At 36.4% G+C, this 136,521-nt stretch overlaps 20 protein-coding genes and 4 long non-coding RNA genes across 37 annotated transcripts; 9 read left to right on the top strand and 15 right to left on the bottom strand.

Annotated features, from left to right (window-relative positions):
• Positions 1–143: 143 nt before the first annotated feature.
• On the bottom strand, positions 144–3,224 carry LOC143453367 (ras-related protein Rab-10-like). The gene is made up of 6 exons (XM_076954683.1): positions 2,370–3,224; positions 2,185–2,245; positions 1,637–1,775; positions 1,414–1,503; positions 1,024–1,125; positions 144–706 (listed from the first exon to the last, which is right to left on the bottom strand). The coding sequence occupies exons 1-6, from the start codon at positions 2,503–2,505 to the stop codon at positions 593–595; spliced, it is 642 nt and encodes a 213-aa protein (XP_076810798.1). The 5' UTR covers positions 2,506–3,224; the 3' UTR covers positions 144–592.
• Positions 3,225–3,308: 84 nt separating this feature from the next.
• LOC143453368 (ras-related protein Rab-13-like) lies at positions 3,309–5,883 on the bottom strand. Its single transcript, XM_076954684.1, has 6 exons — positions 5,495–5,883; positions 5,289–5,349; positions 4,827–4,965; positions 4,555–4,644; positions 3,999–4,100; positions 3,309–3,672 (listed from the first exon to the last, which is right to left on the bottom strand). Exons 1-6 carry the CDS (start codon positions 5,628–5,630, stop codon positions 3,577–3,579), a joined length of 624 nt encoding a protein of 207 aa, XP_076810799.1. The 5' UTR covers positions 5,631–5,883; the 3' UTR covers positions 3,309–3,576.
• A 672-nt stretch (positions 5,884–6,555) lies between these two features.
• LOC143451556 (F-box/LRR-repeat protein 8-like) lies at positions 6,556–9,183 on the bottom strand. Its single transcript, XM_076952201.1, has one exon. The coding sequence runs from the start codon at positions 8,697–8,699 to the stop codon at positions 7,542–7,544; it is 1,158 nt and encodes a 385-aa protein (XP_076808316.1). The 5' UTR covers positions 8,700–9,183; the 3' UTR covers positions 6,556–7,541.
• An 8-nt stretch (positions 9,184–9,191) lies between these two features.
• LOC143451558 (uncharacterized) lies at positions 9,192–12,856 on the top strand. The gene is made up of 3 exons (XR_013114870.1): positions 9,192–9,624; positions 9,736–10,032; positions 10,144–12,856. It is a non-coding gene; the product is annotated as an uncharacterized LOC143451558 (long non-coding RNA).
• Positions 12,857–13,644: 788 nt separating this feature from the next.
• LOC143451557 (uncharacterized) lies at positions 13,645–16,439 on the bottom strand. Of its 4 annotated transcripts, none has more exons than XR_013114868.1 (7): positions 15,690–16,439; positions 15,081–15,228; positions 14,898–14,967; positions 14,709–14,813; positions 14,417–14,575; positions 14,196–14,287; positions 13,645–14,107 (listed from the first exon to the last, which is right to left on the bottom strand). It is a non-coding gene; the product is annotated as an uncharacterized LOC143451557 (long non-coding RNA). The 4 variants fall into 4 exon arrangements; XR_013114867.1 differs by having other exon boundaries at positions 15,342–16,435; XR_013114869.1 differs by having other exon boundaries at positions 14,192–14,287; positions 15,081–16,438.
• Positions 16,440–17,521: 1,082 nt separating this feature from the next.
• On the bottom strand, positions 17,522–19,429 carry LOC143451999 (uncharacterized protein YwbO-like). Its single transcript, XM_076952799.1, has 5 exons — positions 19,242–19,429; positions 18,946–19,031; positions 18,532–18,673; positions 18,152–18,335; positions 17,522–17,867 (listed from the first exon to the last, which is right to left on the bottom strand). Exons 1-5 carry the CDS (start codon positions 19,347–19,349, stop codon positions 17,749–17,751), a joined length of 639 nt encoding a protein of 212 aa, XP_076808914.1. The 5' UTR covers positions 19,350–19,429; the 3' UTR covers positions 17,522–17,748.
• A 2,099-nt stretch (positions 19,430–21,528) lies between these two features.
• LOC143453104 (uncharacterized) lies at positions 21,529–23,864 on the bottom strand. Its single transcript, XM_076954252.1, has one exon. It carries the CDS (start codon positions 23,835–23,837, stop codon positions 22,602–22,604), a length of 1,236 nt encoding a protein of 411 aa, XP_076810367.1. The 5' UTR covers positions 23,838–23,864; the 3' UTR covers positions 21,529–22,601.
• Positions 23,865–25,766: 1,902 nt separating this feature from the next.
• On the bottom strand, positions 25,767–40,269 carry LOC143451887 (serine/threonine-protein kinase/endoribonuclease IRE1-like). Of its 3 annotated transcripts, none has more exons than XM_076952654.1 (25): positions 39,943–40,269; positions 39,451–39,599; positions 39,073–39,142; positions 38,564–38,636; positions 38,191–38,319; positions 37,762–37,866; positions 37,496–37,555; positions 37,135–37,339; positions 36,901–36,979; positions 36,605–36,713; positions 35,883–35,989; positions 34,966–35,054; positions 34,583–34,718; positions 34,122–34,249; positions 33,862–33,991; positions 33,326–33,385; positions 32,867–32,969; positions 32,327–32,532; positions 31,772–31,913; positions 29,721–29,848; positions 29,227–29,423; positions 28,741–28,917; positions 28,403–28,519; positions 27,263–28,200; positions 25,767–26,992 (listed from the first exon to the last, which is right to left on the bottom strand). In XM_076952654.1, exons 1-24 carry the CDS (start codon positions 40,060–40,062, stop codon positions 27,285–27,287), a joined length of 3,735 nt encoding a protein of 1,244 aa, XP_076808769.1. In that variant the 5' UTR covers positions 40,063–40,269; the 3' UTR covers positions 25,767–26,992; positions 27,263–27,284. The 3 variants fall into 3 exon arrangements, with proteins under 3 accessions (XP_076808769.1, XP_076808770.1, XP_076808771.1); XM_076952655.1 differs by having other exon boundaries at positions 34,583–34,715; XM_076952656.1 differs by having other exon boundaries at positions 32,336–32,532; positions 39,943–40,268.
• A 3,001-nt stretch (positions 40,270–43,270) lies between these two features.
• LOC143452236 (spermatogenesis-associated protein 16-like) lies at positions 43,271–48,952 on the bottom strand. The gene is made up of 8 exons (XM_076953124.1): positions 48,680–48,952; positions 48,182–48,309; positions 47,934–48,070; positions 46,998–47,214; positions 45,737–45,851; positions 45,258–45,496; positions 44,538–44,796; positions 43,271–43,843 (listed from the first exon to the last, which is right to left on the bottom strand). Exons 1-8 carry the CDS (start codon positions 48,786–48,788, stop codon positions 43,530–43,532), a joined length of 1,518 nt encoding a protein of 505 aa, XP_076809239.1. The 5' UTR covers positions 48,789–48,952; the 3' UTR covers positions 43,271–43,529.
• A 1,503-nt stretch (positions 48,953–50,455) lies between these two features.
• LOC143452721 (intraflagellar transport protein 56-like) lies at positions 50,456–56,804 on the bottom strand. The gene is made up of 17 exons (XM_076953776.1): positions 56,659–56,804; positions 56,290–56,418; positions 56,123–56,215; positions 55,746–55,860; positions 55,538–55,587; positions 55,088–55,233; positions 54,790–54,859; positions 54,158–54,331; positions 53,745–53,847; positions 53,469–53,578; positions 52,887–52,941; positions 52,394–52,482; positions 52,129–52,212; positions 51,969–52,038; positions 51,417–51,523; positions 51,062–51,195; positions 50,456–50,705 (listed from the first exon to the last, which is right to left on the bottom strand). Exons 1-17 carry the CDS (start codon positions 56,659–56,661, stop codon positions 50,588–50,590), a joined length of 1,650 nt encoding a protein of 549 aa, XP_076809891.1. The 5' UTR covers positions 56,662–56,804; the 3' UTR covers positions 50,456–50,587.
• A 2,254-nt stretch (positions 56,805–59,058) lies between these two features.
• On the bottom strand, positions 59,059–63,463 carry LOC143453188 (solute carrier family 35 member G1-like). Of its 2 annotated transcripts, XM_076954374.1 has the most exons (3): positions 60,821–63,463; positions 60,360–60,750; positions 59,059–59,984 (listed from the first exon to the last, which is right to left on the bottom strand). In XM_076954374.1, exons 2-3 carry the CDS (start codon positions 60,736–60,738, stop codon positions 59,380–59,382), a joined length of 984 nt encoding a protein of 327 aa, XP_076810489.1. In that variant the 5' UTR covers positions 60,739–60,750; positions 60,821–63,463; the 3' UTR covers positions 59,059–59,379. The 2 variants fall into 2 exon arrangements, with proteins under 2 accessions (XP_076810489.1, XP_076810487.1); XM_076954372.1 differs by having other exon boundaries at positions 60,360–63,463.
• Positions 63,464–64,105: 642 nt separating this feature from the next.
• Positions 64,106–65,623, bottom strand: LOC143452971 (inositol-pentakisphosphate 2-kinase-like). Its single transcript, XM_076954126.1, has one exon. The coding sequence runs from the start codon at positions 65,621–65,623 to the stop codon at positions 64,106–64,108; it is 1,518 nt and encodes a 505-aa protein (XP_076810241.1).
• Positions 65,624–68,977: 3,354 nt separating this feature from the next.
• Positions 68,978–69,933, top strand: LOC143453284 (uncharacterized). The gene is made up of 3 exons (XR_013115154.1): positions 68,978–69,193; positions 69,774–69,837; positions 69,903–69,933. It is a non-coding gene; the product is annotated as an uncharacterized LOC143453284 (long non-coding RNA).
• A 3,666-nt stretch (positions 69,934–73,599) lies between these two features.
• LOC143451586 (ATP synthase F(1) complex subunit epsilon, mitochondrial-like) lies at positions 73,600–74,625 on the top strand. The gene is made up of 3 exons (XM_076952283.1): positions 73,600–74,177; positions 74,317–74,465; positions 74,548–74,625. The coding sequence occupies exons 1-3, from the start codon at positions 74,149–74,151 to the stop codon at positions 74,550–74,552; spliced, it is 183 nt and encodes a 60-aa protein (XP_076808398.1). The 5' UTR covers positions 73,600–74,148; the 3' UTR covers positions 74,553–74,625.
• Positions 74,626–75,448: 823 nt separating this feature from the next.
• Positions 75,449–81,391, bottom strand: LOC143451583 (U4/U6.U5 tri-snRNP-associated protein 1-like). Its single transcript, XM_076952278.1, has 13 exons — positions 81,116–81,391; positions 80,381–80,801; positions 79,953–80,150; positions 79,499–79,677; positions 79,088–79,253; positions 78,555–78,656; positions 78,124–78,209; positions 77,689–77,842; positions 77,255–77,417; positions 76,799–76,957; positions 76,475–76,563; positions 76,253–76,403; positions 75,449–75,867 (listed from the first exon to the last, which is right to left on the bottom strand). Exons 1-13 carry the CDS (start codon positions 81,274–81,276, stop codon positions 75,533–75,535), a joined length of 2,364 nt encoding a protein of 787 aa, XP_076808393.1. The 5' UTR covers positions 81,277–81,391; the 3' UTR covers positions 75,449–75,532.
• Positions 81,392–82,862: 1,471 nt separating this feature from the next.
• Positions 82,863–89,549, bottom strand: LOC143451585 (membrane-bound acylglycerophosphatidylinositol O-acyltransferase MBOAT7-like). Of its 3 annotated transcripts, none has more exons than XM_076952279.1 (10): positions 88,764–89,549; positions 88,301–88,418; positions 88,018–88,192; positions 86,859–87,051; positions 86,179–86,349; positions 85,852–86,034; positions 85,349–85,510; positions 83,634–85,203; positions 83,353–83,478; positions 82,863–83,272 (listed from the first exon to the last, which is right to left on the bottom strand). In XM_076952279.1, the coding sequence occupies exons 1-8, from the start codon at positions 88,973–88,975 to the stop codon at positions 85,023–85,025; spliced, it is 1,395 nt and encodes a 464-aa protein (XP_076808394.1). In that variant the 5' UTR covers positions 88,976–89,549; the 3' UTR covers positions 82,863–83,272; positions 83,353–83,478; positions 83,634–85,022. The 3 variants fall into 3 exon arrangements, with proteins under 3 accessions (XP_076808394.1, XP_076808395.1, XP_076808396.1); XM_076952280.1 differs by having other exon boundaries at positions 83,353–83,429; XM_076952281.1 differs by having other exon boundaries at positions 83,353–83,409.
• A 2,019-nt stretch (positions 89,550–91,568) lies between these two features.
• On the bottom strand, positions 91,569–94,022 carry LOC143452610 (transmembrane 6 superfamily member 1-like). The gene is made up of 4 exons (XM_076953645.1): positions 93,286–94,022; positions 92,911–93,127; positions 92,637–92,720; positions 91,569–92,346 (listed from the first exon to the last, which is right to left on the bottom strand). Exons 1-4 carry the CDS (start codon positions 94,020–94,022, stop codon positions 92,170–92,172), a joined length of 1,215 nt encoding a protein of 404 aa, XP_076809760.1. The 3' UTR covers positions 91,569–92,169.
• Positions 94,023–94,410: 388 nt separating this feature from the next.
• On the bottom strand, positions 94,411–97,217 carry LOC143452612 (transmembrane 6 superfamily member 1-like). Of its 2 annotated transcripts, XR_013115070.1 has the most exons (5): positions 96,482–97,217; positions 95,759–95,972; positions 95,344–95,427; positions 95,008–95,127; positions 94,464–94,602 (listed from the first exon to the last, which is right to left on the bottom strand). XR_013115070.1 is itself a non-coding variant. In XM_076953646.1 (4 exons), the coding sequence occupies exons 1-4, from the start codon at positions 97,117–97,119 to the stop codon at positions 94,414–94,416; spliced, it is 1,125 nt and encodes a 374-aa protein (XP_076809761.1). In that variant the 5' UTR covers positions 97,120–97,217; the 3' UTR covers positions 94,411–94,413. The 2 variants fall into 2 exon arrangements, 1 of the variants encoding a protein (XP_076809761.1); XM_076953646.1 differs by lacking the exon at positions 95,008–95,127 and having other exon boundaries at positions 94,411–94,602.
• Positions 97,218–100,222: 3,005 nt separating this feature from the next.
• Positions 100,223–107,322, top strand: LOC143452861 (peroxisomal sarcosine oxidase-like). 5 transcript variants are annotated; one of them, XM_076953997.1, is made up of 9 exons: positions 100,223–100,580; positions 103,521–103,663; positions 103,800–103,948; positions 104,177–104,381; positions 104,531–104,716; positions 105,005–105,145; positions 105,270–105,446; positions 106,186–106,261; positions 106,385–107,103. In XM_076953997.1, exons 2-9 carry the CDS (start codon positions 103,550–103,552, stop codon positions 106,528–106,530), a joined length of 1,194 nt encoding a protein of 397 aa, XP_076810112.1. In that variant the 5' UTR covers positions 100,223–100,580; positions 103,521–103,549; the 3' UTR covers positions 106,531–107,103. The 5 variants fall into 5 exon arrangements, with proteins under 5 accessions (XP_076810112.1, XP_076810113.1, XP_076810115.1 ...); XM_076953998.1 differs by lacking the exon at positions 100,223–100,580 and adding an exon at positions 100,924–102,995; XM_076953999.1 differs by lacking the exon at positions 100,223–100,580 and adding an exon at positions 107,195–107,322 and having other exon boundaries at positions 103,013–103,663; positions 106,385–106,533.
• A 756-nt stretch (positions 107,323–108,078) lies between these two features.
• LOC143452862 (peroxisomal sarcosine oxidase-like) lies at positions 108,079–111,982 on the top strand. Its single transcript, XM_076954001.1, has 8 exons — positions 108,079–108,200; positions 108,896–109,044; positions 110,054–110,258; positions 110,392–110,577; positions 110,664–110,804; positions 110,878–111,051; positions 111,346–111,421; positions 111,799–111,982. Exons 1-8 carry the CDS (start codon positions 108,105–108,107, stop codon positions 111,933–111,935), a joined length of 1,164 nt encoding a protein of 387 aa, XP_076810116.1. The 5' UTR covers positions 108,079–108,104; the 3' UTR covers positions 111,936–111,982.
• A 2,223-nt stretch (positions 111,983–114,205) lies between these two features.
• Positions 114,206–117,926, top strand: LOC143452176 (uncharacterized). The gene is made up of 6 exons (XM_076953045.1): positions 114,206–114,323; positions 116,402–116,461; positions 116,617–116,740; positions 116,861–116,997; positions 117,206–117,338; positions 117,484–117,926. Exons 1-6 carry the CDS (start codon positions 114,221–114,223, stop codon positions 117,608–117,610), a joined length of 684 nt encoding a protein of 227 aa, XP_076809160.1. The 5' UTR covers positions 114,206–114,220; the 3' UTR covers positions 117,611–117,926.
• A 1,786-nt stretch (positions 117,927–119,712) lies between these two features.
• LOC143453194 (uncharacterized) lies at positions 119,713–121,538 on the top strand. Its single transcript, XR_013115138.1, has 4 exons — positions 119,713–119,772; positions 120,710–120,838; positions 120,943–121,079; positions 121,295–121,538. It is a non-coding gene; the product is annotated as an uncharacterized LOC143453194 (long non-coding RNA).
• A 4,464-nt stretch (positions 121,539–126,002) lies between these two features.
• LOC143453374 (uncharacterized) lies at positions 126,003–131,175 on the top strand. The gene is made up of 7 exons (XM_076954697.1): positions 126,003–126,575; positions 126,693–126,808; positions 128,063–129,373; positions 129,707–129,828; positions 129,966–130,130; positions 130,385–130,523; positions 130,680–131,175. Exons 2-7 carry the CDS (start codon positions 126,745–126,747, stop codon positions 130,886–130,888), a joined length of 2,010 nt encoding a protein of 669 aa, XP_076810812.1. The 5' UTR covers positions 126,003–126,575; positions 126,693–126,744; the 3' UTR covers positions 130,889–131,175.
• A 3,419-nt stretch (positions 131,176–134,594) lies between these two features.
• LOC143452753 (NACHT, LRR and PYD domains-containing protein 3-like) lies at positions 134,595–136,248 on the top strand. The gene is made up of 3 exons (XM_076953832.1): positions 134,595–134,692; positions 134,923–134,982; positions 135,117–136,248. Exon 3 carries the CDS (start codon positions 135,179–135,181, stop codon positions 136,106–136,108), a length of 930 nt encoding a protein of 309 aa, XP_076809947.1. The 5' UTR covers positions 134,595–134,692; positions 134,923–134,982; positions 135,117–135,178; the 3' UTR covers positions 136,109–136,248.
• Positions 136,249–136,521: the final 273 nt, after the last annotated feature.

Here is a 136,521-nt window from a genome sequence, read left to right as displayed (position 1 = left end):
TGTTCTCCAAAGCTGATATGAGTAATTTGTAAGTTAATAGTATTTTGCAAGTGCCCAGTGTTTTGCTGAAATAAAAAGTTATGGACGTGGTGAAATCCAATTTTCTGCTTTTCATCGATTACCAAGATTGGTAATCGATAGCTCACATATCAGTGGGTCGATAAAGATAATGACATAGATGTATATTAGAATGTACAAGGTGTGGGTTTAGGTTATAGGCCTACAAGAAATAAATACAAGAAAGAATTAAATTAAACTTCATCACAACATTTCTTCAACACAATACGACAGTTTCAAGAACTGCGTTCATCACAAAATGGTTCACAGAAACTGGAGCCAGAAATGAACAATTAAACTGAACTAAAATTAAACATTTTAAAGGCGCTTTTTGTAAACACAATTCCACTATGCACTATAAACAAATCGGTATGTAGTATTGCCATCAAATCTATAGGCTAACACCGGCGAATTAGAATGACAGAATTGATCGTGAAATATGTTACGGAGAGAGGAAATATTACTTGTTTCAACCAAACAGTACAACACAATTTTGGCTCAAATTGTTCAGCTGTCGTTTATTAAAAGTAGTTTCTCAACCGGAAGAGCAACACTTCTTTCCTGTGTTTGCATCCAGAGAAGTAGACAATTCTCCGTCTAGAGCAACTACTTTGTTTGGTCGTGGAGGTTCAGTGACTTCAGGTATTTGCTGTGAAAAACACTATTGCTTAGTCTTAGAAGTCGGTTTTGACCTGGCATCTAACTTCAAAACAAGAAAAATTGTGTCCTCAGAGCATCATAAATCACAACACATTATCACAGGTAATAGGCCTATACTTGCTCCACGGTCTGCAGAACATGTATCGAATTTCATCACTAACGATGTTACTATAAGTTCTCAAAGAATTAAAATGCTGATAAATGTAAAATAATAAATATACGTTACATCTACGCCTATATGTCCTGAATATTGCGCCCATTCTTTTCATTTTGCTTTCATTTTGCTGTTACCTTTGCCCTTCTCACCTGTTCAACTACTTTGGAGAGCAACTTCATGAACACGTGATCAATATTAATGTTATCCTTTGCACTTGTTTCGTAAAACATCATTCCCTTTTCTTCAGCCAACTGCAGTCATAGAAGTATTAGTTTCAGTAATGGTTAAACGTTAATTATGGTCACGCACTAGGAAGATGTTAATTTGTCAACTGTAAATAGACTACACACAATCCTCATTTAAAACGTAACTTTACAAAATGGATATATAACTTATAAGTTAGTAACATATAATGAATGCTTGAGTTATTCTTGGTTTAAAGCAGCGTTTTTTTTTATAGTGTGCGTTTCACCCAGTAGGGCTTTGTGCTTGCGCATGTTCAAAACACTATTTAATCTTCATCAGCCTGGTGGTTATACCTTTTTGCCTTCTTCCGGTTCGACTTGTCTCTTCTCTTCCAGGTCGCATTTATTTCCCACCAACATTTTTTCCGCGTCTTTGTCTCCCCACTACACATAGAAATATTATCTTTACCATTGATACTTACCAGTGTACATTTTTCAGAATTATATTAACCATATTTGACCGAGTTTCTACTTTTTTACTTTGTTAGTTCAATAAACCCCAAATTAAAATACATACCGCGTCGAAAACTCTACACCAGCTGTTAACTTTGCTGAAGCTCTTTTTATCTGTGATGTCATAAACAAATATGACGCCTTTTGCGCCACGATAATATTCCGTGGTGATGGATCGAAATCTTTCTTGACCGGCTGTGTCCCTGAAAGACAGACAAACCGAAGTCTACTTTTCGAAAAGAGGTCTTGCTGTAAATGAGAGGGTTACTGTATGACATGATAACAGATTTCTCATACTTATGCCACGTGCACTTAAAAAGTAAAGCTGCCGCAAGATGACATTATCTGATACCGGTAGGTGGTGCACTAAACAACTTCATAACTATAACAGACAAACAAGGTTTGCAGAAACAGGCATCTACTTTACAGCATATCAATGTGTGTGGTTTAGGAATTTGTATCATAATATAAGATTTGTTGTTATGCTTTGCACGTACATGGTATAGTAAATCAGCTCACGGCAAAGCTATCTAAGCATACAGGTCAAATAAACTATGAGCAACAAAAGTAAACCTGACAGTATAAGTTATATTGTGTTTTTACATCACCTACCATATTTGAACCTTGACGTATTTACCGTTGACATTCATCATCTTAATCCTGAAGTCAATTCCTGCAAATGCATTGGGAAATTTAAGCTTTCAGGTTGGTCTATCATTGTACTTGATGACCGACCATAAACTCATCTACTGTACAAGGTACAGCAGAAAAAATGGTGTAGTGGTTGGTTCACTTACCGATGGTGTTGAAGCTCTCATAAGAGAACTGGTTGTCCGTAAATCGCGTGGAGACGCTCGTTTTCCCAACGTTTGTATCTCCGATTGTGATCAGCTTGCATGTCAGCTCTCGCCTTTTTCCAGGAATGAGGTCCATTTTCCACTCGATCCAGCGCGGTCGGTTCTAGCCTTGCTTGCTTTAGGCCGAACTTTTATTGAAATTAAGCCTGCCTTGTAATATGACACTGTCAGAAACTTTCTAAATAACCCGTACACCTGTACAAGTACATAACCTAAAATGTAAGTTTCTACAGCCCTTAAATTATTCGTTTTTGTCAGGAAAAAACTAATTTTTCGTTTAGAAATATTTTACAAATAGAAACGTTGCCAAACTACACTTCAGCATGTATAGCTGGTTCTTAACCGATTTGTGTACACACTGGCCCCAGCAGTATTTATTGTTTGACACACAGTTTTTCTCTGGTCTTTGTTTGCATAGTTTCACGCGCCAGCAATTAAACGAGCTGATATTTACTACTGGCTACAATAATGTCCCAATCTTCTCATAGCTAGCCCAGAAGGATATGATTTTCGTTTATGTCCAGTCGTTATTAAATTTTATTAAAACTTGGCCATTGATCTTCCATAAGACGATAATCTTGATGTAGACCTAATCTGTCCTGTGATATGAATATTTATGAAAATCTTTAAGTAGACTTAGGCTATGGCAGATATGCTGTGCCAGTGAAGACGCTTCTGTGTATTATCTTACCCTAGGCAAACTATCATCACGTCGTGTATGGTATAGAGTATAGACAACTCTTATTGGCAATAAATTTGTCTTAGTCTCACAGTAAATGGGCTTATGTAAATAGGCTTTCTGTACGTAGTACAGCAAAATATCAGCAGAAGTGCTGAAAATTTCTATTCAAGAAATCCCAGCATTCACACCAGACTCAGTGTTGTTCCGCTTTGGAATCATTTTTAGTATACAATAACATAAGATCAGTGAAAAGGCAGGAGTGAAAAATTACAAACAACAACGTAATAAAACATCGGAATAACTGGTACACAACTAAAAAATGAAGGCTTTACAAACAATACCTAAATAAGCAATGTACCTAAATACCATATACCACAAACAATACCTAAGTCCTAAATACCATAAAAAGGAAAATGTCAAAGTATTAAAATGAAAAGGGAAAAGTCCGTCTTTCGATAACAAGCTCTAACCAGAAGAGCAGCAGGACTTGGTCTTGGATTTTTCTACTAACGTTGTAACAGTACTACTAGCACTTTCTTGGGGTGGAGTAAATGGTGTTTCCTGTGTTTTTTTGGAAAAAAAGTTGTGTAACAGATTTAAACAGCAAACTTTATGTAATGTATATGCTACAGTGGCTACACTATACATCGTAGATATTAAAACTTACTATCTACAAGCACAATAAATGAGATATCTGCATGGACAAAGTTAACTTAAAACGAAGTCGAAAATCCAACCAACAACAAAATCAGAGCATTCTATAACAGATTATGTTCTTGTCCACATTTAAGCAATAAAAAATAGTATAGGCATGGTGTTTCGTTATGACTTAGACGTTTCACTTCCATCTCTATCTTGTAGGGTAGCTTATGTTTTAGTTTACTAACCTGGTCAATAATGTTGCCGAGAAGTTCTACGAAAACTTCGGTTACATTGACATCATCTTTAGCGCTTGTCTCATGGAACATCATGCCCAAATCTTTTGCCAGCTGTTGTACAATTCATTTCAGTTAACGAGTTTTAGGCTACATCACTCTCACAAAATTGTGTTGAGACTAGACTAAAACGCATATGCATGTAAACTGAGTGCTAATGCAGGCTAAATGCTCAAGTTGAAATACCAAAGTTCACTTGAAGACATGGTAAACTGACCAGACTAAATGCATAAAGCAAAAAACGGAGTGTTTAATAAAAGTTTATTAGGCTATATTGGCCTACTCAGGGACCTGGTTTCAGAGGGTTGGGGGGCATGTCCTCCGAAACTTTTAAACTATTTTCATAGTTGGAATATCATAACTGGAAATGTATTCTGTAACTGCCAATGCATATTACACCAAAATCGTTCCTACGAAAGTTTTCTAGCAAACTAGGTCCCTAGGTCTACTGTTTCTACTGGGAAATAAAAAAATCTTGGAATCTTCTAATTCGTTATAAAATTCTTACCGTTTTGCCTTCTGCTTTAGACACTTGCCTTTCGTGAAGCAAATCGCATTTGTTTCCCACGAGCATTTTTACGGCATTTTTATCACCCCACTAAGAAAAGAGTAACAAAATTCAAGTCACCGATATAGCCTACAGTAGCTAAGCGTAGTCTATGAAGTAAATTTTCTGATACTGTTTCGTAGTTAAAGTATAACACACCATCATAGTCAGTCATCATCAGTCATAATCACACCAAAGGTAACTATTTCGAAATCTTAAATACGCTAACGCACCTGGTTGAAAATTTTAGACCAGCTTTTGATATTCTTAAAACTCTTGCTATCTGTGATGTCATAAATAAAAATTACGCCTTTCGCGCCACGATAATATTCGGTTGTGATGGATCGAAATCTTTCTTGGCCAGCAGTATCCCTGGATGATAAAGATAAATTGTATCTCGCTCTAAAAACTTCCAGAAGAGACTATGATAACTGTCAGAGGCAAAGTTGTTATTATTTGTACAAACGAATAAAGTTAAGTAAGCAAGTTAGGTATGCTATGCATTTTATATCCAGCTGCAACGATTTAGGTTAAGCTAATTGCACTAGCACGCCTAGTGCACGTGAATTTCAACACAAAAGATTGCAAAACGAAAGGATAGGCATTGTAGACGACGAAGGGTTACCAAATTACGAAAGTTACCAAATTGATTTATAAGAAAGGTCAAAATAACTCTCCCATATCTTGCAACTCACCAGATTTGGACTTTTACGTGTTTTCCTTTAACGTTCATGAATCGAATTTGAAAATCTACTCCTGTAAGGAAAAATACTTTGATATCAGTTATTCGTACAATAACTGTCAGGTATAAGTTCTTTAGAATGTAGGCCTATGTACTGCTACATAGTACAATAGGCCTGTATGACTATGAGAACGGTAAGATTAGCTGGGACTCGCTTACCGATTGTTGCTATATTATCGAACGTATATTTATTCTCCACAAATCTTGTTGTTACACAAGTCTTCCCAACATTGGTGTCTCCAATAGTAATAAGTTTACATTGAAATTCTTGCTTTTTCGACACGATTAGATCCATTATGTTTTGTTAAATTTTCCCAAGCAATGACTATGCCGCTAGATATACTCCGCTTAATCTACCGAACCATCTGAAACAGTACTTAAAAATAATACAAATTTCCGTATTAAAATCTCGATTATCATTTTAGTTTTTGCAGCTATAGCGTTCTCTCAGTCACTTCTTAATAGTTTTGGAAAATAGAGGAGGCGCAAGCCCATATGCTCGACATTTTTAAGTTCTAACGTCAACTCGACGTGCACTAATGTACACTGGCTTGTTGTACTCTTATTACCTTGTTCTATCTGAACACATTTGTGTGCTGTCTCCGTAAATCGAGCGTAAGATAAAGTAGGACTATATTTGCTTGACAAACACATGAAATTTAGTGTCTCACCGACAACCTTTACTTCGTTTTGCTGCCCAGTACGTGTCCATATACAACCAAATACAATTTAGGCCTATAAGTTAAAGTTTAGTGTGTTTGGACAAAAGAAAAAAAAAGTTCTTTCCTTTATGCTGAAACGTAATCAACAAAAACCGATTAGGGTCAAGTTTTTCAAATAATAACTTGTGTTAAGTCTAGTCGGTTAACTGACTCATGACAGGCCAAATTAGAAAAGGATGGCTCCTGCTTAGTCCTCAACGCTGTCACACCATCGACGTTGATGACGACGCGACGTCTAACGTGTCATCAACGCTCACACTGCACTAGATCCACCCGACGACGCCGTCAAGTCTTTCATGTAATCTTGTAGAATAGGATTCCAGTCAAGTTTTTGCAAAAAGTGAATCAAATCGAGTCACTGATTCGAGTCATTACGACTCTGTTAATTACTGAATATATAACCGGCACCTTTGTTCAAATATTAAAACTGTTAACATGCCTTCTACTGAAAGGCATTGACAGCTCACTATTAAAAAATGCGACTTTCAGGTCATGGAATCGCTGTTAATACTTTTTATTTGGCTCATAAACAAATAATAAAAATCAACAGTTGACCAATACTTCTTGGTCCATCAAAACAGATAACATAAATTCAGCAAGAAATAAGATTTGCAACAGATGACAATTGAACAGCAATCTAAAATTTTCTTTCTTTTAAGTTACTATGGTACAAGTACTGTCCCAATTTATCTCTATATAGTATTATGTTTGAGATAAAGAGTAAAATTATTGCAAACAGAAAAACTCTTTTAAACAGCAGTACAACCAAAAGTTTGTTCCATGGTCCAATCCACCTTCAATTTGTTACAATACAGACCAGAGTCTATGTCTGATACAGATATTGTACTAATGAGTAATTTTTATGGCATTGGATTTCAAACGGTATATTTGGATAACAATTGCGGTACAAAAAAAATTTGAATAATAAGTTATTAACAGTCAGCATAGCAAGCACACACACCTTAAAGTTAATTTCATCATCAGAAGTCATATAGACATTATAAACACAAAGAGAGGTAATTAAAAATTAGCCAATCAATACCGTGTGCAACAGAAAACCTATGAACACTCTTTTAAATAATTATTTATTAAACACAAAACATAACTACAAGACTGAAACTGAAATCATTAAAACATCAACAACAATACTGCATTTGTAATCGACTGAAATTGAGACATAAAAACATACCATACAATGGCATTACACAACACTAAAAATATCTATAAACTTAAAATATATACATTTTCTACAAAGTAACTTAAAAGAGCCGAATTAGTGTACTACCTTAGGTATTAAAATTACAATATAATCAGAATAAACAGTGTAACTGCAATTGTAAATTTAAGTTCAATATCAAGTAGAGCACTACCGACCAATACTCTTGTCTTAACGACATTACATTGATGCTAATTGTTGAAGAAAATAACCTCAAGCTTCAAATGATTATTTATCAAATTATCATTTCGTGCTGCTTCTGAAACTTCTAAGGATTTCTGCCATCTTGATTTTGGCCAAAAGCATAAAGTGTAAAGTTGTCAAGGTTCCTCAGGGTTTTGATGGAGTTGATTACTTCAATGTCCAAAGCACAATAGCAATGAAGCTCTCTAAGCTTTTCGCATTGTGAAACGAGACCAAGAAGTGCAGGTTCTAAACCAGGTGGAGCTTTCCTTGTCCAGTCCAGGCTCGTATGAAAACTTAGATTTATCAAGGTTGATGAAAATGTTGCACCAATGTGGGCTATTTCATCAGTTAGCCATCCATAAATCTTCAAATCCAACTTAACTAGGGGAATTCCCGAACACAGGAGGGGAATAATCTTGTGATGCAACATGGAGCTGTGAAATTTCATCGTTACCTCACATAAAGGATGTGCTTTTGACAAAGTCTTCCAAGTCTCACTCGGAATAAGTTCATTGTATTTGTCACTTCTATTGCACATCAAAGATAACTCCCTAAATGGAACGCTTTTTTTCTCCGCAAGTGTTTCCAGAACATCACTGTTGATGCAGTGATAAAATGTATGCAACTCCTCCAAACATGGACATTTCTTTACAAGCTCATGTATACTGTTTGGTGTGACATTATCAACCAGACAGGAATTTTGTACTCGTAAAACTCGCAGAACATTATGGTGCTTGGCAAAAATTAAAAACAGTTCATTATCAAAAGCAATGTTGCAGTGGTTAAGATCAACTGAGGTTAAGTGTAATAAAAGTTCTGATTCCGCTTGATGTCGAAACATGTTTTTCAATTTATCCAGAATCTCATTTCCATTAAAACACAACGGGTTGCTCCCAGTAAAGTGAAAAGCAAATTTTTGCAATTTCTTTTTCTGCAATGATGTCAGCTCATCTATCACGTAACAAGCTCTTTCACGGCTTACCTTTTGGGATTGGTTTATGTAAATTTTTACATCCTTCAAAACATCACAGTACCGTTCCACACATGTCATTGCTTTTCCTTCATTGTCAACATCACTGTCAAATTTGAAAATGAATCTGCTCCAGAGCTTTGGGTGATGAAAGCAATCCGACCACGCTTTGCACACAAGGCTGGCATTCAGACGATCGTTGACATGCAAGTAGGAAAATATCTCAACCAATATATGCTGAGGAATATTAGTCCAGTTAAGGTATTCCATTATATACAAAATAGTTCGAATTCGGGATAAATGCAGTAAAATATGCCAGGGTGCTGTAAGGTGATAAAACCAAGAGAACTCAGTGTAACAATCGACAAACCATTAACATCCCATGGAGACACTCAAGAATACCTTCTTCTATAACAGGTCTATAAAACTAGAGTTAAGCGTTCTTTGATTGCAGTGCAGTATTTTCGGACTTTAGCTACTTAACGATCTCGTTACACCGACAATTAAGGCCAGAAGCTAACCGACTAGCAGTACAGCACCTGTCATGCAGGCTGTATAGGTTCAGAGATTTAGGTTTGAGTGCGAGATTAAACTTGTGTCCGTCGACGTATCACTTTGTGTACTACAGGATTCATAACAAATCTTCAATTACATACTAGCGGTGTTTTGTCACCAGTAGGCTGCGCTTAAAACCCAATTTTGGTAATGTACACAGTTGTCTCAGCCGCAAATGTCTTTCCTAATTTGGTCTAAATAACACCACTGTCATTCTGGCAGAATCCTAGCAGAATCATACTATCCAAACGAACAACAGTGTTTCCGACTCCAAAATTTTCAAAAACAGAATGAAACAGCATTTTAAAACAAAGCAGACAAAGTTTAACGCTTCCAATCCTCCAAGTCAAAAAAAACAAAAATTTTAGACACATATTTTAAAATTAGAAATGATGGTAACACAAAACAACAAGAAGGAAAAAAACAAGAGAGTATACACACAAAACGAGTTTCAAGAGATATGAATGTTGTAGTCCTCTGTCACAATTAAAAAACAATTTCACTACATGACGTAATAATGAACAAAAGGAAAAAGGCCTTATTGCAGATTCTTAAAGAAGATTTCCTCCTCTTCACGATGGTCACCTTGAAATCGATCCCCCCTGGCCGGAAAATTCCGAAATTTACAAAAACGCGACAGGTACTAAGAAATGCGATAAGACCCGAAAACGTAAAAAATGCCGTATTTATTAAATGTTTCACGTCAATTCTGCTGAGTGTTTCCGGAGGAGGTGTGAATTTTTTATTGCAGATTCTTAAAGAAGATTTCCTCCTCTTCACGATGGTCACCTTGAAATCGATCCCCCCTGGCCGGAAAGTTCCATAATTTACAAAAACGCGACAGGTACTAAGAAATGCGATAAGACCCGAAAACGTAAAAAATGCCGTATTTATTAAATGTTTCACGTCAATTCTGCTGAGTGTTTCCGGAGGAGGTGTGAATTTTTTATTGCAGATTCTTAAAGAAGATTTCCTCCTCTTCACGATGGTTACCTTGAAATCGATCCCCCCTGGCCGGAAAGTTCCGAAATTTACAAAAACGCGACAGGTACTAAGAAATGCGATAAGACCCGAAAACGTAAAAAATGCCGTATTTATTAAATGTTTCACGTCAATTCTGCTGAGTGTTTCCGGAGGAGGTGTGAATTTTTTATTGCAGATTCTTAAAGAAGATTTCCTCCTCTTCACGATGGTCACCTTGAAATCGATCCCCCCTGGCCGGAAAGTTCCGAAATTTACAAAAACGAACGATCACTTAAATAGACACTCAAACCACAAGTAGTGACACACTTAAAATGTAAAATCTTAGTATAAACAAAAGAATATAACTATATAAAAATTTATAATCTCAGTATAAAAACACGTTTAAAAACACGAACACAAAAACACAAACATTTGCTATTAATAACTACATATACGTGCGTGAGTGAAGTGAAAAGATCCGTCTATTATCGTATTTTACCTTTCAACATCTGGGTAAAAACAAGGTCTACGTTTAATGTGTTGTGGAAGGTTTGGAGAATGTAAAACATCATCGGTTACTAAACTGTTATTCTGAACTGCGTTCTGAATATTTTTCGGCACTATGTACACCCCTGGTCGCTGCTGATATTTATAGTAGCCGTTATTTCCGGTTCCGGACTGCAGCATGCACGAAAGTGATGGCGGTTGTTTGTCGGACTGTTGAGCAAGAATTTTGCCCTTCATTCTCGCTCACACCTTCTTTTCGATTTTCTATCAAATAGTTTGCAGGAGGAATAACTTTTTTAACAACATAGGGGCCTGTCGTAACGCTTCTTCATTTGAAACCTACGTTGTTCCAACCTTGATTGAACTGTTTGGTGAACCAATTTCATTCGATCTTGAAGATGAAGGATGTCTTCACACTTTGGAGTAAAAATTGGTGCCTTACTAACAAGATCTGCAGGCAACCTAAGATTATTTCCAGTGAGCAAGTAATGAGGAGAAACTCCAGTTTCCTCATGAACACTTGAATTGTAAGTAGCGCTAACCAAGAAGAGCGCGTCATCCCAAGAAGTTGGGTCAACCTCAACATAATTTTTTTAAATCGCAATTGTGGTCTGATTGTTTCTTTCCACAGCACCGTTTCCCTTTGCGTGATACGGGCTGGTTCTTGTCTTTTTGCAGCCCATTAACCGTGAGAGCTCTTGAAAAAGAATACTTTCAAAATTCCGGCCCTGGTCGGAGTGAATTGTTTCTGGGACGCAATGTATCGTCACCCAACGGTGGTAAAGCAAATAAGCAGTATCTTTGGCATTTTGGAATTTCATTGGCCAACACTGCATGTATTTTGTGTAGGTGTCACATACGACAAGAATATCACGGTTGTCGTTTCCTGTTTCGGGTAGACCGCTTAATACTGTGGCGACCGTGAACACTGTATATAATTGGCAATTAAAAGCGGGTTATGTGTGTTCTCCAGCTGGAATAGAATTTTAATGTTTAAACAGATGTATTACATGGTTAAGCAGTTATTCAAACAAAGGAGTCTAAAATGTTTCAAGTAGCATTGTATTTTACCGTGTAATAGTTTGTACGTAGCAAATGCATTGTTTCTAGCAATTTGTAGTCAAAAAGTAGTTCCAATTGACATGTGACGTAGTTAAGTGTGTCAAGTGGTTTTCTGTACACGATGTAAATCGATTTGAATTCTTTGTGAGAAAAAGGCTTAAATTGGAATACTTGACAGTAGACACGTTTGACTGTACGGCAATTGGCAAGCGCTGATTGGTCAATACTTTGAGTATAAAAAGAAATGTTGGGTTTAAAATCGCTCTCTTGGAAAGTATCTGAGAAACCCCTTTTAGACATTCACTTCTTCTGAGTTATTTCCTGTGAATTGAAGTAATTACTAAGATATTGGGAATTGGAAGCATGGTGTAAATATTGCTAATTCGATACAACTTATTCGGACAATATAACAATTAAACTTTATGAAGTTGGTGTTGATTTAAGAAGCAATATAGAGACAGTAAACGCAACGGAGTCAAAGACAATTATCTCGGAGTCAAACAGTAAGACTTGGCTTAGGCCATCCCGAAAGCCACCATCATACACCATATTCCCATAATACGACGATTTCAACTTTCTGCATAGGTGGATTTTCCTCTGATGGAACTAATGGGGCAAGAACAATCCGCCTTGGTACTTTTCTTAAATCGCGCAAGCAACACTCTTTGCAGTATGTTTCGACATCTTTGTGGCAAAATGGCCAGAAAAAACGCTCCTTTAACCTGGCAAATGTCCTTTTAACGCCCATATGTCCACCTCCGTGAATTAAATCGTGAACAGACTTCAACACATCATTCTTCATTGTTGAGGGCACCAGCAACTGAGCATAAACTTCTTCCAGAGAATTCTCGATTTTTTTTTGAATGATGGTCGGCGTTCCTGGCTCATCCACTGAAACAGTCTTTTCAACACTGGATCTTTTTGCTGCGCCTTAATAGTGTTTTCGGTTGACCATCCAGATGCTTCTTTTGCTTTTGGGGTTCAGGCAAGCGTCTTGGGTGCTGGCGTATAGGGAGCGAGTCTCCAGTTTCGATTGAGTGTTCGACCAGTTCTGTTTGTCCAATATCGTACGGGTGCAGCGAAAATACATCACGATAGGAAGAGATTACGGAAACAGCTTTTGGCGTTCAACCTCTGACAGTTCCAATTTGTCCAAACATAACTCATCGTGCAGTGCCGACAACTCATCGTTGGAAAACTTGTTCTCTATGCAAGTCCTGATCCATAGTTTGAACCTGGTAGATTTCCCATGGTGGATTGCTGTGAGTTCCATGTATGTCAGAAGCACGTCGAAAGTTTCTTGCACGTTGCCTGTGACAACGTCGAGCAATGTGACCATATTCCCCACAGTTAAAACACTGAAGTCTTTTTCTCTCTTCCCGAGGTTTTCTTGCTGTCTTCATTTCTTTTCGCAGTTGGAAAATTTCGTCCTGAAGTTTTTCGACAGTTCTTTTTAATTGGGATACGTCCTGGTGATCTCCTGTAACCGCTGCTACTTCTGACGTCATTATACGTGGTTCATGATGCGTCCGTTCTGCGTTTTCAATAATGTTCTTTGCTGTGGCGTAAAAATCCGGTTGTGCATTTTTAAAGTTATCGCGTAAGATTTGAGAGGCTTGTTGACGATCTCTCAGTCCTCGAACAAGTAGGTTGTACAGCACACTGCTGCGCATTTCATGCTGTTCGTCGTTTGTATAAGCCATTTTTCCCAATTGAGCTATAGATTCAAAAAAGTTTCTTACAGATTCGTCAAAACCTTGAGTTCGCTGAACGGGTTGTTGCATGGCATGCTTTTGTGAAGATAGTCCTGAAACTGTGTCTTTTGCTTTTTGAATGAGTTCGTCATAACTAAGCTCGTAGAGCTTTTTACGACCATCGGTCATTGAGAATCTCATGCCTTCCGGCAAGCTTTGTAGAGATGCATGTTTCTTCACCGCATCCGATGCTTTAACGCTGTCGCAGAAGGATTCGAATTCTTTGAGAAAAGACGAAAAACTATTGCCACGCTGGTAACGAGGCGGAGAGTAAAAAAAATTCAACTTCAGTAAAACTTGATAAAATCTTCTGTGCCTCTAAGAGGTCGTGCCGTGCTCGCCAGTGTTACGTTTTGTTGTTCTCACTCTTAGAATTACAGGCACATGTTTTATTTTAAAAGCAGTTAGGTCAAGTTTTCGTTCACATAGCTCATTTCAGGAGCTCCAATACAAAACTGTCAGTGCAACTACTTGTCAGACACACATCGATAAAAAGATACATGTGCTTAATTAACCACGGAAACGCGCAATCGGCCGCAAGGGAGAAACGCAACAGATACAGGGCAAAAAAAAGTGTAACAGAAACAACAGAAATCGTTTGCTGCCTTTGTATAATGAGGTAAGACACGGCTCGATGTTAATTCTCTATATCGCCGAACACTTCACATGCTTAACTTCCAAAGAATGTTCCTCATGTCCTGGGAATCCTATAATGAGCGTAAATGTTCAAGGAAGGTTCATTTCCACGTCACAACTGCTTGTGATCGGATTAAGAAGACGTGATTCAAAGTCACTGTCAGAAAAGATTGTGGTTGCCAATCGTGAGTTAATTATACCCTGTGGAGAAGGAAAAATAAGATATAAACTTCAGGCAGGGATTTGTTACCTTGAGTTTGGTGAGGAAAAACGGCACTATGTTACCTACATCGTGCGTGAGGAAAGAGTAGTCCAGTGTGATGGTGGGGAAGTGGGGATAGTAGAATATGATGGTGTTCCTTCCAAGATCGATCGCTGTAACTATATATTTTTTACGAAAAAAATCAGCCAATATTCCAAAACATCATAAAGACGTCAATAAGAAAACTGCTTTCACGAAAGAAAACAAGTCTCAGCATAATACATAAATCATTAAATGGCGAAAACTACCGAAATTTATCCTTGACATGGAGATAATCACAACAAATGAGCTGGAGGAATTTCAGCCACAGTACAACTTGGAAGGTGAGGCTGATAAACACTGGAAGGATTTGTCGACGGCCGTTCTGGACAATATTGCTCAATCACTTATTGACCTTATACAGTTTTCTGTAGAAAATGCAAAGTCAAAGATGTTTGCTTATCGCCACTATCTCTTTTTACAGTGTTCAATGACAAAATTGAAGATTTACGAGTACGACTTTACGAAGTTAAGTACACGGAGAAATATCTCAGTAGCAACCTTGCATCAAATCTCCTGGAGTTTGTTCGCAGCAGACTGTGTGTACAACAAGTGAGGAAGCGATGGGTAGACAACTCTTTTATTTCCCATATCACTGTGGGCAACCTTTAAATAAAGTATTTTGAAAAGTATCAGTGTAGCTGTAACGTTTACCTTATATGAGTGTTAGAAATAGAAGCCATAATTTACCTCACTCTGCACCTCTATCACTTGGACTACAATAATGCTTCCAAGAAGTTGAATTTCCCAATCAAAACGTCTGTTGATGAAATTAAGAGCTGTTCACAATCACATACAGTTCACAAAATGTACGATAGTATAGGTGCATACGAGCACTGGGACGTCTTTGTATATAAAGAAATTTATATGTACTTCTTCATGTAGCACAGCGATGCCGTCAGTTCACTAGATTTTTCCATGGCATGTGTAGCCTCTGCCAGTCCCATGTTTGTGCATTCTTAGATGTTATTCTAATGATGATGTATCTGGTTGGCTCCACATTCTTTTATGTTCACTTTGTCTGTTTGTATTTAAAGTGCACAGTATCATAATTGTTGTGCCTGTTTAGTATTTATGCTTCACTATAAATACTACTTCTTAGTGTAACCATTGGTTTCGTTCAACGAGCATTACCTATTATCGAGGTATAATATGCCTATTGGGGAATGTCCTGATGAAAAAACCAAACGACCATGAAAGGGCTGCCTCAGGGGCATGGTTGGAAAATCCATCAACAGCAAATTATGATTTAAACAAATAGATATATTGGTATGTTCAATTTCAGTGATAATAATTAATGTGAGAAAACTTAAATATGGTAAAAGCACAAATGAAATCACAAAACATATGAGACTTGCACAACAATAGAACATGCCTTCAATACCGACATATTGGAGCTTAACCACATTAAAATGATAAATCCTCTTCTTGTATGTTTTAAAGGGCTGAGTTGACTTTTAAAACAGTAATTGCAATACTTACCGTATTGATTAACTTTCAAACAATTTTAACTTATCTAGAGAAAAGGATGTTTACACCAAGAAGTACTTAAACAAAACTTCCCATTTCTCTGTCATAAACTCAGTATTTTGTCAACCCTAAAACATATATGCAATTTGACAAATGCTTACTAGTTACACTAAATAGGCCTATATAACATGTTAAGAATTCAGAGCCAAAAAACACTTGATAAGTAGGCTATTTCAACATCTTGGGCAGGTAAATGCATTTACTGAGTACATATAATACAATTACATGCATATTTATTTTGGAAATCAGTCAAATTACTACATCTATGCACTTTTACTTAGGTTTGTAGACTGTTATCCATACAGTTGCTGACTTGATTATTGAGACAGTGCAAGTGCAACCTATTGCGATTTTGTTTTTTCAATTACATGCAACCTGTTATTAAGCTATAGCTAATGGGCTATGGTCTACAAAGAAGCTTCACTTCCAGACTTCTGCAGTGCATCAACCTAATAGGCCTAAAATGTCAGAAGAACATTTTAGCCCATCAGCATTCAGCAATTTTACCTTTTACCTAGGCCATGCAATTCATAATGCTAAATCAAAGAATTTTCTCATTAATATTAATAATAACGTTTGACTGCTGACATCGAAATACCGTAACCAAAAATACTTAAATGCGATGTTAGAAACAGACAAGTCACGACTAGGCATACCACATTAAAACCATTAGGCAGTTTACCATTAGCGCTTAAGAATAATTATTTAGTCCACTGTACATAGTTTATAAAAAAATAAACGGAAACCCTGCTGTCATTTTGGAAGCTATGATTCTGCTAGGATTCTGCCAGAATGACGGTGGTTAAATAACGGCACATTCGTTGCTGGTAATAACGTCATGTTGGCACTTTGAGTTATATGATTCAATTTCTCCCTACGCAAACGATGCATGATCCGTTTTGTTATCAGAGTAAACTTTATGGTGGGTTAACTTGTTGGATTTTAAAACAATTGAATGAATTAAGGGACTTTTATCTGTATAAATAAAAATTATTTTAAATATTCCTGCAAAACTATTAGAAACGGTATTTGATTACATAATTTATTATTGTACTTTTTGAAGTCTCCTTTTAAAAGCACTGCTTGTGTTAAGCTGGGGTTCCACATTGGAGCGTCTGACTACCTGTATCAAGTGATCCATTTCAAAATGTACACGTAGTCTAAAATGATATAGTTACATAACCTCTCTGGGGCTGCAATTAACTAGACTTGGATGCAGCACATTTTCCCCATTAGAGTTCAATATGTCAGTTTTTCCTTGGGTAAGGCCCTAATTAGTTGTCTCCGACTGGAGGATTCAAAGTTTTCAAACAAGCAAAAAATTCATTGCCGTTGATGTTGTAACAATTCACCCTTGACGAATGGGCTGAACAATTACAACTGGAGTGTGCGTGTTGTAGCAATTAACACTTGTCGAAAAAATGAAAGTAATTGAAGCACTGATGACTGATCCCGTAATCCGCCATACTGAGATATGGATATATCCAAGCGTTTAAAGACACAGTTAGTAAGTTAAATTTTTCAGGGGATGTAATGGATTATTAAATTGTATGTGGAGAGAGTAAGTTGTGTTGCAGAGCAAGTGCCTTTGAGCGGATGAAAAGATAACAAAACTTTTAGGGGTACGTACACACAAACCTATGAAAAATTCAAAAGGTACTGATCAACAAAAAGTTTGGGAACCACTTTTCTAACCCTACACAACAACTTTCAAATAATACACTCCCTTAGTTTTGGCATACACTTGGCTGCCTTAGAATTCAAAACAACCTGCAAAAAACGTATACGTGTGACGATTGGTTTATTCTTTTAGGCTTTAAACAGACCATTATGGCAAAGTTGAATTCAGAACACAAAAGTTTGATATTTCCTTCTATGAACATCATATGTCTTTACTATAACAAAATAAAGCCTTTGGAAAGAATAAAAATCTCATGTAACGCTGTTATATTTTCATGTTATCTGTTATATTTTCATGATTAAAGGCCGTGTCAACAAGGTTGCTAGAAAATTAGGCTTTGGTGGAAAGTGGGAACTTTTCATGCACTTTGTCAAATATGTGAAGGAAATTCCTAGGATCCTGTGCTCCAGAAAATGTTTTCTGATCATTAACGATAAAGAACGGAACACCTAAAGTGAAAAACAAATATTCATATTAAATGATGCCAATTGATGAAATTCAATATAAAAGTTCAGTGAAACTAAAATCTTAGTTTTTCAACTTCATTACTAGATAGATTTGTTTTGAGAGAACAGTGATAATTATGTTCCTGTAAGCAATCTCGCTGTGTAGTATATAATCACTGTCATGATAAGGCAATTCATACATATTTCTTTAACCTTAGCACAAAATTCCACTAGAAAACTCATTTTAGCTTAAACCGATTCTCTAAAGTTTGTTGCCTGTTGGTTACCTGAAACTCCTTGTAAACTCCATCGACCCGCTTTCTCCCTGACTTGGCTCTGATTGGATTCATCCTGCACATAAGCTTTGACATCATCCTTGTTCAATCCAACTGTGGAAGCCAGTGTGGAAACCACTTCTGCATCAGGGTATTCCCCGTCTGTGAAGTAACTCTTGAACAATCCTTCCTGCAGCTGAACATAAGATGGATGCTTAAAAAGCTCATATGTTACTTTAATTAGAATTGTGTAAACATTGAAATAAATTGCAAAAAATTGTGTCAGAAATAGTTCTAATATAATAATTAAATAGCTACCGCTAATTATAAAAAATGCCTTCATCACTATTAACTAAGTTTTCAATTGTGTTGCACAACACCACAAAACTTACTAAATTCTGTTTATGTCCGGTTGGATCCTGTAGTAGAGCATACTCAAGTGCACAATGGCCAATAATAGTGTTTGGAAATCTCTTTGCTTTGTATGCAAATTCCACACCAACACTACGTCCAACGTTAATTAATCGTTGAGCTCTAGTAAAACGAAATAAAAGTTAATATCTTAAAATTTAAGGGAAAAATACCTTCATTTTACAAATTTAAAAGCTTTTGGGACATGTCACATATCAATTTTTAAAAGCTTGTTTGCAAAACCAATGTGCACATTTTTATAAAATTCACTGCTTTATCTAGAAATAAGATTACAAGACAATTCCGTTGGAAAATAAACATTCACATAATAATCGCATTCATAACGACAGTATGTTGGTGCAGAAAATATATAAAAAGTAGAAGAAAAATCTTACGAAGGTGAATTAGGTCCATAGTTGTCACCCTTTGGGGCACCCTCTGGAGGCATGTTGGGTCGTAAAAGAAATGGTTCCCATGTAACCTAAAGTCAGAGAAAAAGACGATGATGTATTGACAATTACGTATTTCATTAAAAAAGAAAAATACAAAACAATGATGACTAATATTACAATATACAGTACTACTAATAGTACTATAATCAAAAATTTATTTGGAAGTTTTGAATTATTTGACACCAATAGTTAAAAAGTCAATATTTATGAATTCCTGTTACTGGTAGACTTAGGTTAACCTTAAATGTATATTTATCTTTGTAAGATTCCATGGCGGTCTCCAAATTCTTTTTACCGACCCAACACCAAGGTCACATGATATCTGATACAACTTTGATATGCAGCATCTTTAAAGACAGTGTGTTTCTATTTTTCTACACTGTTATATCTCAAGTATTTTTTATGGAAATTGTTAAGAGAAACCTATGCAGCTAAGCAAATTTAGAAAACAACAATTTCAATCTTTTATCCAGAAAATTAGACTTTAACTTACAAATGATAAGAGACAATTTAACTAGATTCAGAAAACTCTGAAAGTGAGCATTACAAAATATCTTATAATCAATCATTGTATTAACGAACGTAATGCATATAAACAAAAATGCTTAAAGATTTAGAAGTTGGTATTGTTATAAAAGTAAAAAAGAAACAAAGAATGCACTTCTATTGTATGTAAAATAGCAAAAAGCTCTATTTTAGAGTATGCATTATGCAAATTCTAACCACATCCTTAAAAAGATAATTTCATGTACAAAACTTTTAAAATGTTTTGTCATTTTGTTTTACTTGATCGGTTGTAAGTTTAAATAAAATATTTCTTAGCTGCTCACTAATCATACGTCAATTTCTGGTGCAAAATTGCACAACCGTATGAAAGTGATATCACAATGATAAATAACATGGAACTAGTACTGTACACAACTACATCTAGTTTAGCACTTCTGTAAGTACGCATAAATGTTTAATTTTCATGTTGTGTAATGTTTGGCAACATAACTGACATAGGTTCACCAATGTTACCTCGCATAGTAGGTTATGGTATATATCAAATTACTCCCAAAACTTCCTGACTTTTGCAGGTTTACTATTTCCCATAGATTAGTGTAAGTGTAGTCCGTGATACGTCACAGACCACAGGCACATGGTAGGACCTATAGTGGAAACCATGGCAACTGCACCCTTGAGATTTCTAAAGATTGTCAGACTGTGCTTGCTGCATACGACTGCACAAACGTTTCACAGTTACCACTCGAAAACAGAACCCACAGGTTTAGCATTTGCCTACCAAACTGCAAAATGCACTATTTTACACCCAGTCTGCCAATGCACTCCGATTTTGGCCGTCCTGTACCCCCAGAGATCTCATCGAAAAAAATGGCTATGCTTTTCATTCTGGAAATCTGGGGTAGCACTATACCGGCATATTGTCAAAACTAAGCTGGTTCAGGCTGCATAACAATATTTTTCAGCTTATAATACAATCAAAATAACAAGCTAGACTAAAGTTTCGATCCGTAAGGACAAGTAGTCGATCGAAACTTTTAAGCCTGCACATTCGCAGAACATTGCAGTAAGCTTGCAAAGTTGAGAGGCAATGGGAGTCTGCAATTGGCATTTGCAGAAAAAGTACTTTGAAGATTTCAGCGTCACAATGACTATGCAGAAATGACTCCACAAACATCACAATAACCAATTCACCGTCATCACTTTTCTGTGCACTGAACCGATGACATTTGAATTGTACGAACAGAACTTTTACGCACATAATTATTTTCGAAATTTTAATACAAGGAACGTAAACTTTAAAAATTGAGTGTTCATATAGTAACTAAATCACTTCGTTTACTTTCTATATAAGGTTGTTGAAAAATAAAGATATACTGTGTGGGAGTAAAAAAAAACTCTGCAAATGAAAGTATGCTTGCTAGCGGTGCTTTGTGCACATTTTTGCAGCTGCTAATAACTGGCTATTTGAAGCAACGATCATAAAAATCTATGCTACAGGTAATACACTGACTTTGATTCGGGGGATCTTCTAATGCAGTCCAACCCAGAACCTCAATATCGTCTTAGCCTTATCGTTATTTTTACGCAGTTTATAAAAGGCCACTCATGTCATGTCATGATTCTTGCCTAAAAATATACGTTTTGTGTCTTTCGCCACGCACAGCAACTGTAGGACATATGTTTTACATTTTCCAAATTGGGAAAGGGTTCAGACTTTACAACAAATTTACCTCTAATTACGCCTACGTCAATTTCTACCTTTTCCTATGCAAAACCGCAGTTATGAGTGGTGCTGATATTACTGGATATCAGCCTAATATAAGATCGGATCTGTTCAGGCCAGTTTTTGTTTTTCTAATAATAAATTTGGTAAGCACAGTCTCCTATTTGCTAAAAAATCTTTTAAAGTTAGAGTAAAACGTTCCAATGAACCTCTGCAAAACTGACTCTATTTCAAAGCCAAAGTTAACTTAAATGTAGGTGTCTAACTTTGTAAACTCCAATCTTGAACAAAAAATGTACTCAAAGTAATAGTTTTTCTATTCACATATCACAAGCAAAATGCAGTACCAGTGAAATAACACACATAATAACACATATCCAAATGCAGGAAAACATATTCCTTAGTGTCATTGCTGAACTGTAAAATTCTGATTGCCAGTAAATAGCAATAAACTTGTGCGCTTCCAATGAACCTGCCAATCAGTTGTGTGTAGGTAGAGAAAAACAACTTGTAATGTTGGTTATTATTATTGTATAAAATAAAATGTTACACAATTGAAGAATTCAATCTAACGGCAACAATGCTTCATAGTTACTTGAGACACATGCAAAATATAAAACAAAAATGCAAATACATTGAAACCAGCATTCAAAAATATAAACTTTTCACACATCTAACCATTATATACTACAAATCCATAACAAATACAGATAACGACAGAATTGTGTGTTGACCAACTCTTATGTCGTAAGTACAAAACAGATAGCATTTATATGGTAAACTGTATTTTTTTAACACACAACCTTTAGCTTTGTCAAGATTGAATAAGTGATTGATACTTGAAGTCTGTCTAAAAACCAAAAATAGTATATATGCAGAAATTCGGTCTAAAGTAAGGCATGAAAGAGATTTACTTTATGACATTTATTTCTGCCTGACGAATTAGCTAAAGCTTGCAAAGGTGTGTTAAAAATACTCAGTTAGCCTGAAAGGTGTAAACTGTATGCTGCTTGTACATTGATGCATTTCAGTGATTTGAAGTTTAAAAGCACTTGTGACAAAGCTTTTGATAGCAAAGATCGAAATGCCGAAAAGAACTTTTATTAAAAAATTTATCATATCATAACCAACTATTGCTATAACTAAATGACTAAGATGATCTGCCATATCATTACACCTCGTGAAATAAACACCTGGAAAATGTAAAGTTGTGCAAGATAACTCATTAAACCCATAAATTTATACATATCTACCAATTGAGAACGCATCATTACTGAAAATGTGAAACAAGGCAACTCTGTCAATGAAATAAAAATATCTTGAGACAATGGTATAAGATCATTTAAAAACAATGCCTAAGCGAATTCCTTTAAAGACTTTTAATTCCATGCGCTTTCAGTCGGTGCTTTCTTAATGCTTCTTTGTCAATGTAACTTCTGTCACAATGCCCACATTCTTCAGCCCGATCAGGGATATGTACCTGCATGTGCAACTTCAAATTGCTTTTGCGATTAAAAGTTTTTTCGCAGACTTCACAGCGAAATGGCCTTTCACCAGAATGAAGAACCATATGGCCAGTTAGGTTGCCTTTGCGGACAAATGCCTTCCCGCAGAGTTTGCAAGCAAAAGGACGCTCGCCAGTGTGATTTGCCCGCATATGAAATCTCAGTGCAGCTCTTTCAAAAAATGCTTTATCACATTGGTTGCATTGATGAGGTCGAATGTTTTTATGAATTAGTAAGTGAGTTTTGTAACCGCCTTTTGTGCTTAACTCTTTAGAACAGATTTTGCATTTAAATGGACCAACATGTCTTGCATAATGAGATTTAAAATTGTTTGGATTGTCAAACACCTTATCACAGATATCACACTGAACATTGTGTTTTTCAGATCTCAGTTTAGAAAAAGAGCGAAGTTGACGGCAGTTATTTTCTGATGTTCTAACAGAGTAACTATCTTGAGGAATCTCCTCCAATATGTATTCCTCCTCCTCTTTAACTTCTGCAGCTACATCATCATCTTCAACATTACTCTCATCCATTTGCTCATCAGATAAATGCTCCTGGTCAGATTCATAAATTTCGCAAGAATCAAAGAAATTTGACACTTCGTCAGATGCTGGATCCATATTTTCATTTTGAATAATCTGTATTTCAACACAATCGATCTGAAGATTATTTTTACCATTGTTGCTGTCAGCTGATATTATTGGATTCTCTGGTATATTTTGCAAAGCCTGCAACGGTCGTTTCACTTCAAGCAGGGAGGAAGCCAAATCATCATTGTTACTGGTGGTTTTGTTATGTCCAGGGAGCTGTAATTCACTATTTTCTACAATGCTAGTGACGTTATCTTCTTCAGTTTGCACTAAATCATAATCTGAACAATATTCAGCAGACGAAGCATCAAAATGAGAAAACAACTGCTCGATACTTGAGCTTAATCGTTTAATTTCTCGGTTCATGTCCTTTCGAATTGCTTTTAATTCTTGCAAGACCATAATCGCAATGAATTTGGCTGAGGGGTTATCAAAATCACCCACACTTCCTAGGGCAGCTTCCATTTTGTTAGAGCAAACAGCTAACCTTGAGTAAACAGAAATCATTAAAATTATGTGTATAACCTATATATCATCTGTATTACATAGACCTATACATCAGTAATGAAAAAGTTTCCAAAATCAAATACAACTGAGCATTTGACCAGCTTTCAAACAAACTGTATAAGCCAAACCTTCATGTCGTAGTGCATAAGTATAAGAGACATGAAAAATGTGACACATTTTATTTACATCATGTTACTATAAACCAGGGATTCTCAATCTGTGGTAGGTGCGAAGCGTAAATGCAGGCATGCACGTAATGTGGTGGAAAATAATGCAGGCAATGGTAATGTATATTATTCTTCTGAATAAACTAAAATTCAATTAAATTAGTTGTTTTACAATAAGTGGCACGTGCTGACAATACAGCGTGCCCAAGTGGTCAACATCTTAAAAATCTTGGGAACCCCTGATAGCCTATAGGCCATAACTGAACTACTCACTAACTTAATACAATCAATTATCACAGATACTGCACATATCAACTACCTTTATCTGCATAAAATACCATAAAACAACTGCTGTACTGTACCTGGCTTTATTCTGCATAAAATATGTCAAACTGTCATAAAACGGTTAACATGAAAAATCATTTTTAGTTTGGTAATTAGACTAGGCGCCTAGGGCTAAACTTATGAAAAAAAAACTCGAGAATGTTTTATGCATTTTCTGATAAAAGTACCAAATTTTCACGAGTTCTGTTAATCTATGACCTGAATTGTTTTTAGATGTGGCGGTAGGCTGTTTCACTTTTCGAAGAATTTTAGTCTCTCTCAAACAGTCAAACTTTTTATACACGCTACTTCTAGAGTTGATCGCGGATCAGCTTGAACTAACTGCAGACCTGCAATTATATAATCAGCGATAATTTGCATGATGCGCAGCAAATTTTAACAATATAGCGCAAAAGATCTAGTATCATTCAGTTTTGTAACTTAGCCTCAGAGGCCTGAGTTAAAAAAATATCACCGCGCGAAGCCGCGAACGCCTTTCTGTGAAAATTGTGCAAAAAATATTTTGCATAGACATCTTTTAAATCACTCAAATAAAAATTAAAATGTCTGACAATAAGAGCTTGAACAAAGGCTAGCTTGGTAACCGGGGCTCGAGTGATGAGGATACTTCGCCGGGTATAAGTCCCGAAAAGACATTCCTCAGTCCGAAGATAAACATTAACATACCATACAAATATGATTGTATTTTAAAACAAATCTTACCAACTACCTGTAAGCACGAAATAGCAGGACATTGGCTAGCCAATTGACCCCGGCCTACAACTTTCAATGGGGCCTATTAGTTGCAAAGCACATTCATCGTCACACATCGATAAAGGAAGCATGAAGTAAAAACACAGAAGGTAAAAAATATTGTGCTACAAAAAATTACGTATACGGACAACTTAACGCCTACTATTTCGACAAAAAGGTTTTGCTTAATTTGTACGTTACTACTTGCCACTATCTTTAGTAATTCCGATAAATCTGACTTATCCAGCTTCACAGGCGGTGCGATACAGATATGCGACTCTAATCAAACCATCGCTTATTTGGCGATGCAACAGTGTGTGTTATGTAGAAATTTGGGTTCTTTCATAGAATCCGCGAGTACGAAAAGCGCAAGCATGACACTGATTCCTGGTAGGTAACTGAAGGTTACAAAACAAATTTGGCACTGTACGCTACAGTTCAATAAAAACTTCTAAATGGTAATGGTTGCGTAAAAAGTACGGAGTAGGCTACGCCAATCGTAAATATTGAAGTTAGGAAAGGAACTACATGCTATTGCATGTAAGTTTCCAAGCTTTTTTTTTGCTAGCGTATAGTTATTGTGGAACTTTTTTGAGAAGGCTTTTACTCTTGACCGTCATCTAAATTAAGACCGACTTGCAAACCCGCACAAATTACCGGATTTCACCTGCAATAAGAAACAAAGCTCTATACATAAAATATTATTACAAGTTTAGGCAAAATACGATGGACATAGAAAAAGCCGATAAACAATAATGTCAAACTGGCCAAAGCAATAATTATACACAACGAATGGTTCACATAGACAATGACGAAATATATGTAAGATTAAGGCGAAAAACTCTCTCTTAAAACAAAGCGTCGTTTAGTAATAAGACAAGTAATGTAATCATTTCAAAGAAAACACTTGATTTCGTATTGCACAATTTGAACCAAGAAATGCGAGTCTTTGCGTATGCTGTAAAGTAATTTGCCGTGCTTTGGGTCATTCATTTTTTCAGAGCATACTTAAAAGGGTTTTTTGTTAAACATTTCGGCTTGATTTACTGTCGGTATATAATCTTGAAGTAAGGTATCTTCTTCTACCAACACCACCTACAGCAGGAACTAGTCACCAAAGAGTATAAATGGCTACAGAATCACAATTACACAAAATTCAGCAAAAAAGAAATAAAAATGAACTACTACGAAAGACATCTCACGTCATCTACTACTAGTAACCACTACTTGCATCATCTTGACTTGAAAAAGTTTTCGATTTAAAAACAAAGAACCTGTTTTCTGTTTTCAGCTTTCATTGGGGCAAGAATGTGTCTACTGACCAATGATGACAGAATTAAAATGAAAACTGTTATCTTCAAACACAGAAGCCGACTGGTGCAGACAGCGAACAATATAAAAAAAACAACTATAGAAAAATGTCACTGTACTAGAAGCAAAAAGATCGAGGCAAATGCAATTATGCTTTCTAAAAAAATATAAACACACTTTTAAAATAGTCTTTTAAAGTACAGCACATTCATTGTCGCTAAACATCATTTTCTACTCGTATTTGGAAATCCCAAGTGTTTTGGCAGTATGTATAACGTACAAAAAGCGATAAGCCACTTGGCAAAAAAAACAGTACAAAAATGACAAGCTGGGTTAAATGGTCAAACTTGTAACGATTCTATTGCGTAACATTTGCTCACAATTCAAAAAAGTATAGAAGCAAAGTCCATGACTTCCAAGTTTTCAACGATTTATTACTGGCATGATGTTAAAGAAGTTGAGTGTAATTTGAACGGTTTGAGGGGACCTCAGACAGGAATACCATTCCTCCAATGCAAAACCAGATCATGAGAAATACACACGACCTCATTACAAACGTCACTGTGCCAAAAGTCACCTCGCTTGCTCACAAGATGGATGCTATGAGGGAAAAATATAGAAAGCATAAGTAATAGCCAAAGTATGGTGTACAACTGCAGTAGAACTTGCCCATGCGGATTTCGCCTACAACCAAGGGTGCATCTTGAAACATTAATATTAGGAAAGTAGCTTTTTGCCTAAGTTTCATTGCCTATGATGGCAGTGTATACCGTCTGTGCCTTTTCTCAATTTCTCGTAAAGTGCCGATATAGACAAATTCTACTGTATTAAGAAGTTGTGTAATTATTTCGCTCGCAGCAAGCTACTTACTGCAAAGACTTTGTGATCGAAGTTAAGAGTCGTGTTGATCGTCGTCAGGTAATTCAACTTCCTCATCCAGTGTTGCATTTTGTTTGTTTTTGTTTTTCTTTAAACGTCTTCTTCGCTTTGGTTTTATTTTTGTCTTTTCGTTACCTTTTGGGGTAACACTGCCGGGATCAGGAACAGTGAGAAGGTCTTCCGGAGGTGAAGCCGACGTCTGGTTTGGTTCTTCCTGTTGCTTTTCTGGCTCTGGATGAGAACTGGAATCACAGCATGAAACATCAACATCATCTTGCCTCTCGGATGAAGAAGCTTCATCGGAGACAGGAGAAGGATCAGGAACTTCTTGCAAAATTAACTTTTCAAACGGATTGGAACTTTCTGGGATTGGTGCATTGATGCCGACCTGTGGTTGGGTTTCCTCGTGCTTTGACGTAAGAGCTTTTGATTTTCTAGTCACCGCTTCAGCATAACTTCCCGCAAACGAAGATTTAGTGTTGCTTTGTCGAACTGAGTGTACATTATTTGATTTTACAGAACTCCTTTCAGAGGTCTCTGTCTCGTTGGTTCCGGTGCTCGATTCCGAAACACGTGGGCTACCTCTCTTAATTGTGAGTCTTTTATTGAAGATCAGCTGCTTGCTCGACTCGGTCGTGTGAGATTCTGTTATTTCGACAAAATCCAGGTCGCAATTTTCACGAGAATTGCCATGACGATCCACTCTGCCGTCCGCATCTTCGAAAGATCGATTTAAATTAGATGTGTATCCATTGTTGTACAACCGATTTGAAATTGTGTTCTTTGAGAGGCTTTTAAATGCATTGGTTGGTTGAGGTTGCGTGGAACCAAACTTGGTGGATGTTGACCTCCAGTCTGGGTCTTGGTCGGCAAGGGAATAGTTCTTGGGCACCCTTGCCCTCACCCCCCAATCCCCAGTCAGTGGTGAACTGAACGAACAAAAACAAGACGAACTAATCAATAACTTAATGACAATTGTGGACAAAATTTCAAATGTAACAGATCAATGAAATAAATACCAATCAAAAACAGCCAATAAGAGGGCAGTCTAGAACTTAATACAGGCAATTATGAAGTGTAACTGAACTATTAACAAAGTTCTTGTCAAGTAACTTCAGTTTCTATTCTTACCTGTGCTTGTTCATTTTCCAACCTGGCTTATAACCATACATAGTTGGTTTGTTGAAAGCTGGATTATCTGAAATATCCTCAGATTGATACGCATCATCAAATAGATGGTCACCGGCACTATAACAACAGAAGTTTCTTACAACATAAAACTAATCAGAAAGTTACAGCAAAGACAACTCAACACAACAGGCAATGATTTCCAGACTCTCACGATCCTACAACAACAGCCCAACACCCAATTAGAAATACAGTTACAAGGTAAGAAAGATGACGAAGGAAACGCAACAGACGTTTCTGCAGGTTCTACCTAAATCAAAACTACATCCTTCCTATAATACCTCTCTCCATAGTAAGCACGGAACATGGGTTCATGTCGGCAACAGGCTATGGCGAGATAAGAGTGTATGAGCAGGCGAGGAAACCTTGACGTGAAATAATGCAGGTACTCGTCTGGCACACTGCCGAGGGACTGCTTCACGCGTGTGGGTAACTCTCGGTAATGATGCTTTTTATTTCTGAGGTTTGTAACGAAAATTATTATCAGTGTGGTTATTGTGCACACAAATATTATTATGACATATACAAAGCTGACAAATTCTCCTAGAATTGCAAATGCAGATATCACACAATAAATTCTACTTTAGACAACGTATTGTACAAACCAAGTACTGGAGGCTTAAAACAAAAGCATAACAAATCATTTTAACAAAAAGTGTTTCTGTAGTGAACATTTTTGAATAAAACTTGACACAAGGGAGGAAAGAAGTTCATAGAATAGCAAATAATATTCAATATCACGTTTGAAACCAAATACTAAGCATTACCTTATTGCACGCAGAAGATCTCTCACTGAACCGGCTTTATAAGCTCGAAACTTATGTAGATCGTCCTGCAAAGGAGGACAAAGATGCTGGATCCAGTCACGCTGGATCCCGTTCCGGACACCGAAGAAGGAATCTTTGTCGATCTGTTGCATTGTGATGCTTTCAAGAGGTTCCTTCTCGATTCGATCGCTCACATCCTGTTCGACAAATAAGTTTGTTATGACAAGGTTACCATGACGACAAAAAAGATGCTGGCGTTTGTGATGTAAGACTTAATTCGTGCTGGTCTATGTTGTTTAACAGGATTGAGTTGTGGCACACAAATTTACAGTTTCATTTAAACATATAACACATTTGGAAGTTCAAAATCACTTGGATTTAAATTTTCAATTATAATCCAAGCCAAGTAAGAATATTGGTAAAGCCCTTTACTATACCAAAATTCAAACAAAAATTCCTCCGTGATGAATATACTCCAGAAACTGCATAAGTACCTCAAAAAATTGCAGCTTTTTAACAGAATCCCAGAATAAAGGATGCTTTAAAATAGTGTCAGATTTGGGTCGCAAACTTGGATCGATGACAAGCATCCGTCGAATGAGATCAATTGCTTCCTCTGCATCTGGGTATGACATAATAATTATTTTATTTTGAGGTAATAATTACTATTGTTGTAAACTATTTTTCTGACTAAGCCAAACCCAGTCAAAGTGCTACTTGACTCCATCAATTGTTAAGATTAGGGATGTGCCGCGAGGAAGATTATTCGGGTTCGTGCGAACCCGAATATCATGAAGGTCGACACGAATGAATCCCGAATCTATTCGTATTAGAACCAAACAGTAAAATTTCATCCAAAATTTGTCAAGTCTTGCTTGTAACATGATGTAATTGATAAACAAATCGGTTTCTTTCGAAAAATAGTGTTTAAAAAACGATCAAAAAAGCAAAATCGTTAGGAAAACGACCTTCATTGTAAGTACTGCTGACTCTAGTTTAGCTTTGTCGGGAAACTAGATCATCATTTTTAACAAAAGTCAGTGAATTTATAAGTAATATTGTATTCGAGTTGGCCATTGTTTGTATTCGTGTTTGCCTGAATCTTTCATAAACGCGATATTCGGCGAATCTATTCGGGTTTGGGTTCGTATCGGCCCATCCCTAGTTAAGATATAACTTGTGTCAATTTAATGACTTTTAATTTAAAAAAATTTACTCATGTCATACTGCGCGTTGCATCGTGTTGCTGTCGAGTCCTGATGGACATTTGACCATAGATGGGCAGTACTGTGGTATTTTTTTCAGTACCGATACCGGTACCGTTGGTGCTTTTAGAAAAAGGTACTTATTCCGTGTCCCGGATTATATTTTTCATGAAATAAAAATCAGTCCAGGTACTTGGGGAGTATGTTTTTAAAACTTTATTTTAATTAAAACTTAATGCCAATTTTAGCACTTTTTGTTCTTTTGTTAATCTACAAATGTTTACTAAAGTCGCAAAGAGTGAGTTAACATATTTTTGGACCTAAAGTAGCCTTTAGCGTGTGTGTAGTGGCTGTTATTGTGTATTCGTGCATAATAAGCCTTTGTTGATGACTATAACATTGGCAAACATTTAAATGGTTTCTCTAAAGTACTCCTGTATTGTATAACTTAACATGGCTGTTATAAACCTTAACAGTATACCTGAAAGCTAAAACTATAAGCTGTAGTTGGTATATATTGCAAATTTTTACCATTATATTTTCTTTATGTTTAATTACAGTTATGTGCTCCCACCTGCTCTTGATCGCAGGTTGATATATTTATAATAGATGCTTTATTACATTGTGTTTAATATTTGCCATAATTTTGTCTATTGTGCTGCAGAAAAATTGGCGGATGTTACTGGTCTTGCAAAATTTTTTGTCCAACAAGTGATTTTGTCATCATTTGACACAGAACGTGCTGTGCATTTGGAATGCTTGCTTGCAGTATTCAAAACCCTTAAATCCTCGTATATTCAAAGTGATGCAATGTTTTGCAATTACATCAGCTATATTAAACTTTGCAATGTAATTTACATTTTTTGTTTTTTAATATGCCTAAGGAACAAAATAGTTTATTTGTTTGAAAATTTGTGTATGGTTGCATATCGGCAAAATTGCACTTTCAACAGGATCGGTTGCAAAAAAAGTACCTGTACCAAGTACCGAACTACATTTTTGAAATAATTCCGAATAACGGAACCGTCGGTACATTTTTTGCCAAGTACAGGTACCGTTATCAATGGTACTTCGTAAGTACCGACTGCCCACCTCAGTATTTGATTAATTCAAGTCAGTTTGGAAATTTAAACTGAGTCAAATCAAGTCACTGAAAGTTATGACTTCAGTCAAGTCAATGACCTGAGTCATTGGAACACTGATAACAATTAGCTTTAGCATTTTAAACTAGGTTGTGAGTTATTACTGCTGAGTCCTAATCTTAGCACAGGAGATAAGACTTACACAAAATAACACCTTTCACAGAAACTTTTGATCATGTGGCAGCAAGGGAAACTTACTTTCAAAAACTTGCAATTCTTCAAGACTGTAATCCCCATTGATAATCCTGGCTTGGCGTGAGATTGAATCTCCAAATGGATGTTTCCCACAGATAACGTAATAAAATACGCATCCCATGGAAAATATATCAACAGCCTGGGTCTGTGCACAAGTAAGAGAGATTATGAAATAGAAATAACAACAGAATACGGAATAGCTCATCAAATAATTTGAGAAGTTAGAAGCAAGGTGTTGAGAGTTATGACTCATTCATAGTTCAACAAATACAAGACCAAAACAAAATGTTTTCTACTGACTTGTATTTGTTCTACTTATAATATAAGAAGTTTTTGTTGGATTTCTGCAATAATTACTTAGTGACAATTTCAAAACTAACGTAATGAGAAACATTACGTTTGTATCAATTTTTAAGCCATGTGTACCAAGAAAACAACACAAAGGCCTCACTCATTGTTTAATAAGAAAATCCTAATCACATTTTCACAGCAAATTACAATTCCTTTATCTGTTGTCTGTACATTTTCGAAAAATGTTGTCATTGTATGAGATCTGACCTTACTCACCATCCGATATCGTTTGTCAAGGATCATTTCCGGCGCAATCCAACCATCAGTGCCGGCCTTTCCTGATCTGTGAGAAAACGACAACCTCCCGGGGATGAGTTTCTTGCACAGACCAAAGTCCGAGATCACGACTCTCTGCTTCCCGAGCTTCCCTGGCACTGAGATGAGGATGTTGCTGGGTTTGACATCCCGATGGACTGGGATGAAATGTACAAAGATTAAAAATACCGGCCATGTGGGCTGTGATGGAACATGGGCCTTACTGCCATTTTATCAATGCCTAATAACATAACAACTTCTATACAAACACATGTATTTGCGCAATGCTTGTTTTTACTTGATATAAAAAAGACAGCACAGAAATAGCATAACCACAAACCCCTGCAACATAACCGATTTCTCTAATCCACACGTACAATATATTGATAAACTACTAATACATCACAGCATACTGTTTTATTTATATATGTTTACTGCAGCATTTCAGTGGTTTCTACCTGTCATGAAAACAATGAACGTGGTTTAAATTACCTATTTTAATGGAGTGCAAGTGATCCAGTCCCATCATTGCTTGATGCAAAACTGTAGTGACGCCCAGGCCTGTGCTGCATTTATATTGAGGATTTTCCACATACTGCGAATAAAACATTTGCTGCAAATTATCGAACGCAATCATAAGACGCAGGATTATCCTACTACATAAAATATAGCAAAGTAAAACATGTCGTGTTGTTTTATCACATTAAATCAGGATTAATCCACAAAAGAAACAGTTATCACCTCAGCGTACTGCTACTAGCACCACTCAACCACGCAAATAACTGTTGTTCAAGAGACGAAAACAAAAGAACAAAATGTCACTAATTTTTTAAGTAGTGGAAAAAGATTTGCAAGCCAGAGCACAAATCACTGTGTATTATTTTAGTGTATTTAGTGTATTTATTATTTATTTATTTATTTGTATATTAGTGTATTTAGTGTATTTTATACCTCTTGAAGAGTGTTACTGCAAAGTTCCAGGGCTATGTATTGAAACTGGGTGTCACGTTCCTGCAATTTAAATATAAAAATGAATATTTAAGCTCGATTGTAACTAGTCAAGTTACAGGGAACGCAAATATGAATTAAAGTTGTAGGGTACCAATTAATTACTATGAGTTATCAAAGTTGGCGTTTCTAGGCATTTTGTTATCATCTATCAATTGTCTAGGTTTTGGGATAACTAAAGTAATAGATTTTCACTGTTTTATAAGTAATTATTATTCATTTACAATACATTAATCAATTTTTACATTCATGATGACTTACACACATAGCACACACTTACATATCAATAGCACACATAACTGTTAATATTAATAATCCTAGCTGCAATTTAGCACAACAACAAATCTTTGAGAATATACGGATTGAGTTATTATCATCAACTGTTACTGACCAATATTACCATTACCAGCAATATATCACTGTTTAAACTAAACCACCTACCATGCATCATCACCTACATTTATCACTACATCACCTACCATGCAAAAATATCGAACAACATGAGAATGTTCATCGGATTCCCTCAGAAGAGCAACTTCCCGATCAGCAAAAGTAAAACATTCAGGGACGACTCTTTTCACCGCTACGTTCCGCCCATCAAATCGACCCCTTGTTTGTACATAGATTATTGAAAGTAAAATTAAGATGCAAATTCAAAATGTTCTCAACACATTTCACCGGTGACTCTATTTTATACGTTAAAAATACAGAACTATAAATATTTTTGAAAAAATCCAACCTGTACACGATTGTTCCTTCACTACCACGGCCCAATATATCAATCGGGTCAACCGTAATCCTTCCAACATGTATTAATCCATCGTAGTGCTTCGAAGTGTTTGAAGAGGATAACCCAATGGAAGATTTCTATAAATTTTACAAACGGATCAAGATATTAATCGAGATCTTATTAAGATATTAACATCAGGCATTCATTCCCACAAAAACCGGTGTTTATAATGAACACAATAAACTCTATACATCCAACCTATCACGATCAGGTAGGACTAAAGGAGTTCAAATGTTACTGTACATAATAAAATTTTAATTGTTGTGAAATATACCTATAAATACCACATACTAGAAATACACTTACAGAAATCCACATATATATATGTGTGTGTATATATAGGGCAGTTTAAAATAGCAGAAAAACACTGCAAACACATGAATTAAATACCAAAATAAAGGAGTATATACCTTTAACAAGCAGAGTATAAACGCGCCCGTTATCAGTGACGTCAAGATTGCCACCATTGTGATTTCATTCCAGCGAATTTGTCCCATGTCTTCATCAACATTATTGTTCTCATTGCTGGCTGCTTGTCCATGGCTACTTAAGACGAACAAAAATATAAGTGTGAAACACCATATACAGATGTTGTTTTAATTGCAGATGTTGTATTTGTATTTTGTAGCTAAGCAATCACATGATTCCATACAATGTGTCAGCAACCAACCCTATTACAACAACCAAAATGTCAAAAAAACAGAAAAACGTTGACTTAAGCATGAGTCAAAACCAATATCACTGCCACAGTATCATATAATCACTAGTTAGCCCACATGAAACATTCACATACTTCATTTTAGAAGATGGAGTATCTTTTTTGTCATCAACAGGTGGTTTGCTTGTCGGAAGAGCGTTTGGCTTGAATCCCGGGGTTGACATCTAAACATTCATACAATCATATGATATCCAGCTAATTTTTTGTGTGTGATTTCCTGTGCTTTTACGGACAAAAATCAAAGTAATTAACAGTTTTAATTCATCATCTTGGCACGCTATGCTGTTTGCCTGGCTAAATGAAAACTTGTTCGAAAAATGGATCAAAACGCAGGAAACAGACAATCAATTCAAACAGGGCTATCAGTGCACAGAGTAGTCATCGTATAAATACATAGCTGAAGCCATGTAAATACAATCGACGAACAGTTAGACTAAATGAACATTTGTCCTAATGTGTACATTAGTTATTTTCTTGTTATTTCTAGTTATAGTTATTCTCACAACATTTCCTGATTCATGGGACCATCTAAATTCTTTATGGTACAACTTAAAGCTTGCTTTATGTAAAAAGAAATGCTTGCCCGATGCAGACAAACAGCCAGACACAAAATAAGATTTAAATATGCTTATTATTATAGCTTTGGTTCACTTTGGCAACATAAAAACTTCTCACATAACTTTGAGGTATTCGAGGCACAAAGAAATGGGAAAAACAAAAGTTGCAATTAAACCAATGATAAGGTTTAAAACTACACCAGCATTGAAAGACAAGATTTTCAGGGCACTACTGTACTAACTTCTCAGTTCCCATGCACTGTGATGTAACTGTAACTATTGTGATGTAACTGAAATCTTTATATAATATATCATACTAGTTTTAATAGTCAATTAATTATTTCCCTAATTGTTGGCGTCCAAGAAAAGTTGTATGCAATATCTATTACAGTACAATCGCAAACATAGTTTGGTTCATATCTGTAAAGTGAAAACCTGTTCTGGTTTGGGCTGGTCTCTTCCGATCTGACCGATATGATGTGAGGAAGGGTGGTAGGTTTGCGGGATGCTGATCTTTGAATAAGGAGGCACCTTGTGGTAACCTGTTTCGAAAAACATGTGGAACATGCATTTGTGTAATAACTACCATGGCATCTTTTTGAAACATGGCAATATAACATGGGTATAATATTATACGATGCACAAAATGGGGAATACATACAGTAAATACATGAACCATAGAATAACCTCTCTAACCAGATATAGCAACGAACAAATCATATTTCTTTAAAACTTCCAATACTTTAAAATAATTTCAAAAGTTTGGATTAGATTAGGAAAATGTTTAAAATTTTCCGAATTTTGGCTCTTTATTCTTCAAGCAAATCACAAGCCGCTCAGAGCATAATGCGAAGATTAACACGAGGATTTGAGCTTGTTAAAAATTAAAACAAAAATTCTAAGGATAGCAACAACGGTGTTGCAAGGATCTTGACATGAGATTCGAATGTAAATTCTGACCTCAAGATTAAGATAAAGGTCATGGGAAGACACCAAAGCTCGGCATATATCTGGATATTTGAAATGCAATTTAATGATCAAAATTCAAAAAAGTTCTGATACACCAGGACAATTGTCAAATAAGTTAGTTTGTATGAAGCAATTAAGATGTTGATGCAATTAAGGTTTGGTCTCTTCAAACTACTGCCTACGCTCACCAAGTAGCCTCCACACTGGCACTGTGATGCTCGTAACATCCAGGTCTGTGGAAGTGGATTTATGATTTGATCCTGGGGGTCCAGGGAGCATATGGACATTTCGGTGTTTCTACAAGAATCAGGTCAAATCGATACAAAAGTATTCAAATATGAGAACAAGCTAAGTTAGTTTAGAATTAAAGCTTAGACAGAAACGGCCTTTATGAGTACAACTTTCATTGACACAAGTAATTATAAGCGTAGGTACGTAAGATGTACTAAAGAAAAGATTGAAAAAGAACACACACATTGCTTACATTAAGTTGAACACCATCGTGTGTCATTGCAGGCAGAGCGTAGAGACTGTGCTGATACTGGCCGACATACAGTGTTGGACTGATAAAAAAAATTTGTCGGTGACTTTTACAATACTTGCAGTTTCATGTACACATAGTCTAATAAACAAATACATGTGGAAAGAAAACCAGCCGGTCATATCAATGTATCTACCAGTAGTTACAACCATATTTATCCAAACAATTATCACATACACAAGTGTGGCTTCCTTTGGCTGAAATCGAGGATTTCCTTCAAAGATTGTGTCCCAGTACGAAATCTTTCCCTCTGCTTGTTGAAGAAGATAGGTCATCGTTTCCTTGGCAACGCTCGTCATTTCTATCTTTTGCAAACCTTCTGGAACCCAAGCATACATTGCAACCACGGGATAACCATAATTTTGGGCCCACAAAATGCGACCTGAAATTTCATTTTTAGCAAATTAAATGATCATGAATAGTTATTATAATTATAGCTGTAAGCATTATTTCATTCTGAGAATCACAAATCAACACATAACTATAGAAAAGACTAAAGTCTAAAGTCAAGTTCCATACAGATGGTGTGACAAGATACCTGTTTCTCGCTCGACGGTGATAACAAAGCCATCAGTACTAGAAGCAAGGTGCAGCAGCTCTATGGTGTAAAAATCGAGTTTGAAGTGGTGCTCCAGAAATATTATGGAAGCATTGATTTATATAAAGCACAATGCATTTTATTTGTAATTGCTTTAAATCATAAAGAAAACCACGAGAAATTAATAATGACAGGATGTTGTATAATAGATAGGGACTATGACCACTATTATTCTACAACGCTTCCTGAAACTCTAAAAATATCACCATAATTGTTGGAGACTTTTTCATTTGCATGTGATGAATAGTCAGTAAATGTGACATTCCATCGCATCACATTTGTCTTGGAATCAAACATCGTAATTTTGTATTCTGGAAAACATTATATTCATGAAATATTATGGGTACAAAAATTATTGGCAATATGATAGCTGTGTCATGTTCATTTATAAAGACTTGAAATTATTTAGTATTCACATTAAATGTAAGCATTTAAATTCGATTCTTCACTCCAAAATAAACACAGTTTTCTTACTATGTATTGCAATGAAAAGGTCACTGCATGAGATATTACATGAAATGTCAACAGTGCTGGGCTAATGTTCATTGTAAAGTTCAACAACCAGTCAACTACTGGACTGGGCTCAAATAACCCACATCTTGAAAACAAAAGTCCACAATGAAATCGAAACAGACCTGTTCTTCCAATAAACATGTCATCCCCACTTCCACCAGGGCACTTGTCAATGGCACTGTCCGTGGTAATAATCTGCTGCTTCACTCCATTTAACGGGTTGATGGCATACCACACATCTTGCTTCCGCCCTTAATAAGCATTGATAAGGTGTATTAAGGTGATAGGGTATGTTAAGTTACAAATTTTCACAATCAAGTACGGATACCAATATTCTACTAAAATAGGAAAATAATACGGAACAGTTGGCTCATTTATCCTTTCCAAATGTAATAACACCTTCTGGCTATGAAATTAAAAAAATATTACAGAGTTGTCAGTTACCAAGCAGCTGACAAGTAATCAAAATAGGAAATTAGGCAAAAATAAACATACCTGTGTAAAGAATTCCATCCGAGGATTTGCATGGAGAGGCCTGCACCAGTTCAGGGATTGTAAATGGTAGCTTCTAAAGATAATAATAAAACATACAGTATAACATTCCAATAATGTGTTTATAATATGCTGATTGTTGACCAGAAAACCATATAAATGTATAAACATTTGAAAGCTTAAAGCAACATGTGGTATCTCATGTGAGCTGCGGCCACGTGAAAACACCTTGTCCTAGCTTCAGGCAATATTATGATTAAGATGATAATAAGTAGTCTACACTCCTAAAAGCACGTGGGGAAAAACTTTTAAAAAGAAATAGGCAAATGCGAATATAAATTGTAGAACAGACCTTCATAATTAGGCAAACTGATTGTTCAAGCAAACCTCGTAAATAATAATTTAACAAATGCACAAGATGATACGTTACAGTCTTGGGCAGTACAACTAAATACTGCAAAATGTACATCACAATACATGTACATAAATAATATACAATATCACAAACTTACAGTCAAACCTTGCGATGAAGGATCATAAGCGTACAAGGATCCGTCATGGGGGTCAGGCAAAAAGGTAGGCCTAGAAGATAATAACATAACTAATAATAATAGTAACTAATAACATAAGTAGCTTTGTTTTAGAGGGAAAATTACACGGACTACATTTAACTAGTTATCCTTTTATAGAGAAAAGAAAGCGTGTTTCAGTAGAACAAAAGAACAAGAACTGTCGCAAAGATAAAGAGCAGAATATGTAGACTACGATAACATTAATTATATATATGATTTAACGGTATATATACAACTCCTCTTTCCATTCCATTCACATAAACTTTACAAATATGCAAACTATTATTTTTCAGAATTAAGAGCATAAAAATGTTTTACCCTTTAATGGTTGTAGCAGATTCCATCGGGACGTGTAGCACTGGGCCTTCATCCAACTTCCATTGCACAATTCCAGTTCTTTTGCTGACGGCGTGCAACGTACCGTCCAAAGTTGAAATGAGCAGTAGCGGATCTTTTGGCTGCAATTCCTGCAAAATAAATATATTGCATTTATTTCAAATTTTCTGGTGTAACTTAACTGGAAAAGGTTTGCAAAATTCGTTAATCTGTGAACCATCATTGTAAATCATATCACTTGTAGAGTGGTAAGCAAAACAGTACAAATAAGTTAGGCAAAATGGCTAAGCAGCTTCTATAAATTCCTTCAAACGTTTTCATGCAGTTTTAAACATGCCAGAAGCTAAAGATAGCTCTAAACTATAAAAACATTTCAATAATAATTAGTATTGAACAGTCTATCATACAATAATAATCATTATCCTACTAAATATTGATGACCTTCTATCTTTAAAATATTTTCCGTACTTTTACCTTGGAAGGTGGTGCAGTGGGTGTGGGACTTGGATTCGACTCATTTTGTTCTGAATGTGCTACAGATATCAAAATAGTCCCCAAAGTAAACCAAAGTTGTAATCTTTTGAAGACCAACATACTTTCACCGACGCTTCTTCTTTGGAACGCGTGAAGCAAAAGTCAATTCCATGGAAGATTTTAAGTTAAAATGCATATTAATGCTGCATGTAAGGGCAAATCATTTTGCCAATATTTGTCTTTAGGGTAAATCACATCAATCTTACAAATAACACCTGTATAGAATTTTCTGTATTACCATACTCCATTAAGGAAATGAGTTAACCTGAAAAAATAAAAATTATGCAACAGGCCTAATCAATTAGTCAACACTCAAGTTTTCAATCAATTTAGAAATTATTGGACTGACAAATTTTGTACTAATGCACCAACAGTATGATTCGCAACCACGGCCAACTTATTGTTCACCATTAGGTTTGTCACTTTCTGCAGTTCATTGATTGGTCATGTGCTTATGATTTGTCTTATTATTGTACAAAAAGATTAGCAAAATACTATTCACACTTAACAGTTAGCGAAAATGAAAATAGTGAAAAATGAACAATATGGTTGATCCTACAAGTTTTCGTTTCTGGTTGAACTGGTCAAAAAGCTTGCACCGTCTGACTAAGCTGTGAAAATATAACCTGGTAGATAACAGGCTTAACCTGTAATTTCAACTTTTGACAAACTGCCCCGCTTCCCATAGCTAACCTACACCTCAGACAACCAACTTCAAAGTGCATCTCCCTGTTCTATAACAACTTAAAATTTATACTGTTTTTTTCACAAATCAAACTATTTGATAGAATTCTATTCTGCTTCTGGTACTGTTTATTGTTACAATGTGCACAAATGTTAAAAGTGAGCATGGTGCAAAATGCATCTGGGAGTTGGACTATATCTGTCTTTTCTGTAGTTAGATTTGTCTGGTACTCGGTGTAGTCAATTGACAACTGGTTCACAAAATGATACAAAAAAATTGCTTTCATGCACTGATGTATTTTGCTCTCTTTGGTGCAACACACACAAACATAAATGGTTGAAAAGCAATTATTTTGTTGAGATATATATCAATTTCCCTAAAGCCGTGTTAACATACAGGCTTTGACATCCATATGTTTGCCACTAAGTCAAAGTTTAACAGTTTTAGGGAGATAGGTTGCAACTAGAACTTGCAACATTTTTTGTTCAATGAAAAATTTGACACCGTAATTATAGGCTAGCCTAATCTAGCATTTAAAATAGATTTTTGACGCATTTATAGCTATAGGGCAAAAGCTATATCTGCTATGTTTAAAAATGTTTACATTTGACTTAAAGTTTTAGAATACTCCAAACTAGGCACTATTTTGTATTGCATATACCGTTAATTTTTCATCATTGTCTGACGGAGAATGAAAAAAAACACCAACAATTATGGTGTCATAAAATAATACTCCATCAGCAAAAAATGAGCGGGAAAAAGCAGCAAAGCCCAAGGTGCAAAAATAGAGAAACCAACTGATAAAACGAACAATGGTTAGCACGGTCAGTAAACCCAACATACTTATAAATAAGCAAAAAAGTATAAAATTTATTACAAAAAAAAACAAAGCCGACGAACACAAAAACAATCTTCATAATAAAATTTGGATACTGAGGCAGTGTGGCAATTTCGAAGAAATCGATTTAGTAGAAAGTGTATAAGTACACTTAGTGACATGGTAATTGGCCTGCCTGTAATATACGGCAACTTATTATGAAAAATTGTGAGTCGCAAACATACAAATTATGGCGTGATGGCAGGCACTGAAGCCTCAATTCTACGTTTATTTATTATAAGTTGGCCTTCAAATAATCAACTTTTCTTTATTTATTATTATCAACCAACGTGATGAGTAAAATTTTTGGCGTGCATGTTTATGAATCATGCATACAGATGCCAGACTTTCCGCTATGGGTTTCAATTGATATTAACAACAAACAATGAATTAAGTGAGATTAAGTGCAATATCGTCAAAAGATCCCCATTCCCTTGACTGGAAAGTGTTGCATTTTTCTACTAGAAAATGTGTGTGCAAATAAACAACTATAGAATTCTATGGCTGAGATGAGGGCACGGCAGCACGATAGCAAGGTCCTCTGTTGTGCGCTATACCCAAGGTTAGCATTAGACTAGATGGAAGATTAAGGTTACTAGGCCTATGTTGTAACATTCAAGTTAAGTTACCAAGAAACTAGGCTAATACTGTATATGAAAAACAGATTTGAACGTTAAACTTTTTCCGGTGAAATGTTTACAGCCTATGATAAAATCATACACCTCAGTGAGTGTGACTCAGGTACAGACCAGTATTGAATGTAAGTTTTTTGTGCACTGGACAGCGGAATTTTCTAAGACTGGTGTCCACCAGTAGGCAACAAAAAGTCTGCACAAGCATGCGCGAGTGTGCACCAAATATCGCTGTTTAGGAGTTACTTAGCTTACAAAGTGGTTTGTTTTTGACCCAATTTGTGCACCAGATAGCTATGTTGAGCACAGCACATGACCGGTGCACAACGCTTCCTCTCCATACGAGGTTCCAGGCTTACAGTCCTGAGCTTCTATAGCCTACTATATTAGTTAAAAAGATGATAGGCTTTATATTTAAATATTCAAATACGCCGTACAGCCGAAGCGCACTTTATACGGCCGATGGGCCTGTAAGCATCCTAGTAAGTCTTATAATGGTAGGTTCGCAGAACCAAGGTAAGGAGCCATAAAGCGTACACATTGCAAGACTGCAAAAACAATATCAACACGGCGTAACTTATGACGTAATGTCACGTAAAAACGAGAATATGATTCAAACATACCGTAATTACAAATAAGATGTCTATGTGCGTGTTAGCACATTGTCATCGTCATAAAATGGAATAGTGGCTTTATTTTATTTGCTCTGTCAACTTTTTTTACATTCTTTTCTGTTAATTGGGGTTGAATATTAATATATTTATAATTTCTTTGCTCTTTCCCATTAGATTCATCAGACGATTAGTTTTGTTTGGGAATCAACCGCATCGAACAACAGGAATAGCCAAAGCCAAAACATATATAGAATATAGATTGAACCTCGAATTTAGCCTGCTAAATGACAACTCCTTTATCGAACACGAACCTTCCGATATGGAGTCAGGCCGACCTTCCGAGAGTCGCTAACGTCAGAAGACGCCCATTACACCGAGAAACCTCAAATTTCAAAAGTTGTCTGGATATGTCATGCTGTGGCCAGCTATAATTTCTTTCAAAAAGCCAAATCATCAAGACAAATAAGTCACAAAAAATATTTCAGCGTAACCCGTAAATAAAAAATTCAGCTACCTAATTTCGCCAAAGTTAAGCAAGCATAACTTTTATTAGGGAAATTAATCAAAAATAATATATCAGTATGCGATATAAGAACACTATGAGCAGTAGGCCTAGACCTAAAGGTGCGAAAAGCGTAAAACATTAACACAGCGCAAAAGATTTCAGTTCACACCGTTGTGAATTCTTTGGTTGACATTAAAATTCCGCCAATTAAGTTTTAACTGGTTCGATGGGATTCAATTTTCACTGGCTGGTGTCCGGCGACTGTCTTTGGAGTACAGAAGACATCCACTCCAGATTGCTTTTTAGGTGACACCGTCACAATTCCAGGCTCCTTTGACATTTGTGGAAAGAGTTGAGCGGGAGAGAATTGTCGCACTTTGCGCAGGTTGGCAAGCATGTCTTTGAAGAAGTATTTCGATTTTGGAGTTCGATTCCTTTTAGCCAGCCCTTCCTTCGCCTCTAGTTTTTTCTGACATTGTTTCGCCCGAAACTTTAACTCATGGAGTTTAAGATTTTGTTTTATTTGCTCTGTTAAAATAAAAATGGTGTTTTAAGCGTAGAACTTGAATATTTTTCTGAATCTATACAACCTTGGACAGAGAAAATCTCTGACAACAGAAAATAGATCCTAAGTAGGCCTCCTACTGTGTAGGTCTATAGGCCTATCCATATTGCTTTGACTTTTTATTATTTCCGATTCCCTTAGGCATAGAACTAAATTATAAATTGCTTGTTTGTAAGTTTTATTAAATCAAGTTTTCACAATGACGCCTATGACCTACGCCAGGGGTCGGCAACCTTTTGCACTTAAAGAGCCATTTTAACCGATATTCCACAAAATAAAAATCACTGGGAGCCGCAAAACTATTTTCACAATAAAACGAAAACGACACTCTGTAACAAAACTGTCATGTGTCGCATTTATAAAAGCAGTTAATTCAGTAAGATTTAATTAATGTGATTACTATAATGTGCTCAGTGAGATAAAGACGCGAGTGTTCTTCTGTTTGTTTCTACTGTAGCAATAAAATTAATAAGAGCCGCATCAGAAGGATGAAAGAGCCGCATGCGGCTCCGGAGCCGCAGGTTGCCAACCCCTGACCTACGCCAACTGATTCAACCAGCAAGATATTTAACTATAAAATTTGCCTTTTAAGCTTAGTAGCAATTAGCAAAAGAAAGTTAGCTTTTTCTTCCGAAGATGGCCAGGAGTATGACTCACCAATTGATCTTTCTTTCTCCAGCCTCTTACGTTCTTGTTCCTTGATCCAGCTGATAGCAACCTGGATCATCTCGGTGTAGTCTTGTATCTGGATCAGGATCTTCTCATCCCAATCATTTCCGGATAACACCGGCGCGAGGGCAAGGTCGGTAAGGATGCTTTCGTACTCAGGAAGAGCTTCGGAAAAGCGCTCCTCCTTAACCAGCGCGAAGCAATAGTGAAGATGCTCAAATATCTCCTTCCCTGGCTTCACGCTCAACTAAAAGAGGAAGAAGAAATTCTTTCATTCTCTTTATGTAGGCAAGCTCATGTGCTGATTTATCCTCCTGCGCCGATCTATATTCTTCAGTTCTGTTAGCTAGAGTTTTATATTAATAGGTAGAACGAATACGAGACAGAAAAAAATAAGAAACGCTTTATAAGCCACACCCTTCGTTCTATACTAAGTTACAGCTATTTTCCATGTACAGGTTGTAGTAACGACAGAAATTTCTGACTAATAAAATGTTTCTCTTTTGGCTCTTGTATTCGTTCTTCGTATGAGTCGTAACTCCAAAGACTTTGCTCCTTACAGTGCTCATAACTTAGTTGTTTTACGCTTTTTCACCTTATCACAAATTCTTCTAAGTTAATCCTAAAGTTATTACGCTACAGTATCTTAGTTGCTAACTTGCTGTTTGTAAACCTCATTCTTAGTTTGAAACAGATTCTAAAACTTACAATACAGCAGGTGCTATTAAGTAATTCCGACGCCTCCCAAATCATTCTCGCGTTTTCAGGGGACACGTCGTGCTCTTGCCAATCATTCGAGCTGTGTGCGTCTGTAAAGTTGTTCGGCAATTTCGCGAAGTAACGTGCGTCAGGTGTGTCCTCGAGAAATCCATACGCTTGTCTATGCTCCTCCACATTGAGCAGTAAGGTACCGTTGTCGTTGGGCAGGAGATGTGTAGAAGCGACATCTAAGAGATAAATGCTGTTACAGACTCCAGTTTAACGCCTAAACGTTTTTGTTAATTTTTCAGACGTGTGAAGTTTTCTGTCGCGCATAGCAGAAAAATCAAATACAGAGCGATACCTTTATACAGTGAAGCCTAAGATCTATGGAGTATTCAACGATAACCCATAGGTTAGTTTATATAAAATCGATAAATTTTTCAAGGACAGTTTATAGTAAATTAACTTGTCCTAGGTTCCTTCACCTGAGTGGATCAAACAATTGTAAAGTGGATACTGGGCGAGGAATGCAAAGCACATTTTCTCGCATTGTTCGTTGTGGGATGAATCTGAGAGCACTTGATATGGAAGATGCAAAAGCTGCAAGAGAAATATACCAATGACAACTCATCGGCTGAGAAAACTGAATTCTGTGAGTGTGATTACTTTTAACTGAATGCGTAGGTTATTACAGAAACAAGTAGGCTGCAATGCTTCAGCAGCATGTGTGACGCTTTCAGCAGGCCAACAACAAAAGTTATAGAAAAAAACTGTATAGGTATAATAACGTCAAACTAATAACATAGCCTGTTACATATATAAATACTGAACAACAAAATATATAGAAAGTAACAGAAATAGACATTTATCGATGCCTATTAATGTTCTTCAATCGTTTTATACTCAAGACGCTTTTTTACAACAGAAATCTGCCGAGATACACTCCGAAGCAATGAATGAAACATTGCACATTGTAACAGCACAAAACGCGTTCTTACTGTACGCTCTGAAAGGTGTGACTTAGTGAAAAATTGTGTGGGCTGAAGTCTAGCAGAATCTCATATTTACAATATATAGAGGCTCGGTGCATACTTTGCAATGTTAAATACTTTCATTTAGAAACACCACTTTGAGTCAACTCAAAATCTTCCTATACAGGACTCCACATAATGTACCACTAGGATTAAAAGAATTGACGTGAATGTTTAAGAAAGCATACATAACAAGCAGAGGAAAACAAATCTTAAGATACTAAAGCTTGTGTTGAGAATTAGCTCAGTGTGACAGTGGTATTAACCTATAGCCAACCCTCGTTAAAATGAGCTTTGTATAGGCTATCTATAATATCACTACTGTACCCGTTTTAGATTTTTCGGAATGCGTTGAGGATTAGCTTAGTGTGTAGTAGGCAAGTTACAACAACTTACAACGAGACTCAAAGTCATGTTTCAAATTAAAAAACATTCGACAACAACAAGTTGGTGCAGATCGTAGAAAGTTATCCTTGGTCCAGTTTGCTTATTCCCATTCCCAAGGTAACCGATAAAACTTTTTAAAACGTTTTGAGAATGTGTTTGACGTGAAGTAGTACGTCAATGCTCGATTTTCCCGGCAAATGTTCTCGGCACATGCTATCAGTAGAGTGCTTTGGCACCACGGTGGTGAAGTAAGTACGGTACAGTACCACCACGGTGCTCTGAAGTAACAATAAGTTTCAGGTGTGCTGGGAACTAAAATTTCCTTCACCTTTACATTTGACGAAGTTTCCGAAACCAGTTCTGCCACTTTTCTCCAGTATGTCATAACAGTAGCCTGGCAACTATCTTGTAATGAACATTCCTCAAGGTTAATAAGGGCAAAGAGCGTGAGAGATTTCAGAGCGGACGAATTCTTGTTCCGGCGTCGTTTGCCGATCGCCCGTAGCAAATGGCTGCTGGCAAAAAAAGGCTTCTCAACAATGGAGCTAGCAAAACATAAAAGAAGTTTTGTAAGTCCATTTAACTGTTAAATTTCATTCAGTAATTGTTTCATTTAAGTTTGATCACATAATTTCATTTAAGTTTGATCACATTTAAGTTTGTTCTAATATTTGATGAATGTAATATAACCAAAGTAAAAAGTTAAGTACAGGTGTGTTCTGTATTCCATGGAAGCAGATTTCGAATGTGAATCATTGCTGAGTAACTAGCTTATTATCCTCGTTCAGATTGTGTTGATCTGAGAGCTACTACTGAAAGTCTTTCAGCAATGAGTGATGTTTATATGAAATTATGGAGCTCGAAACTGGTAATATAGGTATATAAGGGCTTTGCGAAGTATGCACAGAAACAGGAAACTAAGTTTGAGTTTTCTTCCCGAGTTCTTTGTACTCAAGTACAAATATAAGTAGGCGTACGAGTATTTTACAGATTTTAACAAGCGCCTTATTTCACGGTACTAAAGAACGGAAAATCTCTAATTAGCCAAGTATCCGCTAATTAAGTATAATATCAGCAAAGTGTATCTCCAAACCGAGTATTTAAAAATCGTTTCGAATCCCTCTTGATCAAGCCTTTAAAAGAGTGTTTTAATGAAGCAACATTGTAAGGATTTGGTTAATATGTATTCAGCTTCACATTTTTTAGATCTACATGGTAACTTGTAACGGAGAACTCTATAAATCAAAATACAACTTCAACTTACCGCTGTGCGAACTTAACGGCAAGATCTGCTTTGTCACGCATCAAATAACACAAAGAGATTCTTTCAAAGGCTAAGGCCTTCATCTGTGCAACGTCACTCACCGAATATTCATTTACCGCTTGGTTTTTGAATAAACTCTGTTGTGTAAAGGTAAAATAAACGTTAAGTGTTTGGCATCAGAGTTATGAAACTGAAATCACAGGAAGATTGTGCGTTTGATGAAATGGGATTATTTTATGCGCACTTACTTCAACTAAAGAAAGAAAATTTTGCCATCTTGCTATCGCTGGTGCGTAGCGGTCACTAATGATTTCGAATTGTGCGTCGTCTGCGAAGGTCTTGCATGGTTCGCGTGCAATGCAAGACGAAGTACAATCTGTTCAACAGTAGACTATAATGTAGTATGAGTGCACAAAGGCAAAGTTTTGAACATAACCAGATAATATACTATGGTTGGTACCGGGCATAATATTCATCAAATATAAGGCTCAACTGGTGAAAAATTAAGTTCTTTTTTTCACCAGTTGAGCCTTATATTTGATGATAACAAGATAAATTTTCGCATTCAAAAATTAGCTTAACCAAAAGCATGCAGGCTAAGTTGCAAACGAGAGAAGCTTCCTATTTTTCCTTTTAGCTGTACTAATGCTTCTTATCATTTCGCAAAGAGGTTCATACAAATAGGTTATAGTGACAACCATCAACATTATAGCGACACTGACATGTAGCATTTCATAATAACTCACCGGCCAAAAGGCGAAGAATTTTGTTTTCCATTTCGACAAACGTATCTTTCTCAACTGGCTCTTCTACACAATACACTTCCCTTTCTTTGTCTTCATTATCAACTTCCATTATTTTATTGCAAAGTTGCTAGCTTTAGCTAAATCCAGATTTCGAACATCTGTTAATGTTTACGGTAGCTGATTTTTCAAGCGTAACTAGGAAATTTGTTTATGCGTGCTGTAGTTTAGGTAATCTCTGTGACGTCACAAACTGGAATTTCACATGTAGGTAATGGATACCAAACACCATAACAACAAGAGGTTGCTGCAAAAAAACTTTTTTATCAAGACTGTGAATAGTTCAGCCAATTTAAATTTCTGGATAGTAAGGCGATTTTTAATAGCTGTCGGCATTTTCAATTGACAAACAAGCACTGCATTAACTAGTAGAACAGTAGCTGCACTGGATCAGCAGCAAAACGGAAGATACCAGAATGCCAGCTGCTTGACGACAATTTTTGCACAAGGAACGACCAATCTTAAGCTGGTGGTTTCCGAATGAATATTAATGTGGCCTTCGTTACAAAAGTTTGAAACCTGCGCTGTGACCTATAACCAGGGTTGCCATACCGTACTTATTTCTAAGATTTGTCCTTATTTTAAAGGTCCATGTCTTAGAAAATATTTTTGTCCCTTTTTCTAAGAAATGTCCTTTTTTAGGGCAGAGGTTCATATTTTGACACCTTTAGTATACCATTTTGTACCAAAGAGATACAAAAATTGAGAACAAGCAAATAGTATCTCGTTTTTTCATTTTTGGAACATTGATTGCCTTCTCCTGTTGTGCACTGTTTAAGGTAATATTCTTCTTTTGTTTCCTGTTCGTCCTTATTTTTGAGTCCAGACTGATGGCAACCCTGCCTATAACCATGATCAAAAGACATTTCAACTCAACAGCTATTCAACCCAGTCGTTGGTTGGATTCAATCGACACGGTGTCGAGCCAAATTTGTTCCGAGCATTGTGACGTAAAAATGCCGCTTGACCCAAGCAAGTTTTTTGATCAAAAACGTATTCCCAGTAAGTTTGTACGTTTTGTTATTTGTAAAGTTACAAATTTTTCCTGAACTCAAGGTTTTCGAGCAGAAAACTTACGTTGCGTCATATCAAACTTGTACGTCACCACGCTCAGAACAAACTTGGCATGGCAACAGATCCATTAGTCCTGACCGTCTTTTACATATAGGCAGGGTTGCCATCAGTCTCAACTCAAAAATAAGGACGACTAGAAAACGAACGAGGAATACCACCTTAAACAGTGTACAACAAGAGAAAGCAAACAAACGTTTCTAAAAAAAAAAAAAAAAAAAAACAAGACACTATCTGCATGTTTATAACTTTGGTATCTCTTTGGTACAAAATGGTATCGTAAGGTGACAAAATGCCCAAAATAAGGACGAAAGTGCCCACCTCCGCCCTAAAAATAAGGACGAAAGTTGAAAATAAGGACATTTCTTAGAAATAAGGACAAACATATTTTCTAAGACACGGACCTTTAAAATAAGGACAAATCTTATAAATAAGGACGGTATGGCAACCCTGCATATAGGCCTACTTTACTACATTTATACTGTGACTTTTAATACGGGAATATTGCATACTAAACTCAGTTTAAATTACAGTTTCGTACAAGGCTATTTATAAAAGTCTTACAGCTTGTGTAAAATGTAAATTAGCCCGACGTTTAATTAAAATTCCTTCAGCAAGACTTATCAGTTACAAAAACAATAATACCAGTTGCAAAGTGTTTAAAATTTTTATTTTCGTTAAATGCGTTCTACCAAGAGATCACCATTTTCCTTTGTCTATCAAACTCGTATACAGAACTTGTATTAAATATAACAACCAAAAATTCCATCAAAATTATTGTCATTTGAGCGGTATTTGGTGTTCCTTTGCCCATTTCCCAATGGTCCTGATGATATATTCCACCTGCGGGTTACTTGTAGTGCCACGTAACATGAGTATAACTTCCTGGATAGTTTCTCTATTTTGTAAATAAATTTTTTCCAAATTTATCCTATCTTTTGATCCAAATTTACTTGCAATTCTTTTCCTAAGCTAACTGCGCACTCTTGGCAAGTTGCTTGACCTAACTTCGATAAACTATATACGAGTACAGTCACATTCTTAAATGTTTCAATTATTAAGTTGGTGCGGCTAAAAAGGCTATTTTCATATACATGTAAGAAATTAATAATCTACATGATATCTTATTTTATTAACCTATAACCATTATTTCGTCAATTCGTAAATGAGGAGTTGTATTCACAACAAGGCGGTTAAAATAAACATTGTAAAATCAAAAAGTAATTTTCGTTAGTTTAATAATTTTTTATTCACCTTGGTTCGTCTCCAGAGATGATCATCTGGAAGAGTCCAACGCAAGCTCCTCTCTTTCCTTCCCAGTATTCCGGATTGGAATCAAGTCGTTCCATGAGGTCGAATGCTTTTGCAGCGATGTAGTACTGCCTGGTCTGTTAAAAATGCACAAACATATTATAAAGCTTTGTGTAAAGCAAAAAAACAGCGTATTAAGTGAACAGCACATTGGTGTTTGCAATAATACAGCACTCAACGTTGCAGACCACACAACGGGTACTAAGCGCACAAGACTTGTCTTAAAATTCAAAGATTTGTAACCAACCAATATGCTGTAGAATCGTAACATCGTTTAACAGAGTACATAATACTACACCCTGTAACAATCATTCGCAATCAGATGTAGAAGCGAGAAGGAATCAGACGAAGTCTCCATCTTATTATACAGCTCCCAGGCCAATTGCGGTCTTTTGTTCATGATGTCTTCACAGAGAAAGCATTTTGGTTACATTTCACGGTTACGTAAATGTTAGGTAAGTGTTCGTTTGGTTTGTAGTGCGTTAAATTTAGTACAACGGTGAGTTAGTAACTTATTGGCCTAGAAATTTGCTCGTTGATCCGTTTGTTATAAATAATGCCTTGATTACAGAATTAGTCCGCTATTAAAACTACTCATATTATAGCTTTACATCCGTAATAAAACGTATGCTCGTAATTACATAGAATATAGTAACTTATAACAGTGTTATGTAATATATAATGTAGCTTATATACTATATATATATAGTAACATAGTATATAGTGTATAATAGTCTTATAGCCCAATACACAACTTTTCTATTGTGGAATTTGTAAAACTTGAAAAATTTAATTTCCAAAGAAATTCTTGCGACGGTGGCTTCTGACGTTACATCACTAAACTACTTACAGCATCGTGCAAGCCAGCTGGTGTAGACGTAGTCACTTTTCAACCTTTCGTTCTTTATTCCTATGAATATCTAGGATTGAATAGAAACGTCAGTACATAGCCGTGAAATTTAAGTCGTCCCGTATAAAAGATACAAACACGAAATCGTTTTGCTACTCACATCTTCGGCGTCTTTGTAGTTACCGCAGGCTGCCTTCGCCTGGGCGTAGTTGAAATTATACACGTCATCACCATACAGATAACCCTGCAATAAAGTACTTTATAGAATTTGGCGCTTTTTGGTACAGGCTAATACCGCGTGCTCGCTGATATGTGATAACGTTATGCTCAGGTGTGGGTAACTTGCCATTCAATCTAGGAATTGGTATTTAGATAGAAGAACTTAATAAAATTAATGTATATCGCATGGTTATGAAAAAACTCACCTTGATAGAGTCAAGGTAAACGACAACCTGTTCAAAATTTTTTGTTAAGAAATTGCTGCAAGCGGTGCATTGTCTGCCCACAAGAGTGTCTGTAAGCAGAGTAAATTAGTCACCAAGTTCCACTTTCTACCACATTCATCGTTCACACACAATGCAATTCAATCTTTTAACCAAATCCAATCTACCAATTTTACTCAACCCTTTACAGGACAGGGAGAAATTATTAAACATTAAAAATTTGCTTTTAGAAATGTACATATATTTTAGCATTTCCACATTTTTTTTTTTTAAGTTGCAAACAAAAATGTAAACAGCAGTTAAAAGATGTATGAAAAAAATGCATGGTAATATTTGTTATTTTGCTAAGAAATATAAACTTACTTCAATGTAGCAATATTTTAAGGTTTCAAGTAGCGTAGTTAGTATTTTTAGAATAATTAAGTCAACTTCAACTTTCTCAAATTAAAGCTAAGTTATCAACAACCATATTCACCCGCTGATGAACCAACTTTGTGGTAACACTGTTGAGCCATGCTGATGATATGGCGCTTTGAAAATAAAAAATAAACAATTTGCGACAACCAAGTGCTTAATAAGCATTATTAACCAAATAAACAAGTAGTGAAATAGTTGTAATAACTTCAATACGAAATTTAATTAAAAGTTATCTTAACGTCACACTGATAGTATGAATGGCCAGAGTCTAGATAAAACTTCCCAATGTGAAGCTGGACTTAGCTTTTTTAGCATTACAGTTTCCTTGTCTTGTAACTCAAATATTAGCAGTAGAGTAGTTCAATCAATCAATCATTTTATTTTTCGTCAAAAGCACGGTGGGGATGAAAAAATCAAGCCAGTTGTTATTAGCATGCGCTAATAAACGAGAAAAGTTACGAAGTGGAAAAGGCTTAAAAAGTGCTCAAAAATAATTAAGGTAAATAATTGCTGGGAACCACTAGCACGGCTATTAACCCATAAATAATTTACTGAAAATACTATAACCTACTACCTCAATTTTAACCATAAGCATAGCCAATTTCATTTCAGAGTAAATGAGTGTTTTTTTACAATTTACCAGGCTTTCCTCTTGGCCATAGCCAGCATATATGGCTCCTTTAATGACGTACTCGTTCGGTGTTGCTGGTTCCATGAACTCCACCAATTGAAAAGCTTCCAAATATTCTTCTGCATTGATTAATACATACACAAAGGTTCATTGTCATGAAAATTTCCTGGGCTTGAGTTTTGATCATCAAGTTTCGAACATACATTGTTAGATGTAGCAGCATACATGTGAATTCAAAAAAACAGCACAAACAATACAGTATTTTGGGGATGAATGCTTCAGTACCTTGTGTGAAATAGTATAGAGCCAGGTTAAGTTTTGCTTCAGGGATGATGCCAACTAATGGTGGAAGTATCTGCAATGCGCTTTCACCACGTCGAAATATAACCTGTTTAAAGACTCTTATCAGGGCTTGTTTTTAAACAACTATACATTAGGCACAACTCCATGCTGGTCAAGTTTACAAATGTACATAAGTTTTAACAATGAACACGAAGCACCTGACAAACAGTATCTTCACATTTTTTTACCACATTGTTAAATACGTTGAAAATTTTTAATTTGAAACAGTTACAATATCACAGAATTGCACCCTTGTTTTAACTTAAAAATACAGCATGCAGCTTTAAGGTATGTCTTAAACGTTAGGGAGCTGAACTAATGGGTAATTTTTTCTTGTGGTCATTGAACTGATTTACTTTGTTGTGGTTGATAAATTCTGAGCCAAAAGCAGATGGAGATGCCACGTCAAGGTAATGCTTAAGTTCCCCTTCTGCAGCTTTACCATCATAGAGCCGAAAATGGACACATGCTTTTAAGTTTGATGCAATGGCACTATCTGGATAATACTGTAAGTATTCCGCCAGGTGGTCCTGAAATATTAAACTCAATTCTTTCACTATTAAATAATAACAGCAGTTACTGACTTTGCTTTGTATGCTGGTACCTTAAGCTTTATGTCACTAGTTTAGTGTTTAATGCTTTTTATCCTTTTACTACAGGGCCAAATCCGAAACCTGGATTGTTTTGGGGCCACAGCAATAACAGCTATTTCTTACACCACCATAGGCAGAATGAATTACACACAACACTCACAATTGAAAGCCATCTATAGTTCACTGCTTTTATTATGTATGAAAACCTTTTTTAGTGGCCGGGTGAATAAAAGATGAGTTCACTTTTTGAATTTTTAGTATTTCACTATTTCTTCAAGTACAAGGTTTAGTTTTCATAACATACAAATGTCAGAGAAAGAATGCTTCAGGGTCAGCCACGATTAACAGCTACTAATGGTTGGTTGGCTACTAATGTTTGTATAATTAATACTCACAATGCAATATTCATAATATTCGAGCTTGTAGGCACACAAAGCAGCATATATTTGAAGTGCGTGGTAGTCTCTGAAACAAATATGGATTTTTCTTTCAGTATTATACTAGGAGAATATGAAAAGTACATGTTTATCTAAAACTTATTCTTAGGATAACAAAATTACATATAAAAATAAAAACATCCAGAATTATATGTGTTGTTAGTTCTGGTAAGATTCATTACTTTTCATATCGAAACAAATGAAGAAACATTCACGGGCTTTCACACTGATTACGGTACAAGTAAGGTTACAGAACTTGTTTAGATTTATCTGATGGTTGTAGTGCTGCATAGCCTCACGATAATGCGATCTAAGAAACTGGATCGATGTGTAACATAACTTATCGTCAATTTCGTCTCCCAACTTTGAATGATACGACATCATAGCTGAGTGTCGATGAAGCTGAGGAGAGCAGTTGGAGCAAAATAAATAATTCATAAACTACTTTACGATTGTTCATTAACTGTTGACTCTGGACTCAGTACATACTGCATCTAATTGCTGGTTATAACCAAATAATCTGATTCTGCAATTACTGAAGTTTTTACACTCAGTGTAAAGCCCGATTTTTACTTAATGTCTGTAAAACTGCACTCATAGTAAACATAAACACCCAGATCATATCAGTGCAAAATTAACTGGTCTGAAGTCCCAAACATATTTCAATAGAAAATACTTTTAAATAGGATATTGGGATAGTCAGTACCTTGTGCGAAATATGAAAGAGCAATCGATTTTTTAACGAAGTGTCTGGCCCTACAAAATGAAAATGAAAAAAACAATGCTTAAAATCAAGAGCAAAAAATTGCTATGTTTTATAACTGAGACACGCTTGGAAGTTGTACACATTTAATTAATTACAGGGCCAGCAGCATTTACTAGCTCTTTACTTAACATTGGGCAACACTTCTCACCTTTTTGAGCAAGGCTTTCTGCCTCTTTATGCCAGCCCATGTAGAAGCAACAGCATGCACAATAGAGATATACTGATGGGTCCACATCAGCTTTTTTTATTAAAGAGGAATAAATCTGAAAGAAATGTTGCGCAGCAAATGCACCGTAGTTTACTAAGTTCAAGTGTATTATTCATATATTGCTATTATATTATTATTATTATTATTGTTCAAGTGTTTATTCTTTACTTGAACGTGTAAAACAACGAACCATCAACATTGTTTTGTTACATGTAAAAACGCTAGTTTAGTAGATTCAAAGTGACAAAATCTAAACTTTCAAATAACAAAATAGCATTTCAAAACCAGCCTTGATGTATTTTTAAGCTGCTTATTACCTCAAACGCCTTCTTGAACTCTGCTAAATGGAAGTAGCAATAAGCTAACCACAGATCAACATTCTTGTTTGCCTTTCCCGTTTGTTGGTTAAACTGACATATGAAAGAAATCCATTACCAGCAATAGCAAGCAGACAATATGTGGGTATCACAAACTTAAAGCGAACCTCAAGCACAGTTATTGCACCAGTGTAATCCCGATCTTCCACAAAATCTTCAAACTTTGGAATCTTTTTCTTTTTAGTTTTATCCCCGGTGTATGTGCTCCCTCCAACTGGTTTCTGGCGAGACAGAATCTACAAGAGGTTTAAAAGAATATTTTCAGTCAAAATGTAACAGGTTTTAATTGTCATTGTGTGTACCAGAAATGAGATGTTATTCAGTTTTTGAATCACGTAAACCAAGCAAATTATAGCAAAATTCACACACATAAGCATACTCATGGTTTGTGACTGGCAAGCTTTAGAAAATAAATAGAAGTTTACACTAATTTACTAAAAATACTTATAGACAAATTTAAGTATTCTTCAATTTACCATGGCCACAGGCAAACAAACTAATTTCAGCTTTTTTGCTTCTTGTACAATAAGTTATGTGCAAAACTAAATGAATTTATAACAGCTTGGTTTTTAGGCAGTAGCATCAAAATGATGAGAAAGATCTGCAACACAAAAAATTACATAGTGGGATAAAATTACTTGAATACGAGTTCGTGTTTAAGATATCATTGTCGTTGATGAGCTTACATTATGCATTTTGTCAACGAAAGTTAACATGATACAGTTCCATTATAAAAAGCACAGCAGCTTCGTACAAAGGCCTTACCAACAATGCTCTAAAGCTTATTGTGATAGAGTTTATCATAGCTGCTTTATCTAAAGCTAAACCCATGCCCTGTGGCTTGTTTGGCATGTGACATGTTGACAAGACATTTTTTCCAGTGTCACCAAATAATCACTCAACAGTGCATATATAGAGTTGTATATTGTTGATAATTAAGCGCTTTATCACACTTAAGTTGTTCCAAAAGAAAAAAGTTTGGTTTAATGGTTATAAATGCTGTTTGGGACAGATATTTGTTCGCAAAATATTGCCAAAACATGTGCCTAAATTCATGAACACATAATTATGGAAGTGGCTATTTTACTGTAAGTAGGTCATGCAGCCCGCTGTTAACAATAAGCAAGAATAGGCGTAAAGATCAAACCCTCACGCACCACTGCCACTGGCTCAGTTAAAATTACTCACGAATTTGTCGTCCAATAAACAGACCACAATCGCTGAACTTGCTATAGGTATAATGATAATCATAATGTTGCCAAATTTCTACTAACCACAACATGACAACATCCAGAAAAGCCATAAATTGGGAAGGAACAGTGGTAGGCAAGGAACAGTGGTAGGCAAACTTTCATTACAAAGGTTCAAATTTTCACTTTACTAGTCAATGAAGGCCCAACGTTACATGCGAAATCTACTTAACGCAGTAACTATTACTAGCTCACTAATAATTTTAATGTGCTTTTTTCTTTTGTGCAGTAGACATTACTTTTTTGAAGCTATTAGGATAAGTTCAGTTAAATTTTAATCTAGTTACGTGCTTTTCACAGGGTTTAGTGATATATGGTAACCTGCAATTAACAGACAGTTCGCAAATGAACATACACTAGCAAAACTAATGCTTAGGTGTATTGTGGCTTAGAAACCAGGGCTTTGGAGCCGACATAAAAATGAAACTGCTCCAGCTCCAGCTCACTTCTATCAGAGCATAGCTCCGACTCCAGCTCCGGAGCTCTTTCACACCACTGCTCCAGTTCCGGCTCCATTACCGTATTTTCTCGAATAGTATACGACTTCATTAATAGTCGCCCTTCACCCCAAATCTAAAGTTTTACGAAATAGCAAACACACTTGTCCAAATGACTAACCACATGATAAGTTAAAAAAGATGGCACCAAGGAGTTAACAATTATCAATTTTGTGATGGGTTGCTGTTAAATTATGTGAAATCAGACAATAACAACAAATCTAAAAATCAGCATCTCATGAAATTAATTGGAGCTGGAGCTGTCTATCAAACAACTGGCTCCAGCTCCACCTGAATTTTACATACAGCTCCAGCTCCTTTTGAAAATGCAAAGCTCCGGGGCTACGGCTCTGCTAGAAACTAGAACGTGTATTGGTTTGTGCGAGCGTAGGTTGAAGTTTTGCTAGCAGCTAGGCCTAGTTTGCTAGGGCATTGAAGGTTTAGCGTTATAAATAAAAATAGGCTTGCGTTCTCAATATGACAAAACAATTAACACTATGTGAGTGGGAAGTTACTGGTTGCGTTTTCCAGATGTTTGCCGTTATGGCTGTAGTTAACCTTTAGCCTAGTTAAGATGGAAAAAACCCATTAAGAAGTGGATTGCTAGCGCTCCAAGTTAACCAGGCTAATAGAAAAAAAGCTCTGAAAATAGCCTAGGCCTATCACTCAGCCCACATTTACAGGATTTAAAGGTTACAGGATACAATAAATTATATTTTGTTTGAAGGCCTTCATTTGAACCGCGGCCCACAGCTTGCCAACCAATGGCCCATACCCTATAGGCTTAGATTAGACATAGACTTCCTCAAAAATGATGTCTGCACAGTCTGCTCTCTGAAGGCAAAGCAGTCTGAAAGCAGTCTTTTTATAAAATTATATGATTTTTATGAACTATGTAAAATATAGATATCGTGTTTTTTTGATCATAAACCATCCTTCAATGGAAGCTGCCCTCGATTAGAAGCCGCAAAAAATTATTGAGAATAAAAAATAGTAGCCACGATTTCTATCCGAAAAACATACGGTACCCGAATGTTTGCTGCGGTTAATCAGTTTTCCAATTAGTCAAATTTTTTACATTGAGCTACGATGGACAGACTCCACAACTAATTAAACTTTGTAAATTCTGTTTATCTCAAGCATAAATGATTGTAGGCTATTTGATGTTTTTGTGTATTTAATGTTTTATGATGATTTGAAATATGAACGTAACGTAAGACAAAGCACACAAACAAATCATTGTAACAAGTAAAGGCAAACAACTTTGTGCAAAATATATTGTTAGTAAATATCAAGTAAGAAAGGTACTGCATAAAAAGCACACAGTTTTCATCTAAGGAATAAAAACATATCTGTATCATCTAACTTTGATGTAGGCCTATATTAGAACCAACGTGACAAATAGTAAACTACAACATAAACGTAGGCTATTTTGTTATATTTCAGAGTTTTATAAAACAATTGAATTTTCCTCTTCTCTATTTTCGCTTTCATGATGATAATTCGATTTTTGTCGATTTTCAAAAGCACATTGGGTAACTGTTGTTGCCACGCATGACAAAAATATCAATGACCCGCCACAAATGGAAATAACATTAATAGGTACATGAAAAATGAAGAGATCAAATACATATCCAAAGGCTATTTGACCAGTGTAAGCCACAGAAACCGGTCCTACTCTTTCTATTTGCAGGGCAAAATATCTCAAACCATAGCCAGCAAGGAAGAAAACTCCACCCAAAAACATCCACTTAACGTCTCGTAGGCAAGGTATCAAAAAGCCATTTTCTACTGAGGATAATTCAATACAAGACCCGATCAGAGCAGGAATCGCTACAGACAACAGGTTTTCCGCAACAACGACGTCGGTTTTCAGTTTGCGCGTCACCAAGATGCCAATAGCGCAAGTGGTAGACGAACCTACAGCAAATGCAACTCCTAAAACTTTGTTTTGACTCTGAGTTGCACCACCAAATAGAAATTCAGGTTGTGCAATTAGGAAGACGCCAATCGTTATGGTAACGAGCAAAATGCCATCCAGTATCTTGAACGTTTCTGTAAAAACATATACCTGGCTGAAAAATTTCAAAACGTATTCTTAGGAAGACCAACATTTCATTGCAGTAAGCATCAAATCAAAAATAAACTGTAGACTACACAGTATATTTGAAGTGGTGAAAACCCTATTCCGAAAGTTGTTTATATAGGTGCGAATCATGCTAAACATGAACGATAATAAACGATCTTAGAATTAAGGTAGAACTATAGCTTATGCTATGCAGTGTTATTTTTTAGTGGTCCGTTTATTTAAAACACGGACGATTAAATCCAAGACATTTCTACTCAATGACTATTCCACTATTCTATAAAACATAGGATATCTATGGTTTAATCGCACTGTGTTGAATCTATCTTGAACCCAATTTTTACCTTTCAGTAGAATGCAAGCCAGGATTGTCGCGATTGGTGGATATGTAGTAGCCAACGCTAAGGCTTCTCCCATTGGCACATATTTGACTGCCTGGAAAAAGCAGAACATGCTGGCATAAATTGAAACACCGTTCAAGACAAGTAGCATGACAGTTGATCTGTTGATTTCAAGAAATCCATGAGGTTTCTGATAAGTCATCAATGGTAGCGACAAAAGGTAGATCTGAATGTTTACCATAACTAAAGTTTTCGTAATTATTGGCTCGTGCAAAAATTTCAAAGACATGGCGCTGATGGCAATGCATAGGCCAGCCGCGATGCCAAGCGTTACCCCTAAAAATCGCTGCAATTTTTTTAATGTCGTTCTTAATTTACCCATGGTTCAGATAATCTGTGAAAATACAAAACATACAAACTTCAGCCGATAAATAAAAACACAAATACAATACAAATCCACTTACCATATGAACACTGTAATGTGCCAAGCTAGGCACGGTTAGACGTGAGATTGGGCCATTTTAACGTGATCCTAAAATCCTATTCTATGCTAAGGATGAATACCTCCTAAGCTAGAAGCACACGTCACTTTCCTACCCAAGTAACAAGCTATATCGAAAACGTGCGATTGAAACGATATAATTGATCTCTGACATTGGAAATGCCCAGCAGTCGGCCGCATTTACCCTTATACATGACATTTCGCAATGACAGCGTAATGTGTTTGCGTCTACTGCAAAAGATGTCTGTGTCTACATTCTACCACTTTACTGGCGGAACTTTACAATCATCCGTCGTTGCTGTTTTTCCCGGAAACATATTGCTAAGATGATTACGTCACGATTGTTGTCAATGACTATTTCTTGCAAGAAGTAGCAGCATAAAAAGGCAGCCATTTTTGACTAAAACACTTTTAAGAGTGAATAGGCTACCAAAACTTTTCAACTGCATGGCAGCTGGAATATCTGAGGTATTACTACGATATAGCAATCTACGTTAAACTCAAAAACGGGCGGCATGCTTCTTTAAAACAAACTTGAGCCATTGCATTTGATCGAACAAGTGAAACGGTGAAGTATAGGTAATTTCATTGACCTTAGTAACTGCATTTACCAACATTGAAAATTAAAAAAGGCTGTCACTGTTTTGCTGGAAAAAATCTTAATTCAAAGCTACTTTTCATGGTGTTTTGTTAATCTAACTTAAACTCCATAGCATATAGTAATCTAAACATCACCTAAATCTAACTCTAATTAAAACCTTAACAAGTTAAATCGACTTTTTGTAAACCCATTCTTACGGTGGCCTATTTAGGGTGAAATGGTCGAACAGCTAAAAAATTGCTGAGTAGTCACGAACAAACTTGTTACAATTGTTAAAGCCAATGATAAAGTGCTTCGTCGAATGCAAACAAAAAGCGTTGACAAGAAATTTATAGCAAACTAAGTGTGGCCCTATTTAACAAAAGAATAAACCTAACGCAAATAAAATCTGCAGTTATTGCTATCATAAAGTTCCCGTCATTGCCGTACTTTTTGTGATTACAACGCTACTATTTATATCACTTCACGAAACCTAACAAAAGAAATACACTTCACAATACGTTACCTGAAAACGGATTTTTTTTACCTAGCTCCCAAATACTTACTCAACTGAATGCACCAAACGCGCTTGCACTCAAGTAACTAATTGAAAACATTTACGGCATTGTAGTTCGTTTGAAAACCCGGTTGCACAAGCAAAAGCAGAAATTAAAATCCGGTAACAGAAAAGAACGCAGACATATCCGGTATAAGAAGCATTGCTATTGCTGGCATTTCGCAGAGCAAATTTCTTCCATATGCGTATGTTGCATAGCCAAGTGCGCGCACTCCGCAAGCTGCTATGGTTCATTGCTAGTGGCGTTTGCTCGATTACGACACTGTTTGCGTTTGTCTCGTTCTTATGTGCTCTCAATCCGCTGCTGATTGAATGACAATATCTGCGCCCTAAAGCTATCACAGCACTTCTAGCAGGAAGTTACAAAATTCAGCAGTCCTCTCTCTGGTACACATTTTTGCCGTAATAGACCTTTTATCCCATACACTGATGTACTGCATTGAAACAATTTTCATTCATCAGTTGCTTGAACACACCACCTGCTCGTTTGCTTAATTTTCGCTTTTTCAACTTATGTTTTATGGATTAAACTAATTATAGGTTCGGTGACCGTGCTAGTTATAACCAGCAAATATTAACTTTATTTCTCTTGAGCACGTTTTAAGCCTTTTCGTCTTTGTCACTTTTTCCTGTTGGTTAGTGCGTGTTAGTAACAATTGGCTTGATTTGTCGTGTCCACTGCGGTTTTAACAAAAAATAAAATGATTGATTGATATGTACTTGCCTTCAGCAACGCACACCTACCGTATATAGGCCTACTTGAATAAGTGACAATGCAAATGCAAAGAAAACTTAACCAGACGTGGCACTGTTTCTTAGCTACTATCTAGCCTATAGAAAGCTAAACTACTGCCGTTACTTCTGGCGAAATTATGATAAATTTTGTGCTTCCTGGATAGGACTTCCAAGCATCCAAACACCCTTTACTCTTGGAAATATTGAATCATCTAACAAGCCTGTAATTGTTCGACTCTAGACAAACACGCATGAGTGCAAATTGCATGCTGATTCAGTATAGCACATTAGCCTACGTTGCTAAATCTTCAACGCCACTGTGTATCATCAGGTAAAAACGTATACGTTCAAAGCTACTTTTTACAGTTTCTTAACCTAATTTAAATATTTCGACATAGTAGGCTAACCTAAATTTACTTTTTAATCTAAATCTAACTTTCATTAAACCCTGAATAGCTGAAATCAGCTTTTCCTAGGGTCGTTCTTCTAACCTAACTGCCTATCTCTAACTATGGACTGTATGACGAAATGCTTACTTTCAACGTTTAATGTGAAGTTAGCAACATGAAAGCTTTCAGCTGAACGTTGTTGATCCGAACTGTATAAATCGTAGGCAATTCATTTAGACAGGTTTTGCATGCTGTATGAGCTCATAGATCACTATGTTCGACTAAACCTGAACATTTTAATTTCGCTTGAAATAACAGTGCTTGCCTTACGCGTTCAAAACGATGAACTGTTTTTCTTTGTGCGTCAATTGACCGCGTTTGAATAGGTTACCATCGGTTAAATAGCCACCTTGAGCGTGTTTGACCTTTGAATTCGCAATGTTCTGAGGCTAGTTCTTGCATTGTTTTTGTGGAAGTGACTACACAGTGCACATATAACCGATTGGTTTGGATTAGCAAAAATTAGTGCAACTTTGCTTTTTTACATGTCTTCACCAACAGCAACACGTTTTTATTGTAATATAACTTATTTATTATGTCAGGAACACTTCTTTGACAAAAACTTTTTGCAAAAAATGTGATCAATCAGTAATGTGATAAACAGAGTCACAATAGATGCTTAGAAATAAAACGAAATGCTAATAGTAGATATGTGATCATATAGTACAAATCGAACATTAAAAAAAGACTAGCCTATACAAACACACACGCAGGCAAGATTATACAACGGGTTAAAACATTTTTTTATTAATATAGCTACATAATAATTTATTGCACTGCCTTAAAACAAACAAATAAATGCAAAATGACGTCTAAAAGATTTGCATAGCGTGAAACGTAAAAAGAATGTCAGAATCAAGTTCACTAAATGCTATAATAATAGTTAGTTATTGTTCGAGTCTGGAGTCAAGTTTTCAAGTTGGAAAAGTGATTGTTCAGAAAATAAAGCACGTCTCGTTCACGTTTACAGTACTTTTGAATTTGATTTGCCGGATCTTTATAAAGATCAAGAATCGAAAGAGTTGAGTGATAAACGTTGCCAACACTATCAGTCAGACGGATAGTGCTGCCATCTAGCGGCTCGTCAGAACTGGAACTTAAGTTAGCCTTCTGTAGTGTTATTATAATCGAACAACAGTTAAAACCACGAGCAACTATGTACTTGCGTAGAATATCAGCAAATTTTTCGTGGTCTATACCTACGCCGTCAAATGAGCAAAAGCCGTTTGAAAAAGAATCGAAACCTGTCGCTCGTAACCATTCCTTGGTATTATAGGGCGATGAGAGCGACACGTTTTGACGATTACATGGATGCAGAATTGCGTGGTCAGTAATTTTCTGGTGCATCGATTCAACAAGCGCAACTGGTATTTCCTTCATCGAACTGATCGAGTCGAGAAAGCTCAGTATGTTGGTATCAGAGCTGTTCTGTATTTCTTCCACATCGTCATCTCTATACGTGGAATCCGTAACTTCGTAGTGTGCGCCTACGCAACGTCTTTTCTGGCTGTTGTTTTTACGCCAGTGACCGACGGAACTTTCCCCCCCAGACGTTGCTATAGGGGATAATAAACTCTTGCAAATTGCATCCAAAAATACATCAAGACCGTTTCCGTCTGTATTACCATAAACTGGCGAAATAACTTCTTCGAATATGTCAGTCGCTAGCTTCTGCCTCATACCATTTGCATTGCAGGGGATTTTTTTATTTAAGATTCCTTGCGAGTAGACGACCGTGTCGTTGATGCGTGCGGACAGATATCGTTGTGGACAAGCTATTAGTTCCAGTAGAGCTACTTTCATTCTCCTTAGGTTGCCTGAATACAGATCGCACGGACAGTAGCGGGTGTGTTTCGTTCCCGGGTGCTTTAGTTCCTTGTACATCTGCACTAAGCAAAAGAAACACCTGTCTTTAAGCTGCTCGCAAGGCGGTTCGTCGAACACAGGGAAATAACATGTCTTAGGCCGTAATTCGATACTAATTATTGGTTTGTCCGCTACGTGATGATCGGCAGGCAAGACTGTACCGTAAGTAGAGTGGTGCACTACTGGGTGTGGCACTACAGCATTGCAAAAATTCGGCATTTTTAACGCGTACGTTACGGTGTCGTCTAAGTCCATTCCATTGTTTTGCAACGAGCGTCGTTTGTTCATATCAGTGGACAACTTGCGAATGAAGTCTTTTGTGATTGCCATTCGCTCCGCTCTGTAAGTTAGTCGTAGTCCGCTAAGTATCTTATAAACAACATTCTCCAAAAATTCAATCTCTTGATTGATGGCGTCATGCCCAGCATAAACATGACGGTCTTCCTTGGATTTTTTCACCTTGGGGACCTTGGGCAGTCGAAGTATGCTTCGATTGTTGATGCTTGTGAACACGACGTTGTTATTTCCTTCTTCTCTGTATGTCCATTCGTCAGCCATGGAGACAACCTTTAATTATAAGTCACCTTGACTACTGTTTCTCCTATAAGTAGCTTTGTACTGGACCTGTGTGAGGAAACACAAGAAGTTTTATTTGAGATATATTGTAAACCGGAACGTCCGTCTCACTCTCTTTCTATTGTCATTTTCAACGTTTGTCTTTTCTAACAGTAGTTGAGGACATTAAACATACGTCTGCGATTGTTGTTGTTAAATACTCACTGCGGACCGTGTTGTAACCAAGCGTGTATTAATAATTCAGGCATTTATCGACTCAGCAGCATTTGCGTAGCAGGAAATGAGCGAACATCTTTGCACATAATTGATTTCAAAGCTTTATGACACCATCATATACTCTTCTACATCAGGTCACCGTTTCTTTTTTTATTCGTCTAATGTGCGTCAGTACGCCTGTTAGCATGCTGTCTTGTCACGGTGACAGGCGACTCCGTCATGCATCGTGTGTTATTTGCAGACACCATAGCACTGTGTGATATACAGCAACACAAGCAGAACGTTAAATCGTATTTAGCAATCTTTGTGGTGATTTACTTTCACCGAATTGTTCAAATAAGCTTTTTTTACACACAATTATATATTATTATTGCATCTGTATAGACACTTTCTGTAACAAAAATAGCAACATACCGTGACACTAGCACATAAACTCTGCTGTCTGACCAATTAAGTTTGTTAAAATTTTACAGAAATGAATAAGGAAAGGCTCAATTTTCACCAAAAATAATAAGACAGCTTCGAAGTAGACTTTGAGGTCCAGTTGTATCAACAAAATTGAAGTGAAGCTTCAAAGTGCCCCTATGATAAATAGCCAGATAAGTAAAATGATTGATTCGCGGTTTACGTACTACCGCCGACGAAACAATTTCAAAACTTGCCAAAGCCAGTGCGTTAATAAAGAAAACTCTGTCGACCTTTCAGGCGCCATCTGTTTTTACTATCTTGAAGAAAACGCTGTTACCCTAGCCTAGCCAAACACCTAGAAAAATTCTTCAAAGGTCTTAAGTCCATTTCACCAGCTGTAGCCTTACCTAATTTGGTAAGGCTACTTCAGTAAGCGGCTAGCCAGTGAAATGGACAAATTCTGAATAATTCCGAGAAAGTCATAGACTACTGCGCTTTTCAGGCTTGCCTTTGTTACTAGCGTTCGTTTTTCGCCCACTTAAGGATAATTAATTATACATATACTTAGTACGGCTTCTACCTAACACACAGAGACTTACCATTTCATGCTGCCTGAAGGTACAGACTGCAAACCGTATGATATGGAATATGAGTTTGTTTTGGTTTTACGCACTCGTGTCTAGCATCAAGTATGACATGCGCCATTGTGTACGAATTGATTTACCAAGTGCAATAAAGAGCGTACTGTACCCACACTGCTGTGGTGCGTACTTCCGCATACCGGCGTTAAAACTATGCTTGCTCATGCAAAACACAGTTTAAGTCTATTCCCGATTCATATTTCACAGGTAAAAATACGAAGACTTGTTTTCAGTCCAACGTTATCGCAATGTCAGTAGCAAGCTACATTGCATTATAACTATTATAAATCTATATCAACTTCAGTTATATGCTTACAAACATTAACATCTACCTAGAGCTTACTCAATTAGATTCTACAGCAAGATTTCTAGCCGCCGACAGAAACAAACATTGCCATGTAGTTCTATATAACAGCTGTTTGGCAAGGTAACTAGTAATTATAATAAATTTCCAACACTGTCTGTCTATCAGTTGGAAGTAAGTGCTACTAAGGTGTTGCACTGCAGCTGATCTTTACAATTCCAGTTAAACTTTATTCTAAACCAAACATAAAAGATTGAAATCTCGCCGATATTTCAAACCCTTCATGTCAGAGGCGGCAAGGCAACTACGCTGAAATGTTTACGTTTGCGCTCAAGAATGCTACATGTCATACTTTTCTTTTCTCCGCTATTCCCAACACGATACTACTAAAGTCACGCATGAATAGGCATGACCGAACAAAATTGAAAAAGACCTAATTCAGCTATTGCTACTCGTATTACTCGCCCTTGTAAACGACACCACTCGGTAAACAGTAGCGGTATGGCAAATGTAATTCTAAAACCATGAAATCAAAACACGACAAACATTCCTCTATTCATACGGACAATAGGAAGTTTCAATAAAGTTGAAAAATGTTTCAACCATGTGAGATACACAGCTGTATATTTTGTTAGAAGAAAATGTCGCAGCGTTTTTGTATGACGCAACAAACAGAAGTTAAAACAGTGTGGTCTGGTCATCAAGACTGTCACCAGTTCAACAGAAAAATATTGTTCGCTCAAAGATTCCACAGTTCCTTGTTAACAAATTCTCAGCTTAAATATCTTAACGTTAGCCTAACCTTAATCTTCCTTCTATATAATCTAAATGTAACTTCAATTTTACCTTAATTACAGAAACTACCGTTCTTAAATCAATTTTTGTATGCCCATTTCCTATCCAAACCAGACCGTCTATCTTTAACAACGGGCTGCATGACCTATACTTACTGTAAAATGTGAGTCACCTTTAATCACGTTTATGAAAAATTCATTAGTTAAGAATCTAAATACGAGACATCTGGTATAACTTTCTTAGTTCGTACAAATTAACAAAAACTTGATTAACCTTTGCTCTGCAAGTCCTAGTTGGCAGCATAATGTTGCTATTGTGGGTTCATTTAAAAAATAAACGAACGTGAAGATCATTTGGCTACAACGGCAGTCGATTAATTATTAGTTTTCATCACTCGAACTTGTCGCTTTCGGCTAAGTAGCTAGTATTTTTCAGCACCGCATTGTGGCACGATCTTCTCATAAACTAATGTGCTGCACTCAGGAAAGGGCTGGCTTGACTGAAGACTTTTTTGCATCCGCTTTAGTACTTAAGGTACGATTTGAATGGTTATAGACGTGTATTATATCCAGACATCACGCAGTTGAATAAGCTGTGTGACTCATAGCGATTGCTTGAACTACAGATGCAAATGTCGACTATGTTGTGGTGGCGTGAACTTTTCTTGGTTTTGAATGCGGATACACATTTAACTTGCCGTCGATGAATGACAGATGATGAATAGGGCTTATAACATGTTACTTCGTAGTTCGAGTTAACAGTAAGCCATAACTGCTGCAATAAGGTTTGGCTACAGTAGGAGCGAATGAGGTTTCGAAAACGACAACATTGTATCGCATTCAAATTGCATTAAGTTTTTAAACTGAAGTGTTTTGCTCCAACTATTTTGCTATTCGAGAAAGCTAAACCTATATAAAACAATTTCGTCCGCAAAAAAAACCTTTTTTATTCCTCTTCTTTGTAGTAGTAAAAGCTGACCGGTAAGCAATAAGCCGCATTGCGACCGACTTTGTTTACGGAGGTATAATAGTTTCACGGAAAATGTGTGTACTGTAATACGGCATAGAAGTACTTCCTTGTCTTGTCATCTTTTCGCTGTTAACTGTGAGGGTACGAAGAAAAAAATGATGGCCGTCAGCAAAGCATCGTTTTACTGGAGCCACCTCTTTTCCCAATTACAAAATCCAGGTCTATTACGTCATTAGTCCACATTACGTCAATCCAGAATGGTGCACCCCATTCGTTTACTTTCCGACCATTCAAATGGTCCACAGTACGGGAATTTTTTCCCATTCCAATGGTTGAAGGTATGCCTTTCTTTCCCTAGACTCCTAGAGTAAGATATATGCCTTTGGAATGGGGAGAATTTTACTTCGGCACAAGTATGGTTTGTGAACCCCATTCGTCTATTTTTTCCGCCCATTAAAATGGACCTGCTTTCAGCAATGGGGTTTCCTACAAACCATATTTCTGCCGAAGTAAACATCTCCCCATTCCAAATGCATATATCTTACTCTAGGGTAAGAAAGGCATACTTCCTGCCATTCGAATGGCAAAATAATATTACCGCATTTTCACCCATTTCAATGGGCGGAAAGCAGACGAATCGGGTGAATGATAATATAATTAGAAACTACATTTATGCACCACAAACATACTTCCAACGCTTTGCATAAATTCGGGAGTTTTGCATGAGATTTAGTTTTTGGGATAGTGTTCAGTAGAATATTGTCATTTATGGAAATTGCGTTTCAATTGTGCGTTGCAGACATTTCCTCCACCCAATATGCTGGTAAAACAAAATTTTGAAGGCAACTTTGTGACAGTAGGAAGTAAGTAGTCCTTATATACCGAATGCGTTTTTACTATACTGTGTGAAAATATATTTTCCAAACAGGCTTAATATTGCAGAATGGAATGGACATGCCCAGTGTTTTTTTTAAGGTGTTTTGGGGGACCGAAACGGTCCCCCAAATTTCTCCAGCGGTTTCCCAAAATTTGGACTTGCAACTACAGGCTATTTTTTGATATTAAAATGAAACACTTGCGGTCTCTTAAAACTACTTAGTGGTCACCCAAACCAAACCTTAAAAAAAAAACCTGGACATGCCAGCAGGAACTAGTTTGGTAAAAACAAACTCTGTATCAAAACTATAGTTTCGTTGCAAAATAATCCAACTTTCACATAACTTTGGAAATGTTGGCATTACGGTAGCTTGTGCACTGCAAATCAAGCTGACTTTATTCAAACAAAATACAGTGAAAACAACGATAGTATTGACAAGCAGAGTAGGTAGGCCATATCCTGAACGAGAAGTCGTCAACTGAACACAAACTTGGTTGTTAAGCGAAAATTCCATACACATTTTAGATTTTATACGCTCTTTGCTGAAATGTTATGACCAAACTTGAAAGTTATAACATACTCAATCGAACTCTAATTTATCATGTAACAATTAATTATATAACTCCAACCGCAACTAACAAACGCCATTCAGCAACGCGTTCTTCGTAAGTTGTTCCAAATCTAATTTTCTCTCCCAAACAGGGCAATAATTGTTACTTTGCACAAACAATAGTTAGGTCTGTAGTTACAGTACTCTACAGCCAAAGCCGAACTTACGCAAATTTTTAGAGACCGATGGTGCAACTTCAGAAGGCGGATTTTCGGCTAAGCATGTAAGCTGAACTTCTATAATGCCGTAGTTGCGGAAGCGATAAACGGTCTGCAAAAGCGCAATTTTCGAACTTTACAGTTTCTACACTTTCTGGTTACCCCTGAAATAGTCACTCTTGTTGGCCCGAGTTGCGTTCTGTAATTCTGTTGTATATTATCTAACTGTGAAAATTAGTTGCTTATTGCTAAAGACTATTTAGGTCAGTGATTCCCAAACTGTGTGCCGCCACAGATTCTCAGGTGTGCCGCGAATCTTTTTGGAATTTTGGAAAAGAATTGTATAAATATTTAACAAACGGCATGCAGACAAGCATATGCGACTTAAAAGCGCTCTAACTGCTTCAATAGCTGATAAATAAGTACATGTCCATCCAATAAGCACATCCATCGCATTAACACGTGAAAAAATTTTTTTTAAAGCAACTTTTCTTTTCTTGTAAGTGTGCCGCGAGCGTTTTATAATTTTTCTAGTGTACCACAAGCTGAAAAAGTTTGGGAACCACTGACTTAGGTAGTAGACACTGATTTTTCATGTGCACTGGCACGTACTGTTTATTAACTGGTGAAGGCTAAATTTTTAGACTTACCATTTCAACGTGAAATGGTTAGGCTTACTGTGGTTCAAAAACTGCCTGCGCTTGCTTAATGCAATGTGTTCGGCTAAGCACTTCAAAAAATGATAGTCGTTTAAAAACTGGTTTCCGTTTATTCAAGTGTCGATTTAGCGCTGAGAGACCGAAAGCAATCTTGAACAGCGCAACGTTGGAATTTGCGAAAAAATGCATTTTCGGTTTCAGAAGTAGTTCTTTTTACCTTCGGTAGCAGAAAAGTTTGTTAATTGTTTACTTTGCGTTTTAGATTAGAAAAAAATTGGGATAGGCTATAGCCTATATGGGTTTTTGCTTTTTTATGCAATCGATTATTTAGTTCCAGAAGCTCATCAATATCAAAACGCTCGTTTGTTCTGTTGCTCTTGAAAGTTCGGAAAACGTTTTCTGATAAAATGGCACCTTTTTAAACATATAAGGTATAGCGTGTAAAGTAGACTGATAATGTAGTTATAAGCAATGCCCCTGCATATAAGTTACAGAAAGTGGAACCACATCTCAACCGTTTCCGTGCCAAGTGAAAAAATCTGTAACCAAATATCACTATGACAACCTAATTTACCTAAATTAGGTTGATTTGCGTCAAAAGAGCTATAAAATATTTACCGAGATTTATTTTAAAATATTTGCCAGACATTCTACCGCCATAAGTGGTAGGTCGAAAAGTCACTTCCAAATTGTTACTTCATAAAGAAGCAGCTCTCTACAACTCTCGGCGAGGTTGTCGAACATACGCGGCATTTGTTCAATTCAAAATCGGAACAATCAGGCAGCTTGTTGCTGATATACATGTTTCGTCATATCGAGCCCGTTGATCTTGTTGTCAGTCCCAGTTTTGGCGCTTAGTACGCTGTCATTTAGTGAAAGTAAACTTAAAGTTTTTACAGTGTTGAATTCGTTTTGTTTACCCTTATCCAAAACATGGATTTGGTTACCTATTAAGCTTTGTGGCTTCTTATCTACTAATTTATTTGTAAATTTATTCAAATAAATTTATTCAAAATATATAAGGCAATAAAGTTTGTTTAGGTTTTATAACCGACAGTAGACATTTTACTTTAGGAAATCTTCAAACTGGAAACATAATCAAATAACACTATAATGTCAACGGTGTCTACCGCCTACCCGTATGCACCAGTCCCTATCTAAACATTCGTTAGGATGAGTGCGACACATATAGAATACCACTGACTGCAACCGTTGCTAAATTTTATTTAAAACTATTAATGATTTGACAAAGACTATTTGCTTATTTTTGTAGTACAGAGTTACAGATTTATTGGCAGTCGTTTCTATAAATAAAGACGAAATTTTATGACTTGTAAGTTATAATCCTTTGTAATTTTACACTTTTAGATAATTAATAGGATTCCCATATTGCCTGAAATATTTTAAAATGAGAGTTTGAATTTATCAATTTATAATAACTGCAACATTACACATTGTAAAAAAAAATTGTTTATTTAAAAAAATATCTAGTAGAAAGTCAGTTTTATATCTTTAGGTCAGCGTGGTCCAACTGCAGGCCCGCGGGCCAAAGTTGGCCCGCGAGCACCGATTTTTTGGCCCGCGAACTGATAGTCAGCTTTGATTCAATCTGGCAACATAACTTCAATTTTTGTTTCTTTGTTATTGTAATTGACAAAAAACTTTGTGAATGATCCTTTGTAATGCGTAACAATTTTTTCAGTTCTAATATCAGTGTCACATTGTTCTTCAGTTCTAATTTCACATTTCTTCAGTTCTAATTTAAAAACATTGGCCCGCAAGATAAAAAAATTTTCTGATTTTGGCCCGCGATGAAAAGAAGTTGGACCACGCTGCTTTAGGTAACACTTGCAGGATGGTTGGACGTCATTAATATTTTATTTGTCTTGTATGTAGTCTTGATCTCAAATAATATGTGATGTTTATCTTTCAATAAAATTCATTGCTTTTTGCAAAAAGCTTTCTATGACCTACAAGTCCGGTGTTGGTTTGTGCGCAGGTCATTCAGTTATTTTTAGTCTGCTGGTATCGGCTTCTGGCTTTCTTTTAGTTCTCTGTTTTGTAGTTTAATATGTTCCCAGTTGGCCAGTCACACTGTTTTTGCTAATATCGTAGGCGTGGAAGTGTTCAAAATGCACATAGCTTAACATGTAGCCTACATGCTTACTGCAAAACGTTGGCGACCACCTGCGTTACTCACGCAGTGTCAGCACAATTTTTCGTTTTCTGTAATTAAAGCGAAAGATAAAAATGAATGAAGAAATTGCGTAAAGTAGACAGCAAGTGCTTGAGCATTTTACCATTCTGTACTGTAGCCTACGTTGGTGTTACTCTTACTCTGTCAGAGTATCATAACGGCTGTAGCCTATGGCAGCGTCTGTTTCACCGGCTGCCGGTTACCGCATTTAAAAAAGGTACTTCAGTATATGCCACTACTTAGTAGTTATAGCGAGATGGTGAAAAGTTTGGCATACGCATCATGACGCAAGATTGTTATTTGTGTGTACCATGATCTTTTTCACATTTTTGCAGATTTGTATTATTTAAGCAAATAAGCTAAAGTGGATTTTGATTCTTACAATAACAATTTAGAGGTGCCTGCGGGTTCAAAAAATTTATGTTTTTGCTTTGACAAGCTTTTAAAAAATTCCAATATTTTCCTGTGTAGATAAATATATATAGTGTGTCATTAGTTATCTTGTTTAACTGGTCACTCACTAGCCAAATTCGGATTGTATTTTGATTGAACCTGTTTTCATTTTTCAACTGATTACATGAGTGTCTTATTGCGATTGAATTTTCATAATTTTTGTATTATGTAAAGTTTATCAGGTTGTTGTATATAGGCTACTTGTCAATAATTTGTAAAAATGCTCCCATTTAGACAAGCAGGCATAAGGTAAGTTAACTCTCTGTTAACCTCTGGAAAACCATTGTTTTTTTGTTCTTTATCAATAACCTTTTAAGGGCTTATATGAATTAAGCATTTCACGAGATGTTTAGGCGTATAAATTGATCACATTGCTTGGATTTTTTAGTTACATCCGATACTCGCAAATCTGTGCACGTGCAGTAAGAAATGCGTTGAAGGCAGAACATCAAGAAGCAGCTCAAACACGATCGACAAAAACTGTAATTTTCAGGAAATGGGAAGATGGAAAAGCTGTGGGAGCTTTTACTAAAAATGGTAAACTTTTATTACTGTTCTGTGGCTTTGGGTAAGTGGGAGTGCTTAAATGCCACAAATTAATGCAAACTCTTTTTTGCAGAGTGATCAAATGGAGCTTGGATTTGCTAAATATTTTTGTCTCTGGTCAGTTTTCAAATAAAATTCTCTATTAAGTCTTTTTTTCTTGTTTTTGCTTCGTCAACCTTTAAGGTCAGAAAGCGTCAGGATTCAGTAGCAAATATGTACAGACCATTCACTCTGGTGAAACATAATAAAGTGAATATTGTGCTGTTAGAAAAATTTTTAAATAAACATCTACTTGTTTTAACTCAACAAAAAAGCATTTTGTTGGGTCCCACTGTTAACATAAGAACTATCGAGGTGTCTCAACAGATCAGAGATGCTAAAGTGTCTTCAATCTGAAATTTTCGTAAGTGCTCACAATTTCCAGCTAAATTTAGTGTTTTCTGCTCAAAATATTAGCATTGCTGCTTTTCATTTCATTCAAAAAATGCCCATAACGACTATTTATTTTGTAATGGTGCCAACCTTGTCATGTGGAGTGATAAAATAACTTTCGTACTATCGGAGACTCTCTGGTTAAGGGTACACTTAGAAAAATAACTTTCCAAATACACACTGTGCATGACTTCTGGAGCATACCATGATTTTGTGTATTCTCAGTCAGCTCAAAGACTGATTTCAATTGCATGCTTCACAATACTCATTGGGTATAGAAAATTTCTGGGGATTTCGCTTTCCCAGCAACTGTATGCCTGACAGTTGTCACACACGTTCATCCTATAGCCTTATCTGTTATCACAGTTCTCATAAAAATTGGTGTAGATATGAAATCTAAACAATAACATTAGTTGTTGCCAAAATAGTATTATAAATCTAATTTTTCTAAGTTACAAAAGATCTTATGTCTACAAGAGGAATCCCTAGGAATTAAACTTTGGAAACCTCTGACTCCTCATAACATATAAAGCAGTCTGCGCTGCAAGAGTATAGTAGTGTACTTGGATTGGCAATGTTGTCACTCGTACAGAGCATGAAATATGACACGGAATAACGATAACCATTTATTTTTTCGCAACCGAGCTACCGCCCCCCATAAGGGTCTTTCCTGCCCCACTGAGCACAATATATGGACTTGCTTCAGTTTGAAGTTTCGCTTTCATCATAGCAACCGTATTAAGAGGTGTGTCCGTGGAGCTCATGTGTTTCATTGTGTCCTCTTCTGTCAATTTCTTCATCCGTTTTTCTGTTTTGAGCTTTCCTGATCCCTTGCCATGGAAGCGGTGCGAGAGTTTTCGGAATGCTTCTTTCTCACTAAGAGCACGTCCTCGGTCGTCGACGTACTCGATTGCAATCTTCGGTTTGTAATCTTTTTTCTCAACAAAGTCAGTTACCATACCTGCAATGGAAATTATCATCACATTAACTGAGCTTTTGGGTAGTCTATGAAGCCAGGATATGTTAAAAGATTATGTCGACCATATACACTTCAGGTCACACATTTTAAAACTTAAAATTTCTTTCAAGCTGTGCCCAAATAGCTTTTATGGCACGTAATTTGAACCAGTGTAATGCAGAAAAACGTAACAGTTTTTAAAATAATCGCATTTTCTAGAGACGGCCAATAAACTGACATCATTATATTTATGCCCTGTTTGTATTGTCCGTTAAGAAATTAATTTCGCTGTAAGAGCTTACTAGGGTTCTCTCCTACCTTCCATTGGTTGTAAGAGGAATGATCAGCACTGTTAAAAACTTTAAAACGATAACTTTATCGCAAATACCTCTGTCATGTCTCCCTCTATCCTTGGTATATTTTTCATGGGCGTACTTGTCCAGGTAATCAACGGCATTCTTGTCTTCTATAGAGTAATTCTTCGCATGCAGATGACTGTTCTCGTTGGTGATAACAGTCATGCTTCCCTTCTTCATCTCCTAAGGTATGGACAGGTAATGAGGATAAGTTGGAATGCTCATTGAATTGAGTGAAACAAAAAATCATTTACCTGTTCCAAGTAACCTTTTCGCTTGGCTAGCTGCAACGCGCCCATTAATCCTGTGCCAGCCAATGGCTCTGCTTCAATTGGTGCGTGATCTAGCGATACACCAGTAAAAACGGAAATTATGCAAAGAAATAACTGATCACCTTCTTGCAGGCAGTACAAATATTTAAACAACATGTGAGGTTAAACACGTTACAGAACATGTAAGCATGCATCAAAAATAACATTCTAACAATGTAGTTTGAATAAAGGCAAACTCTAAACATATGAGCTATGAAATGGTTGCATTTTATCCCCTAAAACTGACGACTTATAAACATTGCAAACCTTCTGTTTCGACATTTCCAAGATTTTCAGTCTTCTCTTCTCCAGGAGTGACAGAGTTCCATTGTGATGCTTCTTCTTCTTCTTCCTGAGCATCTTCGATCTCCATCTCAACCACCGGAATTTCCTCATCATCTTCCTGCTTAGCAGGGATTAGGGAACCTGATAAAGATGACGAGCATCATTGTTGCGATGTCAATACAAAAGTTAATTTGGATTAAATGCTTAAAATTGCAAATTTGTTGTTAAGGTATAATAAAGTGTTATTATAATAATACTGGTCAAGTGTTAAAATAGTTACTTTTGATAAGAGTTTCAAGTTTTAAAAAATGAACAGCAGTATGCGAGACTCTTCAAATATCTACAAGCAATTTTCAAATGCAGCAACAACCTATAAATGAGCTTGACACTCCTGAAATGTTTCCATGTACGAATTAAATGACAGAACCAACTATTTACCCAGTTGCCGGCAAAATTCATCTGTGGCATTCAAGGAAATTGTTGTTGAAAATTTCTCCCCCGGTTTCTCAAGGTCCATCTTGTCGATGGTCTGTATCCTCTCCGCAACATTCATTGCACCTCCATCTTCCGCTGGATTGGTCTGCTTCATCTTGGCTCGTCTCTGCAAAATTATTAAATATTATTCTCCTAAAATATACAGAACCTGTTTTTCGAGTTCGGGTTTTACATGATTTTTTATTTTAAGGTTTTTAAACTGCGTTCCTAGCAATTTGCATGACCAATTGACCATACAAGTGAAAAATTGGAAGAAAAATCTAATAAAACTAAACACAGTACAAAGCACTTCAACAAATTCTTCTTAAAGTTTCGAACCAACAAAATGTAAAAAGTCTGCGGAAAAAGAGAAATGGAACCAATGAAATAATACTCACCGATTTCTCGAGTGCTCTTTGAAGTTCATTCACGGCATCATCTTCGTCTCCGATCACATTGTTTTCCTCAATCTCCATCTCCTCGCTGTTAGTGATCTTCGTTACCTCAAGTCCCTCATCCCAACCGGGAACGTTCCCAGGCAACGGTTTTGCTCTTAAAGCAATGTAAGGCTGAGTGAGTTGTATTGCTTTTTTTTTTTTAGTACGGTATCAAATACTAGCGCACTATTCACAGCGTTTCTAAATATTCCATCAATATATTGACAATTGTTGACGCCATAATTTTTTAGCGGTAGCTATTAATATTGGCAATTACACGATTATTTTTCTTAATTATTACAGTATCTACTACAAGAAAATTACAAAAAACAAACAATGTAAAATACGTTTTTGTGAATGCAACATAATGATGCAAAACTTCTATTAAATTCTTACCTGGAGCCATGATCTTGCCCAACGCTACCAGCTATAGGCAGTAAGTCATCAGCTTTGAAGGTGTCTCTTTTGCGAACTTTTTTCACCTGCGAACATAATTTCCTTTGTTTAAAAAAATCAGTAAATTTATGAAATAGGCAAAAAGGAAGATTTACAGTGTGTGTTAATTACTGATTAGGTCACTGAATGAATTGAATGAGTCATTATCTCAAACAGTTGTGCACAAAATCATATAAATGGATTTTGAGTACTATGGAGTATAGACACTTTGAAGGTTTCCATTTATTAGTTTTCAACCAAAACATTGTAATTGTATCAATGCGGAGAATGCTGTTATCAACTAACAACACTTCTGCCGTATTTATGTAATGATTTCATAAAAATTATTATCTTTTTAAGTGGTATGTAAGTAATTTAGTGACAGCAGTTACTTTTCGTTTTCTCTTTTTAAACTTCATCTCTTCCTCTGTAAGATACTCCGATGCAAGTTTCAGAGCTGGAAGAGCAAGGCTTTCTCCTTTGGCTCGGATCTCCTGAAAACAGACATTATATTAAAGTAATGAATTGGCAATAAATGAAAAAAAGTCAAAAATTATGAAAAGAATGAGTGTCTTGGTTTTGTTGCAACTAAGTAATTCAAACATAGGAACGTGGATGTTTTCTCATATGAATTAACTCACAAAGCATAGGGATAAGTTTTGTGTCCTTGCTGCCTTTCTCCACAAGGCAAAGCAGTTTTATCGTTTTGCAAACTTTAGGATGGTTCGTGTGATTTGTCTCTACTTCGATTTCAAACTTACATTTATTTTAAGAAAGACCTATGGTATTACGTTATATTATGAGCTATGGTTTCTATGGTATTTTTACCATATATTTATCTTAATAATTTGAACATCTCAAGACAAACGGAATTTTACCAAATGATGAAAACTAACATGGCGTTAGCTGTTGATTTAACGCAAACCTGTTTCAAAAATTCTTTCTGTTGTTCCCAAGATGTGTCCACTTTTCCCCTGTCTCCGATCGTGAATCGATTTATTTTCTCTCCTTCGATCTCTTCATCGTATTTTCCAAGAACAGCTTTAGCTTTGAAGAATCCCATTTCATCAACTTCTTCTTCTTCGTAAGCTCTGGAATGAATTTGAAGTATCCATATTTATACAAAATACATTGCAAAACTTATTATCAATTAATGTCTGTAATTGTTAAATTTACTTCAATCAAACCAATCTGGAATAAAAGAAAATTGCAAATACAGATTTTTTTCTGAAAGAACTTAAGTTTTCCTGAAAGCTGCAAAAACAACTCGAACAAAGAAGCATTAGTAAAAATGACAACACACTCCGCCATACAAAAATAAAAAAACTTGACTGACTTGTATCCGACGCCTCTACGTTTGATGTCCAAATTCTTTTTGGCTTGCTCAACATCTTGGATGTTGACGCTGTGGAGAACGTCTTCCTCATCACTTGCTAATATCTCCTTGTCCTTGATCACTAAAATAGCCTGCCTACCTTCTTTGAAACTTTCTACCGAGTGCTCAACGTTTAAACCCTATGAGATTGACAACAGTTATACTTATTTGCATTATTTCAATCATCACAGCAATTTTAATCTCAGTAACTACCACAACTTCTAGCATGAAATCGTACATCTAATATTTTACAAAAACCACATCATGTTACCATAAATATTTGTTCTAGAGAAAATTTGGCAGAAAACAAAAAATTTTGTCTTTTAAAAAAAGTGTTAAAAAAACTCATGTAAATATAAGTATAATAAATCAATAAACGTTGCCTAATCTAGTTATCTAATGATGTAGTTTTTACTTTCAAATCCTTTTCTGTATATCCTCTTTCTTGCTTGACTTTGCTTCCAAGTTCTTTTTCAACAAGATCTCCAATACCAAACTCTGCATCAAGAGCTGACATTTCTTTCTCCTTCTTAATGGTTTGTTCTTTTTTCCTGCTCTTCTGGACCCAATTTATTGCACTCTCTTCTTCGTCTTCATCACCCAAAGTTTTGATCTGAAAGTAAGGAACTGGTTTCAACAATTTCAAGACATCAAATCTGACAAGTATATAGTCTAAGAAATTGGAATTTTTAGTAACGTAAGGCATAGCCCTACCGAAAATAGCTACAACCAGTAATACCAAAATAACAAAGTAACCGTAACACTATTTCATCAATATATAACGACAAAAAATGGCAGAAAATTTTTGACGGAAAAGAGAAACTACACAAACAATATAAATACTTTGGCAATTTTCTTTTCTAATGCACGCTTGTCTTTCCTTGCTTGCAATTTCTCTCTTAACGCAGCTTCCTTTTTCTTTTTCACTAAATCTTCAGCCGGTGCGTGAACGAAATCAAGTTTGCTTTCCTCACCGTCAGCAGATGGCGCACTACCAATTTTGAGCGGCTTTAGGCCGAGTTTCTCACGGAGTTTGTTTGTTTCTGCGATGCTGAGACTTTCATCACCTCCTCCTCCTCCTCTGGAGGGAGCACATTCCAGAGGTGGGTTATCTTTTTCTAATTTCACTTCTACATCTTGTGGAAGATAAACCTCCTCTTCCACAACTGATACTTCCTGAACGGGTTTTTTTTGGCTTCTCTCTTCAGCTTTCGGAGATCTTTCATCATGATTTGGTCTCCTTTTATCCGCCTTATAATTTTTGCTAAAATTAAGAAAAATGATCAAATAAAATTGAAATTCTTTGGATGTGGGCCATAATTTTCTTTCCTGATAAAACATTCACTACTTGAAATTGAAACTATTTCCAGAATTAAAACATATTAATACAGCTAAGGCCAAGGATAAAAGAAATAACATTATTGAAAATGAAAGTTTTTAACATTACTACACTTTCTACCATTTATGCACTTATAACCATTTAAATGAATAAATATATAGTGATCTAAGCAACCTAAGTGAATTGAGTAATCACTGCAAACCACGATAAATACTAAAATTTTTGAATTTGCTTTAAACCTTGATTTATGGTCTTTCCTGTAATCATCATCGTTTTTTCTTCTTCGTTTCTCGACAGGACTTTTGCTCCTGCTTCGCTCATCTGAGCTGGATCTTCGTTGTCTTTTCTTATGATGATGCTTGTGATCTTTCTTGTGTTTGTGTTCTTTCCTTGATCCCATTATAATGTCATGCAGATACTTATAAGTTCAGGTGAGAACTTGTACAAAATGTGATTTCCAAATTAACCTAACAAGGTGCCAGTGTACAATAAGGTTCCCAGGAAAACACAACCAGCTTTAAAACAGAATTTGCAAAAACACAAAAAATTTTATAATTATCATTAAATACAATCGATAGTTAAGTAAAATATGTGCCCACTTAATCACAGTCAGCTGTTTTCACAATCAGTTAAAAATAAATATAAAAAGTGACTATTTTACCTCAGTAGGTCACGCATCCTGTTGTTATAAATAAGCAGTGAGGTTAGGAGAATTGGAATGCAAAAACTTCCTTTTAGTTATTTAGGGTTTAATTGGAATTAGATTTAAAATATGAGGTACTGTTAGGTTTGGTTTAGGTTACTATGTTATAGCAATTAAGTTAACTTAACAAAAAACTTTGAAAAAGAGCTTTGAATGCACGATTGTTTTCCGGTAAAATAGTCACATTAAATTTCGTCTAGGTGTAGTCAACCATAGTGGAAAGTGTGGCAACAACAAACAAAACTGGTTGTTTGAATGTCAATTTATAATAAATAAACAAAAATTGAGGCTTCAGTGCACACTACCACTCCAAAATTTTCGTTTTTGCATGCATAAATTCTCGTGGAAAACTGTCACACTGTTTTCGAATTAGCAAAAAAATGTCTTCAGACATTTACTCACAATGACTGGTTTTGTCATTTGTATATTACCATTGACTGTGGGGAGCAAAAAGTATGCTAAGCTCGTTGTACATTGGTCAAACAAGAAGCTTGCTCACAAAGAATTGACGAACGGGAAAAAGCAGCAGGGCCCTGAGGTCTTAAAACGTGCAATAGGCCTATGGAAATTAAACTGGTGCTACTACAAGTTAAGCACAGCCACCAAATCCAGGTCCGAGAATGCGTATATATCAGTACATTAAAATTAAATGAAACTAAAACAAGCAAAAAAAAGGTATGAATATGTACACCAAAAAACAATAAACTTACAAAAACGTTGAGAGCATGATTAAGAGATTTTATTGTGCACATTGGATGACAAAAATAAACCTAAGACCAACCTACCAAACCAAAATCGCAATTCCGTTCTGATAACGTTTTCTGAATGTAGGCTAATGTAACTTCATATAAATGTTTGTTACCAGTAGTAAATCAATAATCAAACCAAAACCACATAGTAGAAAAAATGTTTTGGCAGAATTTCACTAGTTTACATAAATTACCTTGTTTATTTACAAGGTAGATGATTTTTTTGACATTTAAAAAGTTATGTGATTTAATTTAAACAACGCAATGGAAAACTGTGAACTAACAACGTACATTTGGGGAATTCCCCATATAAAGGAGTTATTGTTTAAAAAAAATCTTTCAGAAAAATCTTTGAAGTATGATACACCACTGACTACTCTACCAATAATAAAATTAGTTCGTAAAACGATAAGAACAACTTATATCGAAGCTTAAATTTGAAAAACAATCTCAGAGAGAAATGCACTGCAAGAAAAGACTTTGGGCTGCACACTGTACATATCTTTGGACTGTTTCTGAAGAACGACTGCACTGTACGACTTACAAATATTTTATTTTGTTGAACGGTCAGTATAAGCGAAATCAGACGCATAACTTGATGTGAAAAGACGTCGGTCTGACTCCATGTTTAAACGACGACTGTTACAAAACACGAACTGTGATAAAATAAATGAAAACCACACTGAGCATTTTTCGGCAAATGACCGAGTTTTCCTGACACAACTTAACGGCCACAAGACAAACGTTATGCAATGTATTTGTCATAATTTTAAATCTTGGTCATTAAAAAAACGTATAAATAAAGGTAACACCAATGAACAATGCATACACATTAAACCCAACATATATATTGTTATGAAAGAATTTTTTTTCAAATGAGTTATGTCACTGTTTATTTGATTTCGTCACAATTATGTACTTGAGAATACTTGGATATAAGGCATCTGAAAAACAAAATGTAACAGCTAGGTTGTCGACCATATGAAAAGGCGTGCAATGCAACGCAAAACCGATGGATAATTACCTTGGCAAAACTTTTTCGGTCTTTTGCATTGACATGGTGCCGTCTTAGTGCTCATTGCTGTTATTGGGCAATCAACACTTTCATGACACACGAAGAATTTAGATTTACATAGAAATACGTTTGCCTCTAAAAGAAAAGACATCGTATTTTAGCTATCTTTAAATGACTAACTTAATATTTGATTTTCAAAGCAATTTAAAACGGTTATCTACTTTAACAGCTGGCATGACAATTATTAGATGGTAATTAGACTAACTGGTAATTAATAAGGTTAGGTTTACCTGCATAAACAAACATTAGGGTCACCATGACGACTACATTAAGAACAAACATCTTCTTCATCGTTCATGAATTGGTTGAGCTTAACAATAAAAAGACGGCCAGCGCAGTATAAAGTTGCCTGCCGTGAAAACTGTGCGACAATGCTATGGTAAGAAGCTATACCCTTCTGCGCAGATATAATTTCCTCTGCTTCCGGGTATGAGCTGTAGCCAGTGCGTAGAATTTTAACTTTTACATATACAAGTTTGGGCTTATTAGATAACTATATGTCAAGACACAGGTAACGTAGTTGAGTTCGGTGGCCGTGCTAACCTTTCTTCATTGATACCAAATCATTTTCTAATGCAAGCCTTTGGAATTTTCTACCTTTTCCTTTTGGTTTGCGGAGTTATTAGGTCTATGTCTTCCCACTGTAAGGGTTAGAATTCTATTTTTTTTTCACTAAACCACAAGTGATGACAAAAATAACGACGCTAGCCTATATATGATGTATTTGCTTGTCAATGATATTGTTTTGACAAAAGCAATTTTTAATGTGTTTCATGTGCCAACTACAAACCGGTTCGATAACATTCGTTATTGACGCAATGCTCACACCAAATCGGTTACATTTCACACAAAGATCGGCTTGGACTAGTGCTAATAATAACAAGTGAAACTTATAAGTTTATACCAAAACAAACAAGTAAATAGGCTAGAAGTATATCGAAAATTATTTAAAGAATCAAAAATCACCCATTCGCAAAAGCGTATAGGCCTACCGTTCAGCCTGACGCTTAAGCTACTGCCAGGTTAGCTTTGACATAAAATTACCAGTACCATCACTTGTATAAATGAAGCGGTTGGGTGTGGTTTCACTGATAAATTGGAATAAAAAGCTAAGGCTAACATATTACCACTGCAACGCTATTAGGTTATCATTTTACAAAGAAAGTAGACGTTGCGTAAGAATTATTTATATAACAGCAACAGTCTGTGCGTAAGTTTGGGAAATGATCTTCAACCGCTTAAGCAACTTCATCACGCAATCGGGAATAATTTTGTCTTACGTCAAAACAACAGTAAAGTTTGTATTAAATTAGCAATTAAATATTTCGATAAACTACATATAGGCTAGGCTACTATGTGGAAAAGTAGCAATCTACATGCAGTAGGCCTAATAAGTGCGAAACGCAGTGCAGGAAGATTAATTTCATATGCAGTTATACACATTTTTGAAGCAGTTAATATTTCGAACCTCACAAATGATAGACTGTGCAATAAATACTTCACATAATAATAAGCAACCAGTTATTAGTGCATGTATCTGAGAGCAGATTTAGAGATAATACGACCGCAACGTAACATTCTGCGCAATTGCAACTTGAACAATTGCTTTAGTCGAATTTTTAATCAGAATGAGGCAAAATAAAATCCACAGTTTTGCAAAGAATAATGCAAAATAACGGAAATGAAATAAGGTAATAATACATCGATTTGTTAAATCTCAAAATTGAATCATAATCCAATAATATGAAGTTACTGAAGGTCATGGCAAAGATAAAAATCTTCAGAAACAACCAATGGATCCTGCGCAGAATTTACAAAAGTTTATGAAAATTAATTAGTAAAATAGAACAACACAGTATACGGGTATATGATAACATATGGATATTCTGAACGTTTAGTCTAAGATAGATAAAATACTAGTTTTCACTCGTCCTCTAAAACATACATGTTGTATATTTTTTCCCCCCTCTCGCTTGTCAAACGACTTTGCAGACTACAAAAGCACAGGTTCTCGGCAAATATTACAAGTGGAATGGGAAGAAAGGCGACGTAATAGCCTGGTAATACTCCATGCCACATAGCACTCACCAACAAAGTCGCCTGGCCTCTGAAATGGAAAGTTGAGCAAAACGTTAGAAATGTGAGTGGAAACGTATCAAGATAAATCAGTTGGCATTTCGCGCTGCTGGTTGTGCAATTATAACCTAAAACTTCATTAGCAAAATGAAAATACACAGAGATTTTTCGGGTAGCAAAATATGGATTCTTAGAACGGCTTTTCAGGAAAAATGTGTAAATAACGTTCGAGAACTTGACGGCTTATAAAACAATCAAATAGCTGTTGTATTTTTACATGAAACAGCCTATTTACTTAAAATAGCTAAAAATAGTGTAGCTTCCTCTCTTTCCTAAATATTCACTAAATCCAAGCAAAAGCTGAAAAGATACCTTATGAGTTTGGACTGCTTCGGGAAGATATTGCTCGAATATACAAAGTGAGACAACCACCACTGCACGCAGCAGTTCCAGCAACGAAAACTTTCTCGAAAACTCACATTACTCAGGACCTGGAGTGGTTTGATGTTCGATACTGTACGGAATGTGTACTCTTCTTCAGTAGGGTGCAATAAACTACATTGTAAGGTATTTGCAGTAAATCGCATTGCTTAGTTTTATATTGGCAAGAATTACATAAGAAACATTATAAGATTTCATAAAAAAAATTTCAAAAAAAAAATAGACATCTAATGAAAGCTGACATCATATGTAGCCTACCTTATACCGTCATCTTCAGTCAGTGCTCTTGTGGGGCCTTTACCAGGGCGAGGATCGGTCGAAACTGGGTAAACCCCAAATCCGGCCAAAACATAAACCGTCTCCATAAAGATCCAAGCTCCGACGAAGCGCAGTTGAAACAACAAGGCTATCAACGCTGAGTGAAATAAACTGCAATAAGAACGAAGCCATTATAGACATCTTGAGACCTATACGCTTGTGAGATACGCAAGCTGCATGTTTTTACTTTAAATCAAAGTACTGTAATAGCCTACAAAATGTTTAGCTTTGTGGGACTCATGACTTTTGACTTGTTATTTTGCATTTTGGAGTTTTCCAAGTTAAGTAAAGAGTGAATTAAGCAGTAATGCTAATACACCTACGCCTGTTCATTACCCAACCTCGCTGGCTGTAATGCCTTTCAAGTAAAGAATGAACGACGCTTGCTCCTGGAGACGCAGCTCCGAATTGGGCAATAAAGAAATGACAGAAAAATATGCGTCTATATTCAAACTTGCTTAATACACGCTCGGTAAACGAGCGTGAAAAATGGTTGCCGAGTTTAGGTGGTGCAAGACTTTCCGCAGTTTGGGAACAAAATTTTTCAAACCATGTGACCCCATCACTAACCCTAGGCTACCTACTACTGAAAAGGAAATATTCAAGGAAAGTGGACTTACCGTATGGGAAATAAGGCTTCATAAAAAGAATCTTCCCGAAGGGCACTCGTGCTTATAAAACGTGAGGCTATCAACAGTAAACCCACTATAAGAGCTAACTTTTTAAAATTTTCCAAAGCAGTGTTTTTAAATGGAACTGCGGGAACTTGCTCACGCATACTGTCGTCGTAAGTCTTGTATGTGAAGATTGGACCTATAAATACATTTTGCAATACAGTTGGTGTTAAAACAGATTTATAAATCCCAACTTACAGAAAATCTATACTACATTAACTTTTTGGTTCGTCAATGGTCGAATTGTTGTTTCGTAATTACACTGCAAAAAATCCTATATCAGCCCCGGGCCGGTAAGTTTCGAATAATCCCCATGTCTGTTCCACCCCACAAAGTAGTTTTCAATCATTAATTACCTAAAAACTAGACTGCATGTCGTAAAATGAGTGCACTTGCAAGTTGGAAGAAAAATTATGTTGCTTTCGGTTTACAGCAAAATTTGAATGTCACAAAACTTATGCTTTGCGCAAAACTCCAAGTTTGACAAGTTACACATGTAGCAATGATTTTCTTTGACATACCGTTATCCTGCTGTATGTCATAAACCGGCAACATCGCCGTCGAAAAGCATAGAAACGTGCCAAGGATTGAAACGTGCCGTGGACAAGGATAAAATTAAGAGAGAAACGAAAGCAATAGATATAGCTAGATATTCTGTCATCAGAATATCTGTCCATAGTTTGATGCCCTGAAGGCTTCTCTTTTCTCTCATTAGCTGTCATCGATTTGCACATGCAAAATGCTTTATCGCAAAAAAAGTCGAAAATAGGAATGGAGTCGCTAAAACCATGAAAATTACCAATTCAAGCAAGGCCGTCGCAATTAACGGCTTTTTAGAAAAAGTCACAAAAGTTTACACTTCTACCACATAACCATGAAATGCAACCGCTGACAACCATGTAGGTTTTGCGTTGACTGTGTGCAGGGTGGACAGTCGGCCGGCTCGGGGAAGATATGATAAGAAAAACTAATTAAAAGGAATTTAAAATACGGTACTTGGTTAATTGGCGGTTTTGGCTGTGTAAAATACCTCTTTAAACAACAAGCCCGTTAACGATGCGTTTGCATCCTGTAAACGTAGTTACCAATTTAGCGTTTAGCCTACCTGTAAAAATACCCCACAAACATGTCATATAACAAAATACATCAAGCACTGTTGGCTCGCTACTTAAGCCCAGCCAGGGAGTCTTTGATCCACCATTGCATTCATCTTCCTGATCGGAACTAAGTTCTTTTTTGTGACGCTGATATTCATTTATTTCGTAAGCAACTGTTATCATCTGCAAGTAAACGTGTTTTAACGCACCAAAAGGTTTTGCAGAAAATTTTACTTTCCGTTTTCAAGCACACATTTCATTGACTTGTAAAAATTGTTTTGGTATGTATACCTTTATGGTGGCGACTAGCATCATAGCGTTGCCGAGTGTAATGTGGTCATAATATTTGGAAGAGCAGTATATGACCCTATGTGCCAGGCAGTAAACAAAAGCAAGTCTCGGTGAGCACCTGAAAATACAAAAATTACCTGCCAATAATGAGTGCTAACAGACAGTTGGTTTTACCACATATTTACTATTTACAGGTTATATCATTAGCTGTATGCAGAAGCAAACGACAACCTTTGGTCGTGGGGCGTTTGTAAAACGATTAACGACATTCCTTACCGCTTCAATTCCGGTTTTCAATAAGCGAGCAGGGAAAAGTGACTTCTAAGCGGCAATTACGCGCGTGCTCAGCTTTTTTGAAACCACAAATTTACTCAGGGCGGCAATCGTAAACCGAGTTTGCTGAACATCGAAACCGAGCATAGGCTCGATGCTATTCAAATCTACTTAACTGAAAACTACTTACTTTCTTGACTTAATCATGCACGTTGTAACGGTAGTCATCATCAGCAGTTGAATGGTGCCATAACCACAAAACAGAATGACCAGGAGCAGACCAAACAATGAAAGAATTTCTTTTTTGTACTTGGGGTGTCCAAAACGGTGAAGAAAGACGGCAAGAGTGAAAGAAATGCTCATTGCTATCAAAAACTGTGCATCTTTATTACTTGTGGCCATCTTTCACTCAATGTCTGTATCACTTCTTATCCTTTCGCTAGCGCTGGAACGCTAATGCGTGCACCCGATTCAGAACTTTGCCTAATGTTAGAAAAATGAAGATCTGTTCCAATCCAATATACTTTTTAATTGTCAACAGCATTCGCTATCTGGTGCAGCATGATGTATGTATGTAACCGGCGTATTTGATAAGAACTGGGCCACTGGTTTCCAGGAAACAGCGAGGCACGCAATTAGGAAACTCGTGTACAAAACGTGTTGTACACGATGTCGTTCATAGAAACAAACCCCTTACAAAAATGTTGTACAATTAACAAACGTCAGCTACCTATAGTTACAACTAACCCAGCAAAAGTCAAACGGGATTCCAACTAAAAAAAGTTGATCTTAAACAAAACAAAGCTTGTCAGTAAGTGTACCGGGCAAATTTTTTCAATACATAATAATTAATGTGTTGGTTAAGAAGTTATTATCAAAATAAGTCGCAAAAAAACGAATTTAACTTTAATTATGACATCACAGTGTAAAACCTATGTAGGCCTACATGAGACTAATGTTCAATAGATCAAATACTGTATCAACAGAAACAAACAAAGCTACAGCTCACTGAGTTTAATCTTTTAAAGCAATCTGTCACTGTACCGCTTCCAATCCTAACGTTGGTAATAACGCGCAGTGTACCCGGTAAAAGACCTTGCCTAAAATTTCAGAAAAATAAAGTAACACACAAACCTGCAATTATATTTGCAACCAGTTTCCCGAAAACAATTAGGTATACAAGTAAGCACGTATGTAAAAACGTGTTGTAACGTATATGATGTCGTTTGTATAAACGAGCCCTTTAAAATTAATGTGCAGCAGTAGCCTACAATTGACAATCATTTACGGTGTAGGGCTGTAGGCTAACGACAACAACATAATATTGTAAAATTTAGATGTACTTTTCAAGTGCATAACAGGAATATATCGTAGCGGTCAGGTTTAACTTAACCTACTGTTGAATGTTGATAAGTCGGTATTGGTAAAAGTATGGTAAATGTTACGTTACACTTCACGCTTATGACAGACTTGGCACCCGCTGTATGGTATTGGTAGGCCTATGTACAATATAACTCGGGCCAGGCACTTGCCGTAAAGACTTTATAGCTTTATTAGTAAATACACCGTAACCTTATATATTGTCTATGCTGAAAATAAACGTCACGCCGTGCAACTAAACACCTACCTGCTAGATCGTATCCTACCGAAAGCACATAAACATTTTGGACCCTGCTACAGCGGGTCGCAGTTCTCTATCTTCAAATTTCTTTTGCTTTTTCGATACTAACCGAATTTCATCACGGTTTTCCCTAATAACCTCAACTTTATTTGCCGTCCTCCGCGTTTTTTACCTTTTTCCTATTCCTTTAATTACGATTTGTTGCATTTTCCCTGCTTATCCTTTCTACACATGTCTGGTAAACTTTATTTTGCGCCGTACCAGATTATCTGCCTAATTTTCCTCATTTTCAAGTCTTCTTTTTTATTGTCGTGATTAGTCCTATGACATGATAAGCGCAAAATTTGCCATCCATGTTCGGCAATAATTCTTTCTTCCCTGACATAAATACTATGAATGAAAAATTCTTCGTCTGGTATACTAATTGACGAGCCTTGCTTTGCAGAGGACTAGCTTGTTTGAGCACTGGTACCTCACTTTAAAATTGCTCTTTACAGTCAGCAATGTGCTTGTACATTTCATTGTTATGTAAGAGCGCGAATTGTCCATATTAACCAGTAACAAAACAACACACAGCTCAAAGTTTTCGAGGTTTCGATACGTGTCTTAGGCCTAACGTACTTATATCGTCGTTAGAAGGCTATAGATATCTCAGCGTACAACTAACGACGATACACATACTGTAGGCCTAAGATGACTTAACTTTAATGGTCTGAGTTTTCAAAGGGAGTCATCTTTGTAAAACAGGCGGCTGATAAGAAAGTGCCAATTACCGGAGCTCAAAGACAGGACGATTGAAAATATTTGTTTAGCTGATATCTAAAACGAGTACAATACCTGGAGTTCAGTCATATTGCGAAATGCGTAAGAGAAGGGTACATTCCAAAATGACGGCACAGTTTTGTATAGGTCTACCATACAGATATTAATTAATGAATGCTGAATGGTATGCAAACAACTAGACGTAACCACCACAACAGCATTAGCTACTTGCCAAATGACGACATTACAAAAAGAAAACGCGAAGATTTTATATAAACTTGATGAAAAGATCTCGCGTGTATCTTTTGCCTACTAGTAGATATCGGCCAGAAAATGACAGGTGTATGAAAACATTTCGACAAGAACAAGGAAGCTTCTAACGGTTTCTGTATTTTGAACTGTACCAGCGCCAGGACTTCTCCAGTTTCTAACCAGTGTGCCAAATGGTTAATGATAATAATAAAGTTTTTTTTCTTTGTTGCGTAGGAAATAGTCAATTCTCCTGTTTCACCAGAAAACGAGCGGATTCCGTGAGAGAAGATAACCCTTTCTTCTTGGGATGTAGGAAAGTTAGATAGGCTACAGTTTTGTACATCAGACAGAATATTTTAGTGAATTTGTAATTCGAAATAATAATTTCACCACGGGATTCCGGGGTGTTGCGTCTCACATACGACTGTGACTATGTTAATCAATGAAGACTATTCCAGCAATTCTGCAAAGAACGGCAAAAGTATACCCGTACAAACGAGGGCAAAAGATACTACGCCCTTTTCCAAACGTTAAACAACGATATAAAACAGCGTTTAACAATGTTAGAACTCTTGAAAATAATGGTGTTTTGGCTCCATAATCCTATAAATCAACTATTTTTCAGCTCAATAATCTCTCATTCATTTTCAAACTTTTAATATACTGAAAACGAATCTTATGCTTACAGTGTTTTGATGATTAATATTCGAGAAACAATAAAAAATGTTTACAATTTTAATGTTTAGTTGTAAGCATTTTAGAAGAGTTACAACGTATTTTGGGTACAGACTTAAGCGTAATGTCACGTTACTGACTTCACGTGTTCACACGATAGCGTGAAGATAAACAAACAATATAATGCTTGTTAATGTTCAACAATACATAGAAAAATTAGCTACTATTAATAAAATAATACCTTTTCTAAGTGTTTATCTCATATGGTTGCAGTCGAGCTTAGCAATCAACTGAGTTTTTTAAAACCTTTTCTAAAATATTCTGAGGTATTAAGGCAATGTACTAGTAGAGTTATAGATAGCATTGGAATAAAAACGTTAATGAATAAGGCAAGTTTTGCGTCTGGCGGATGATACTGGCCTTCCACACCAGGTAAAAACTGTGCAAGTTGAACATATGAACCCTGTGAAATAACAATTGCAATTAGAAACAGTTTGATGTTTAGTTAGTATGTAAGTGAAGGCTAAAGGGTATTTTATGAGACGTTATGAGATTTAAATAGTCCTTATATGAGCCATAATTTAACAACAAAGAATTTGCTAACAAACGTACATCATTATAGTCTCACAACAAACGACTCATCACTTATCTTTAACCGTAATTCATAACATTGTAAAAACAGGAAGCTGTGTACAATAACACGCAAGTACCATAACCAATACAATTAAGTAAAAAATCTAACAAAGAATTTACATTTATTGCTATTCCAGCGAAGATAAAACTCCAGTCTATCATCCATTCTGTTCCTTTGTTAAATAAACCATAAAGCATGGGTACCTTTGCACAAAAATTTAAAATGTTATTGAGGTCAATTAGAAAATTTTAAACTGTTTTTGTAGAACGTGAGCGCACGTAGTAAAACTGAGTTGATCTATTACACATGCTACTGATAATGATTATTGGAAAATATATCACGCAAGTTTATCATGCTACAAAGTGTAATAGAGCTAAAATGGCTGGTACTCACTAAGATAAAAGTTCCAGCAATCATGAAGTACATTGGCCAAACTGCTCCGAATCCTGCAGGTTCCATAACATAAGGTTCAACATTTGTGGCATAGTACGTAGCAAAAGTGGCAGGGAAGCGAAAAGCCGCTAAACCTCTAACAATCCCCAACACAATGACAGCGATCATTCCAATGGCCAGGAAAAAAGAAAACAAAATTGGTCTTCTGGAGTTTGACCTGCCAAGATAAAAATGCATGTTACCAATGAACATTTTTGGGAAAAAAAGTGGACCAAAGGTAATGTATTTCAATACTAAAATTGATCTAAATAATTGAAATAAACATCAACTCATGTAACAGTAAGTAAAATATCCTATAAGATACAGTCTTATTACCTGGCTTTTTGGTAATCAAAGTTTCGTGGTTGAAGCAAAAATTTGCGTGTGACATAAACTGGAATAACAGTGTAAGGGATATTCAGAAAGGAAGCGGGATACATATTGTGTCGATATTCTCCAAACAGAGCACCACCAATCAAGCAGACAAGATTAGTAACTGCTGTTCCTCCCCAAAACATAACTGCATTCCGGCAGTCAAGTTCGTTGTCGATTTGAAATATGATATACAGTAGTAGTGGATAGTTAATAAGAACATCAGATAGCAGTATAAGAGCTCCAAACGAAGTGTCAAAATATGGTTCACCGGTCTCCAGGTAGAACCTCATGACATCTTTGACAATGCCGACAACTTCAAAGAAGAAGGCCAGGTCAATGATGCACGACCAAGAGAACAAGCAGCAGGTATAATACACAAAGCCACGACTTAGCACATTGGGATTTGATGTCTTTGTTTTCATCGGAAATGGGGGAAGGATTTTACGAAGACAACAAACTACAACAACTAGAGAAACAGTCCCAAATGACAAAACCACCTGGGGCATAGTTAAATTGGGAATGTTTCCTGCAACGTATAAAACTATCCATGCTGTCTGACTAAATAAGAAAACAGTAATAAGCCCTGATAGGTTTGCCATTTCCTGAAACGAAATTATAATCATGTTAAAATCGAAATTAATTAATACCTTAAAATACAACACCTGGTCTCCTACAATCACACAAAACAAGTATGACATACCACAAACAGAATAGAAATGTAATGTAGCGTTAGCAAGTACAGCTTTGATAAAGCCCTAAAATAAAAAAATGAACATGACACATTGACTCAAAATGGTAGTGCATATGCAATAAAGAAAAAAAAGGTGATGTGATTACAATGAAAACGAGCAAATGGTTACAGTACCATGTAAGTGTGCAAGTATGGAGTGGCTCACAATAAAGCAAAATAAAAATTAGTAAGGTTACATATAACCATCTCCAGGGAGCTATACATCTCCTATTTACAAGATAGCTTCATATGATGTAGATGCATATAAATTCAACTGAAATAAATTTAAATCAAATTATTTAAAGCTGTATTATATTTAAATTGAAATTTATTTCAAGCTTCTTTTAGTTTTGACATTATTAAGCATGTTTTGGTTTTAATCGATATAGAAAATAATCTGGATATTTCAAACACCGGCACATTAATAGATTGGCCAGCAACACCAAACCAATATTGACAGCTAACACAGTAGCAACTGAATCAGTGGGAATCCTATATTCTGGCAATGACGATGGAAACCAGGAATAAGCCAAATACGCACAAGTTCCCTGAAAAATTCATATTAAAACTTACAAATGTAATAAAAACAATTTTTTGCTTCAAACACTTCAAAAAATAAATTAAACTCCTGTTAACATAAATCACACAATATCAATGGTTGGGTGTAAAACTAGGTGTACTTCTTAAATTGTAACTATTACATATCTATATGTGCCGTTGTTAAGGTTCAATGGGAAAATCTCGTTGTTTAGTAAACTGAAGAGTATTGTGAAATGAGATAGATAAAAAAAACCAATAACACTTACAACGAAATGCTACCATGTCAGTCTGTCGCTATACTTTCAATATCTGCTTACCAAACAAATTCAAGGTACAAGTGCAATGCAAAGCGAGTTTATCTTAAAGCATTGTACATATGTAATATTTAGATAAAATATCCACGCATATTTTACCTTGAAACATATTGTAAGCAGTTAGTAGAAAAAATTTTTTACTTGTCCCGCCATCTTTTGGTGATCATGAACAAATCATATGCTTTACCCATGAATGTGGCAAGTAGTTTATTATTCACACTGAAAAAGACTTGGCAGGTTATAAGCTCGATGATGAAAGAGTAAAATGGTAGGCGAAGTGAAAATTTTTTCTGCCAGTTGCATGAGTTTTGAGGTAAAATATGCACGAATGTAATATAAACTAAATATTGCATGTTTCACTTTAAGATAAACTTACTTTAGCATTGCCCATGCACTTTAACCTGCTAACTTGGTAATCAGAAACCATACGTTTACCTGAAGCATTCCAGCAGCATAAATAACTGAACAGTTGAGCATCCACTGGCAGCCAGGATGCAGCAGGCCATAGATGGCACAGAGCTAAAGAAAAGTAAAAGCAAAAGAGCTAAACGAACATTTTTCCTAATTAAGTGAATTTTCTATATAACACATTGAGAACACTACATTTAAGTAATACTAGGTAAGTGCTTTTGTTTCAAGTTACACACCTAGATTGGTGTTAGAAGCAATATTTAGTACCATGGCTCTTGGAAATTTATAAGAAATTCTAGCACTTTCTCATAAAAGCAAGCACTTGATAATATTATATACCGGTAATACATTAAATAGCACTACTAAACAACATTCCCGTAAAACAGCAAATACTGAGCTGTAAATTTTATCTTTATACAAGTATGATACTCTCTTATACCTGAAATGGAATCCCATAAATAGCCACATACATGGGCCAAACAGCACCATATTTGGAAGATTCAAGCATATATGGTTCGTAGGCTTCAACATAGTATTTTATCAAAGGAGTCTGTGAGCCCAAGGCACCTAGACCACGAATAAGACCAAATACTGAAGCAAGAACAAGACCAGTGCAAAGAAAAAGATCAAGAACTGGAAAGCTTGAATTTTCTCTAAAAAAATCAACAAAAAACATAAATTAACATAAACAAGACATTAATACTAGTTACTACCTTTGCACTTTATGCACATCAAAGTTTTGATTAGATATATGATGGTGAAAAATCTGGAAAGCTGTCACATAATTATGGCACAGTAAGGTAGCAGTCATTGAAATGTTAAACAGCAGTCGAGCAGAACATTGGACTTTTAGTTCTGGGTTTGTCACTCAAAGAAACTACACACTGTGTTTGTTATACCCTAGGCTTGTTCCTGTTAAATAATTTGAGCAAACCAAAATTAGGTAGGACCAAAAAAAATACAAGTTCAAAATTTATATCACAGAAAAGTTCAGCAACTGAGAAATTATTGCTGAGTTTTAACCTTGCTCTTAGCCTTTCCTAAGTTTCTTAGGATAAAACTTCTGATACCATTTGTATGTGCAATAAAGCAAACACATTCAATTCATGTCAGTTCATTGTATGAATTCATTACATTCGTAAGTAACAACAGAAACACTAACCTTGTAAAATTTTTTGCTACAGGTCTTGGTTTCACCCAACAATGTTGCAAAATCCACAAAGGCAGAAACACAAATACTGCATTGAGCCAAACAGAATATTCCAGTTTGTTTGAATATGAACCAGTAAATGCACCAACGAGTACCACAAACTGACTGGTCAGTATCCCTCCACTCCAGTACAAACAAGGATATCTACTGTCTTTTTTATTGTCTATTTGATAAATGATGATGACATACAAGATATAGTTTATGATGCCATTCCAAAATTGTGCGAAAATTCCCAGGGGTGTGACAAGGTATGCTTCTCCATGTTCAAAGTATTTTGTGTTTTTCCTGAATCCAAAAAGCTCATGATTCCTTATTTGTAAGCATAGATCACTCGTGCATGCCCACATAAACAAACAGCATGTGTAATAAACAAACCCTCGCTGTTCAACTGCATCTTTCCCTTGTTCTTCAACACATTTTTGTGGCAAAACGAATTTAAGTGTCAGCGCAATCAATAGTAAAAGACCAAAACCAATCAGCATCAGAGGCAGTGGTGCTGACAAAGCTGAATCTGTTGTAACTAGTTCCACCAAAGGAAAGGCAGTCAAGCTAATTAGAATGGAAACTGCAACGCCAGTAAAATTGGCCATCTTGTTTTTTTCTTAAATGAACAAATACAACTAAAATAAAAACTATATAACATTACACTCGGTGCGCCCTACAATATTGAAAATGACAAAGTGTGTACAAAGCTCGTGGTACATTAACACAAAGGTAGACCTATTACTGCGACCAACCTACGCCAAGCACATATTACTATGGCAAATCTCCAAGTAAACATATGTAATATCATCCACTTACTAACATAGGCTATATATAAAATGTGTAAATGTGATCCTTATTTACTAACAATAACATCAAACCAGGCCTAGGCTATAGGATACTGTATAAGGTTGTACGAGACTTTGCGCTATGCTGAGTGCACAAAAGTATAGACCGTGTCTACGTATTGTTTAATAGTGTATTAATGTATGTGTTGTACGCCTCGAGTTATTCAAGTCTCAAGAAGTCTTTTCTCATTCAAATTTTGGACCACTGTCATTCTGGCAGAATCCTAGCAGAATCATACTATCCAAACGAACAAAAGTGTTTCCGACTCCAAAACTTTCAAAAACAGAATGAAACAGCATTTTATAACAAAGCAGACAAAGTTTAACGCTTCCAATCATCCAAGTTAAAAAAAGCAAAAATTTTAAACACATATTTTAAAATAAAAAATGATGGTAACAGAACAACAAGAAACATAAAAACAACAAAGTATACACACAAAACGAGTTTCAAGAGATATGAATGTTGTAGTGCTTCGTCACAGTTAAAAAACAATTTGAATACATGACGTAATAATGGACATAAGGAAAAAACCCTTATTGCAGATTCTTAAAGAAGATTTACTCCTCTTCACGATGGTCACCTTGAAATTGTTCGTTATAGACCGGAAAGTTCCGAAATTTACAAAAACGCGACAGGTACTAAGAAAAGCGATAATACCCCCAAAACGTACAAAATGCCGTATTTATTAAATGTTTCACGTCAATTCTGCTGAGTGATCCCGGAACATGTGTGAATTTTTTATTGCAGATTCTTGCGTTTTTGTAAATTTTGGAACTTTCCGGCCTATAAGGAACGATTTCAAGGTGACCATCGTGAAGAGGAGGAAATCTTCTTTAAGAATCTGCAATAAAAAATTCACACATGGCATTCACACTACAGCATAGCAATGTAAAATATATGGCATAAAATTTGTAATCAAAGCAAAAAATGATTAACTTCGCAATTAAAACAAATTTTAGACGAACTAACAAGTACTCAAAAAACATTCCATCCACCACCAAAGTGACATGAAATGCAGTGTTCGACGCAAAATTTTAATCGATTTTGCTGGCAAATGTAAATAACTGATCCCACTTTTTTGTATGCTAATATTAACATAAATTTAATCATCTTTATGATGATATTTATTTTGCTTGTCTCAATTGGCCAAAAATAGTAGTAATTTTGAGCTAATTAACGTGTAAGCTACTACAAAATGACAACGTTGTTTTAGGTTCTATGATCTTGCTAAAACTTTGCCAAAATGACGGTATCGGCCAAACTGGAACGTACACTAGTTTTTGACGAAAAATCGTGAATGCAAAGAAGCAATTTTTTGAGTGATGGCGAGCACTGAAGCTTCAATTCTTTGTTTATTTATAATAAATCGATTAATAATTAAATTAATTATAATTACGCATGATATTTTATGCAAATAGGCCATTGGCATAAGCCATAACCGCATTTCTACCTGCATGGACATCGGTATTGATCACGGGTGATTTCCTCATTGTGACAGCAAAAAGAGCAGCACAACATTAAGATTGTCAAACTTGTTTTTATCCAGTGGCATTTTGCGTGAATCGATCTAAGAACAAGGCAATTAGCAAATCATCGTGCTAAAAAATTAAGTCGAAATCATTAATTCGTTTCTTTCTTATTGAATTAATCATACATATTGAATTTACTTCAAAATACTTTAACTATATACCTGAAAAACAACGTTTGACTTTTTCAAAGACAAATATTGTCATAATGCCGGCTGTAGTCATTCTTGTTATTTGTTACATTTATAAAAGTCAAATTCTTATATTCCAAAATGTAGTCGTATTTTAATTACATATTAGAAGAGTCTCACTCCAAATTACTTGTAGATGTTTTCCAAACCAATAGTAAATCACGAACTTCTCTCAAAACCAAAAGTGGTTTTGTTATCTTCAGTCGATAAAACGCACTTGCTTTATATGTGTCATAACCAAATAACCAATTACAAATCGACACGAATGCAACGCATCATAGAAAGGTATTGTTTCTGGCCAATGAAATTTTGACAGCAAGATTACGTCAGCCGAGAAAAGTAAACAAGCAAACGTGGTCAACATTACTATTGTTGGTATAAATGAACCCAAAACCATTTGAAAAGTAGGTTACTTTACCACACGGACACGCGTCTTGGTTAAGCTGGACAAACTATCTCATAGCCGCATAATATAAAATGCGCATGTTTTAAATGACATAATTTTCTTTACCAGAAAATACACAATCGCTTAACTAATACGCCAATCGTCTAAACTCTAAATTATTACAATTCACCATTTAAAATCGTCATAATAATGCCTGCCGCTTATAGAATCTTCGAGGTAGTAAATGAGTTGACGTTGACAACTTGCAAGTCTTGAGAGTGCAGTATTGTGTTCTCTCCATCTACACTTTCGCCTTCATCGAAATTCACAAGAATTCACACCACTTGACACATGAAAAAAAAAACGTATAGCTGTAAGAATTCTTCTTTAAATTATTTTGTATTAAAGTGCTTTTGAGCATTTTAATATTGTTTATATGCTTTATAATACCACAACCAAAGTAAAATAAAACCATGTACCTTATACCATAAATGTACACAAAACACAAGAAGATTGAATGAACTTATTGCTGTTATAACTATACGCATTTCAATATTTTTGTACAAAATTATATCGGACGACGAGTTGGGTTTGCCGAATTTTCAACGCAAGTTAATGTAGCCTAAGTAGAAGAGTGGGTTCAGGGTAAGAGGATTTGCAATGTAAGAGAAGAAATTAAAAGTTCGATCAGTCTGAGTAGTAAGTTTAAATCGCGATTTGCCTCCATTCGTTTTCTCCTTCCACGTTACTCTATGCAAGTTACGCGGTACGCTATTTGTAAATCGAGGCCATAGGGTCAGTCAACAAATTAACAGATTCTGACTTATACAGAATGGCAGCTTGCATCCTGATATATATGACAAACAAGGCAAAATAATCGTACGGCGTTTGATAACGTTAGTACTTAATGTATGTAATTAATGAAAGCATGAAAGGTAAAACGTAAGCTAAAGTTGCTTAGCTTGTGAAAAGACTAAAAGCATTGCTTTGTAGGTAGATAATGGGAGTAAGTGATCCGGTGAGATAAAGTATTTGGCTTATTTATTCTGCGCCCATGAAAAAAAATCATCTACCTCAAAACATATGACTGAACAAATACGTAAAGATAGAAGTCAAAGTCAAGTAAAGAATACATTAGCTTTCATTCAAATTAATATTCTGGAAGATGACGTCTGGGTTACGCAGAACAAATATAAGGTATAAATATAGCATGAATTTACATGCGTTATCCTATGAAATACATTCAGTAAGGTAACATCAGGTTAGAAAAACGTACTTAATATTTTTTGCCATTATTGTTATGAAACATGTGCTCTGAAATGTGCTAACATCTAGAAATAAGCTGGTTTATTAGTTAGTTAATTTTCTAATAATCAATACGAGTAACCTACAAGTACTACTGTACAGTGTACATACGGAAACAACTGATTCGGAAAGAAAAGGACATAGAGATTAGGTTGATTTTTATTTTACACCATCATGACGTAGAGTTTATAGCAAGAGTGCGGTTTTCCTGAACACGATTTGCGTCGAAGGTAAATGCTAAATTATGTAAACATCGAGAACTTTGGGCGTTGGTGAGCCGCATCGATGGCGATGGAATATCAAATTGAAATCAGGCGTTCATCATATAATATATGCAATCCATTTGACGTATTCGTCACACAGGTACTTCGGTATAAGCTCGGGCCTACCTTCAGCCACAAAACAGTTGTGACTGAAGGTACAGTTATTTTACTACTGTATTACTATTTACCTATGAATGAACGCAACATGCTAAATTTGTCTGTTTTGACAGCGGCTAGGTATTTCTGTTATTGTCTATTTAAAAGAACTTACATTATCAGACTATTTATGCACGCATAATTTGGCTATTTAAAAGGTTGCGGACTATGATTGGTTGACATAAAGCTGTTAAAAAAGCCTTGCCCAAACGTTCGATGAATGTGATTAAGACTTACTATCGGCTTATTTTGTTAATGATTGTCAAAGAATTCACCAAGCGATGTGTCGCCTATTGCGTTTTCTGTGGTCAGCTAATTGCTGATAGTCCCTTTTCGGGTTGCGACCGTTGTTTTTTGAGCGAAAAATTTTTTTCGATTGCCTTATACGAGGTTTATAGATCTACAGACCTATACCTTACAAATTCAGGCTGCCAGATTGTAAAAGAAGTTCTTAACCTGGGGTCCATAAAACGAATGCCCTGTTTCTCTGTGTTATATCTAGTCGCGCATCAGTTTTAATCCCAGCCAATTTAGTATATGTATTGCAGTTGTTAGCCTGACTTGCTTAACCCTATTCTAACTAGGCTTGGCTTCTCCTGCACACAGTCACAGCAAAACGTTGCGTACAATTGCATTGTTCGCTGTAGAAACTTGAAATTTGGTGACTTTTCCTAAAAAATGTTCAGTTATCTGTCCATGTTTGTTTTATAAAGTTGGATTTTGTAATTTTTGAGATATAGTCATATTTTCATAATTTTGCTCCCTCTCAGCATTGAAGCGTATCGTTTTCGTTTACTCATTTACGCACCACTAACCCGACTAACTATTCTCTTGTCTTCTCTTCTCGCGGTCAGCTGGTTTTCCGCACAGCGGGGGCGCGGCGAAACAAGAAAAACTTCTAGAAATGTATCACTTGTAGAAATACTTAATTTACACTAAATGTACTTTCTTTAGTTTTACAATTATGATATATACAGGAAGCCAGATGTTTTTACTACTAACCTGTAAAAATCCGATCAGTTTACGACGTATAGTTTTCAAGTAATTAACGATTGAAAATGTGTGTGCAGGGTCGGCCACAACCTAGTTAAAATAGTAAAGTCGCGAGCCCGGTTAGGATTGGGTTAAGTGCTTGTTTGCATGCAGTATGATGAGTTAGTTGCCAGTTAATGTCCATATTTGTTAGCTACGTGATTGAGATCGACTTTACCAGTATTGCCGATTATTGCTATCGCTTGCAGATTCACAGGGTAGTGATCATTTCCTTACTTAATCCTTGTTTGTGTAACGTTTCTGCTTTAGAGTGACTCAGGCGTTGAAGCTTTTAACAGCATATTTAATACGAAAGTGAAAAGAGAACACGCGTGCATAGCAGATAATCTGGAATGAATACGTACCAGCATGTTAGCACGTTGGCAAGCAAGCTGAGGCATTTTGGGTAGAAAATAACCACAATTGGCGCTATTTACAGTTAGCAACAATCTAACAATAAGCTTCTTAATACATCTGTTACAGTTTGTTTCATCAGATTATAAGTAATATAACCCTGGGTTCTGTACTGATAGAAATCACACGTTACACATGTACCGTATGTACACATACGAAATTAACCTACATTCCTCGCTGTCATTTGTAGCTGTTCTGTTTCAGTGATCACTTTCAAACCGTTTAATAACCGTTCTGTTCGAGTTATCATTTCTTTCTAGCTGTTCAATAGACTTCATAAGACTTTCATCAAAATCGTGTGCATTTCTAATATCCAGGGTAGGGTAGAATTCAAGCCTTGCTGGCCCGAAGGAAACCCCTTAGGTCAGTGCTTCTCAAACTTTTTTGCGGCGACCCAAATATTAAACGTAAATTAATAGCGATGCTGAGGCGACCCAATTTTTTTACCCAAAAATTGGGTATTTACAAATATTTAGCCTTGACTCGAAAGTAGCTAATCTAAAGTCTAACAGCAAATAATCATCACCATGCTTCTTCACTTGTGCTTCCGCAACAATGCAGTATGGTCAATATGCAATGAATAGAGTAAGGTACTCAGTTATCGAACGGCTTTGTGGACTAGTTTAATTGGCGACGGCGACCCAAACCAACCAAATGGCGACCCACTTTTGGGTCGCGACCCAGGGGTTGAGAAGCACTGCCTTAGGCAATCAGTATTTACAAATTTGCCGATTACACGTTTGATGTCGCTTTCCTGATTAATTTAGCCTACTACAGCGTCAGATAACCGATCGTTTCCTTGTAGATAACGCTTACAGGAAATAAATCTTTCAAAACTATTTAGACGCGAACACAGCCGTTTAACTTGTTTGTCTTATTCTTGAAAAGCTTGTGGTCCAAACCCTGTCAATAGCAAAATGGAGCAGAAACAAGGTTTGTATGACGTAATCGTGGCAGGTGGCGGAGTGCAAGGATTGTCCACGGCTAGATACCTCGCAAAATTGAACGTCAAAACCTTGTTAATTGATCAGGTATTCGAACTATGTATTGATAAATTTAGTTTTAGTTTACTGTTCTAAAATTAACCAAAAATAAATTTTTCAAGAAAGTAACCACTGCGTGTCTATGAAGTTTTGCGTTCACACAAACAGCTTTTCAATTTTCCAGTTTGCGGTGCCCCACACACGTGGAAGTTCTCACGGAAAATCACGAAATATTCGCTATACCTATGACAAGCAACATTACTGTGATATGATGCCTGAAGCTTATCGGTTGTGGAGCGAACTGGAAAAGGAGTGCGGGCAAACATTGTTAACGTAAGCGTGACCTAATTTTGTGGATGTAGAATATGTTACAGGGTTTTCTTATCATACAAATGTAAAATTTTTTCTGACTTATAGGCTCCTCTGGAGAGAGTACAATTAAGACATTGTGGTGAGGTTAGGGTCGGGATAGGCTTTCACTAAAGTGACTTATGGATTTCCTTTTATATAGCAGGTATAGCAATTTGGGTGTCCACCTAAAACTTCCATTATTTCAATCAGAAAAATTGGAATCTTTTGCCTGAGATCGGATAAATTACTAATGGAGATGGCCGCATCTTTAAAGAAGCTCAACATTCCCTACGAGTTCCTAACCGGTGAGGATGGAGAAAAAAAATTTCCCGGATTTAAAACTGGTAAATTCAACGGAATCTACGAGCAACAAGCTGGTGTGTTGAATGCGGATAAATGCGTTTGCTCACTGCTGGTGAGAACAAAGCCTGGTTTCATAACGTAAAGGTTTGAACGAGTTTAGCAGATTCCTTTTACAGACTTTTAGAAAAGTGCAACTGAAACAAGAATTTAAACAAATTTGTTTCATCAAGTTTATCCAATATGTAATGTTCCTCTTTGAAGGAATCCTTTCAAAAACTCGGCGGTACGTTTAAACAAGAAACTCTGTGCTCAGTCAATCCTATAGAAGAAAATCTTGTGCAAATAACCACCAGCAAGGGGAAGCATTTCGCCAAATCACTGATACTCACTTGCGGCCCCTGGACAAACAAAGTTTTAAAACCGCTCGGACTTTGCTTGCCAATTACGGTTTGTTCATTTTGCGGTATACGCCTACAATTACAGTTAGATATTTTTTGGATGAAACTTCACGTCACCTTGTGTTTCGAGCTCATAAAGTCAAAATGGACCTTCACAAAAAGATTTTGCTATATTTCGCCTGTCAGTAGAACCTATAGGCTACACTGTCTGTTATTACCCTGGGGTATTAAACTACAGATCTTTATTCTTGTTTGATATTGTACCAAATTGTATTGGTATTGTATTGATTATTGTCCAATAAATTTATTTAAATTCTCCCCAAGTTATACTTTTTAGATTATGAAAACGAATATAATTTATTGGAAAGTAAAAAACGAAGATTGCTACATGAGCTCAAACTTCCCGCTAACCTCAGTTGGAGAGATGGCGAGCGAATGTTATGCGACTCCGCAACTTGATTTCAATGGTTTAATAAAGGTCTGTTTAAATTCTTATGAGAACTTTTATTACTGTTAAAGTTTCGAGTCAAAGTCTTTCACATCGAAATCTGTGGACTGAATCCAATAATATGGGCAAAAATCCGTCGTATCATATGATTTAGATTTCCTATCATCATGGTGTGGAAATAAACTCCCCAGAAGAAGCATTCAAGCCGCTGAACGAGGAGCAAAGCGCTTTGGAAAAGAGTCAAATTAGTTTGTTGAAGAAATATATCACCGAGCATTACCCTGACGTCATAGCAACTGAACCCAGCTCCATACAACCTTGTTTTTACTCGGTGAGTATTTAAATTTTATGAAGAAAAATCTTTTAATGAATAAAGCAAATAAGGAGTTTCATGATTTGTTACTTACATGGCTTTTGTAGGGCCTTTCAAACCGGGTATTGGTCCCTTATGTGGGTCGTGTGAAGGACTTTCGGAGACGAGCAAACTTTAGCTACAGTTTAGACAAAATATTTGCAAACGGCTGTAGTGCTGTCACAGGCACTAGCATAGCACTCGGCATAATCTGTAGTAACAAAGCACTTGTCTATGGCCTATGTGATCAAACATCGGAAACAAAATTTATAGAAAATTATTTCCCGCAGGTTATAGTGACTGTAAAGTATACCTGCAATACAAGATACGACTATAACCATACAAAGCATACATTTGGTAACAAAACCAAGGATCATGCTGTTTTAATCATGACAATTGAACCGCAAATGGGCCACCTAACGGAGGGATTGGTACATAACCCTCAGGGACATCGAGGAGCAAAAACATAAAATTTTTAGCGGAGCTTTCTAATATTTCCATACTTTCATTGCCTATCGCTATATGATATAGCTGCCTTGCTGACAAGTACACACTGTTAGACAAAAGGTCGAAAAATTTAAAGTCTCTGTTCCCCAAATGTACATCTTCTGGTTGAAATATCTGGAATAAAAGTTTTGTTTAATTTTTTTTTATTATAAAAATGATAACTTCTTAATAATGAATAATTAAAGACTAACAATATTTTGATGCTTTTTAGATGACCCCGGATGAAGATTTTATACTTGATCGGCATCCAAGATACGAAAACATTATAATTGGTGCTGGATTTTCAGGTATATTTGTAACTAAACAGATTGCATGTTTTTGATTTTTCAAAAAACACATGATCACTAAAATGTTGCCACGGAATCGTAATATTTTCATTTTGCAAAATTTTGACTTTTTCTTTTTTTCAGGTCATGGATTCAAGATGGCTCCAGTGATCGGGAGCTTGCTTGGGGATCTGGCTTTAAATAGAAAGACAAAATATTCCTTGGGTCCGTTCTCTATTAAACGGTTTAAGGACAAAGAGGAACTCATTTCTAGCATCGAGAACAATTAATAGGCAAGACATCACATTCCAAATTTCCAGAGTCACATTCTTTGGCTTTGGTCTCGATTCTTGTCCCAGTGGTGTATTTCTCAACCAAAATCTCGTTCAATACTTCTTCACAAACTTATCGTATACTCTTTACACTTCTCTGGATGCACTGCACGTATCCCTTCTCTACTACAAAGTGAAAAATAGCGCTGGTATGCACAGCATGACGGTTAAAACCTGGTATTCATTACCATGTAAAATTACAAGAGGACCTTACTAAATATAGCCTAACAGCGAATAAGCGACTGTTCGTTACAGTTACTTTTATCACAGCTTAAAAGTGTCGGAAGGAAATGATAAACAATGAACTAGCGAGTTAGTCCAATGGTCCAATAGAATAATAGATCCCAATGATAGACGGTTTTTGTATTACTGGCGTCAATTGTTTTATTAAATATGAACTATTCGGACTCTACAGTTTGACATCGCCATCTTGGTAGTAGCTTAGCTTTTTGTGTTGTAAATTTTTCTACGTTTTTAAGTGTGCTTTGTTGACATTTCTTCGAATTTCATTCAAGATAATGAACGACAGAAGTAGTATGCTGGTTACTCATTATCACTTCATTTATTACTTTCCTTAATTCCTTCTTGCCATAAACTAAAACTTCCATGACAAATACGCAAGGCCACGTAGATACTTCCGGTGCTGAACGGAATGAAGTGGATGATATTTTGCCAACCTCGTTTCTCCACAATCAAGGGACCAACCTGTCGGAGGACGCCCAAGAAAAACCGACAGTGACGCCCGTTGCAGATAAAGCGCACGCACGTTTCACTTTGCCAGCTTTTTCGGGAGCACGAACACGTGTTAGATTTCGAAGATTTTCAAGTAATGGGTCGCTTTGTATCATTCTGACGTTTTCAACTTCTGTTGGACGCACGATTCACCGTGTTCTACTTCACATATCTTGGAACAGGGGAAATGTATCGCCCGGGTAGGCTCAGAGTTCAGGTGGGAGTGGTGTGTTACGAACTTTGTTGCTCACTAGTCCTTCATTATCGTGTTGTACGTTTGAAGCGTTTCATCAAATGGTACTTTGGAAAATATAAACATTGTGCGTGTCTTTTCTTGGGGTTAGTCGGTGTCTGACTGAAGGAATATAAATGTTGCTTCGATTCGATCAGTTTGATATGAGCGTGACAACGCTGTATATAGTTAGACACAGTCAAGGGTGTCGCGGTTTGCTGTAAATGTAAAATTAAACTTGGTTTTATGGAAGAGAAAATTCTCGTTAGTACGATATTTTTCCGGTAAAATATAGTGACAGACTAAACAAAAGGCAATATCTTAATGCTTTACGTTCAGCGCTCTGCTAATTGTCTTAGTCGTCACCAATCGTATTGGCAGATAAACATTTGCGGATGTTGCGTCTTTTTCCGCTTACGTAAGAGTTAGAAACCAACAAATTCTTCAGAAAGAAACAACATACATAAAATTTTGGTTGTTTAAGCTGTGCAACGTATGTGGTTTACGTTCACTAAAACGTTTTACCTTTGGCCTGAAACAGGATAAAAGTTAGTTTTAAATAGTAATTATGTATGACGTCATCGTGGTTGGAGCCGGTGTCGAAGGACTGGGTACAGCGCGTTATCTGGCAAAATCCAACGCAAACGTTCTGCTACTTGATCAAGTACGTATAGACTCGATTTATAGAACGTATTTTGTATTTTTAACGTATTTTGTAGCTAAAAGGTACAGTGTAGTTCGTTCTCTGTACATTTAGGCCGCGCCGCGAATATCCCCTAGTGGTCTTCTTCTAAATGTTATAAATCCTTATTTGCATTGGAGCTTCGTATTATTATTATTACATAATTTCACTTTCAAAAGTACCGTACACCTTTGACCATGTACAGTAATTCAAGAAGCAGTTGGAATGAATCCACTGTCAAGTTTTCTTCAGTTTCAACATAAGCTGCACGCTTCGTTCTTCATCTTAAATCGTGATATGAATCAAACACAGTAAAGACCTGTTGGTGCGCACGTCGAAACGACACAAGCGATTATATCAATGTCAACGTGTTGGTTACATTGGTTTTAATTATATTTAGGTTATGTTAACGAATCAACGAGGTTAAGCGTTGAATGTTTAGTGCAGCCATCATGGTCGAATGTTTCTAGTTTGACAAATCTCCGACCTCTGCCTCCTGTTGTTGTGCAAGTTACGGTGCGTGCTAGACTCTTAATGACAAGAGCGGTGTTGGTAAAGAACAATGATGAAAAGAAAACATTCAAGTTAAATAAAATGTGATGTTGCAAAAAATAATTCCCGTCCTCTCCTACAACCATGTAACTTTTTCAGTGGTGTAACGTGATAAACATTTGCAGTTTACCGTGCCGCATTCCCAAGGCAGTTCTCATGGAAAATCGAGAGGAATCCGATATACCTACTCTCAACCCTATTACGTTGAAATGATGCCTGAAGCTTTCGAGCTCTGGAAGGAATTAGAGAAAGAATGTGCTGACCAATTGTATCTGTGAGTGCCGTTTTGCATAAAGACATATAATATGCATTATATACAGCTTAAATGTTGTAGTAGATGAATGAATGATACAGGACCGAAAAATTTACCACAAAAGTTCTAGTATTTTGGGAAAGTATTAAAATATATAAAGATGATATTATCAATTATATTAGTAATTATGAATAATAACTTCTTACGGTATAAAAGTAACTTAAAAATAAAATATCTTATAATGCAAAAAGAAGAATCAATGAAATATTTTAAATAAACTAGTTCCAGATATCAATGCTCCTGTATTGAGACCAATATATTATAATACGTCTCCCTCAACTTGCTAACTGTTTCTTGAATTACATGCCGCAAGAACTTAAAGTTTCTGATAGTCTTCGAAAAATTTTAAATCAATTTTCTGAAAGAAAAACTAGAGTACTTTTACTTAAAAAAGCTCTGAATAGTTATGTAAAATCTTATGAGATTGACATCATTGATGAAAAGTATCCATTAAAAGAGCTAAATAAAACCAAGAAAGCTCCGGGAGATAAAATAAAGTTAAAACTAAGCAAAATGAGAAATGTGAAACCATTAATCACTGTCAAATCACCTTTAAAAGAGAAAACCAGAAGAGGACCCGTTAAAGAAAAGTAGATTTATAAAAAAAAAGACGGATGGGTATTCTCACAATCATGTTTTAACAGCAAAGCAATTGAAATATATAATGAGAATGAAATTGATGACAGTATGATAAGGCAGAAAATCCATTACTAGCCAGAATTGGTAACTGGCTTAGTGACGGTTCAGGATGGATAGTTGATTCTGTTGATACTCATTATCTTAACATTGTTAAACATACCCCTCTAAAGGTGTCATCTTATATTGATTTACCAAAAGAACATAAAAATCCTATGAATTGTTTAATAAATATAAAAAAGTAACAAAAATTTCAAACGATATTTCTTTCATTTCTTTAGTAGTGGAACAAATTTTAATCTTCAACCTACTCATGCTGTGGTTTCTTCTGCAGAAAGACGGGCATTGTATGCCTTCAGCCATACAATATGTGCAAAGAGGTGTCGGATACACTGCGGAGTAAAAAGATTCCCCACCAATTTCTCAGTAGCAGCGAAATCGAGCAAAGATTTCCAGGCTTGAAAGCGGAAACACTCAGTGCAATTTTTGAAGAGCATGGTGGTATTCTAAAAGCAGACAATTGCATTTCTGCACTGTTGGTGCGTTCAAGTATTTTACTTGTACACTATACAGTACATTTTTATTTGTAGCCTTTAGGATTGACGACACACAAGATTATACGATTAGCTTTGTAGAGCTGTATGTAACTCGTAAGTTTGTAACTTATTTTAGGAGTCATTTAAGCGATTTGGTGGAATTTTTACTCAAGGAAAAGTTTTGTCACTTCAGTCTGTCAACAGAGACCTTGTAAAGGTAAAAACCAACAACGGAGTATTTTTCGCTAAATCCGTCGTTCTTGCTTGTGGCCCTTGGATAAACGACGTACTGAAACCTCTTGGACTTCAGATTCCAGTCATGGTAATCCTCTCACTTATAGTGCGGTCATTTCATTAAATGAAATAACAAACGTTGTTTGCAAAGTATTGAAAAACTCGTTTTTGCAGCCTACAAAGGCGGCCATCGTCTACTGGAAGGTCAAGACTCAGGATGTATATTCTGCATCTAAATTTCCAGTATCGTCTGTGACCGGCTCTAAACATTGTTTTTACTCAACGCCCGAGATGGAGTACAAAGATTTGGTTAAGGTCATTGTTGACCATTTGCAATTTGTTGCTTAACACTTAATTTCTTTTAAAAACGTTATAACTATTTCTTCAGGTAGCTTATTACGGTGGAATAGCTTTGACCTCGCCTGATGACGCATCGAAACCACTTACGCCTGGACAGAGAGCGGTAGAAAAAGAAATCATGGACAATATGAAGACATTTGTTTCACGTCATTATCCAGACTTGATTCCTGAACCCCATTCTATCGTGACTTGTTTCTTTTCGGTAAGTTCTTAATGTTTTCAAGAGACATTAAAAGTTTCACAGATTTTTCTCAGTTTCTTATCAAACCACTTCGTAGCGTTGAATTCCATGGTTTCAACAAATAAAATACTCAAATGCTGATAAAACGAAACCTGTTATATAATAGTCGTAAGCTTTTATAGTAGTCGATTTCATAATTAATACATTGTTAGCTCAATTAATTAATTAATTAACTAATAGCAAATCATAATTACTATAGTATAGTATAAATTCTTTACGGCATTCAATCTGTTGCCAAGGTTTTTCTACTTTTAGATGACACCAGATGAAGACTTTATCTTAGACAAGCATCCAAAATATTCCAATATTATTATAGGAGCAGGCTTTTCAGGTAATTCCTATTATTTTCCAGGAACCAGTTGTCCCTTTATGTTCTGTTTGATAAGGTTTTGGAAATAATTGATCATGTAGTTAATGTTTTGAAAAACTTAAGCTGGTAGCAGGCGATCATCAACAAATTTTTTTTCTGTGCTGCGTTATACACCCAATTCTCTTGCTTATACAAAGCGTTTTTTCCAGTTAGTCTTATTGGTAGTCGAATTGTAGTTTAATCGGGATTTCGAATTCACTAACACCGTTGAAAGAATAGCAAGTTATAAGCTCTTACCTGATATTTAATCTGTCAAACACTGGTGTGAGTAACAAGCAAAGGCGCGCTACGTGCGCAAACGTAGACGAAGTCATTCTCTCAATGTTTTTACTTTAAAGGTCACGGATTCAAAATGGCTCCAGTAATAGGTCAGATCCTTGGAGACTTGGCTTTAAAAAAGAAAAGCAAATATTCTCTTGAACCATTCTCGTTGAGCAGATTCTCAGATTTCAATCTATTCCAATCCAAATTATGAATTGATTTATATTTTTGCTTTGTTGGGCTCGTTGACTAATTAACTTAGCGCATGAATGAACTATTTGATCTCTTTTGTAAATATCCTGTATAATAATATATAATTGTAAATGTAAAAGTATAGAGTAAAAATGTTGTTGTTTATTGTTCACAATAAAATGCAATTGTAGCTTGGCCGAAGCTTTATTTATTCCTGATACGCCAATCAATACATAGCTATGGATGGGAAAGCCTGTAGACTACTTTAGTTGTTTTTATGATCACCTAATGGTATTGGTATTGACCAAATGACATCAGATATCACAGAGCAGGAAACGTCTATGATGAAACGCAGGAAACGTTTATGATGAAACGCAGGAACGGTATATTTGTTGATTTAATTGTGCATGAACGAAATATATTGTGGTTGGATTATTTTCATGAATGCTATTTTGAGAATGAAACTCAGTAGAAAATGTCTACAGTTTAGACATATTGTGTAGTTTAAAATATAGTCAAATAATTGTTTCAAAATATATCTGCATTTACAACACAGGTCAACATATACTTTATCGAGTTGAGGTTTGCAAGAACTTTTATGGTAATATGGGGACGTTGATGTGAAATATCGACTTCACACTTTTCTCAAGTGGTTTTTTCAAAACTGTTTGATAATTTAGAATTTTGCAATTGTTGCTTGTAAAGAGAGTGTCAAAAGCTGCGCATAACTTGCTTTGATAAAGTAATCTCTCATCTATGAATGTAGGTTGTGCCATGCTTGACATCTACAAATAAGCTGTTGCTTTGGAAAAAGGCTACGAACACGAATATCTACTGTACGTAAGAAACCTAAAAGAATTCATTATCGTGCCGAAAGCAATTTTACAGCCTGAGTACCACACTGTGTGATCGCGTCATTGTTAAATAAATGATCAAAGAACTGTCACAAAATTGAGGTGTGTTCGGTTTCGAAACCCTTTTGCCACATCGAAACTATTGCTCGCGTGCGAAGGCCTAATACTATTGCAACAGCCCGACTGTTGTCATAACTTTTAGATGAGACATCGCGTTATCACTGCGGTACGTTAATTGATCAATTTGAATGTTTCGAAAGTAGCTGGCATTATCTACGAGGCATCATTTGCATGCAATTATAATAAAGTTTGGAATATCTACGACACACGTACAAGCTTTTGTCAAAACCGGTTTATACTGCTCTCAGCAAGAATAATGATTGCTTGCTTTAATTTTAAGTTACTGTAATAAATTTAAATCTTATTCCTAAAGTTATAGAAAGACTTCATTAATGAACATGTCAAATGTCATCATTCATGTTTATTTGATTTTTATTCGATCTGAGGCCATCATTGGTTTTTACCATAAGCCTCACTGAGTTTGTAGCAAGTAAAAATTTTTAAGAATGGCAATCACCAAAATGGTCAGAAAAGTCATAAAAAGCAGCTTTGGGCAATACCTAGATTTACATTATGTTTAGTGATTGTTTTGTGCAAGTGAAGCACACGGTTTGTCAGCAGAGTATCTGTCTCACAAGTTTCATCAGTATCGAGTCACATGTCTGGGGATTTTGCAACCGACCTATATCCAACAAAGTTTTTCTTCTTTTCAGTGCTTCAAATTGAGTAGATAGCAATGAGGCAATTTCAAATTATGACTGTTTGTTGTGAAACTATTTGCTTAAATTTACATTTCGGTGATTACTTCGTTCATTTTTCCTTGCTTGCTCAAACTATACCATGTATATTGTATAGTATTGCCTGAATTAAATTGTTTCAATTTTTGTCATGCGTTTTGGTTGCTGAAGTTGTATATGTAAGGTAACGCAAATTGCTGATATATCGATACAATGTGCTTTATGTATACTGTATAAGCTAAGCTAACTTGTGATAAATTTGCAAAAACTGTTATTTAACTTGAAAATGCGAGTAAGCGAATATAAAAGATTTGTATGCACTCAAACTAAAATAGGTGACACTGACGTATTGATTGCACAGGCTGGGTTGTGGACTAATTTTCATTTATGACGACCGGATTTACATATCTTTAATTGTTGACTCTCATATATACACAGAATACTGTCATGCTGTAACTCTGTAAAGAGTAACTGTGAGTTTAACATGGATTAAGGTTGTCTGGATACATTTTACTTTTAGCGAAAGAATAAACTTAAAGTAAGACGCGTGAGGTTTAAGCCGATATATTTTTAAAGGTGTGGCTTCAAAAGGTTACATTATCTTCACACAATGGATGAAAGCAGGCGGAAAAACAAAACTTGAGGTAGTCCGGGTCATGCATGGATGCCTAGTTTCGTCAGACGCTCAAGCAAGCATGACGGAACATTTTGCGTTCACTTCGAAGCCACACATAGCATCATTCCCAAAGAAGTTGTCATGTAAGTTGTTGGCGACTAATTATTTACTTAATTACTTAAAACAAACAACTTGCGTGCCAATGCAGCAAAGTCTTCTAAGCGTTCTAAGCGTTCTAAGCGTTCTAAGCGTTCTAAGCGTTCTAAGCGTTCTAAGCGTTCTAAGCGTTTTAAGCGCCTGGCAAATATGACGTATTTCACAGAAAAACGTGTTGGCAGACCCGAAGGTTACAAGCAAACCTGAACACTGTACGGACAGTTTTTCCCCGGGATTTCGGCTTCGAAGCCGCTTGGTTTTATCGAAATTACTGTTGCTTGCGTGTGAGCCATTCACCTTTCGCAAGAGCCTGGATTTAAAACTGAATTGTTTACAAATGAACCATATTATTTCAATTTTTTTCTTGCGTTTCTGTTGCTGAAGTTGTATATGTAAGTTAACTCAAATTGCTTATTTATCGATACAATGCGCTTTATGTATACTGTAAAAGCTAAGCTAGCTTGTGGTAAATTCGCAAAAACTGTTATTTAACTTGAAAATGCGTGTAAGCGAATATGAAAGATTTGTACTCAGACATGAACTCAAGCACCCAGAATAAAACAGCTGACACTGACACATTGAATGCGCAGGGACTTAAGATCCATGCATGTCATCTCATATTCATCATCTCCATGATTATGAGATTATGAGATCCTCATTAACATGCATAGATGGATCTTATCCATCCATGCAGAAGGAGGTTACGTCACTTTCTCCGTTGTTCACTTTTGACGCCAGCAACGATTTTCCACAAGCTCGAAGTCATGAAAACATAGTTGTTGTCTACTACGTTTGCCTACTACTACTAAGAATGAAAATCAAGAATGTTAGAGAACATTCTCTATTATTGTAATCTGCTCTCACGAAACTCACTCACACGGGTTTGCGAAATGCATTTTAAGTCTTTATTACAGCATGGTCTTGTCATTTGCCAAACGCGTGGTGTTGAAGGTTTATTTATTGGTATCAATGGATTTTTCAATAAAGATATTTTCATCCTGCGCCGTAAAAAACGCGGGATACCAATTGGCTTGGCCCCTGAAGGACATTCTCTGAAGCCTTCAAACTCGGTTGTTACGCAAGTATTTTGTGGGGAGCAGATCAAACTACCTTCTGGAACCTGCTGCCATGTCTAAATACGTAACCAAAACATAAGCAAAATCATTACTGTTGTTCGAACACTGTCGACTTTAATTGCATACAAATGGCTACAAGGTTTTTAATTTGTACAACTGCTTCCCACATCAAGTAAATCAGCAATTACAATAATAATTAGGACAATAATAGCAGCCTATTTCTTAAAAGTGTTAAAATATTGTTTATCGCCGGTAACTGCAGTTTTCGTAGAGGACTATATACCTAATTACTTAAACAAACAACTTCCGTGCCAATGCAGCAAAATCTTCAAAGCGTTCTAAGCGCCTGGGAGAATATGACGTGTTTCACAGAAATATGTGCTGGCCGACCAAAAAGTTACAAACAAACTTGAGCACTGAACGGACACTTTTCCCCCGGGCTTTCGGTTTCGAAGCTTTTTTGTTGCAAGAGCCTGGTTTTAATAAGGAATTGAAGGAATGAAGGTGAAGCATGGAATGATGTAATGCTGGTGATGCAATGACTATGATGTAATCATTTTTAAAAACAATAGCATTACAACACGCATAAATGAAATACCAAAGAAAAAAGAATCGGATATAAAAAAGGTACGAATCGTTTCAAACCTCACAGTTTCAAGTAACAGCTCGTTACTACACACTGTTAGGCAAAAATGAAAGAACTCAGCGAAATATTTCATAAATGCTGGGAGTGTTTTTATATTTTTGGTGTTATTGCGCGGGTTAAGGTTTGGGGAGAAAACGCAATGAAAATTGCAAACTGTGTATTTTACGTTATTTTGTTCGATAACAAGAGATTAGTTACTACAAAGTGGTAAAATAAAGAATTAATGCAGTTACAAAATGATGGGCTAAAATTGGTTTCAGACTGGCATAAATTTTTATGTGATTTCTAGATTTATATTTTTGCTTTGATCTGGTTCTAACTCTTTGATTTTTTCTCATTTTAGCTTTTTTTGAATTGTTATTGTTTGAAATAATCTACACATTTGAAATGCCTACCGAAAAAGGTAAGCGTTATTCGTATCAAAACAATATATATATATAATTAAATCTATATAGCTTCAATTCAAGTAAAATTCAAATAAAAATTAGGTTATTCTCATGCCTTTAAAAGTTTACATTTCTACTTAACTAGAAAGTTTAATTTTATTACCATTTGCAGGTTCCGTAAACTTTGGAAGCTCACGAACAATTTCCAAGTCAATGTGGATCGACTTTCCCACTATTTTCTTCAAAACTCCTACCGTGTCCGCTTCTGCAAAGGGCCAGATTCGTTATCCTGATCAGTGAGATATTGATGATTTCGTGACCGATAGTTAAACGAACAAGTTGTGAAATTACAAACAACTGTAATTGACCTGTGTGTTTAACGAAATGTTTGCTTCAACTGTAGGCTGCTGTTTCAGGTTCAACGTAATAATAAACAGAGTGGATCCAGATGGTTTTGACTGCACAGTGAAACGTTACGATCAGAAACTCGGTTGGGATCAAGATCTTTCTCTTCAGTGGGAAGCAACTGGAGATGAAGTACCTGAAGCTACAGGTCATTTTTTTCTTTTTGTTATTTTGATGAAGAAATTTATTTTTATTTTTGATTTATAATTATTTCTATTTATTTTATTTGGATGTAACAGAAAGTAACTGGAAATGATTTCAACTACAAACTAATATTGGTCTGAAATTTGCCAAATAACTTTAAATAACAAATTTATTCTAAAACTTGTTTTTAACCTTTTCACGTTTAACTTCAGGTTCCCAAAATATTGGGTCTTCGAGCGAAAACAAAAAAGTGGTAAAGGTCAACTTTCCCAAAGTCTTTGCGAAACGAACTCCAGTAGTTGCCTGGGTGAAAGGAGATTATTGCGATGGACAGATTCCTGACCGGTAAAACACAAGAAATTAAAATTATTCTATTTAAAGCATTTTAACACATTTTCAAAAGTTGACAATTTACTTCTATACTTACGTCAATACTTTATAGTTATTTACCTAGTTCTAGACAAACAAAGTTTCTGGATATGTCCTATAGATACCGTTTGGAAATAACTCATCAGAACAACGATGGGTTCCAATGCATTGTGCAACGAATGGATTCCAACAGTGGATGGGGTCAAGATCTCACACTCTTCTGGCATTCAGTCAAAGTTTCCCAGTGATAGAGTTAGCATATGTAGGCCTATTCGACACGTGACCTTAAGTCTCGTGTGTATATCTAGATTAATCACTAATGGAAACCATATACGTATATGCACATTACTAACTTTACCTACAATGATCATTATCAATTAAAAATCGTACAACTTCACTTGACCGTTTTATGAAATTAAATTTAAATTGCGTCCAAAGATGTGTAATCTTGAAGATGTCTATTGTTTGGTAATTTAATGAATTTTATTTTCAGTGATGAAAGTGAGCAAATTTGCTGATCGTTTTTGTGTGATTTATTTACGAAATAAAATGCAGATGAAGTTGTGTCATGGTTGGTTTATGAAGAAGTTTCATTCACTCCAATAAAAACACGCAGATACATTTTGGGTATTTAGCTATGAAGTACTGCAGAGCCTCATTTTGCTTTACATTTATACATTCATTATCTTCTGCCACTATTTTACCGGAAAAAACCGTGCGCTCTAAATTATTTTTCACAATTTCTTGTTACTCTAACTTAAATGTTATAACAAAGGAACCTACATCTAACTTAAATCTACCTTCTGGTCTCAGTGTGTTGTCGCGTTATTGTTAAATAAATGATCAAAGAACTGTCACAAAATTGAGGTGTGTTCGGTTTCGAAACCCTTTTGCCACATCGAAACTATTGCTTGCGTGAGAAGGCCCAGCACCTTTTGTTAGCACCGGATTCCGAGCACCTTTTGTTGTTGATAGTTTTTGACTGTCAGCCGCCTCGTATCCAAGAGCAACCGGCATGCACAAACATGAGTTCGTGGTCGACGAGCTGGTGTGGAGGTTGTTTTCTCATAAATTTTAGGTCTTTATTACAGCATGGTCTTGTCAGTAGCCAAACACGTGGTGTTGAAGGTTTATTTGTTGGTATCAATGGATTTTTCAATAAAGATGCTACCATCCTGCGCCTTAAAAATCGCAGGATACCAATTGGCTTCGCCCGTGAAAGACATTCTATGAAACTTTCAAAATCGGTTATTGCGCAAGTCTTTTGTGGGAAGCAGATCAAATTACCTTCTGGAACCTGTTGCCATGTCTAGAGACGTAACCAAAACATAGGCTCATACAAAGCTAAGCAAAATCTTTACTGTTGTTCGAACACTGTCGACTTTAATTGCACACAAATGGCTACGAGGATTTTAATTTGTACAACTGATTCCCATATCAAGTAAATGAGCAATTGCAATAATAATTATGACAATAATAGCAACCTATTGCTTAAAAGTGTTAAAATATCGCTTATAGCCGGTAACTGCAGTTAGCGTATAGGACTATATAAATATACTTAATGACTTACAACAAACAACTTGCGTGCAAATGCAGCAAAATCTTCCAAGCATTTTAAGCGCCTGGGAAAATATGGCGTAATTCACAGAAAAATGTGCTGGCTGACCGGAAAGTTACAAACAAGTTTGAGCACTGAAAGAAAACATTTCCCCGGACTTTCGGTTTCGAAGCCCTTTTGTTTTATCAAAACTACGGTTGTTTCCGTGTGAACCGTTCACTTTTCGCAAGAGCCAGGTATTAAAAAGGAATTGTGACCGAAAAAGGAATTGAAAACAATTACATCAACAACATGACGAATCGATATTTGCTGAAGGGTACAATGTTAGCTAAATTGCGTTGATCGAAAGGAATGAAGGTGGAGCATGGAATGATGTAAGGATGGTGATGCAATGACTATGATGTAATTATTTTAAAAACAATAGCATTACAACACGCATAAATGGAATACCAAAGAAGAAAAGAATCGGTTATAAAAGAAGTACGAATCGTTTCAAACCTTACAGTTTCAAGTAACAGTTAGGCAAAAATGAAAGAACTCAGCGAAATGTGTCAGAAATGCTGGGAGTGTTTTAATATTTTTGGTGTTATTGCGCGGGTTAAGGTTTGAGGGGAAAACGCAATGAAAATTGCAAACTACGTATATTACGTTGTTTTGTTTGATAACAAGAGATTAGTTACTACAAAGTAGAAAAATAAAGAATTTGTCTCGGTCTTCGGTAAAATTGTATGTGATTTCTAGATTTATCTTTTTGTTTCGATCTAGTTCTAACTCTGATTTTATCTCATTTTAGCTTTTTTGAATTGTTATTGTTTGAAATAATCTACACATTTGAAATGTCTACTGAAAAAGGTAAGCGTTATTCGTATCAAAACAATCTATATATATATATATTTTGAGATGTCTCTCCGCATCAAATCATGCCTGTGCTTCGGCACATTCTATTTACCAATAAAATTTTATCAAGTTAGCAGTAGTTGTGGATTAGGAACAGCCCAACCACATTTATATATAGCTTAATGCTCTTTCGTTGCGCTGTACAGCTTTCCGCTGTAATACATTAACGTTTTGTACGGTACGCCTGTAATCCAGGTTTTGTTCAGACAAAGGTTAAACATCAGTTAGGTCCAAATTAGCAGTTTTGTGCATTCAAATTACATGATTTAAGTGATAATGGTTTATATCATTTTGTGTCGCCATAAAAGTCCAAATATGTTTGTCATTGTGTGTTTAGACTCGTGGTAAGTCCCTTTTCTTTATATTAGATTCCTTCGTTTAGATCTGGTGAGCCGTGACTTACTTTGCTACCATGTGCTTGTTAACGCCCAGTTTATTTATGTCATATCTAGGCGCGTATTAGTTTTAATCCGACTCAATTTAGTATTAGTTTTCTTTTTCAGTCACTGTCACTGAATTTGATATTTGTTCCAAACTCCAATTACTTTACCAACTATGTTCGTAACTACATTAACTATATTAACGATCATCAACGTACATAACTTTACACTAAGCTGTAATAAGTCATACTCATACACATGCAAAGCAGTCAGTCAACACGTTTTTAAAAGCTATTTAGCATCTGCAAATAAAATATTTCTTTGGAAAAAGGCCACGAACACAAATATGTACTGTACGTAAAAAACTTAAACCAATTCGTAAAACTCAGGATTGTACCGAACGCAACTTTGCATCCTGGGTAAAATATTGTGTAATCGCGTCATTATTAAACAACTATCAACAACAACATAACCGAATGAAGACCAGAATATGAGTGCCAGCTTATTTGCAGGTACTGAAAATGTCGGAAGCTCACTCACAATATCTAAGTCAATGTGGATCAAATTTTCCAATGTCTTCTTGGACCCGCCAGATGTGTCTGCTTCGGCTGAAGGCCTTTCGAAATACTGTACCCTGATAAGTGAGATGTTGAAAGTTTTGTGACATATATACTGCAGTTGAAGCTCAGATTACAACAATAACCATTGTGATACACGTGACCGAACATTGTTTGCACCCATTCAGATTCAGCGTCTCAATAAACCGTGTAACCAAAGATGGTTTTGACTGCACCGTGAATCGTTTCGATTGTCAAACTGGTTGGGGCCAAAATCCCACTGTCACTTGGGAAGCAACCGGACAACAAGTACCAGAAGCAACAGGTTCATTTTAAGTTTATATTTATCACAAACATGAACTTTTAAACGAATTTGTTTAATTGCTAACGGCAGAGGTAATAATTAAAATGTATATATTTGTAAAAAATAATTTGTAGATTTACAAAAGCTTGATGATAAATAATTATCGTTTATTCGTTAATTAAATTTCCTAGTAAAATTCCTTATAGTTTAATGCTAGCTTTTTACACTTTTTTCAGCTCGCAAGAACATTTAAACTTCAACGGATAATGCAAAGACAGCAATTAGTGTAATGTTAGAATAATTAGCCATTTCTTGTGTACATGAGCGTTTAAGCAAATTGTTTATAATTTAGTCATAATTATCGAACTATAACCAGGAAATACTATAGTTATCAAACGCTTATAGAGTAAAGAAGAAATAAGCCTAATGCAAATAACTATTTGTTGACTGAATTGTGCATGAACGAAATATATCGTGGTTGGATTATTTTCATGATTGCTATTTTGAGAATGAAGCTCAGTAGAAAATGTCTACAGTTTATACATACTGTGAAGTTTAAAATATAGCCAAATATTTGTTTCAAAATATATCTACATTTACAACACAGGTCAACATATACTTTATCGAGTTGAGGTTTGCAGGAACTTTTATGGTAATACGGGGACGTTGATGTGAAACATCGACTTCACACTTTGCTTAAGTGATTTTTTCAAAACTGTTTGATAATTTAGAATTTTTCAATTGTTGCTTGTAAGGAGAGTGTCAAAAGCTGCGCATTACTTGCTTAATTTGATAAAGTAATCTCTCATCTATGAGGGTAGGTTGTGCCATGCTTGACATCTGCAAATAAGCTGTTGCTTTGGGAAAAGGCTACAAACACGAATATGTACTGTACGTAAGAAACTTAAAAGAATTCAGGATCGTGCCGAAAGCAATTTTACAGCCTGAGTAACACACTGTGTGATCGTGTCATTGTTAAATAAACGATCAAAGAACTGTCGCAAAATTGCTACCTTTATGCTACAACCTTGTGCAATTGCACCCTTATGCTACAACGTTAATTTGCAGCATATACGAATGCGATTGGTTTTTCGAAAATGCGCCCCAGTGAAAATATTTTTAAAATTGCTAAAAAGAAAGGGAGCTAAAAAGAGAGGGAGCGGCAAAACAGCTCTTTTCTTTATAGAAAAACGAAAATACGAGCAAGACTCTTTTGTATTAATGAACGGTTGCCCAGCTTTGAGTGCTTAGAAATGAAACAAATCTCAACCTTTACCAAAAAAGAAATCTAAAAACTAAAGGCGAGGTAATTGATAGATAGATAGATATGTATTTGTTGTTTCCCGGTCACGTGTTTGGATATAAATTCTACATTTTACTTGGCTGACCCCGTTGCGGAAAGGTATAGTCGCTCGCCTTGAAATCGTTTGTTGCAGTTTTGAATCTCGGGCTGTGGAGTTTTTCAAATACCTTTCTCATCCCTTCCCAAGGTTAATTATCACAGGTAACATCAATGGTTTGCCGCGAGGAAATTCATTCGAGTTTGTGCAAACAAGGACGTAAACTAGGTCGACAGGAACTAATCCCAAATCTATTCTACATCAACAACGAACGACAAATGTTTATCAAAACGTAGCGCGATTTGACTAAAGACATCTTGCAATCATCACGCAATTAGTTTTATTTTAGAAACAAAGTTAAATAGCGTAGCGACAATGTAAGGAATGTTTTCCCTGCTTGAATTAAGCAATCAAACTATAAGTTATGTTATAGTATATAGATCATCGTTTATTATGTGTACAAGAACCGAGAGTTTTGTCAATATATTGTAATAAACGGATTCGCCATTGTTGGTATTTTTGTTCGCCGGAATCTTCCACTAAAACGACACTCGAGGAATCTGTTCGGCTTTAAATTCGTATTGGCCCGTTTCTATAGTATATACCAGGGGTGGGCAAACTTGTTCAATGAAAGAGTCACTTGCGGAAAACTATAAACACCAGCGAGCCGCAAAATCAGTAATGATTGTCAATTTGGTTATTATTTTATTAGTAGTCATTTTGGGATATTACTTCTCAGCTAAAAGACCCATAAAAAACATGTCGGCAAGGGGCACTTTGACCACCTTTGCCATAGAGTATAGAATCTATACCTGAAAACAATGTCGGATTCTATGTCTAGTGTTACGTCATAAACGAAATGCTGGCCTAAATAGAAAAAAATAGACAGAAACTTTCATAAACGGTACTCTTGGTAGCCTTTACAATTTTTTTGGAATTTTACGATTCGACCAGAAGAGCCACAAAAAACATGCCGGAGAGCCGCAGTTTGCCCACCCATGGTATATACTATAGTAGGCATAACGTTGAAGGCAAAAAGCGCTCGAGAGAAAGATATTGAGCAAACTACTTTCACTCACATTATAGCGCAATTGACCAAGGACCGGGACTATTCCTTTCCGTCTCCCGAAGCTTGGAAATAAGTAGGAACTTTCTCTTCCTGCAATCTGTTTCAATCAATTTTAATTCATTTTTAAACTAGTTCAGGCATAAAACAGTTAAAGTGAGTTTCAAAATTCATGATAATAAATTATATACTTATAACATGTGTATATGCCGGTTGACTACAATCAAATATCAATGTTAAGCGGTAGTTACAACTATTAAACTTAAAACAGATGAGTTTTGTGACTTTAATACCGTACAAAATGTCCATTGATATCTTATGACTTCAAGGAAGCCAACGCTATTTCAGCACCTGTCTGTAACTCAGGCGCGAGCCTTTAATTAAAGCAAAAGATTTTGCTGGTTGCTTGACTGCCCCTTGGGACCCAAACCACCAAAACCGGCTGGCTATCTGGCGGCGATAAAACGACCTTTGTTTTATTTTTGTTGTCCTCTTATCGAATTCGAGAACAATTATTACCATTATTATTTAATTATTAACAATTTAATTGTTAGCAATTATCAGCAATTATTATTATTTACATTATTTAGCCTGACTAATATACTTAAAATGCGATCTAATTCTGAGGCTTTTAATACAAATGTTTCTAAAACAAGAAACAGACAAATTGCGAAACGAAAAATTGTCGAAAGTAATTTTTTATAAGTTTAAGGCTCTGGGTAGATTTTCAGGCTATAGCGTCACTTGAAATGACGTCAAAGATGACGAAAGCACTTTTACCCGTGCCTGAGTGCAGCGAGAGGTCACGAACTTCTCGTGCGTAACAAGCACATGCAACATTCCTTCTTCATTAGGCGCATGTTGATTTCAAAATTGGTGGATATTGCAACTGTCATCGTTACTTGAACCCCATTTAGAACCTGATCTCACCGCCTTTGCCTCTTTCCCATTACGTAATGATTGGACGCTATAAAGCGATTGTAGTTAATGTAGTTAAACGTAACTTCAGACTTCAAATGTAGATATTTGAATGGCAAATTGCGTTATTTGTAAAAAAGTGCGGTAAGTAGGCTGCCCCTGATAACAATCTTTTTGTTTTAAAATTTGAAACATTCAGGTAACGGTCATTTCGCCTCGGCGGCAACAGAATGTTTTGGTTTGTGTTTTATTTGCCGTCTGTAAACGTTTTCATTTCAAACGTGGAGAGACAATTGGATGCACAGTTAGTGGCAAATGTTGTTCTTAGAAAACATTGCAGACAGCCAGACACGCTGCTTGATTTGGCTTTGTAAAAATGACTTTCCGTGAAATTATAAGTCAGTTTGTTTTTGTTTTAATACCAACACAAAGTCTATTGACAACTGTTACGTCAAGGTGGGCACACAGTTGTTTACCCTTCTGTCTGGTATTGTGTTGACAGACATGTTCTTACAAAAACTTGTGGCTATCAGAAAACATCATCCAGGTACCGTAGATTAAGCACATAATGAAATATAGAGTATACTGAAATTATTAATTGCTAATATTCTAGCACCAAGTCTATAGGACTGAACAAAGCTTGAGATAAGCTATTGAAACTGAAATTATACTTATCTTGCTATTAGCAAACGTCCAAGCACAAAACTCAAGTGAAACTAACGCTATTACATATTCGCGTGGACCAGAAATATCTGTAGCAAGTGATCAGACACCCGACAGCTGCATTTCATAACTGGCGATGACCTAATCTGTGCACTGCTTCATATAGGTAAGTGTTACAAGTCCAAACGTAAGCTGAATTCGGAAGATTTGAAGATCAAAGCGATAAAACAAAACAAAATGACTGTTTTCATGCTTTTAAAGCAATATTAGGTAAAAATCTAAGAGTAAGTTTGTTAGTTTTATACTTTTAAAACATAAAATAATTCCATTCAAGTTAAGATATTCTATGCTTTTTGCAGAAAAATTGTTCAAACTGAGTTGTAAATTTGTAGTAAAGGCAAAAGAAGTAGAAAAAGAATTACACCTCTCTAGCCCAAATTAACTTTCAGTATATTTAAAACTCACCCTCGGTATCTTATTGCTAACATAGAAAACATTTCGGACAACTGTGCGAGAGCTTATCAGGTCGTTGTGAACATTCCACTTACATCCTGGCCAAGTTGTGATGTTGAATGTCCTATATATTCAGTTGCTGTTCTATAAACTGCAATTAATTAAGATCGGGGCGGGTTACAGTTTTGGCACTTCGACATTTCATCACCGTTTACAAATTTTGCGCATTTGACTTAATCACCGGCGTCACATATAGGCAGGTGATAAGATCACAGGTTACTGCTGGGAAGAAGCTGAATAAAAATCTAAGTTTTGTAAAAACGTTTTCAAAATTAAGAGAAGAACTTTTCAGAAATTAAGAAATACAATTCGTGAGCCGTTCTTTGACAATTATGATACACTGTATGTTCTTATGCGATTCGGCGGTTACGATTTTTTTTTTATATTTCCAAAAGAATACCTGATAAAATGTTTTATTGCAAGTAAGCTGCTTTAGCGCGTTAAAACAATACATTTACTGTAGATGGATCAAATCGCAATGCCGTTAGGTCCGCTACCTTAACAGTGTCGCTATTTACAATGGTCATTAAGAACAATTTGTTGAACTTTCCAAAGCAAAAGTCGCCATAAGGATGTCAAGCGGCCGTCTGGTGTCGTGCAGGTCACTCACAAAGTGACACCAACTGGTGAGTCTGGGCCATTTGGCCATCGCTGGTTATCCTTTTTTTTTGCTATGTTTGATGAACCCGACGACTGACAATCTCCCACGTAGCGTGCGGAGTGGATGACAACCTGAACGGAGCATTCGCACCTCGTCTGGTATCGACACCTCGTTTTAGCTCCTGATGCCGCCATAAAACTTTTTTCTAACCCGATCGTCACCTGCCGTGTCGCTCAGATATAGAAAGATCTTCGAGAGAGTTGATCATCATTTGCTCTAGGTTGGACAGAATAGCAGTGCTGAGTGTTTAAGCTTGTATATAGGAGCGAGTTATCTTCATGAATGTGGCGTTGACAAAAATGTCATTGTGCAGCCAGATTTATTTTCACTTTTATTCAGATTTCTGACGATGTGAGGTAAGACTTGCTATTGGTAACTGCTTTTCCTAACCAGTAATTGCAAAATTTTAGTTTTGCTTTCGGCGGAAATATGCATTACTAACAGTTAGTGTTAACTTTCGGACTGTTGTTCAGACGGAAAGAGAAGCATACACTCACTGTGATAATATTCCACCCTGTGTATCTAATGGCATCCATTCAAACCATGCTTGGCTCAACAACAACAGAAGACAGCAAAAAATCGATTGAAAGTAAGTTTTGACAGACACAATATAATCGAACTTATGATTTTGAAGGAAAGAAGTTGTATTTAATGTTACTATGCTATAACTATACGAAATATATTGGTGTACTGTATAAAGTAAGATAAATATATTGTAGATGAAGTGGTTTATGTAAAAAGGCCTAAAACTGAAAATGATGTGACCACAGCTATGTAATTCAATACCTCGCCAGATAGTACTTTCTGGAAGTAATTCAAAGTGTAACGCTTTGCAGTTACCAGCAACGCATGCGCGCTTGCGCATAAGTCAGAACCACCTGTTGATTATGGACACACTGTAATCCGATACATTACAGCATGCTTCGGTTTCCCAATGATCATAACAGGCATGATATTTTTCCGTTTTATCGCATTTTTTTAATTACAGTCCCCTGTATGATTAAAACTGACAGGAACGTCTTAGCTTCAAGAACTTACTCAATATAAATATTTTCTGATATGAACGTTCACAATGTTTTTGTATTGCAAAAATGGGAAACCACCAACAAACACGTATAAAAGCTCATTAAAACAAATCCAACTCGAAAATTGACAACCACTTAATGTCTGGGCGAGGTGGGAAATTCTGGACGTCATGCAAATCGAAATCAAAGCAAAACTTGAGCGTGTAACATAATCAAATAATTCCACTTCCGCGGAAATGTGAAGTTTTTTATCCGTGCAGACTTTTCCATCGGTGAGAATTAAAGGTTATTTGCAAACGCAGCGTGAGATTAATTGGCGAAAGCGAGCGAGACAAAATGTGTTTATTTTTTTCTAAAAAGGAACGGAAACAACGGAAAAGATTATTAACGCATTTGTGTTGTTCACTTAGTATTGATATAACGATTTTCATCAAGTGCTTCGTATTAATTTTGTGAGACGACCAAACAGGTGGCGAGGACACATTTAGATTCCAATAACCACCTAATCAATGCACTGCGTACAGTAACCGCGAACATTCCCCAGGGAAGATATTGAGTTAATCTTACAAGTCTATGGCACACGCTTGGCGCATATGATCACTGACAATTACCAGTCACATTCTCTGTTGACAAACCTACAGTTGTAGAAAGATAGATGTACTCGTTAACCTAAAGCTTAGTGGTATTGCTTGCTACGTATGATTTACTTTGACATAAAAAGATCATGTAGATTTGTAATGTTGAAGCAAACTGTTTCGACTGGACCTGAAATGCGATGACAAATCTCCTACTCAAGTTCTATTTTATCCTACCTTTAGACGAAAGCCAACCCTGTGCGTTAAACGGCGATGACAGTTTATGCAATGGCAGCGATTCCGCCACTTCCACGTCATCACCGACGTCATCGATCACGTCATCGGGCTCTGCAAGCACCGAGACCGACGAAGGGGTGTTCGTCAAGCGGAGGGATTGCGCCACCAGTTCTCCTGGGAGTGGGGCCTTGAAAAAGCTGGAAGAAATTACTTTGAAGCTTATGAAACCAGTTGACGATGACTCACCATTGGATCTTTCTTGCCCCAAAAAGAGGGCCACGCCACGTGAAATTAATCCAATGACGTCGTCAGCGTCAGAAACCGCCAACCAATTTGTTAACGAAAGAAAAAAGATCGTTGTTAAAACCGAGCTTTTAGACGATTCGAGTGAAGATGCTTCCGCTACATTTTATTTTCCCAACAATGTCAAAAGCAGTGACTCTATCGCAAGGTCACCAAGAGAAGCAGTAACGTCATCCAGAGACACAGTAATGTCATCCAGAGATGCAGCAACATCATCCAGAGACAGAGCAACGTCATCCAGAGACGCAGCAACGTCGCTTGAAGTGAAGCATCAAGCAGCAGCACAAAGCTTTCTTCCTGTTTCCTTCTCGTACGCAACATCAATGTTACCTTGGCCGTACCTTATGCCGCCGATCAGTAGCACAGTTGGTGTTTTCCCGACGATACCACCTACACCCCCTGGCGCAAAATATTTCCATCCCGGATTTCTTTACCCCCAAGTTGGTAAACCTGTGGTGCCTTCCAAACTTATCCCGTCTAAAATGACAAAATCTGAGTGGACTGATCACTCATATTCAACTTTTAAAAACTCAGGTTTCAATCATGAACTGCCCAATTCAGTTGGACTTACACAATACGTAAGCCAAATGAAGGCAGCATCAAATGTGGAATCGGGCGGAGGCAAAGCGAATAATTTTGATTTTAAATCCTTTCCACCTGATTCAAAGCCGAACTCATCGGTACAAAAAGATTCTGCCCTCTTTGCTGAGTTTTCTCGGATTTTCGGAGCACATAGCTCCCATCTTCCGACGACTTGCCATCGAAAAGGTCCAAGCCAGCACCCAGATTCAGGTAAAGATCCACCGCTTAAATCCGGTAAAGAAAAGAGCAAACAAAAGATCGGAAAGTTGACCCGTGAGTCAACTTCCAGTTACAGGAATGCTTTCGACACCTCATCCTTGTCTGCAAGTTTCTTCCGTGATCTTCCCACAATGGTTGCATCCGAAAGGAGCCCAAACGTTTTTGCTGGAGCTGGAAAGTGTATCTCTAGCAAAAGAAGGCTATCAGAAGAAGGTAAACAGATGATGCGCTTTTTTAACAGACAGTTAAAAAACTTTCGTTTAACTTCAGACAATGCTACGTATAAATTATTGCATTTATGATTCTTTATAGGGTATCAATGTAAATTGTATCAATGTAAATTGTGAGAAACATGCTCACACTCGCAGTAATGATGTTAGCACATAAGCAAGTTTCTTTACAGCAATTGCAACGAATATAGACATTGAAAATGAATTTAGAGATACATCATTCTACTACGACATTTTTGTTTAGTTGTTAATGGTAAAGTTAATTTACACTTTGGAGCTTATAATTGTTCACTAAAGAAATATTTCTTGGTGTTAGATTTTCGCACCACGGCAAGTCATAAATTAACATCATCAGAGAAAAAATCTCACAAAGATTTCTATGGAAACCACGTCACACCACAAACATGGAACGAACCGTCTAGCTCTGCAGCTTACCAGGTCAGCAAAATTTAAAATCTTCTTATAGAATTTAAGTGGTTGTCTGCAGTATTGCTAAGCTGGATATAATTTCGTCAACGTTGCCATGTATGGAATGCATCATAAAATATTGCTTGAAGCTCTTGTCTTCTGTGCAGGGAGAAGAAAAACTAAATGATATCAAACAACCGCGGCCAGTTAATTTCAAACCTTGTCGGATTCCATGCAAGGCTTGCGGAAGAACTTACGCTACCGTTGGCGCCCTTGCCAAACACGCGAAGATACATAAAAATCCAAATTCCGACAATAAATTTAACTGCAAGGTGAATATTAAGCACAACTTGTGACTTTGACGACATTTCACCGCTTAATGACCATTGCCCTTAGCTATAGGCGGTTAAAACGCTGCAAAGCCCCGATCCAGCAAAACCTCATTTTTATGAATCAAGATTAAGTCATTGCAACTTTATCACTAAAACATGAATGGTAGCCTATTTTATAAAACCGGAGAGAAAGAAATGATGGTATTGTGCTTTTGGTTTAAACTTATAACTTGCCTATTTAATTTGTGTTTCAGATATGTAAGAAAGAATGTAGTTCTCTGGGCGCTTTGCGGATGCACATTAGGACACATACTTTGCCTTGTGAATGCCACATCTGCGGAAAAGCCTTTTCCCGAACCTGGCTTCTTCAGGGCCATATTCGTACGCATACAGGTAAGAATTTTGAATTTAAGATGCCGTTTACGGGCGCTATGGAGTATAAACGTCATTAATCGGCTGCCCGTTTCGCATAACAGATATGACTTTGACGATGATGTAAAAGTAAAACCACACTAATTAACCATCTTTACACTCCAAATTGTTTTCCAGGTGAAAAGCCCTACCAGTGTACAGTGTGTTCTCGGGCATTTGCAGATCGCTCCAACCTGCGAGCGCATATGCAGACACACGAGACAGTGAAACGTTACAGCTGCGAATCTTGCGATAAGACTTTCTCCAGGATCTCGCTCCTAAAGCGCCACCAAGCGAATTGCAATCACGTGCCGGAAGCTTTGTCCGGTAACCAAGACGAAGTCTGAGTCGACTCAGCACAGACATCAAAGTCTTTGAGCAATGAAAAAATGTTTGCGGGTTTGTGGATTTGTCAGCAACCTAAAATCTTACATTTGGCTATTGTTTGTAACTCGTGGACTCCTAACAAAGGTTTTTTGACTCCAGTTATCACATATAGCGACATTTATGTCAGGAACGAGAGTCGTGATGTTTGATTTTGCTTGCAGCGTTTTGGCAGTTTTGAATTTCTCTTGTGCTGGTTTATTTATTTTCGATTGGTGGTCTCGTGAATATAACTACAGTTGGATGATTTGCTTGACGCATCATTATTTATGAATTTGTATTGTTTCAAGTTTTCAGGTTACGAAATGACTGTCACTATTTTACCGGAAAAATCGTACGTTCGCCGCTATTTTTCACAGCTTCATGTTGACCTATAACTTGGCGAATACAACTAGCCTAAGCAGGGAGAGATCTAATTTACTAGAAAACTTTAAATGGGATAAATTGGGTGTGATAAGCATTGGGGCAGTTACAGAGTTTCAATTGTGACGAACTATCGTAATTGTTCAAAATATTCCCCTCCGTCTCCCTTCAAAATAATTTGTAACAATGTCGCCTAAATCTACCCTCTAATCTAAATCTGACTTTTCTTATACGTTAAAAATACACTTGCCAATATCTACTTTTAGCATATCAATTAGTTTAACCTAGCCGCCTATTTTAAACATAAAATGTATAAAATATAAAGTTAAATATACTGTATATAAAAATTCACATCCAGTATATCTGTGATTCCTACTTTTGGTGAAAGTCACTTGTTTTCTGACAAAAACATAAATTTTGGATTTATGTGTACAGTAAGACCCTAGTTGATGGCTACTCCGATATCACAACCACGAAAACATGGTCCACGAAAACTTCTTGTTGCAATGTAAACTTTTTGTTGTATCATTCTATTTCACTAAAACAAGTACACAACCACCCCGGCATCTATATTACAGACTGTGACCCCATAATAGCCAGCACGAAACACCTAAAATTAAGCCCCGCCAAATCCGACCAAAAGGTATATTACGAACAAATTTTGCAAAACGTTTCGGCAGCAATTGTTAATTAATTAATTAATTGCAGCTGCGCGGTGAATACATAAGATCAGGAACCTCGTTTAAAGGGAGGATATGTTACTCCAACTTTTGAGCAATTATCATAATTTAACACAATTGGAACTGTATTCTGTAACTGCCAAGGCATAACCCGGCATGTTTGTCCTTCACAAAGTTTTCCAGCAAACTGGGTCCCTTCTTAGGAGTTAAGACTGTTTTCTACTCATTGTTTGTGTGTGGCCGCGCACATATTGTCGCATGCGCAAACTGCAAAAGAAGTTTACTGCGACAATTCTTTATTTTCTACACTTCTCGTTATCACTGTCTTAGAAGAATGGTATGGCGTTGCGTAAGAAAAATTAAGGAGAAATTTCAATCACGGAAACAAGCAAGCTATATAAGCAAGATAAAATGCCAACAGCTGTACTAAAAAGCTTGTGTCACCAGGTCTTCTGAACAGGAGCACAAAGGCATTACAGCAGTAGAGCATTACTGGATATCGAATACTGGCTTCATTATTTTGGGTCTAGTGCTCAATTCAATCGTCCGTGGGTTGAATCGTCCTGGATTGAATGGTCCTGGGTTGAATCGTCCGCGGGTTGAATCGTCCTAAGTTGAATCGACCGCGGGTTGAATCGTCCGTGGGTTGAATCGTCCGCGGGTTGAATCGTCCGTGGTTTGAATCGTCCTGAGTTGAATCGTCCGCGGGTTGAATCGACCTAGAACCGTGATTTTTAGTTAACTTCGCTTTGTGACATAGTCATTTTCATTATTTGGTAATTATGCAAATTGGCTTTTTTGTTTGTCGAGTCATTTGACTAGGCTAGTTTATTTTGTGGGATCAATTTTGCTGCTTGGTTTATAGTAACCAGACCTACCTTCGTATTTGTAAAGTGTCGTAAAAGGTGGTCATTGAGACCGTCAGGTATTTGACTTTTTCAGTTATGGTAACCCTATAGTAGGTTAACAGGAAAACCTATCATAAGTAACCACGTAAGGACGCACACTCACACTGTGTTTTAGTTGTCAGGGGCAGCAGGAACAGTGAATGCTAAACTCTAACAGTCAGCTTGTTTGGAATTCTTGAAACATTTGTGTGGCTTTGTCACGGCGGATTAGGCGCATAGGTAGATAAACAAGTTGTTTGTTTATGTTATCTTTATTTTTGTTACCTCTTACCGTTTGCAATTAGACACATGCTATACGTGAAAGGTGCTGAATCTGTGGGATGTAGACTTTTTTTTATTTAGGTAATACCATACAGACATGTGGTCGGTGTATTTCTGGAAACTAAAACATTGCGGGTAAGTACATTATAAAGTCTAACCGTGACAAGTCGGTTTATTAAACATTACCAGTAAAACGTTTAAGGATAGCCTTGTACATAGTCTTACGCATATTTTCCAAACGTTGGGTAACGTTTTTAAGCAATTACTTTTCTGAAATGTGCAGAGAAATTTACTTTATGGTGAAATTATTTTTTGCCACGTTTCGCTGCTACTGGCAACGATATCAAAGCCGCAGTCTTCCAAACTACTTACTCTTTACTACAAGATAAAATTATTTCACTTACGGAAACTTACAGAACAGCAATATACACAGCGACGCCTGGAAACTGCGGGCGGAGAATTAAGTGACGTCATGACTCACAGAGGAAGTGACGTAAGCAATGCAACTGGTGTAGCACCAGCAGACCTAGGGCTTACAGAACTCGTGAGGGCGGCAAGCAGTTCTAGCAGTGGTAACGTTTGCATGAAATTGTTTTGATTCTTCTTACTTTCTAGTAGATGCAATATGCCTATGTCGTTTCAAGGGGGTTTATTCCAAATCGTAAGTCGCACTTTTGTATATAAGACTACTTTACTTTGTTTGATTATGCTGTTACCTTTTTTATTGCAATCGCGCTTATGTTTTGGAAGTAGCGTTGAATTGAAGCTTGTGTTACTTTTGTATCTTAGCCTCCAGTGCCGTACATTTAGGCCCAATTAATAAATTGTGTGGCTTACACTTAAAATTGTTATAAACGTGCCCGTTTCTTACACTGTAATCATTAAGCTATCGAACCATAGATTTGCTATCACATGAAAAGATAAATTGATATTAAACCAAAGTTGGAATTAAACCGCAGTGCAAAAACGAACCAGCCGCAGTCAGAAGAGAATTAAAAATACAAATGTGCTCTCAAAATGCTACAAGAGCAAAATCTTGTACAGTATAATTGAATGCATTCTGCATTGAAACAACTACAATCCAAAACAAAAAATGCAAGGTGAAACTGAAGAAAGGCTTTAAAATCGCTCAAAGCTTTGTACCGTACAAAAGCTTCTTAGTGTTTTGGATTATGAGCTGTGACTTCCATAACTTTTAAGGACGGTCTGTTATATCAAAACTGTCTGTATTTGTCTCGCCCGAAGGAATGAATAAAGCAATGTGTCCTTACAATTTTCACGGAAACAGGGCGTATATCAATTAAGAACGCAACTACTTCAAAATGAAAAAAAGCAATAATTCAATCATGTTAAATAAGGCTTCTCATTGGACCAAGATTTCTCGACAGGCTAAATGCTATTTTGATCGGTTTCATGTCCTTGATTTTTAGGCCCAGTGAATGTCATTTACTCACCGCAGTACAAACACTACGACCATAGGCAATGCAGACAGAAGTCAGAGAGAGCGAAGTGAAATTGGCCTCCGGCGATCTGATTACGACCTTTCAGGGGCGAGGTGAGGACGATTGCGTTCTTGCAGCGAAATTATCTTTGAAATGTCGAGGTAGATGGTTATTAACTTATTACTTTTTTGAGAATATCGCTTACTTTGACATCATATTTCGCGAAATTGGGTGGTAAAACGTTAATTGTATTGTATGGCTACGTTGGTTACTGTTATACAGCTTACATTATTCGAGATAATAGGCGTTGAAAGCTTTTACTAACATGTAGTGACTTTCTCAGAAAACCGTTCAAGGCCACAACCCTCCAATGTATCAACGCTGACCTCCACAAACAGTGCAGGTACAACTCAGCAAAAGTTTGCAAAATTTGAAATCTGAACGTTTTAAGGGATAAGAATATGATCCAAGAATTAATAATAAACTTATAGAAAACAATGGGATGTTACAACACATGGAATTTGTTCGACATTACAGAAACATAAGCGACGGAGGAAGTGACAATATTGCAGCAAAAATGCTGTAAAGACGACTTACAAATGCAAGGAGTCTCAGTCCCTAGTGAGACGATACCCGTGGTATATCCCCGGTACACTAAAGTAGAATTTTACCAAGGAGAGGCAGTCACCGAAGCCAACCGGTCCTCACCATCAACCACCAAGCTTAGCATGCAGAAAAACCGAGCGATTCAGTTTGATCGGCTGCTCCAGAGTTATGGAAAGCACCGATTCATTTGCTTTGTGGGATTCCCCGGTTATGGGAAAACAACTTGCTCCAAACGGTTGTCTAAGTTGGAAGATTTTGTTTGCTTCCACATGCGCTTTATGGACATGAACTACAGCGAGAAACTTACTCTCAGAGAACTTCTTTTGGACAAAGCTTACCCGAACTTAAGCTCCGACACTTGCAAACTTGTGTTCAACTGGATTGTTGGCAACCCAAGCAGATGTGTGATTATCTTTGATGGTTTCGATAAAGTTGCATGGTCACTGGAAGCCAACCCTCCCAAGGAAGACTACGCCACTCCGCAGCACGTTCAACACTTAGTGGCTAATCTCTGTATCAAGCATTTTCTTCCAGATTCGTTCATCGTCCTCACTTCTCGTCCACACAGCATGGTCTTCCTGCCGAAGATACTGCGACCCAACGTCACGTTTTTTACTGGCGACCTTCCGCAAGATGGCATGAAGAAGCTATTTTTTGCATATGTCGGCTCTGATGCACAGGTACTGTGGGACAGATTAGAAGCGACGCCGCCTCAGCTACTCAATTTATCACTCAACCCACTCATGCTTCAGCTGGTGATTGCAGCCGGCCTAAACTTCTCCGACGAGGTTGGTAAAATCCCTACGACGACTCGCGTGTTCACAACCGTTTTAGCTAACCTAAGCCATAGCGAGAATACCAGCTATGAGGATATCAAGAAGCTAACTGGACAGCTGAGCCGGGTGGCCTTCAAATGCACTTAAAGCTCCCGAGTACTTATCAGTATCGACCAGCTTAAGGAAGAGGGACTTGAAATCGAAAGCGTGCAAGATTTGATCATCACCTTACATACTCACAGAGGTGTGACCAGTAGGGTATTTGAGGGCGACACCAGTCTGATTTTCTCTCACCAGACTTTTCAAGAGTACTTCAACGTCCACTACATCAAATTTGAGATGCCCGTAGACGATTTCAAACGACTGGTAAAGGAAAAGCTTTTACCGATAAATGGTCGATGGTGAGGAAGTTTTTGTGTGGCCATTTAGTGGACTTTGAACCAGGTAAGGCGATTTTCAATTCGCGTCATACTTTAAACTTGTTTAACTGGTTAAATCGCTAAGTTAAACTGTTTTTCAGAGAAACCTCAAGCGCAAAGAGGTTCCTGGTATGGTAAAAG

The sequence above is a fragment of the Clavelina lepadiformis genome, chromosome 4, assembly GCF_947623445.1.
Source record: "Clavelina lepadiformis chromosome 4, kaClaLepa1.1, whole genome shotgun sequence".
Taxonomy (NCBI): Eukaryota; Metazoa; Chordata; class Ascidiacea; order Aplousobranchia; family Clavelinidae; genus Clavelina; species Clavelina lepadiformis.
This window is presented reverse-complemented; position numbering and strand designations above follow the sequence as displayed.

Excerpts from the sequence above, each read along its gene's own strand:
- LOC143453367 (XM_076954683.1), bottom strand. The coding sequence starts at position 2,505 with ATGGACCTCATTCCTGGAAAAAGGCGAGAGCTGACATGCAAGCTGATC. Across the intron at positions 1,126-1,413 it reads AACCGGAAGAAGGCAAAAAG|TTGGCTGAAGAAAAGGGAAT; the intron begins GTATAACCACCA and ends CTATGACTGCAG. Across the intron at positions 707-1,023 it reads TCTCCAAAGTAGTTGAACAG|CAAATACCTGAAGTCACTGA; the intron begins GTGAGAAGGGCA and ends TGTTTTTCACAG.
- LOC143453368 (XM_076954684.1), bottom strand. The coding sequence starts at position 5,630 with ATGGATCTAATCGTGTCGAAAAAGCAAGAATTTCAATGTAAACTTATT. Across the intron at positions 4,645-4,826 it reads GGTCTAAAATTTTCAACCAG|TGGGGTGATAAAAATGCCGT; the intron begins GTGCGTTAGCGT and ends CTCTTTTCTTAG. Across the intron at positions 3,673-3,998 it reads TCGGCAACATTATTGACCAG|GAAACACCATTTACTCCACC; the intron begins GTTAGTAAACTA and ends AAAAAAACACAG.
- LOC143451556 (XM_076952201.1), bottom strand. The coding sequence starts at position 8,699 with ATGGAATACCTTAACTGGACTAATATTCCTCAGCATATATTGGTTGAG.
- LOC143453104 (XM_076954252.1), bottom strand. The coding sequence starts at position 23,837 with ATGATTTCTGTTTACTCAAGGTTAGCTGTTTGCTCTAACAAAATGGAA.
- LOC143451887 (XM_076952654.1), bottom strand. The coding sequence starts at position 40,062 with ATGTTGGTCTTCAAAAGATTACAACTTTGGTTTACTTTGGGGACTATT. Across the intron at positions 36,980-37,134 it reads CCAAAGGAAGCCACACTTGT|TCCAACACTGTATGTCGGCC; the intron begins GTATGTGATAAT and ends TTTTTTTATCAG. Across the intron at positions 35,990-36,604 it reads GCCAGTGTGGAGGCTACTTG|GTTACCACAAGGTGCCTCCT; the intron begins GTGAGCGTAGGC and ends TTTTCGAAACAG.
- LOC143452236 (XM_076953124.1), bottom strand. The coding sequence starts at position 48,788 with ATGGAAGTTGATAATGAAGACAAAGAAAGGGAAGTGTATTGTGTAGAA. Across the intron at positions 47,215-47,933 it reads GCCGTTAAGTTCGCACAGCG|CTCCATTGTTGAGAAGCCTT; the intron begins GTAAGTTGAAGT and ends ATGTTTTGCTAG. Across the intron at positions 43,844-44,537 it reads GGAGAAAGAAAGATCAATTG|AGCAAATAAAACAAAATCTT; the intron begins GTGAGTCATACT and ends TTATTTTAACAG.
- LOC143452721 (XM_076953776.1), bottom strand. Across the intron at positions 53,848-54,157 it reads AATTTATCAACCACAACAAA|GTTATATTTCGACGTGGTGA; the intron begins GTAAATCAGTTC and ends GTCTTTAAACAG. Across the intron at positions 52,942-53,468 it reads ATGGCCAAGAGGAAAGCCTG|CGCCATATCATCAGCATGGC; the intron begins GTAAATTGTAAA and ends TTATTTTCAAAG.
- LOC143453188 (XM_076954372.1), bottom strand. The coding sequence starts at position 60,738 with ATGGGTAAATTAAGAACGACATTAAAAAAATTGCAGCGATTTTTAGGG. Across the intron at positions 59,985-60,359 it reads GGCTTGCATTCTACTGAAAG|AAACGTTCAAGATACTGGAT; the intron begins GTAAAAATTGGG and ends ATGTTTTTACAG.
- LOC143452971 (XM_076954126.1), bottom strand. The coding sequence starts at position 65,623 with ATGGCTGACGAATGGACATACAGAGAAGAAGGAAATAACAACGTCGTG.
- LOC143451586 (XM_076952283.1), top strand. The coding sequence starts at position 74,149 with ATGCTCCCATTTAGACAAGCAGGCATAAG. Across the intron at positions 74,178-74,316 it reads TTTAGACAAGCAGGCATAAG|TTACATCCGATACTCGCAAA; the intron begins GTAAGTTAACTC and ends TGGATTTTTTAG.
- LOC143451583 (XM_076952278.1), bottom strand. The coding sequence starts at position 81,276 with ATGGGATCAAGGAAAGAACACAAACACAAGAAAGATCACAAGCATCAT. Across the intron at positions 78,210-78,554 it reads TTAAAAAGAGAAAACGAAAA|GTGAAAAAAGTTCGCAAAAG; the intron begins GTAACTGCTGTC and ends TTATGTTCGCAG. Across the intron at positions 76,404-76,474 it reads GAAAAGGTTACTTGGAACAG|GAGATGAAGAAGGGAAGCAT; the intron begins GTAAATGATTTT and ends TCCATACCTTAG.
- LOC143451585 (XM_076952279.1), bottom strand. The coding sequence starts at position 88,975 with ATGGCCACAAGTAATAAAGATGCACAGTTTTTGATAGCAATGAGCATT. Across the intron at positions 88,419-88,763 it reads TGCATGATTAAGTCAAGAAA|GTGCTCACCGAGACTTGCTT; the intron begins GTAAGTAGTTTT and ends TTGTATTTTCAG. Across the intron at positions 86,350-86,858 it reads GAAGCCTTATTTCCCATACG|TTTATTTCACTCAGCGTTGA; the intron begins GTAAGTCCACTT and ends TTCTTATTGCAG.
- LOC143452610 (XM_076953645.1), bottom strand. The coding sequence starts at position 94,022 with ATGTCATACTTGTTTTGTGTGATTGTAGGAGACCAGGTGTTGTATTTT. Across the intron at positions 93,128-93,285 it reads TTTGATTACCAAAAAGCCAG|GTCAAACTCCAGAAGACCAA; the intron begins GTAATAAGACTG and ends TTATCTTGGCAG. Across the intron at positions 92,721-92,910 it reads TTGCTGGAACTTTTATCTTA|GTACCCATGCTTTATGGTTT; the intron begins GTGAGTACCAGC and ends TTTTGTGCAAAG.
- LOC143452612 (XM_076953646.1), bottom strand. The coding sequence starts at position 97,119 with ATGGCCAATTTTACTGGCGTTGCAGTTTCCATTCTAATTAGCTTGACT. Across the intron at positions 95,973-96,481 it reads GTAGCAAAAAATTTTACAAG|AGAAAATTCAAGCTTTCCAG; the intron begins GTTAGTGTTTCT and ends TGATTTTTTTAG. Across the intron at positions 94,603-95,343 it reads ATGCTGCTGGAATGCTTCAG|GGAACTTGTGCGTATTTGGC; the intron begins GTAAACGTATGG and ends TGAATTTTTCAG.
- LOC143452861 (XM_076953999.1), top strand. The coding sequence starts at position 103,550 with ATGGAGCAGAAACAAGGTTTGTATGACGTAATCGTGGCAGGTGGCGGA. Across the intron at positions 104,382-104,530 it reads AATGCGTTTGCTCACTGCTG|GAATCCTTTCAAAAACTCGG; the intron begins GTGAGAACAAAG and ends TCCTCTTTGAAG. Across the intron at positions 105,146-105,269 it reads ATTTCAATGGTTTAATAAAG|ATTTCCTATCATCATGGTGT; the intron begins GTCTGTTTAAAT and ends CATATGATTTAG.
- LOC143452862 (XM_076954001.1), top strand. The coding sequence starts at position 108,105 with ATGTATGACGTCATCGTGGTTGGAGCCGGTGTCGAAGGACTGGGTACA. Across the intron at positions 108,201-108,895 it reads ACGTTCTGCTACTTGATCAA|TTTACCGTGCCGCATTCCCA; the intron begins GTACGTATAGAC and ends AAACATTTGCAG. Across the intron at positions 110,805-110,877 it reads AGTACAAAGATTTGGTTAAG|GTAGCTTATTACGGTGGAAT; the intron begins GTCATTGTTGAC and ends CTATTTCTTCAG.
- LOC143452176 (XM_076953045.1), top strand. The coding sequence starts at position 114,221 with ATGCATGGATGCCTAGTTTCGTCAGACGCTCAAGCAAGCATGACGGAA. Across the intron at positions 116,462-116,616 it reads TGAAATGCCTACCGAAAAAG|GTTCCGTAAACTTTGGAAGC; the intron begins GTAAGCGTTATT and ends TACCATTTGCAG. Across the intron at positions 116,741-116,860 it reads CAGATTCGTTATCCTGATCA|GTTCAACGTAATAATAAACA; the intron begins GTGAGATATTGA and ends CTGCTGTTTCAG.
- LOC143453374 (XM_076954697.1), top strand. The coding sequence starts at position 126,745 with ATGGCATCCATTCAAACCATGCTTGGCTCAACAACAACAGAAGACAGC. Across the intron at positions 126,809-128,062 it reads CAGCAAAAAATCGATTGAAA|ACGAAAGCCAACCCTGTGCG; the intron begins GTAAGTTTTGAC and ends TCCTACCTTTAG. Across the intron at positions 129,374-129,706 it reads AAGAAGGCTATCAGAAGAAG|ATTTTCGCACCACGGCAAGT; the intron begins GTAAACAGATGA and ends TCTTGGTGTTAG.
- LOC143452753 (XM_076953832.1), top strand. The coding sequence starts at position 135,179 with ATGCAAGGAGTCTCAGTCCCTAGTGAGACGATACCCGTGGTATATCCC.